The sequence below is a fragment of the Carassius gibelio genome, chromosome B1, assembly GCF_023724105.1.
Source record: "Carassius gibelio isolate Cgi1373 ecotype wild population from Czech Republic chromosome B1, carGib1.2-hapl.c, whole genome shotgun sequence".
In the NCBI taxonomy this organism is placed as follows: Eukaryota; Metazoa; Chordata; class Actinopteri; order Cypriniformes; family Cyprinidae; genus Carassius; species Carassius gibelio.
This window is the reverse complement of record NC_068396.1, coordinates 15,656,171-15,800,349: the sequence shown is the minus strand read 5'-3', so window position 1 is coordinate 15,800,349 and position 144,179 is coordinate 15,656,171. Positions and strand designations below refer to the sequence as shown.

Here is a 144,179-nt window from a genome sequence, read left to right as displayed (position 1 = left end):
TCTGTGGTCAAAAAGAGCAAAAAAAGTTCATTTGACAGCGTTTTTATTATACTTAACAGCCTAAAATAGGGTTTAGTTTAACCTTTTACTTCACCTATCCTGAACCTGAAGAGATTTAAAATAGTTTTACTTTTGAAGTTAACAAAACAAAGCAAATTAACTTAGATAAATAAATAAAATAAATAAAAAACATCAGAAAAAAATCCAAAAAGGTCCAAAATTTGACTGAGCATAAACTGCAAGTTTTTGATTTTTGGGGCTTTGCAGTTGGTAGTCATCAGTTGGTAATGTACCTGCAGATCACCATCTCCCACTGCTCTCTCTTTTGGAAAAATTTCAGTAAGTATTTGAAACTATAATTAAGATATACCTTTGAAGTCATAACTTAAAGTGATTTTTCAACAGTTTTTACTATAATCACAGGCTTTCGGAAATCGAATCTGTATTCTTGACTAGCAGTGTTGGTAGCTTAGTTGGGTGGGGGATATGAGATAGGAGACTCTGTGAAGACATCAGTTCACCAGACCACATGAGGGATATTTGTGAACAGATTCCATTGAAATTAGAGGACTTTTCTTTGGATACAATTGGCTATCACCAATATTGCTATAAAAGCTTTAATGGGAAAATAGATCGTTTACAAGTGTCAAAGGCTTCTATATCTGGTGAATCATTATCATTGAAAAGGGACTCTCTGCGCCATGCCATATCATCGTCAGTTCAATCTGAAGGAGCTCCAAGAAGGTGTTCCTTCTTGTTTCCCAATCATTGCATTTTCTTTGACAAAGCAGTTGGATGTGCATACAAACTTGGAACAGCTGACCAACTTCAAGAAGCAGCACTCACCCTCCACCCTCCAAAGAGTCAAAAGTAGCTACCACTGACACCTCTGTCGAAGCAAATAGGTGAGTTATAAGTTAATTTACTGCTTTCGAGGTCCTAGATTGTCAATGCTGAACTCTTTTTGATACAGGCATTTGATTTTGATATTTACTAAAGCAATTTTCTGTCTTTCTAGCTCACAACCATTCTTTCACACGTGTATCTTTAGAAATAAATAATGGACAAATGGAGTCTTTGAACGCCTCAAATGTAAAGTTATTCGCTGTCAAAGTGACGCCAAAAAGAATGGGAGTCAATGGGAATGCTAACGCAAGTGAAGTTCTGCTACGAGATGGCGGCTCCCGGCTGACTTCAACTTCCGGTCGACTTCCTTGCCGCCTGGGTGATATGCGAACGCTAGTTGGTGCTCCTGTATAATCGGTCCACCGAAACTCATCCAGTGAGAAACGTTCCGCGGTGCAAAAATAAGTTATTAAAAATGCGGGAAATTTTTTTCTGTAACGCGTTATTTTTTGTGTAATTAATTAATCTCAATTAACGCGTTAAAGTCCTGGCCCTAGTTAAAATATATCCTATTTCAGGCTGCTAAGTATAATAAAAACGGTGTCAAATTAACTTTTTTGCTCTTTTTGACCACAGATGGTCAATATGTTATAAAACATGACAAATAACAATTTCTGGGGTCAGAATTGTATTGAAAAATGTGTCCATTTGTCTCTGTGAGTTGTTTACATCAAAAGTTATGCCACTTTATATCATATTTAGATTTTTTAGGTTTGGTGCAAAGGGTTAAAAATAAAGCATTTTGGACATTATTTCAGCTTGGTACCCAATTTAATCTTAAATTAGACACTTGAATTATAAAGAAATAATATGTTGTGTGAAAAAAAACACCCTATGCGCTTGAGAAAACGAAAAAATAGTTGATCCTCTACAAATCTTTGGCCATTTTTTGCTATTTTTGTCAAGAAATAAGGTCAATATGTTGTCAAATGTCAAAAATAACCATTCCATTTAATTCCTGGGGTCAGAATTGTATGGGAAAATGTGTTCATTTGTCTCTGAATGTTGTTTACTTCAAATGTTATGCCACTTTCTATATCACTTTTTGATTTTTCGGGTTCCGGTCGGGTGCAGCAAAGGGTTAAAAAAAGAACCCTTTGGGACATTATTTCAGCTTGGCACCTGGCAGATTATGAAAATAGACACTTTAAGGATTTTAAAATATCAGGTGGCATAAAAATGCCGTGGGGTGTGCGTGGACCCCTATTTCCATCTAGACTAATTACTGTTATACCATGGCACAGTACATATTTTTTTAACCTTTTTCAATTTGATGGGGGCAACAGCTTCTAATGTATAAGAGAAAATAATGCCCATGTTGTCAGTCATTTCGTCTAATTCAGTCTAAGTCCAGTAGATGATTTGCTGTCCCCAGAGCTGTGGGCAATTTGGGTAATGGTATCAGACTAAAGAACTTGGAGAAGCGATCAATGACAGTGAGAATGGCTGTATTGCCTTTGGAGTTGGGTAGGTCAGTGATAAACTATATGGCAATGTGGGACCAGGGTCTCTGAGGAGCATGTACCAGTAGTCGCTGTAGCAAACTCGCAGGCATCTGCTTAGAGGATTTGGGAGTGTTGCACAATTCTTAATAATTGTAATGATGTCAGTGCGAAGGGAAGACCACAAGAATTTATTGGAGAGAAGATGGATGGCTGCAGTTACGTGAGATGGGATCAAGTGAAAGGGACTGGTATGCTGAATCAAATTGACGAGAGAGTTCATCCACTTTGGTGTTTTTGGAACCTGGATGATATGTTACTGTGAACTGAAACTGTGTGAAGAAAAGAGCCCACCTGGCCTGTCTTTGAGTCTTTCTGCACTGTGTAGATATTCTTGATTGCTGTGGTCAGTGAGAACTGAGAAGGGAAATTTGGATCCCTCAAGCCAGTGTCGCAACTCCTCAAAAGCTGCCTTCATTGCCAATAGCTCCAACATCATAGATCTGTTCTGCTTGATTTAGCTTGCATGAGAAGTAGGCACAGGAGAAAAATTTGGGTGCCCCTTCCCCGTTCTAGAGGCATCTATCTATATCACATACTCACGTTCAGGATCAGGATTATGCAATATGGTGTGACGGCTGGTGAAAGGACAGTCTGGAAGCAATAGCAAGTTTACAGTTTTAATGAGAAGATATGGCGGTGGTACATAAACAAACAATAACGATGAGACAGCGATACTCCGAGGGGATGGTGAAATGGTGAGAAGTCCAGATGATGGTGGAGAGAAGGTGAGTAATCCAGATGAAGACGGCTTGAGGCAGCAAGAGAGAGTGGCACAGGAACTGCGGGGAATAGAGCCGAAGGTAAGTGTCCGTGGCTGAGTGAACGTGCAAAGAGTGGATGAGGTTCCGGGGAAACACAGACATCCAAACGCAAAACAACACTGATAGCCAGACGAAGGGTAAACACACCAACATAGAACAACGATCTCACAAACACAAGATGTGAGACAAGCCATTATATAGTGAATGAGTAATGAATGGCAGCTGTTGCTGATACAATTAACGGAGACGCCCACAACTAATCAGTGCAGACGCGGAACACACAGAATTCACCACAAAGTGTAAACATCCCGAGATCACGGTTTACCAACCGTGACATATGGGTGCAGTGGAGAAACGTTCTTTGAAGTAGTTAAAAGCTTTGTCAGCTGCTGGTGGGCAGAATAAGTGACCTCCTCTTAATCAGTGACGTTAGAGGGGCTGCGATGGAGATGAAGTCTCTGATGAATCATCTATTAAAGTTAGCAAAGCCAAGAAATCTTTGCATCTATTTGACAGTCCAATGTCAGGGCAAGTTCAAGACAGCTTGCACTTTATGGTCATCCATCCATCCGACTCCCTCAGGACTGTCTACATATCCCAGGAACGTGGTAGAAGTATGATGAAACTCACATTTCTCTGCCTTAGCGTATAACTGACTGGAGATTAAATGTTGTAAAAAAAAGCACGGACATGGCTAATGTGTGTCTCAAGGAATCAGAGTAAACAAGAATGTCATCCATGTAAATGATGACTCATCTACTGAGTATGTCACGGAATACATAATTTATGAATTCTCTGTGTCCCACAACATTCCCATTCTACAATTGGTCATCATTTGCTCAGGATGTGATCATCCCAAATGGTCAACAAGCAACAGAACTGTTGACTTCCTTCTTCTCTATAATAATTAATCCATTTTGGGAAGTGAGCATGATCAAAAATATTATGGAGTGGATGCTGGGTCGAGGCAGACTATAATTTCTTATACTCGGTAAGAACAAACACCTCTTGAAAGCACTGCTTGAAAACTCTCAAATGAGGAAACGGCTAAACAATTGAAATTCCATACAGCTGTGGACCAGCCTAATTCTTTGCCAGTCGAGAGAGCATACAAAAATCAATGTGACTTTCTTCTGCGGGGCATAACACAGGTTGTTGCGAGACAAACAAGGAGCATTGTAGCAAAAATCCCTTACATTTAGCTGGTGTGCCGTCAAATTTCTCTGGGTAAATTAAGCAGGGACTGGCTGTGGGGTGACTTGGAGGATGTGCTTCTAATGGGGGCGAAGCAGAAAGTAGGCAATGGTCAAGTAACAACAACAGGGTTATCAGAGACGAGACAAAGGCAGAGTAACAAGACAGGCAAGAGATTGAGGCTGACATCAAGCAAAGTGAACAACAGTCCAAAAACAGGGCAAAAGAGTCAAAAGGCAGGCAGTGAAGAATAAGTCCAGGTTCAAACACGGTAATCGAATAGATCCTGATGATGACATTAAGAAGTGTCAGCTGGGGCAAAACAAGACTTTGCAAAAAGATAGTGTGAGACAGAGACTTAAGTAATTCCATAAACAAGGATCAGGTGAGCTCGTAATCAAAATCAGGTACAGGGTGATGGGAAATGGAGTTTGAGGAGAAAAGTCAATATTTGGGAGACTGCTGCTGTGTCTGAAATTGCTCACTCATTCACTCATTCACTAATCCCTATATAGTGTAAGGCAGTTGAGTTGAGTGACAGATTCGTACAGGGACGTATAGCCTACATTGTGCAAGAGACTTGGAGCTGTTGCAAAAACATTTCCATATGTACTTTTATATTACATGTACCTAATTTTAGAAAATAATACTAATAGCAATAATACTCAAAATTACTTTATATTGCAGTTATACTTACCTCCGCGACAGCTTTGTGGTTTCATCGATGGTATATTATTAATATTAATGGCATAATCATTAAATGCTATTAAAATAACGTACTGAGAACAAAAAAAATCACACATAAACACTTTCATAATTATGTATTATTTTTAGTATCTTGACACTCGCTCAAGCAGTGTTTTGAGCTCAGATAAGATGGTCGTAGAGCGTCTTCAGGCTACCGTTAATTTTACATCAGAATACACTACCTGTTATTAACAAAAAAAATGTAAATTATCCACCAAATTATCATCAATTTTGTAAGTTAACAGCAATGCCACCTTAGTAAATTAGTCAAATATTAAACTGAGTTATTGAGTACATAACATATTTTAATAAAAATAATGTAGGAAAAACGTTAAAACAGAAATAATAAAGATGTAAACTTCATCTCTCATTCAAACATGGTTGCTCCCGCTCTCGCTTCCAGCTCGACGCTACTCCGCATTGGATTGTGGGAAATAGTGCTTCAGCGAATGTACAATAGGCTTGTTTGAGATGCGCCTGGCCTCGCCTGCTGAATACTGTAAAAGGTCTGTATAAAAAAGAAAGTCATGCAAAATAAACATACACAAGCTTTATATTAACAATAAAGTAAATACAGTAAAACAGTATTTAATAAATATGATTTATAAGATGAAGACGACATAAAGACGTATTGAACTGTTTTAAAAGTCCATATGAGAAGTCGAAACTGAAGTCGACTCGCAATAAACTTGAAACGCACGTCATCTGTGTCATCAGTGAATCGCATAGACAGTAAAAGAAATGGACACAGCGACCCCATTGGAACTCAATTGAGACAAGTGAAGCCCATTTTTTGCGTTTTTTAGCACTTCCGTTTCTGACGCGCAGACTCAAACGAAGCTTGACGACGTCAGCAACCTGTTTGACAGATTTAAATCTTCTAAGTGGCTGTGCGTGCAAACTGCCATCGTTAATCTTGCAGAGACGGCGAGCTTGAGCGGGGAGTTCTTTGGTGTGAGTGAGCAGGAGTAAGTATTCTGATTAATTATTTTGTATAGTATTTTAAAATGTAACGCCAGTACGCCATATTAAGTTAATTGCCTGCGAGCTTCTCCTCCTGTCTGTACGGTAATGTGACAGAGAGACGAGTGGTTATGACGCAATCGTTAGCCTATTTTTTACAAAAACTGTTTATACGGGGCCATAATGTAACATAGAAGGTAATGGAGCCCTTTATACATTGTCGTGTTTCTTTAGAAATAAATAATGGACAAACAGAGTCATTAAACGCCTCAGATGTAAAGTTATTCGCTGTCAAAGTGACGTAAAAATGAATGGGAGTCAATGGGAATGCTAACGCAAGTGAAGTTCTGCTAAAAGATGGCAGCCCCCACCCGACTTCAACTTCCGGGTCGAGTTCCTTGCCCCCTGGTGAATCGTGGATCATTTGTGTCGTCATCAGAACCTGTGCAGCCACTCCTCAGAAGCTGCACTGGCTGAGTTCTCCGGCTACTCTCGAATCGCTCTCGCGGTACTTTGATGGCACACGTCACACGTCACAGTCACGTGGCGTCAGCGCTGTATCAAGTCGGACAAAATTTCTAACCGGCATGCATTGCTTCAAGTCAGCCGACGATCTGTTTGCGCAGAGCTGCATGAAGTCGAACAAGCCTTCGGACACATTTCTAACCGGCATGCATCTCGCGCTGATCAATGGTGATCGGTTCTGGGTAGATTTTGCTCATCTCAAACAAGCCTATTGGTTGTACACTCGAAATCAGAATGAATTGTGGGTAAAAAGTAGTGGATAAATTGAGGGAATGAAGTAGTTCACCCAGAATTTGGACAGCACTACAAAATTGCTGACACCCCATATAGTGCACTATATAGTGGATAGGGAGCAGTTTCGGACACTCTTAGTTGGGCCAGGACTGTAACTTTTGTTGTTTTTAAAGGCAAATTGCTGTCAATGTTGCATTTAATTGAACTAATTTCATAGAATCATAGAAGTTATAAGACCAATATATATCAGCCTAAATCAACAAATGCTTTGAATTACACTATAATTAGGAAGTGAATATCCTTCACCACCGTAACCACTGGTGTCTCTGGTTAAACATGAGATATAATTTGTTTTCTGTATATCTAACAAGTGATCTTTTGTTCTTTTTCGTGTATTATTTGTTTCAGAGCAAATAGTTTTGGCTGAAGGCAGTTTAATAACTTTATATTTTAATATAACTTAAAGCTTTTTAATTTTGACTGAATTGCTTAGCAGCTTTCATGATGTCTGATGTTGTTTATTAAATATTATTGTTAGATAAATAATAGTAGTATTTAATTAAAAATATTATTCAGTATTGAGAAGCAGTCTGTGTATTAATGATGGTGATTCATTTGATGATTTAAAGCAACATCACATGGTTACTGGTTCATGGGAGTGGCATTCCCTGCAAGCTCAAGCATTTTCTTTCTGATTGGCGGGATTTTCTGTATAGCATGACAGGTAATGTAATTAATTACCAGAAATTCTGCTGTTAAACAAGATTATATATATTAAAAAAAAGTTAAAATAATTAAAACTAATGGCGTAATCAAATCATAAACCATCAATTAGCAATGTCAGACCACAACCCATCTTTTGCACTTTGTTTGATAGTTTAATTGGTGGAATTTTTTTTGCAGGATCAAGGTTTTTTTGTGTGTGTTTTTTTTTTTTTTTTTTTACAAGGAATTCCACAGTTAAACACAATTATAAAAAATAAAAATAAGTTGAAATAATGTGGCTGATGAATTAAAATAGACACCATTAATTAGTCTCATAGCTCAAAGGAGGTCTGCAGTTGACGGTTTATAAGTTATTGCTAAAAATCCATTCCCAAACTCTTTCTCATTTGAATTGCTGCTTTTTTCAGCAGCGTACAGAGGGTTAAATATGTTCTGTTCCAGCCCACATTAAAATGCTGATTGGTGAACATGCTCTTATTCTGCCAAAATAGAAAATCACAGGTATTGAGCAAAACCGCAATTTAATAGTGCAAATACTGCCTTGTAACATTTGTTTCCAATGGTTTGATAAGCTGAAAAGAATGATATATAATTTATTTAAATACTTTGTGATTCTGACCTAAAAATCCTCTCCAAGTCACAGTTAGAGCAAAACCACAAGATATTTGTATTTTTTTTTCTTCAGTCTTTACAATGCCTTACATATGACAACATACAGTACAGTAATTTGTTGAAGACATGGGTCAGATAACATATTTTTCATGTGATCTTACACAGATCAGCTCATTCCAGCATGTTCAACCCATAATTCATTTTCACAGGTCACATTAGAACGTGTTCATGAAAGACAGAAAGAGGCATTTCAGTCCAGACCACAATTTATAACTCATTCAGGACTGTTTCTTGGCTATTAGGGATGGATTTATTTATTTATTTATTTATCTAGCTTGAATTGAAAGAAATCGTAAAGTTATCTAGGATGAAGAGTCTCATAATAAAATGTCTGACTCTGATCTTTGCATGGTTTCTAACCAGTGGGCTGTCATATACTGTTAAAACTGTATGTAAAATAATCATTTCTCTGTAGTTGGTAGGTGTGCAGAAAATACATTCCGGATTACATCTTCATTTCAATATAATGTAGTCATAAAAGTTTTAGAGTTTAATAAGAGTTTATTGTGTTTGCTTTAACAACTGTAAAGCATAAAACACATCTGTCTGGCAAGGAACTGCAGTTAGACAAGCCAACTTTCAATCAGACAGTGACATCATTAACCAAATACAGATCACACACACACACACACACATGTAAAAACACAAACACAGGCTCCCAGCCATGGCTACCACTGATAATGTAAATGGCATTCCAACACTTTTGCAAATTTAGTATTTATATTTTAACTATATATTCAACAATGTGTATTAAGGTTGATTCAGTTATGCTGCTAAGTAATATTTATTTAAATAAAACAGTGAAGGATTTCAGTATAGGTAGTTTTTTTGTGTGTGTGTTGAACAAGTGGCACTGCTCTAAGTACAGCAAATAATTATAGAAGGTTACAGTTCCTTAGAGATGTTTACTAAAGTGATATAATAAACTTTTTATTTTTGAAGTTTCTTCTCTAAGGTCTACTAAGACTGTTAATAGTGCTTTCTTGCACTAACATTTCCCTGACCCTACTTTTGGTACTGAGAAACATTATGGAGGTAAATCAGTAGCTGAATTCAAGAGGTTGAAAATCTGAATGTGAGATCTTTTGATATTAACATTCCTATTTGTAAGTTGAAAATTACACTTACAGCACTGATGTGAAAAGCTGAATCTTTCAATTTGCACACACAGACAATGATCAAAACCCCTGTGTTTTGAATTGAAAGTTGTAGATTAATAGTCACAAACGTGTCAAATGTTTACGACATATTTACTTTTGCATTTTACTTCAGTTTTGCTTCACAACGTCAAGTCGGCACTTGCAACCTCTCAGATCTGGCAGTGCAAGTTCAAATCCTTTTGCTACTCCTTTTGTGGTATTCCTGTTGCTAAACTCACTTGTGCACTTGTATATGCAGATGTGATAGAGTAGATTCGGGGATGGGGCTTTGGTGTGAATGAAGACATTTTATTGGTCGATGCCAGACCAATGAATAACGCCAGCCATCGCGACTTGCCAAGAAACAAAAAATGTGTTTTATTCATATGTATCAGTTATTTGTAAAACACTGCAAACTATTTCACTGAATATCCTTAGCTTTTACATGATCTTAAGACACTAGATTCATCAAGTCATTCAGGTATTATCTAGTAGACAAATAATGCAACATCTTTCACATGTATATCTCACTGCATATCGCTGTACCAGAGTTTCAACAGAACTCTGTTTTTTATTATTTTTATGTTTTGTTAAAAGTAATTTAAACTTCATGGGGTTAAATTCCTAATTTGCTTGTCAGTAATGAACCTTTTTAAATGTAATAAAAAAAGCTTAGAAAAATTGAGTGTTTGATATTGTCTAAATGTATACTAAAAAGCAAAACCTAAAAATAAGCAGTCATGAACAGCAATACTGTTTTGAGCGACTAGAGTAGAGCTAAATACATGTATTTATTAAACACCAATAAGGCCATCTAGTCAAGTCAAGTCACCTTTATTTATATAGTGTTTTTAAAAAAATACATTGCGTCAAAGCAACTGAACAATATTCATTAGGAAAACAGTGTGTCAATAATGCAAAATGACAGTTAAAGGTTGAATTCAGTGATGTCATCTCTGTTCAGTTTAAATAGTGTCTGTGCATTTATTTGCAATCAAGTCAATTATATCGCTGTAGATGAAGTGACCCCAACTAAGCAAGCCAGAGGTGACGGTGGCAAGGAACCGAAACTCCATCGGTGACAGAATGGAGAAAAAAACCTTGGGAGAAACCAGCCACAGTTGGGGGGCCAGTTCTCCTCTGACCAGACGAAACCAGCAGTTCAATTCCAGGCTGCAGCAAAGGCAGATTGTGCAGAAGAATCATCTGTTTCCTGTGGTCTTGTCCTGGTGGTCATCTGAGACAAGGTCTTTATAGGGGATCTGTATCTGGGGCTCTATTGTCCTGGTCTCCACTGTCTTTCAGGGATGTAGAGGTCCTTTCTATGTGCTGATCCACCATCTGGTCTGGATATGTACTGGATCCGGGTGACTGCAGTGACCCTCTGATCTGGAAACAGACTGGATCTGGTGGCTACAGTGACCTCGGAATAAGAGAGAAACCGACTAATATTAGCATAGATGCCATTCTTCTAATCATGTAGCAAGTAGAATGTTCTTTTTTAGGTTAAGTAGGAATAATATTATCTGTCAAGTCATATGTCATATGTAGTGGTCCTTGAAAGGTCACTAAAGTAGACATTTTTACTGCTGTGTTTTATCATTTTGGATCAGTCAGTAAATATGTAGTAAATAGTGTTGAAGTGTGTTGGAGGTTGAATTTAAAATGGTTAAATTAGTCATTTAATGTTTCATGCATGAACCCTTTATCAATGTAAAAACATTTAAGTTTTGTCATAGTGCTCATATAGTGCTTAGCTAAAAATACAGCCTTCTGGCTAAAGAAAAGCAAGAAAGAAATTACCCAGATTCCCAGAAGCCTTCATGCTGTGCATGTGCACTTCAAGCCAATGCAAAATCATTCATCATGCCTTGTCAAAATAATCAGATGGCCACTTTAGCTCAAACACTTCAACATGCAGCAGCAGCTTGATGAAAGCAAGCTTCATTATGTGCAACATTTGACTTGCACTGATACAGAAGAGGAAAAGGGTGTCCTTGTGAAAGCACTCTTGTGAAATCTATTGAAAACTCTTCTTTGTTCATGTTAGCTCAGGTCTGTTAAATAATATTAACAGATAAAGCCTAAAATGTTCTTGTTAATGTTCAAATTAACATTAACGAAGATGAATAAATGCTTTAGAAGTGTTTTTCACTGCTAGTTCATATAAAGTATACTGCTGTCATAGAATAATATAGCTTTTGTTTAAATGCATTAGTCATTGAAAAAAAAAATTCAATATGAATAAATGTAAGCTCATTTGTGAGACAGTAGGTGAAGGTTACAAAGTCTCTGTTTTGCCACATGTAACACTAGGTCGTTTGGCTGATCCCTGTAAATCCTTTTTGCCACCAGGCAGACTCATATGGATGCGAGGCTTTATTTACCCACAAAGACATTGGTTCTGCAGCTGTCCTCCGGACGCAGTTCTTTAATTGCAAGCAGGGACCTCGGCAGACCATCCGTGCCTTTGCTTTGCAACTGCGAGAACAATTGTTTCGGCTGAAGAAGAGGCAGGACCATGGGCTTGGAGAAGGGGAGGCCCTCCTAAAGGACCAGTTCATTTTGGGGTTGCGAGATGGCCCAATACGTCAGAGCCTCCGAATACAACTTCTTCGCAATCCTACTCTGACGTTTGAGGAGCTACGCCAGGAAGCTCTTTCCCTCGAACAGGATCATGCAGATACCTCAGATCCTTCCCACTGTATGGTCACCAATGCTGCAAGTAGTCCCCTGCCTCCTGCTCTGCCTGACTGGAAACAGGCCTTACGAGAAGAGTTGAGAAGAGATGTCCGTGACCAGATGACAGAGCTGTCTAAAACTTTCCTAGAAGAATTACGCAGAGAACATTACCGGCCATTGCCACCTGCACGAGAGCGAGTATACTCCGAAGGTAGTCAATTCCCAGAGCGACGTCCACCCCGGTTGTCCGGGCCCCGTTTCCAATGGGACGAACAAGGACGCGCACGCCGGGGATCGCAGGGGGGTTTTTAGAGTCTCCGGCCACTGTGGGTCAAGTGGTCGGGACCCCCCTAATCGACCCCTCACCATTGGTGGCCAGGAACTGTCTAGTCAGGCGCTGCCCCCTTGTGGTGGTTCAAGTCAATGGGACCAAAGTCCAATGTCTCCTGGATACTGGTTCCCAGGACACACTGTTCTCCGAAAGCCTTTCTCGGGAGTTATTCGGGGTCCAGGGCCATTCGGCCGCAGATGCCCCTTGGTTAACCCTGCATGGGGCAAACGGTTTGGACATTCCGTATGTGGGCTATCTGGTCACAGACCTGGAGGTTCATGGGACCCTTGTGCCTCAAAAGGGAGTTGTGATCGTACGGGATACATGTCTGGGAGCTCACCGTGCCTTACTGGGGATGAACGTCATCACGGACTGCTGGGAGGAGTTGTTTAAAGCGAGACCCACCCCTTCGGCTCGGAGGGAGGAAAAACGGGAATGGGATCAGATTGTGGGCGATTGTCGCCGGAATGGAATCGAGAGAGTGTGGGGAGAGTGATGTGTCGTTACGTACTGTCAGTCCCGGCACGGAGCGAGGCAATCATCTGGGCCCGCCTTCCTGCCCAGCTTCACGGGTCCCAGGAATGGATCCTGGTGGAGCCTCACTCAGACTGACAGGCTGTGGAAGTGGCCCGGGGATTGGCTTCTGTCCGCCGGGGTCGGGTTGCCGTAAGACTGAGGAATACGAATCCCTATGCAGTGGATCTGCATCGACACCAACGTCTGGCTCGGGTCACTATGGTAAGCCCCCAACAAGTTCACGAGGAAGGAGAGTTTCGGTTCTGCCAGGTGGGCCCAACGGTAGTGGAGGTGGCCTTGGCACAGACCGAATCCCCTGCAAGAAGAAAGGAGGAAGCGCTGCCGGCCCACCTTGCAGGAGAGTCCTTATGAGGTGACGGGTTGGAAGAAGGGTAGGCAAAGCAACTCCGGGACTTCCTGGTGAGATGGAAGCATCTCTTCTCCGCACATGAGGATTATGGGCGGACCGACATCGTAAAACACCAGATCCCTACTGGGGATGCTCCTCCGAGCCAGGAACGCTACCGTCCCATACCCCTGACTCTGTATGCTGAGGTTCGTACCCTCCTACAAGGGATGCTGGAGAAGGGTGTTATCCGAGAGAGCAGTAGCCCGTGGGCAGCACTGATCGTCCTCGTTCGGAAGAAGACCGGAGCATGGCGATTCTGCGTTGATTATCATGTTACCAAACGAGACGCTTTCCCCCTGCCGCGGGTCGAGGACTCCCTGACCAGCCTCACTCTGGCCGCCTGGTATTCTACCTTAGACTTGGCTAGCGGTTACTGGCAAGTTCAAGTGGAGGAAGGAGACCGGGAAAAGACTGCCTTCACCACCCCCTTTGGCCTCTTTGAGTAGGAGTGTATGCCGTTTGGTTTGTGTAACACTCCCGCTACCTTCCAACGGCTCATGCAGCGCTACTTGGGAGGCCAGCTTATGGACACCACGCTCGTCTACTTAGACGATGTCATTGTGTACTCTCCCGACTTTGAGTCTCACTTCCGACACCTGGAGCAAGTATTCCAGTCCTTGGAATGGTATGGGTTAAAGCTACAGCCCGAGAAGTGCCAGTTGCTCAGGAAAGAGGTAAAGTTCCTGGGCCATCGAGTCAGTGCGGCTGGGATTGCGGTGGACCCCGAAAAGGTGTCGGCCGTCCAGGAGTGGGCCGCGCCGAGGACGGTGTGTCAGGTGAGATCTTTCCTGGGATTCGTGGGATACTACCGGCGGTTCATCAAGGACTTTGCCAAGATCGCTAAACCCCTGAACCAGCTGCTTGGAGGCTCGGGGCGGACCCAGGGTCGAGGGTCCCCTACCATCCTGTGGGACCCCGCCTGTGAGTTGGCCTTTCAGAAGCTAAAACAAGAGCTGCTCCAAGCCCCGATCTTAGCCTATGCTGACTTCTCCCAGCCCTTTACGCACTACATGGACGCCATTAATCTGGGATTGGGGCTCGTACTAGCCCAGGAGCAACAGGGGGAAGAGAGGGTCATTGCCTATGCAAGCAGGAGTTTGCATCCAGCTGAGCGTAACGACGCTAACTATAGCTCCTTCAAGCTTGAGCTCCTCGCTATGAAGTGGGCCGTCAGCGAGAAGTTCAAGGATTATCTGTGGGGAGCAAAGGTAGTCGTGGTTACGGATAACAACCCGCTGGTCCATCTCCAAACTGCAAAACTGGGAGCCGTTGAGCAGCGATGGGTGGCGCAGCTGGCCAAATATGATTATCACCTTCAGTATTGGCCAGGGAAGGAGCATACCAATGCCAACGTACTGTCTCGGCTCCCTGAGGGTAAACCTTTGAGATCTACTTCGCCTCGGAATGTAGCCCTGGAGGAAGGACTTATGGTGGGGATTGTAGAGGCTCCTGGGCTCCGAAGGGAAGGAGTTCCCTTGAGTTGGGGTTTGGACCCCCTACGGTGGAAGGACCGACAGGCAGAGGACCCGGTTTTGGCCCAGATACAAGATTGGCTGCGGCAAGGGACTTGGCCAGAAGGGGGAGCACGACACGGGCAACCTCGAGGGGTGAAGCAGCTCCTGGGACAACGGGAGAGGCTATTTCTCAAGGAGGGAGTCGTCTGTCGAATGTTACAGGATCCAGCACTGGGGGAGGAGGTAAGTCAAATAGTGGTGCCTGAAGATCAAGCCCAAGCTCTGCTCCAAGCTTATCACAACCACCTGGGACATCAAGGGCAGGAGAGGACGACCTCATTGGTGCAGAGACACATTTACTGGCTGGGGATGGAGAAGGCAGTAAGGATGATACCACTCACCCCCCCCCCCCCCCCCCCATGTTGTTCCAAACCTGCAAAACCTCCGTTCATCTTCGGGACACAGTTTAAGATATTTTATATTTAGTCCGAGAGCTTTCTGTCCCTCCATTGAAAATGTATGTACGGTATACGGTCCATGTCCAGAAAGGTAATAAAAATATCATCAAAGTAGTCCATGTTACATCAGAGGGTCCGTTAGAATTTTTTGAAGCATCGAAAATACATTTTGGTGCAAAGATAACAAAAATTACGACTTTTTCAGTTCATTGTCATTGTCTTCACTTCAGGGTCAGTTGTAAGTGCGTTCACAAAACTGCAGTGACGCTGCTGACATGTTATCTTTGTTATTGGGTGCATCAGAAAACACGTCAGCAGCATCATAGTCAGCAGCATCGTGAACACACTTACAACAGTCCCGGAAGAGAAGACAATGCTGAATAAATTCATAATTTGTTTTGACATTTTTGGACCAAAATGGATTTTCGATGCTTCAACAAATTTTAACTTTAACCACTGGTAAACCGTGGCCTCGGGCTTTGCACTATGTGGGTGGAGTTTGTGTGTGCCTCGAGTCAGAACTGATTGTTTCATGTGGGCGTCTCCGTTCTTCTCGTCGTTGGATTGTCTTTGTCATTGGAACCCCATCCATTCTTCACCTTCCACGGATATCACCCATCACCTCCACGGCTCGCTCATCTCAGTTCCTGTGTCACACTCTCCTGCTGTCTCTACTCACCGCCACTTCCTGGATCACCATTGGAAATTGTCACTCCCCGGATTGCTATCAGACTTCGCCTCACCTACCTATCATCCTGTCTTCATGTTACTTGTTTGTTTGAATGTTCATTAAATTATAATTTGACTTGAACTTGCTTCCTCCCCTTCTTCCACTGTTACACGATCCAAGTCTGTTAAAAGTATGGTAGAGGTAAATTGATTATCTGGCAATATCTGTGAATTGCTTGGGTCTATTCATATGCTATTGTAAAATGACAAGATGCACATACGTCCATCTCGTGTACAGTCTTCTGCCATCTTCATCCATTAGCCACTTTTGCACTGGCCAGTGCGAGCCGAGGCTAACAGCGAGCCGGGTGGAGCTAATAGCCCCGGACCTCGAGCACAGAGGCCAAGATCATGCCGCATCATGCCAGTATCCTCGTAGCACTCCTGTAAAACCCAGCCTAAACATGCCTTGAAAAATTTAAAAAAAATGTAGTTAGTCAATCAGCTTTATAGCATTTGTTATTCTAGGGTAGTGTTCATCTTTTCATATGCTAATACATTTTTATGCTAATACATAGTATTTATATAACTGTATGGTATTTACACTTGCATACTAAAATGTCAGAATAACTTTGAAGGGAAACTAAAAGTATGAGTATGTACAGTATCTGTGGGCCAAGAACAAATACAGTAGCTAGGCCTGGTACTTCTGGAATTATGACCACCATCATTTCGTAGCAGTGAATGAAGACATATCATATCAATCACAAGTGCAGTATGGAGTACCTCAAGGCTCAATACCAGGGCCATTACTCTTTACCACTTTACATGTTACCCTTGGGAGATATCATCTGGAAACATGGTGTTAGCTTTCACTGATATGCTGATGATGCTCAGCTTTATATTTCTTCTCGGTCCGGAGAAACATACCAATTTGAAAAACTAACAGAATGCATAGTCGATATAAAAAAACTAGATTACGAGGTGTAAATTATATGACCTAAAAACTCTGCATGTAACAACCTAGAATGCTGTCTAAAACTTGATGGCTGCTCTGTCAATTCGTTTCCATCAGAGGAACCTAGGTGTGCTATTTGATAGCAATCTTTCCTTAGAAAGCCATGTCCATTATTGTTTTTGTAATTTTTACATTGATTTATACATATTATTTCTCTCTTTTGTGTATAAATATCAAAACGAATAAAAAGACAATTAAGAAAAAATAAAAATAAAAGAAAGCCACATTTCTCACATTTGTAAAACTGCATTTTCCATCCCATGTAAATCCATGCCTTCATGACCTCAAGTTTAGCTTATTGTAATGCTTTATTTTGTGGTTTTTCTGCACGCTTAATAAACAAACTCCAGCTAGTCCAAAATGCACCATCTAGAGTTCTTACTAGAAAAAGGAAGTATGACAATATTAGCCCAGTTCTGTCATAACTGCACTGGCTCCCTATCAAACATTGTATAAATTGTAAAACCTTACTTATTTACTTATAAAGCCCTGAATGGTTTAGCACCTCAGTATTTGAATGCTGTATTCTCAAAACTCTAGCAATTTGATAATAGCTAGAATGTCAAAATCAACTGCTTTTTTTGATACCTTGCTGCTGTGGCCTCTGGCTTGCTTAGTTGGGGACACTTCATTTACAGTGATATCGTTGACTTGATTGCAAATGATTGCACAGATACTATTTAAACTGAACTGAGCTGAATGATGACATCACTGAATTCAATGATGAACCTTGTTTAACTGCCATTTTGCATTATTGAGACACTGTTTTCCTAATTAATGTTGTTCGGTTGATTTGATAAAAAAAAAAAAAAAAAATTGTTTAAAGTGCTATATAAATAAAGGTGTCTTGACTTGACTTAACTGTGAAAACATGTCTATAAGTCCATGTTTGATTTAATGTTTAAGTAATTTCATACTTCCCTAACATACTTTTTTCAGTAAGGTCCAGACTTTGGCTTAATTTATGGAATAAATCACTAGAACCTGATGCACTGAAATATGCTCAAAGATTTCTGCTTTTGAATTAAAAAATAGACACATTCACTCACACATGCAGACAAAGTTTTCCCACATTAGTCATTCAGTCTATATTGCCATTGGTTACATGCTGACTCAATTACCTCCCAGTTCTCTGTATGTGTTGGTAAGGGGTATTTTTGAATTACAGCATGTAAGCACAATCTGTATGACCACATGGAACTTCAGTTACATTAATACATGTGCCGTGCGATTGAATACTTCACCTCAAGCTGTGCAGAACTGGAACTGACACTAACCAGCTCGTTAGGGCTGCAGCTTGTTTCTCTCTCTAAACTGCCCTTTTCCTTCCCAGCAGGGGAGGCACAGTCCACATGAGCATTAATGCCCTCCTGCTAATTCTTTAGAATTACCAGTTAATTCCCCACATTCCCTGAATGCGGTTCAATGACAAAGTGTTCAAGAAAATGGATTTTAAAAAGAAAATATTCTAGTTTAAAACACATACTTCATTGCTAGAAAAGCAATATTTGCATTAATGTTGGTTTCATATGGCTTTGAAAAACTTTTATACCATTAAAAATGTACTTAAGTTACTTAACATAACCTCGGTTCCCTGATATATGGGAACGAGTACTGCGTCTTGCTAGACGCTTTTGGGAAAAAGCTTTTTTTTCTCCTGAACTGAAGCCTTTTTTATTCACCCAGTGAAACTGCATGGCCAGTGGTTCGTGGAGTGTATTAAAAACAAACCAATGACTAGGCAGTAGAGCTGCAAGAGCCTATGTCAATGAAGCCTGCCAAGCCTGCCAAAGCCCGCCAAATGGGTGGGGACCTCTGGCTACATTCCAAAGTACTCCTGTCACTTTGACGCCCCCTGTCCGGGAGGTGACAGGTGTACTGATACCAAAGAGCTTGAGCATGATTTGTGATTTGTTTACACGGTGCATGTCACTTAAGTGGAAAGGACCCTGGCCCTGGCCCTGGCCGGGACTTCCAGGTTATAACACCTTGCAAATGTGGACAGCGAGGCCCAGCCGATTGCCTCACAAATATCCACACTACTGGACCATGCCCAAGACGAGGCGATGCCCCTAGTCGAGTGGGCCAGTATTCCAATGGGGCATTGAAGGCCCAAGGAGAAGTACGCTGGTGAGATTGCATCTACTATCCATCTACAGAGTCTTTGCTTTGTAAACCGGGAGCCCTTTGGACTTAGTGTTGTTAGGCCTGAATTCCAGGCAGGCTGGGCTAATAGAGAGTGCCTATTGATGCCAGTGCTAGAAGCAGGGCTTTATTCAGCGAAAGTGACCGAATGCTGGCAGACTGTAGTGTCTCGAGGGCGGGGCCCTTCAGGGCCCCCAGCACCGTGGGCAAATCCCATGAAGGGACGGTAGAGGGACGAGGCTGATTCAGCCTCCTGGCAGCCCTTAGAAAGCGGATGGCCACGCTGTGTCTACCCACAGATTGGCCCTTGATAGAGGCCATAGACTTTGAGCATAGATGGGGAGCATCCCTTATCCAGCAACTCTTGCAAAAATGACAAAACCTCTTATCAAATTGGTAGTCTTTGACATGGTTTAGACACCAAGTGGAGAAGATAGACCACTTTAAGGTATAGACGTGGCTTCATCCTCTGAAACTCACTCTGGGAGACTGGAAAGCTCCCTTCAAGCAGATGCAGGTGCAGGGACAATACGTCGGGCGGAGGGTGCAATATTGTCCTGTCCGCTTCAGAAAGGAGATTCCGTCTCAGCAGAACATGCCAAGGGTCCACTATTAACAGCTAGGTTAGCTCTGATAGCCACAGCTGGTTCATCTAAAGGGAGGCCAACAGGAGAACATTGTGTTACTATTCCGTTACCTGTCTGATTACCTGTGGGGTCAGAGCGGTCAAGGGAAAAGCATAAACAAGGAGGCTGGGCCAGCCGTGGGGCAAAATATCCTTGTTTTTTTAAGATTTAAACTGGGCAGTGAGAGTTGTCTTCTGCCTTGCCAAAGATCTCCCAGATCCTCTGAACCATGTTACACAGGCGTGACACACCCTGTTGTGCAGGCGTCCGTGATGCCATGCATGGAATGGAACTCGTGGTTTCAACCAGTGCTGGAGGGGGCAAATATGAAACAGACCCAACTGTAGCACTGGCAATGTTTCTGCCATGAGGCACAGCATCCTTTGAAACACTTTGAGAGGATGAGCGGAACCGATCTTGAAGTATGTCACCAGCTTCCGTATAGCCAGAACCTGATCTGGCATGTCAACAGCTTTCATTGAGTAGAAAATTGTTCCCAGGAATGATATTTGCTGGCTGGGGAACAAAGTGCTCTTGACAGAATTGACCCTGATTACCAGGCACTCCAGGTGGCTGAGGATGAGGGTCCTGGGTGATATAAATTCTGCCTCTGACTGGGCCAGAAGTAGCCAGTCATTGAGGTTGTTGAGAATGTGGTTTCCCATCTGTCTCTGAGGGTAGAGAGCTGCGTTCATGTACTTTGTAAAAGTGCAGGGGGCCAGAAGTATGCATCCATCTAAAAGAACCAGTCTCTTGAGCAAATTTGTTTAAGGATCGGTTTCAGCGTAGTCATCCTGAACAATCTTTTCATAAAGGCGTGACTTAGGTGTCTGAGATCAAGGATGGGCCAGAGGCCACCATCTTTTTTGGGGACGAGGGAGTTGTGGCTGTGGAAGCCTGACTTGCTCTGAGATGGGGGAACCTTTTTTTGTGGCTCATAACACCAGCAAATTCATCATCTTAATGAATCGTGAGTATTCAAACAAATTGCACTGAATAACCCAGTTTTGTCTCCGACACGAGTTTGGGGCAGGGACGTCTTTATTCAAGAAGGCAAGCCGCAAGCAAAGCAGAGCAACATGCACTTTGAGACATGCACTGAGTCAGCAGCGCAGCCTCAGTGTTGGCATGACCCAGGCAAGAAGTGTGGTCAAACACAAAGCTGTCAGCGATATACCAAAAGAGGACATAACTAGAAATCAGTGGTTAGGTTGTACTTACAATATTGTCCCTGAACAGTTCTACCCAAATATTCAGATGTGTTCAGCGCATCTTATGGAGGACTGTTTCCTGAACCTGCAGAGTAGCCTACAACGCATCTGTGTACAAAGGCTCTTTTTATAAAGTCGGGCAGCTCCAACTTTGCAAGGACAGTCTAGAGCTGCTGACTCACAGCCTGTAAGTAAGTTTTTAAAAAGAATTTGCCCTGACGATTCAAATGCAAGTTTTGAGTAGTGTAGAATGGTGCTTGTTGTTTGTTGTTTCTCGGATCACAAATATAGACATTGTTTTATGTTTACATGGCGCGATACGAAACACATTAATTTCAGTCTCTCCACACTGGATGCAACAAATGCCTCATTTGTAATGGGTTTTATTGGTTATCAGGCATGATGTCGTTGCACAGGGGGAGACGGCATCACGTTATGGTTTCCGTCACATGCTTGAAGTATTCAGAAAGGTGGGGCATAGAGGAGCAACAATAATGCACATTATGTGGAAAATAGTGTGTTTTTTAACCTTAAACAACATAAATACATTGCATTACACCAAATACACAACTTAATGTTGCGTCGAAAACGCTTTGGGGAACGCACTTAACGTGAGCGACTCTGAATATCATGTGTAATCAGTCCAATGGAAGACTGTGACATCACAAGCGGAGTGACGTAAGCAACCAGGAAGCTATAATGCTTTTAGGACCGCATTATAGCTTCGAGTACCAGCAAGCACCGGCAGGGGTGCCGGGGGTATGGCTCCAAGACACAGCGTCTCGTTCCCTCGAGGAACTAGGGTTACATACGTAACCTAGAGACGTTCCTCTTCAGGAACTTGAGCTGTGTCGAAAATGCTTTGGGGAAAGAGTACCAACTCTGCCAGACTACCAAACCCCTGCCTAGTGTGCATACGAAGAGCACAGCTTAGGACGAGAGGACAGAAGCACCTAGAGTGACTGGCATGTCTAAGCCATAGAATTTTACAAAAGTAGAAGGCCCCGCAGCATTGCAGATGTCCAGCATGGACACACCTGCTAGGAAGGCCTTGGAGGCCACCATACCCCAAGTAGAGTGAGCCTTGGCTCCCGACAGCGGGGGACAACCAGAGTACTCACGCCACGTTGATAGCCTTGACTATCGATTGACGAACGACTAATAGTTTGCTTAGAAGCAGGAAAACCCCTCTTCGGGGGAACGTAGCATACAAGCAACTGGTCTGTTTTTCTCCACAGGGCAGATCTGTGGACGTATGCATCCAGGGCTCGAACCGGACACATACAATTTAGCTTTGCTTGATCGGACTCCCAAAAGGGAGGAGGACAGAAGGCCTGCAGCACTACAGGTTGTGGTGTAACAGAGGGAGCCTAAGGAACATATCCCGCTCGAGGGTATATGAACGCTTTGGTCATGCCAGGTGCAAAATCAAGATAGGTAGGGGCCACTGAGAGGGCCTGCAAGTCTCCTACTCTCCTCAGAGAGGTAATAGCCAACAGAAAGGTGGTTTTAAGTGTCAGATGTCTGTCTGAAATATCTTGAATAGGCTCAAACGAAGGTTTGCACAATGCCTCTAACACCACAACCAAGCCCCACGGGGGAATATGGGACCGTACTGGAGGTCTCAGCCTCAGGGTACCGCGGAGGAAACATGTAACTAAGGGGTGTCTCCCAAAGACTGACTATTGAGAAGGGCATGGTAGGCCGCAATGGCCGCCACGTAGACCTCCAATGTGGAGTGGGGCAACCCTCCAGAGAGCATGGCCTGTAGGAACTCCAGAACTGTACCAACTAGGCAGTTTGCTGGGTCTAGCTGGCGGTCTCTGGACTATGAGGTGAAGAGTTTCCACCTCAGGGCGTGCAGTTTCCTCGTTGAGGGAGCTCTGGATTGGAGGAAGGTCTCAACAACCTTGGTTGAGAGACCGGATGCTAATAGTTGTGCCCCCTCAGGGGCCACACCCACAGATTCCACAACTCTGGGCGAGGGTGAATTATCATGCCCTGTGCCTGTGAGAGTAGGTCTGTCCTGATCGGTATCTCCCATGGAGAGCCCGGCCAGAACGGGGCTACTAATAACAGACGGACCCCGTCCCGGCGTACTCTCGCCGGAACTCCCAAAGGAGCAGAGCGATAGGGGGAAATGCGTACAGACGAAGCCTCGGCCAGGTCTACTTGAGCTCTGCCAAAAACTCTCCTTATCTGCTTCACCACCTCGGGGTGAAGCATCCATTCCCCGGGTCTCCGCCCCTGCCTTGACAGTATGTATGCTCCCATATTTAGTTTCCCAGGAATATATACTGCTCTTAATGAGAGGAGTTTGCTCTGGGACCACACAAGGATCTGGTGCGCCAGCTTGTACAAGGGGCGTGAACGCAGACCTCCCTGGTGGTTGATCTAAGGGACCACCGATGTGTTGTCGGTGCGCACTAACACATGATGACCCCTTAGGTCTGAGAGGAAGTGCTTCAGTGCACGATAAACTGCTAGCATTTCTAGACAGTTTATATGTCATGTCAGATGGCGACCACTCCACAGACCACAGGCAGGGTGGCCACTCATGACCGCACCCCATCTGGTGAGTATTACACGGCGACAAGGACCTCCCAGCACCAGGCCCTGATTCAAGAACCAAGGTTTCTTCCACGTGTCTAAGGCACGGAGGCAGCGCTGCGTGACCTTGATAGTTCGAAGTGGATTGCCCCTTGGGGAAAATCCCTTGGTCTTGAGCCACCACTGTAGGGGTCTCATGTACCCCACACCAAGAGGTATCACGTTGGACGCAGCAGACATCAGACCCAACAATCTCTGAAATTGTTTGACAGTGAGTGACTGGCCTTCTTTGACTCTCTCGACTGAGATGAGGACTGACTCGATACGAGCAGTGGACAATCGTGCCTGCATCGTGGTCGAATCCCATACTATGCCTAGATAGGTGGTTCTCTAAACTGGAGAAAATACACTCTTCTTGGAGTTCAGTCTCAAACCCAGCTCCCCCATATGTGCGAGAACGACATCTCGTTGCCGAGCCGCAACCTGCTCTGACTGAACTAAAATCAACCAATCATCGATTTAGTTGAAAATGCGGATGCCCTGCATGTGCAGAGGGACCAGAGCCGCATCTACACATTTTGTGAACGTGCGGGGTGAGAGTGCAAGGCCGAAGGGAAGTCCTCGATATTGGTAAGCTTCGCCCCTGAAAGCGAACCTCAGAAACTTCCTGTGTTCTGGAAGGATGGATATGTGGAAGTATGCATCTTTGAGATCTATTGTAACAAACCAGTCCTCTGACCTGATCTGAGCAACAACATGCTTGATCGTGAGCATTTTGAACTTCAATCTCATAACTGATCACTTTAAAAGAGCTGCAGAGATATGATCGGACGCAACCCCCCATCTTTCTTTGGAACTATGAAATACCGGCTGTGAAACCCGGACTCCCTGTGTTGAGGAGGGACCACCTCGATGGCCTCCTTCTGTAATAGGGTTTTCACTTCCTGTTGCATAACCAGACCCTGCTTGGGGCCGACTATCGTCGGAGGGAACTCCGTTGAACATCGGTGGTGCAGAGCCGAACTGAATATGGTAGCCTTTTTCTACTGTGTGCAGGACCCATTGAGATAAATTTGGCAGTAGTTTCCACACTGCTAAATAATCTACTAAGGGAATCAGTCTCTCGAGACTGACCTCTGGTGTTAGAGGCCCCCGCAGGGGTGGCAAGCGTCTCAGCCCCGCTATGCGCACGGGCGGAAGATACTGAGAATGATGCTCGCTGGGGACCACTGCACCCTGGAACACTGAGGGTGCTGAGGTGAAATGGGCACTGTGTACTGCGGTGTACACTGCTCTACCCCAGCAGGGGCTGCCCTCTGAAGACCTGGGCTTCTGGTGCAGGGCTTCTTGGCTGAGGAATTCCTGGCTTTGATAACTGCCCTTAAAATTTGTTTTGGCCTAAAAGACCTCGGCTGAGCAGTACAAGGAGCTATGGTGCGGCTGGGGCACCTCCCGCCCAGATGCCCTGAGAGAGCGACGAGGGAGGAACTTATGGAACGGCGCCGCTTGTTTGCGGGCCTCCCTGGCCCTGGCAGACCCTGGCCCGCTCTTTCATTTCAGACAGGGTAAGCCATAAGTGTCTCTCCGCGGCCACCATAGCTGCCATGGAGCGTCCAATCGCTCAGGCGGTCTCTTTGGTGGCGCGGAGGGAGAGATCAACGGTCCTTCTTAACTCAGATATATCGCAGGACTTTGATCTTCTCCCGGCTAGGAGATGGTTGACTGTGATTCAGTGGATTCCGGGGGGGGGGGGGGGGGCATTCGATACTTAGTTTGGCCACCACACGAGTCACCACCTCTGAGAGCTCCTCATACTGTGGTGAGTGGGGTGGCGAATCCCTACCGACAGATTCCACATCAACCTCCTCAGAGGAAGAGAGGTGGAGTGTCGATCACTCTCCCTGGGTGGAAGGAACCGCAGAGCGTGCTTCCGACTCCAGAGATTGGCTGCCGGATCTGGCAGAAGTGGAAGGAGATGTCCATCCTGTGTCCATTCCCTCCGCCAATCCACTTGCGAACCCCACGAGTGCAGCTGCCGTTCTGCCTCAGCAGAAGCGGGGCCGGCACCACGGGGAACGTTGGCAAAGGCTCCCTCCTCAAAGAGAGCCCTCCGGGAAAGAAGCAGCCGCACCGACATTCTCTCGCAGTGCGGACAGTCGGCCCCCTTGAGAGCTGACTCAGCGTGCTTCGAACCAGGGCAGACTACGCACAGGCTGTGTGTTTCTGCACTCATTATATATCGTGGGCAGGGAGGAACACACAACCTGAAAGGCGATCCGGATTCACCTTTTAAATGCTTGGTTTTGGCCTTGCTCTTAGACATGACTTGGAGCTCTACTGGACAGACAACAGTAAATAAGACTCAGAAGACAAACAAATGACATTCACACACAGAGCACTTGCTGAAGACGTGAAGCTTGGCGGGACGTGCTTTTATAGCTTTTATTTTTTTAATATATTGTACTATATTGACTGGGTTCAATAGAATTGCATTAATAGGCTTTAGTAATGTAATAATTTAGACGGGCTTTAAGATGGTTTAGATCCTACCTGTCCAGTCGTTACAACTATGTTTATTTAAATGGGGAGTCATCTGATTTATCACCAGTAAAATATGGAGTGTCACAAGGATCTTTCCTAGGTCCTCTGCTATTTTCAATATACATGTTGTCCCTTGGTAATAAAATAAAATTCAATAAAAATAAATAAATGTATGCATTTAGCAGACGCTTTTATCCAAATCAGCTTACAGTGCATTCAGGCTATCAATTTTTACATATCATGTGTTCCCGGGGAATCGAACCCCCAACCTTGCGCTTGCTTGCTTGCTAGCACTCTACCAGTTGAGCTACTGGAACACTCATTTATTATAAAAATACTTATTACTTATAAATACTTATTACTTATTATTATTCACTTATTATAGAATACTATAATATTATTATGTTACGCTGATGATACTCAACTATATATCTCAACAAGACCAGATGAAACTTTAAAATTATCTAAGCCAACAGAGTGTGTTAAAAATGTAAAAGATTGGATAACCAATAATTTTCTCCTATTAAATTTGGATAAGACGACATTACTTATTAGACCAAAAAAAAAACAGAATGTTGTAGATTACAATTTGCAACTAGACTGATGTACTGTTACTTACACTACAGTGAAAAATCTGGGTGATATATTAGACAGCAACTTGTCTTTTGAAAACCATATTTCCCATATCACAAAAACAGCATTCTTTCATCTTAGAAACATTGCCAAGCTATGAAACATGTTACCTGTTTCTGATGAAGAAAAGCTAGTTCATGGGCTTCTGGTTTTGCTATGTAGTGGAGAAACACATAGTGTAAAATTTGATTTAAAATTCACAAATTTTTGTCACAACACTTTATTGGGGGCTGGATCATTTTCTTCGCGTTACTTTTGGTCTTGGTTACTTGGAGTAAACTTGACAAACTGAGGAGAAACATGACTGGTGAACTACAATCACTGATAATGGAAACTAGTTTATCCGATCACAATGCCAGGATTACTTATCTCGAGCAGGAGGTTTCTACACTTCAGTCGAAGTTGGTGTTGACAATGGAGGAGAATGTCACTTTAAGAGCTAACATGGAAGATCTCGTCTCGTGGTCCAAATGGCAGAATATTCGGGTGGTTGGTCTTCCGGAGGATACAGAGGGAAAGGATGTCAGGCAGTTTATGATAGATTTATGATAGATATAAGATAGATTCCCTTCCCGCCCCTCCAGAGCTTGACAGAGCCCATCGGAGCCTGAGACCCAAACCCCGCCAAGGTAAAAATTCCCATACAAATTATAGAGAGATGTCACCGTTACATTGAGAAGGAGGCAGTGCTCAAATGGGCGAAATCCTCCAAAGAAATTACATTCAAGGGTCACAGGATCAAATTCTACGAGGACTTCTGTGCTTCACTGGCTAATAGGAGAGCTTCGATCAATGACGTCAAGGGCCTGTTGTATAAACACTGTGTTCATTTTGAAATGTTGTACCCAGCCAGACTTTGCGTGTCATAGGCTAGGAGTACTACTTCGACTCTCCTGATTTTGCAGAAAAATTCTACCATCAAAACTTTACTGAGTAACTTAATGGGTGGCTTATAAGATAAGGAGAGTCTCCTCTCTCCTTTTTTTTATATATACCATACAGTCTATGATATATATGTGTGTGTGTGTGTTTGCTAGAAAGTCATATAGTCTTTCAATATTCACTCAGACTAATTTATTGTTCAGTTTTTTGCTCGACTCACCTCTTTTTTGCCAGACTTATAGTTACTTGCTTCAACTTGTTTACTCGTTTTCCACATTTGCTGAACTGCATCCTGTCTATTGTTTATCAGGAGAGCTTGTCTTATTGGTGTTAAATTCTTTAAGTTGTCAGAGTCAACTCCACTACCTAATCGGTTGCGCTAAAAAAATTGTTGGCGACTCATCATGTCTAAGTGGACGATTATCAGAAGGGTCTGAAAATATTTTTTGTTCTCTGTGTTCTGGGCATGGTCTGGGGTTGTGTTTGATGGAGGATTCTTTTGTCTTATTTGGTTTATCATTTTGTTTTTTTTACACGTTAACCGGCTTTATGTTAAAATAAACATTTGTTTATTTTATTTTATATTTAGTTCATTATGTTCTCCTTTGCAGTTTTATGAATAAGCCCCCATTAACTCAAAGGGGGAAGGGGTTGGGCACAATATTAGAATCATTACATGGAATGTACGTGGGTTAGGTGGCCAAACATTGTTGCATCTAAAAACACTGTCCTCTGATATTATATTTCTCCAGGAGATGCATTTGCATACGGGTGATCACATCAGATTGCGTAAACAATGGATTGGTCAAGTGTATCACTCTAGTTTTAATAGCAAATCCAGAGGTACTGCAATTTTGATATATAAAAAAGTCATGATACTAACAAAGCAGGTAATCTCAGATCCTGAAGTACACTTTGTAATTGTCAGCGGTGTACTTTCATGGTTGGTAAACCGTGATCTCGGGGTGTTTACACTTTGTGGTTAATTCTGTGTTTTCCATGTCTGCACTGATTAGTTGTGGGTGTCTCCGTTAATTGTATCAGCAACAGCTGCCACTCATTAATCATCCACTATATAATGGCTTGTCTCACGTCTTGTGTTTGTGAGATCATTGTTTAATTTTCAATGTGGTTCCCCTGTTTGTTTGGCTCTCAGTGTTGTTTGCTTTTGGATGTCTGTGTTTCCCTAGAACCTCATCCACTCTCCGCACGTTCACTCAGCCACGGACACTTACCTTCGGCTCTATTCCCCGCAGTTCCTGTGCCACTCTCTGGATCAGCAGCAGGAGAGCATCTCGAACACCGGACGCGCTGTCCAAGCGCTGGTGGCACAGGTGTCCGAGCTCACCCGGCAGATCCATCAGCTTACGTCTCCCACTGCGCCCATCACACCACCTGCGCCGTCCGTCCCCCGGGAGATTCCCCATGACCACTTCCAGCCAGAGCCGCGACTTCCGGCACCGGAGAACTATGTGGGTGAGCCAGCGTTTTGTAGAACCTTTCTAACCAAATGTTCGATACATTTCGCCCTACAGCCCCGCGCTTTCGCTACTGAGGAGTCTAAAGTAGCATTCACGCTCGCACTTCTGTCTGGCAAGGCTGCCTTATGGGGGACGGCGGTGTGGGAGAATCAACACCCATGTTGTGTCTCGTTTCAAGCCCTATCAGAAGAGATGAAGAGAGTCTTCGACCGGGCAGCGACCGGAAGGGAGGCCGCCCATCGCCTCTCGGAACTCCAGCAAGGATCTTCTTCCATCACCGACTACTCCATCGAGTTCCGCACCCTGGCGGCCGCATGCCAGTGGAACCAGGCGGCGCAGTGGGATAGATTCCTGCATGGGTTATCCGACCGTGTTCAGCAGGAGATCTACCTCCTCGAGCTGCCCCCTACTCTCAATGGACTAATTGAACTGGCGTTACGAGTTGACCCAAAGGTATAATCGCCTGGGCCGCCAACCCAGTCGTTCTCGGTCTACCATCTCTCCTGTTAGGGGGTGTTTGAGTCGAGAGAACATGGTCAGTTCTGTCAACGATCACGAGCCCATGCAGGTGAGTAGAGCTCGGCTGTCCCGGAGGGAGAGGGAACGGCGGAGGTCCCAAGGACTGTGCTTGTACTGCGGAGGCTCTGCTCATAGCACCTACTCATGCCCGGTAAAAGAGCCAGCACGATAGTAAATTTGAGGCTGCTATCGGGTGGGATCTCCGCTGAGAAGTCCTCACCAACATCATCGACCCTCCTTCCGGTGAGACTGCGGTGGATGAATCAACACCATGATTGTCAAGCCCTTCTGGACTCCGGAGCCAAAGGTAATTTCATTGATTCCTCACTTGCACAACACCTGAACATTCCTGTCCTTCCTGTGTCTCTCCCCATCCATGTCACCGCACTCAACGGCCAGGAACTGCCTCACGACACGCACCATACAGAACCCATCACACTTATCACGTCTGGAAAACATCAAAAAAACATATCCTTTTTTCTCATGGATTCCCCTGTTGCTCCCATTGCTTTAGGTCACCCTTGGTTGTCCAAACATAATCCACGAGTGGAATGGGGTTCTAACACTGACACATTGTGGAGTGAAAATTGTCATGAGTCTTTTTTCTGGTTTCTGCTTGTCCTGTTGTTCCTGTTTCTGTCTTTCAGAAGGAGACCATGGTTTTGCCAAACCGCCCTTTGAGTCTCAGGACCTGAAGGAAGTGTTCAGTAAGTCCCGTGCTGCTTCTCTTCCTCCGCATCGTCCCTACGTCTCCACCTAAGGGCAAGTTATACTATCTTTCTATTCCTGAGAGGGAGGCCATGGAGAAATATATTTCTGATTCCTTAGCCTCTGGGTTCATCCGTCCTTCCTCTTCTCCAGCGGGGGCGGGGTTCTTTTTTGTGGGTAAGAAGGATGGTTCGCTGCGACCTTGCATTGATTACCGAGAGTTGAACAACATTACTATTAAGAATACTTATCCTTTACCACTCATGTCTTCAGCTTTGGAGAGGTTGCAGGGAGCATCTATATTCACAGAATTGGACTTACGTAATGCTTATCATTTGGTCCGCATCAGGAAGGGGGATGAATGGAAAACCGCCTTTAACACCCCTAGAGGGCACTTTGAGTACTTGGTGATGCCGTTCGGGCTCTCCAACTCGCCAGGGGTTTTCAAGCACTCGTGAATGACATGTTGAGAGATATGGTAGATCAGTTTATATATGTCCACCTGAATGACATACAGATTGTTTTTCATCTCTCCAGGGACACGTTCAACATGTCAGAGGTTACTAGAGAATGGTCTTTTTGTCAAGGCGGAGAAGTGCGTATTCCATGCACAGTCTGTTCCCTTCTTAGGGTATATCGTTTCGTCCGAGGGAATACGTATGGACCCTGACAAAGTTAAGGCTGTGATAGATTGGCCATCTCCAGACTCCCATTAGGGCCTACAGCGGTTTCTGGGATTCGCCAATTTCTATCGACGTTTCATTTGTAATTTCAGCCAACTAGCCTCACCTCTGACAGCCTTGACCTCCCCCAGTACTCCGTTCAGGTGGTCGGACGCAGCTGAGGCTGCGTTCACTAACCTCAAGAACCGCTTCGTTTCAGCTCCCATCCTTATGGCCCCTGATCCCACACGGCAGTTCGTGGTGGAGGTTGACGCGTCAGAGGTGGGGGTAGGAGCAGTGTTGTCCCAACATGCTGCTTCGGACGATAACGTACACCCTTGCGCGTTTTTTTCACATCGAATATCTCCTGCCGAACGTAATTATGACATTGGCAATAGAGAGTTGTTGGCGGTCAAATTAGCGTTAGAGGAGTGGCGCCACTGGTTGGAGGGTTCAGGGGTTCCCTTTATTGTTTGGACCGATCACAAGAATTTAGAATACATCAGAACTGACTCTATTCCAGGCAGGCTCGTTGGGCACTTTTTTCGGTCGTTTTGAATTTACCCTATCGTACCGCCCGGGTTCCAAAAACGTCAAACCCGATTCTTTGTCACGTCTTTTTGATCCCTCTGCCCGTCCCGTTACTCCCGAGTGTATTTTGCCTGAGAAATTAGTGGTCTCAGCACTCGTATGGGAGGTCAAGTCAAAGGTCAAGATGGCCTTAGAAGGGGTAACGCCTCCGTCCGGTTGCCCACAGAACCGTTTATTTGTGCCGGAGGAGTTGAGGTCCGAAGTTGTTCAGTGGGGTCATTGTTCTAACGTGGCTTGTCACCCAGGGATAAGTAGAACTAATGGGTTGGTTAGACAACGATTCTGGTGGCCACGTATGGCTCACAATGTCCGCGATTTTGTTTTGGCTTGCTCAGTTTGTGCCAGTAGTAAGTCATCTAACCGACCTCCTGATGGACTTCTTCAACCGCTGTCTGTCCCTTCGAGACCCTGGTCCCATATCGCTCTAGATTTTGTTACCGCCCTCCCGCCCTCTAATGGCATGACGGTCGTTTTGACCGTAGTGGACCGGTTCTCGAAGGCGGCACATTTCATTCCCTTGCCCAAATCAAGGAGACAGCGGTCACTGTTCTAGATCACGTCTTTCGGCTTCATGGCCTCCCGGTAGACGTGGTTTCAGACAGGGGATCTCAGTTTATATCCAAATTTTGGAAAGAGTTTTGCAAATTGTTAGGGGCGTCTGTTAGCTTGTCGTCAGGTTATCATCCCCAAAGCAACGGACAATCTGAGCAAGCCAACCAAGATTTAGAGAGGAGGTTGCGATGTTTGGTCTCCAAGAATCCTTCTTCCTGGAGTCAACAACTCTCTATGGTGGAGTACGCCCACAATTCGTTGCCAGTGTCAGATACGGGCCTCTCTCCATTTTAGTGTAGTGTAGGGTTCCAGCCACCAGCGTTTCCCAGTCTGGAATCTGAAGTCGCGGTCCCCTCTGCTCACGCGTTTGTCCAGAGGTGTCACCGCACCTGGACCAGAGACCGCAAGACTCTGCTCCAGGTGAGGGAGCGCACTAAGGCCAAGGCCAATCGCCACCGGTCAAAGCCTCCCGTCTACATCGTGGGTCAAAAAGTGTGGCTTTCTACCAGTAACATTCCTCTGCGATCCGTTTCTAATAAATTAGCTCCCAAATTTATCGGCCCGTTTACTATCACCAAAATCATTAGTCCGGTGACAGTCCGCCTCAAATTACCTCCTGCGTACAATTCGGACCTCGGACAGTCCGCCTCAAATTACCTCCTGCGTACAAGAGGATACACCCCGCCTTTCATGTGTCCAAAATTAAACCCGTGTTTTATGCACGTATTAATCCGCCTACTCCAGTTCCCCTGCCGCCGCGTCTCCTAGATGGGGAACCAACATATTCGGTTAATCGTATTCTGGACTCGAGACGGAGGGGACGAGGATTCCAGTATCAACAATTTTGACAACATTTTTGTTTGGAGTCAATATCCATCTCAAATCCTATTTGCAATAATCATTTGTTTTTGCCACCAGGTATTGATCACACCTTTAAAAGTTGGCGAGATAAGGGCATTGTTTGTTTTTCAGATCTTCTTAATGATAATTCTTTTGCTAAATTGACCATTTATTTCCAAATTTAACTTACAGGTATTTTCAACTCCGTCATTTTGCCAAAACCAAATTTCCCAGTGTCCCTCTATTACCAGGTTTAATAGAATCTCTGCTTGAGATATTATTGTCAGCTTCTACAGGTGGTCGTCGTATATCCTCTATCCATGCCATGTTACTTTCATCTAGTACATCTTCTCTTAACTGCTTGAAGATAACTTGAGAGAATGAGTTGCAAATCAAGTTATCGCAAGAGCTATGGTCTGAGGCCCTTGCTAGACTTAACTCTACCACTGTATGTACTCAGCTAACTAAGTATCATTCAGCTAAAAGTCTTGCATCGGATTCATGTGACCAAAGCTAGACTTTATAAATTGAAGCCAAAACAAACAAACACAACACTCACAGAAGACAGTGACAGAAAAACAGAAGACTGTGACAGAACCCCTCCTTTAAGGAGTGGATTCCAGACACTCCAAAGTTAGAAATCATGGAGGGAGGCGGAACGGAGGTGGATCATGGGGAGGGATGGAGGGCCAGGCCCATGCAGTGGGATGGGGCCTAGAGAAAGAGATAGAAAGGTTCACCTTAAGGGAACTGAGAGCGGATGGCGCCGCCTTGGGTGAACTGAGAGCAGACACCGCCGGCAACTTGGAGGAACTGAAAGCGGACGAGGACACTGTGACGGTCTCGGGGGAACTGTGAGCGGACACCGCCGCCTTGGGGCAATTGTGAGCGGACGCCGCTGCCGCCGCCTCGGGGCAACTGTGAGTGGATGCCGCCGCTGCCTCGTGGCAACTGTGAGTGGATGCCGCCGCCGCCTCCGGGCAACTGTGAGTGGACGCCGCCGCTGCCTTCGGGCAACTGTGAGCGGACGCCGCCGCCACCTCGGGGCAACTGTGAGCGGACGCCGCTGCCACCTCGGAGCAACTGTGAGCAGACGCCACCACCGCCTCAAGGGAACTGTGAGCGGACGCCGCCGCCGCCTCGGGGCAACTGTGAGCAGACGCTGCAATTAATACTTTATCATCCATATATACTATTTGTATAGCTGATTATATTTGTTTTTCCTTTTCATTTCTCTCTCACTTTTTTATTATATTATATAAATAGCATAACTGTGTACAAAGATTGTTGATATTTTCTAATACTCCTGGGGGGCTCTTAGGTTTGGGGTGGCTACACCTATTTATTTTTATTATTTTCCTTTTTTCTTTCCTCATTTAGTTATTTGTGGGAAAGAAATGTGTAAAAAGGAAAAAGTGCAGACAATGTTTTCTCTTTCATGTCTGAATAATAAAAAAGTTTTTGTCTGTATAGTAAAAAAAAAAACAAGAAAAGCTAGTTCATGCATTCATGACCTCTAGACTAGACTATTGTAATGCACTGCTAGGTGATTGTGTAACGACTGGGTGAAGGAGTGGCAGGAAGCAAGTTTCGAGGTTAACACAATTTTAATGAAGACAATGATACAAGACAATACTGAGACACAAATATGATGCAGGGAGGAATACACAGTCCAAGATGGTGGCGATGAGTGAAGTATCCGGAAGGCGGAGGTGAGTTGGCAGCAGGAGAGGGTGACACAGGAACTGCGAGGAAGCGAGCCAAAGGTAAGTGCTGTTGCTTGGTGCTGGGTTGCGTAGAGTGGACGGGGTTCCGGGGAGACACGGACATCCAATGCAGAAACACACAAGAAAGCAAAGCATAGGTCACAAACATGAAACAACGCTCTCACAAACAAAAGCCGCTAGACAAGCCAATATATAGGGATGAGTAATGAGTGACAGCTGTTGCTGATGACAATTAACGGAGACACCCACAAACTAATCAGTGCTGACGTGTAACACACAGACTTCACCCACAAAGTGCAAAACCCTGAGATCATGGTTTACCAACTGTGACAGATTGTTTCGCATCTCCAAATAAGCTACTGGTAGTCCAAAATGCAGTGGCTAGAGTCCATACCAGGTCAAAAAAATATGATCATATTACTCCAATTCTACAGTCTCTGCACTGGCTACCTATTAAGTTCCGTATAAGTTACAAAATATTATCACTTACCTATAAGGCCCTTAATGGTTTAACTAACACTACAAACCATCACCCTCCCTAAGGTCACAAAACACTGGACTTTTGGTAGTACCTAGGATAGCAAAGTCCACTAAAGGAGGTAAAGTTTTTTTCGCATTGGCTCCCAAAACTCTAATAATGATAATAATAATGTTTGGGGTTCAGACACACTCTCTCTTTTTAAATCTAGATTAAAAACACATCTCTTTTGCCAAACACTAAAATAATGCATCTCATAATTTTGGACTGCATTTATATCTGATCAAATGTGCATTATTATTCTTTAGCTTGGGTTAAACTAATTAATGTTGCGCTAATTATGTCTCTGTTTGTTTCTCTGTATATATGTGACATACATAAAATTGGCCGTTTTCCTATATTATATGCACATATATGCACACATATATTTACACATATATGTACCCATATATATGTGCATATACCTATATAGGTACATATATGCACATGTATATGCACCTATATGTTCACCTATAATAGTAAAATTAAAATCCATAGCTGCTAGGCAACCTACATAAAAGTCCAAAATGTAGAAATGTAAAAAATCCTAAAAATCCTTTAACGGATTTGGATATTAAAAGCATATTAGTATGTTATGTGTATGCCAGGTTGAAGAGATGGGTCTTTAATCTAGATTTAAACTGCAAGAGTGTATCTGCCTCCCGAACAATGTTAGGTAGGTTATTCCAGAGTTTAGGCGCCAAATAGGAAAAGGATCTGCCGCCCGCAGTTGATTTTGATATTCTAGGTATTATCAAATTGCCTTTTTGAGAACGTAGCGGACGTAGAGGAGTATAATGTCAGAATCAGAATCAGAATCAGAAAGAGCTTTATTGCCAAGTATGCTTACGCATACAAGGAATTTGTTTTAGTGACATAAGCTTCCAGTACACAGAGACAACAACACACAGAAAAAAAAAAAGAAAAAAAAAAGAGATTTACAAATTGACAAATAAATAAGTGTATAAACAATTGTGCTATAAATGATAATGGAATAGGATTGAGTGAGCTGCAGGAATGTTCTAGGATGGAGGGTTAACAAATAAATATAAGGATATTGCACGTTTTTAAGCATAAGTAGGGAACATTTAACTGTTCATGAGGTAAAAGGAGCTCATTCAAATACTGAGGTGCTAAACCATTCAGGGCTTTATAAGTAATAAGCAATATTTTAAAATCTATATGATGTTTGATAGGGAGCCAGTGCAGCGATGACAGGACCGGGCTAATATGGTCATACTTCCTGGTTCTGGTAAGAACTTCTGCCTACTGCATTTTGGACTAGCTGTAGTTTGTTTACTAAGCGTGCAGAACAACCACCCAATAAAGCATTACAATAGGGCTGGGACAACGCGTCGAGGTCATCGATGATGTCGACGCAAAAAATAATTTGACGCAAAATACGCGCATCAATTCGTCGACCTGTTTTCATTTCTCTAAAAAACATGTGCAAAACGTTTACCTTATGTGCGCTTAATATATGCGATGGCCAGAACAACATTCTGTCCAATGTTATATAACCAATCCAGGGGGTTTTCTGCATTGATCTTTTTTTTGCCCGCTGTCAAAGCCTTATTTGATCGGTGAGCGATGTAGAATAGAATGAATGCTAGGCCTGACAGGGCGCGTACGAGAGAGAGCCCCGGCTGCGCGCAAACTCAGTCTTTGAGCTACACGAGCGCTTCTTGCTCTCTCTCTCCCTTGTGCATATTAATCAAATTCATTAAACACAATAGAAAAAGGGCAAAACACCAAAGTTTCACGCGTGCTCGCGCACTCACAGTCTTCAAACTACGAGTGCTGTCTTGCTCTCTCTCTCTCTCTCCTTTGTGCATATTAACCAAAATCATTAGACATGATAGAAAAAGGGCGGAACGCCAAAGTTTCACGTGGAGCATTCAGAGATTTGTTTTTCTCCATGACAGGCTGCTGGCTCCCACTGTTATTTTTTTATTTTTTTGGAAAAGCACTCTCTGTATTAGCTTAAAGCCCTCACGTTTACATTGGTTACTGTATTCTTTCAATTGCTCCAAACCAGCATTTTGGGTGACCTTTTTTTATTAAATGCTACACATCAAGTTGTTGTTATTTTCATCTGAAAGAAGAACTTTTTCAGTAAGCTAGGTCCTATGTGTTCAGCAAGCTTGTTTCAGAAAGCTATGTGTTTTCAAGGCTACAAGGTTTTATTGTATGCTATCTCTATACAAGTGCAAAGTAATGCATTCTTAGTCAGTCTTTTATTTTGTAATTTTAAGAGCAATAAACATATATATTGTAATGTTAAGGAATTCATGTTTTTTCATTCAAATATGTAAATCAATATGTATAAATGTATAAATTGTTAGTAGTCAGTTAATGGGGAGATAATCTAAATCGAATCGGTCTGAAAAAATTAATCGTTAGATTAATCAATGCATCGAAAAAATAATCGCTGTTTTGTACATTTTCTGAAAATATGTCTGTCACGCTGTCTAGTCTCTGTTTCCCTGGGTGTCCACTAGTGGGCTCACTTCCCCTTAGGCACTTCACCGTAGGCAATAGAATTCCTGTAGTCTTGTCCTGTCATCACAGTAATAGCACTCCTGTTAATTGCACCATGTGGAGTCACTTTATTGTCATTAGCCTCCCTATAAATACCAGTCTTTTCCTGTTGTTTGTATGGAGACCTTACCCTTCATGTATCCAGCATTCTCGTTCCCCGAGATTTTTCCCTGTCTGCTCGTCCTCCGAGTCCTCTCGTTTCCCAAGTTCCCTTTCCTGTCCCTTTCATTTTGTTTGTTTGTTTTGGACTGTCTTTTTGGTGTTGACCTTTGCTTATTCCTGACTATGACTTGGATTACCCTATATTAAAGACATCTGCAATTGGATCTCTCGCTCTCCCTGTGTCTCTCTGGGTAGTGCTAAGTTCAGCCCAGTGCCGCTGCACAAGATGGCCGCCAGCCCAGCGCGGCTGCGCATACGCGCAGATGGCCGCTGAAACATTTTTGGATTATTTCTCCATGCTGTCAAAAATCCTAGAGGTTACCAGGAGTGTTCACATCATGTCTGCTAATCCAGAGACTATTCACGTCACGTCTGCTGAGCCAGCACCACAGTACAAGATGGCCACCAACCCAGCGCCACTGCACAAGGTGGCCACCAGCCCGGAGCCACTGCAGAGGATGGCAGCTACAGTGGGCTTTCCTGGGTTGAGTCAGGTTCCCGTTGACCCTCCAGAGTTGAGTCAGGTTCCAGTTTACTATTCAGAGTCGAGTCAGGTTCCTGTTGAGCATCCAGAGTCAGGTCACATTCCAGTTGATCCTCCAGAATCAAGTCAGATTCTGGTTGACCCTCCAAAGTCGAGTCAGGTGCTCATGGACCCTCCAGAGTTGAGTCAGGTGCTCGTGGACCTTCCAGAGTCAGGGTTAGTCACCGTTGACCTTCCAGACTCAGGGCTAGTCAACATTGACCTTCCAGAGTCGAGTCAGGTGCCCGTTGATTTTCCAGAGTTGAGTCAGGTTCCGGTTGACCCTCCAAAGTTGAGTCAGATGCTTGTGGACCCCCCAGAGTCGAGTCAGGTGCTTGTGGACCCTCCAGAGTCAGGGTTAGTCACTGTCGACCTTCCAGAGTCAGGGCTAGTCACCATCGACTTTCCAGAGTCATGGTCAGTCACTGCTGACCTTTCAGAGTTGAGTCAGGTGCTCATGGACCCTCCAGAGTCGAGTCAGGTGCTCGTGGAACCTCCAGAGTCGAGTCAGGTGCTCATGGACCCTCCAGAGTCAGGGTTATTCACCGTTGAACTTCCCGAGTCAGGGTTAGTCACCGTTGACCTTCCAGAGTTAGGGCTAGTTACCGTGGACTTTCCAGAGTCAAGTCAAGTCACCATTAACCTTCAAGAGTCAAGTCAAGTCAATGGTGATCTTCAAGGACAGAGTCAAGTCACTGGTGATCTTCAAGGACAGAGTCAAGTCACTGGTGATCTCCAAGGACAGAGTCAAATCACCGGTGATCTTCAGGGACAGAGTCAAGTCACCGGTGATCTTCAAGGACCGAGTCAAGTCATCGGGGTTCTTCATGGGAGAATTCAAGTCACCAGTGATCTTCATGAACAAAGGCAAGTCACCATTGATCTTCATGAACAAAAACAAGTCACCAATGATTTTCATGAGCAAATTCAAGTCAGCATTGATCTTCTGGAACCCAGTAGAAACACCATGGGAGTACCAGAGTCTCGTCATTTCTCTGTTGAACTATCGGAGCCTCTCCACGTCTCTGCTGAACTACCAGAGCCGTTCCACGTCTCTGCTGAACTACTAGATTCTTCCCTCGGCTTGGCTGATCTACCACAGTCTCTCCTCGCCTCTGCAGAACTTCCAGAGTCTCATCACATCTCAGTCGAACTCTATGAGCACCCGACTGATCCTGTTGTGGCCACGGAGGCTACCCGTAACTTGTTCATGTTCTTTGTTTCAGACTTGCCCAACCAGACTTGTCCTCCTTTCCATTCGACCACACAGAAGTGGTGGTCCTCTGCTGCACCCTGAGGGGCTGTCTGTTTCGGCCACACGGATGTGGTGGTCTTCTGCTCCACCCTGGGGGACGTCTGGTTCAGCCGCACAGATGTGGTGGTCTTCTGCTCCGCCCTGGGGGGCGTCTGTTTCGGCTGCACGGATTTGGTGGTCTTCTGCTCCTCCCTGGGGGATGTCTGGTTCGGCCGCACGGATGTGGTGGTCTTCTGCTCCGTCCTGGGGGGTGTCTGGTTCGGCTGCACGGATGTGGTGGTCTTCTGCTCCGCCCTGGGGGACATCTGCTTTGACCGCACGGATGTGGTGGTCTTCTGCTCCGCCCTGGGGGACGTCTGCTTTGACCGCATGGATGTGATGGTCTTCTGCTCCGCCCTGGTGGGCATCACGTTATGTCTTTCTTGGACTTGTGTGTTTGTGTTTTTTTTTCTTTTCTGTCTGTCTTCCTCCTATGGACCTGGCCCTCCGTCCCTCCCCCTGATCCTCCGCCAGTCCACCTTCCTCCTGGGTTTCTTTTCTGTGTCTTTCTTTCTGTTTCCCTCTAAGGACCTGGCCCTCCGTCCCTCCCCCTGATCCTCCGCCGGTCCACCACCCTCCTGGACTCCTTGTTTTGTGTTGCACTTCTCTTGTCTCTGTTTTCCCATTGTACCTGGTTCTCTTGTCACTGTTCCCCCATTTTACCTGGTCGTCTTGTCTCTGTTTCCCCATTCTACCTGGTCCACTTGTCTCTGTTTTCCTCATTTTACCTGGCCCTCCGTCCCTCCCCCTGGTCCTCCGCCACTCCACCTCCCTCCTGGTCTCTTTGTGTTTTTGGTTTTCCCTTGGGTTCGGGTGGAGCATCTGGCAGCTGCTCCATGGAGGAGGGGGTAATGTCCCGCTGTCTAGTCTCTGTTTCCCTGGGTGTTCACTAGTGGGCTCACTTCCCCTTAGGCACTTCACCGTAGGCACTAGAATTCCTCTAGTCTTGTCCTGTCATCACAGTACTTGCACTCCTATTAATTGCACCAGGTGCAGTCACTTTATTGTCATTAGCCTCCCTATAAATACCTGTCTTTTCCTGTTGTTTGTATGGAGTCCTTATCCTTCATGTATCCAGAATTCTCGTTCCCCGAGATTCTTCCCAGTCTGCTCGTCCTCCAAATCCTCTCGTTCCCTTTCCTTGTGTTTGTTTATTTTACTTTTTGGTGTTGACCTTAGCTTGTTCCTGACTACGATTTGGATTACCCTTTATTAAAGACATCTGCAATTGGATCTCTCGCTCTCCCTGTGTCTCTCTATCAGCCCATGTCTTCTTCTCCATTTTAAGTTTATTTCTGTGGCAGAATTACAGCGCCACATGCTGGTCTGGCATGTATACTACATCGGTTTCGTGTGGACACGGATATTTCTTGAGACGAGGGAAAAAAAGATTGGGGGTCCGTCTCCGTGTGGACGGGGCCGAAGAAGTAACGGGTACTTATGATTATGGATAGAAATGTAGCAGAGTAAAGAGTACAATATTTGCCTCTCAAATGTACCTGAGTAAAGTCATGCGCACTCCCCAATAATGATACTCGAGTAAAGTATAGATCCCTCAAATACCAATTTCACATGTTCGCACATTCATAAGTTCTTGCACAATTTTTTTCGTTAATTCTTAGTTTTTGCCTTGATAATAGAAAATATGAGCTAGGCATCACGTATGACAGTCAAAAATGGGATATGAGCTACAAAATGACCAGATCCTGGCATTAGCTATATTGGAGACATGTCTTGTATGTATAGGGCTTATATGTGGATATGAAGAAACAATTCAGGAGACCTATATTTCCTGTATATGCACAAATATGCACCTCAATTTTGCCTATATGTGGCATATATACGCATAAATGCAGCTTACTGTATATGCAGTATATATACGCATATATGCAGTATATATATGGCATATATGCAGCATATATACGCATATACAGTATGCAGCATATTTGCGCATATATGCAGCATATATTCAATTAAATTAAATTCAAGTTTATTTGTATAGCGCTTTTTACAATACAAATCATTACAAAGCAACTTTACAGAAAATTATGTTTCTACAATATTTAGTAGTAGCTAGTAGTTTGTGCACGTTTGACAGGATTTTAGAAAAAATTAAAAATAATAATGATAATACAAGACGTAGTCAGCTAGACGATGAACTATCAATATTATTAATTAATAGTTATTATATGATGCAGTCACACATGTAGCAATAATTGTTAGTTCTGTTTGTTGATTCAAGGTTAGCATCATCTGGGGTCCTCTGAGGGTCAGCATCATCTCTTCTCAGGTGTTCTGGATCCAGACTAGAGCTTGTTTAATACTAGTTACCACGGGATGTAAATCCCGTGGCAAAACATAGAAACAAAATAGAGACATCATTAGCATAGCTTCTGATCCAACAAAGTAAAATTAGTTTAACCCAAGCTAATGAATAAAAATGCACATTTGATCAGATGCAACTACACTCACAATTTAAAAGATACATTATTCGTATGCTTGGCGAAAGAGATGTGTTTTTAATCTGGATTTAAACAGAGAGAGTGTGTCTGAACCCCAAACATTATCAGGAAGGCTATTCCAGATTTTGGGAGCCAAATGTGAGAAAGCTCTACCTCCTTTAGTGGACTTTGCTATCCTAGGAACTACCAAAAGTCCAGCGTTTTGTGACCTTAGGGTGCGTGACGGGTTGTAGCATGGTAGAAGGCTAGTTGGGTACGCAGGAGCTAAACCATTTAGGGCCTTATAGGTAAGTAATGATAATTTGTAACTGATATATATTATCATATATGTGCATATATGCAGCATATATGTGCATATACACTACATATAGGTTTCATATTTGTGCATATATCCACATATAGGTTCTTTCCATGTGGGATCAAATAATTATTGCGTTAATAGTGTTCATCATCTGTTTGATTATGTCTTTAATTGATTTTTCTGTACATTTCTGCCATATGCACATAAACTGACAGTAACCACTGATAAGGTTCTACTAAATATTGTGGATAAACTAAATACTACTAAATATTAAACTACTACTACTTCTAAAATCTACTAAATACTACTAAATCTACTAAATATTGTGGATTTTCTATAAAGTTGCTTTGCAATCATTTTTTATCGTAAAAAGTGCCATACAAATAAACTTGAATTGAATTGAATTGAATTGAACTTATCATTGCTTTATGAAAATAAGTGTAGTAAATTTAATAATTTGTTCGATCTGAATGAGAGAGGAAGAGAGAGAAAGAGAGAAAGAGAGAAAGAGAGAGATGCAGAGCAGGGTGACAACAGGACTGAGAACAACTGCCTTAAGACACTGGTTTTGAAACGTGAATCCATTAGAATCGTTAGAAGACAGAATCGCAATTCATATATGTACAGATTTTTACATGCACTCGTAGTTTTCTCTTCCTCTTCTATAAAGCAGGACAACTTGGCCTCGTCCCCTTTGTTATGTGTTCCCGAGGGCAGAGTTTAAAGACCTGGGAAGAAGCTCATTGTTGTAGTTAGTAAGGTATTTGTTAAGTTTAAGTCATGGGAAGGATTAAGTAATCTAAAATATGGCCAAGCAGAATAAGGTATTAATATGTGCTTTATGAATGCTAATAAGCTGCCAAAATCCTAGTAATATGCACGCTGTAATAAGCAACAAGTTAATAGTGAGAACTGGTCCATAACCTAATAAGTGTTGCCCAAATTTCTGCAGCTTACATTTCAAACGTATCCATCATTCTCTCTGAATGTAAAGTCTAAACCTTTTGTTTACCTGCAAAGACAGCTGATAGCATACAGATTTTTTAAAGGGGGGGGGGGGGGGTGAAATGCTCGTTTTCACTCAATATCCTGTTAATCTTGAGTACCTATAGAGTAGTACTGCATCCTTCATAACTCCAAAAAGTCTTTAGTTTTATTATATTCATAAGAGAAAGATAGTCTGTACCGATTTTTCCCGGAAAAACACGACCGGCTGGAGGAATCATGAGCGCCAGTAGGCTTTTGCGTTGAGAGCGTTTGGAAGCTGTGACATTACCGTGAAGAAAAAAAACATCCAAAACAAACCATGGCTAACAGTCAGATTCAGCGTATATTTATGATCCAGAATCAGATCCAGAGGCTGAAATTTAACAAGAGCAGCATCAGCAACGACGTCTCTATGTAGTATGTACTGAAACTGTATATATTTGCTTAGCAGTTTTGGAAAATGACTATGTTCCACTTTGTCGTCTTTTATTATTATTTATTTTTTTAAGCTGTACATGTGGAAAGTGCAGTTTGATGACAACATTGCATGTTGTTTACTTGATGTGCTTATGCGTCGATAGCTAAGTTAACAACACAGAGATATTTGAAGCAGTTTTACTCACCGCCTGCGGTTCCAACACACGATCATGATCCTTTTTCGTTGAGACTGCATTATCCTTAAGAAATAAACGATGTGCAAATCCGGCGTCAAACTGGGCCTTGTTTGTAAAACCAGCATCTTCGAAATGCAGGGAACAAACACAAACACTTGCACAACTCCGTTGATGCTCTGTAAAAATAAACTCCATCCACTGGTCCCTTAATGCTGTTTTTTTTTTTTTTTGGTAATCTGTGCAGGGTTGTCTTGCCCTTGCAACCAAAAACACACTTCTTTTGTGACATTTCGCGATGCTCTCGCTCTGATCAGTGAATGTCTGTTGTGCTCTCAGTGCTCTGCTATACGGGAGCGCGCGCTCTTCCGGCAGAAGTGTCCGCTCTTCCGGCAGAAGTGCCCTTAGGAGCCATATAAGGAAATTCCGCTCCATCTAACGTCACACAGAGCCATACTCGAAAAAAACTTTCCAAAACTTGTGACAAACCGGAAAGAGTATTTTTTGAACAGAAATACTCCTTCAAACTAACAACTTAATTTTTGAAACTTTGTCCATGTTTAGCATGGGAATCCAACTCTTTAACAGTGTAAAAAAACTCAGTATGCATGAAATAGCATTTCACCCCCCCCCCCCCTTTAATCAAATAAAACTGCCAAATGAAACTGCCAAGCCATCAATAAAAATTTGTTGTGACAAATTCTGTTTTTCTACTGTGGTGGAAAAATTCATTTAACATTGCTTCTGTATACCTATATAAGCATGTGTTTTCTTTTCTTTACTGTGTGGGTTCAGAAGGGTGACACCTGGGGGGGAAAACAGATGTCTGAGAATGACCTGAGGGGGTCATTGGGCCATATAGTGGGGGGACGATGTCTGAGGATGACCTGAGGGGGTCACCTAAGTCCTAAATGTGAGAGAAACAGCCCATAGAGAGTGTTCCTTCTTTTGTGTGGAAATTTACAGCTGCTGAAACTGTGTAACCTTGGAAGAGCAGAGGTATATAAGGTGGAGGACTGCCCTCTTCCTGGGTCGGTTTCACTCTGCAGAAACTCAGTGTTGCTGTATGACTGTCTGACCTTCTTTGCAAAGAATAAAAGCTTTCTTTTTTAATTATACCTGAGAATGAGTCTGTCTCTTATGCTGATGAGAGTTGATTTAAATTTTGCCACGACACTACTTACAGATTATAATGAAAAGTTAATATTATTTATTTTAATTAATTTTTATTGTACTTACATTCAAATTACATTTCCAATTTACATTTGTTTTTTTATTAGCAGATGATCTGTCCAATTATAATGCCGAATATGCCATTTTTGTCCAACAAGATTAACATCAGTTGATTTTAACTTGAAAAATCTTTCCACAGTTAAAACAAAATATCTTCTGATGTTTATTTCATGTTAAAACCGTTAAAGTGGTAGAGTGCCATTTGAATTGAGGCTCTACAGCAATCTGTCACGACACATTAAATAGCCACAAAATTGTATTTACTGTTTGAAAAGGACAACGTTTTCAACTTTGTTTGACTTTGTTACATACTTAAAGTAACCTGCTCTGTCTTGTCTGTCAGTAAGTTGTCAGCTTCCTCTTTGCTTTAGAAAAATGTATTTTTCACTACATGAGAACATGATGTGTGGCGTAAGAGTGGCATGGCTTGTTGGACATAACAACTGTAACAAAGGAGGGCAGGTCTTTGCGTAGGGTCAATTCTACATGCTGCAAATCTGATAATCAACAATCATTATGGTTTTAAAACTAAATTCATGACATTTCTCCATGATGTAATATTGGTGATAGTAGATTTAATAAAACGAGCAATGCTGAGGTTAAGAGCTGTTTAACACAAGTTTTAGTTGAAGTAAACTGTTTAACAGTCGAATAGTTGATGTTAAATCAGTTGGTTTAGTGTTTTATTTATAATAATATATAATGTATAATGCGGTTATTTAATAAAAATAAGTCCAGTAAAAACTTTGATCAGAAGAATATTTTGGGGCATAAAATAAATATGAGCAAATTTGATTGTTGAATGTTTATGTAGTTTATCTGATATATTTTGAATTGTTATTTTCCCAAGATATTTATATGTATCTAAGTAAAAGTAAATAAACAAATCAAAATTGTCCAACATTCCTATAAAATCATGATTGATGCAAAGTTCAGAAGACACAATCTGGTCCGTAATCAGTATAATAATCCTTCCACGCTGGCTAGACTATATTGACACATACACACAACACAAACAAAACAAAGGGGCAAATGGAGGACACAGATCTCCTAGAGAGCAGAACTTGTCCTGTCGTCATAGAGACCAAGGGCTATCACTTTACAGCTAGAAACAAGACTTTAAATTAATACTTCTTCCCAGCAGGATCTTAAAGATGGGAAACCCGGGTAGCTAACCTGTATTTAATGGGGGCCTCTGAACCTCTGACGTTAAGAAGCCTTAGGGGAATTTCTCCACGAGGACATGAGGAAAAGCTGTTACCCAGTAAACCTTCTGACAAGAAAGATCCAAAGAATTCACTATATGTGCCTTAACATTGCTACATATATAAATGTGTTGCTTGGACACTTATGAATTTAGGTTCAAAATTGTCAATGTCTCACGGTAAGCTTCTCTAGGAGGATGAGGGGTCGGAGATTGTCTTGTGATGAGAAAGGGATTGTTTGTGTGTCCCATTCAGTGGCTTAAAACTAGACCCTACAGAGTGATGAATGATGTATTGTATAAACTATATTGTATTAATATTGTATAAACTTATGAACTACTTCACATATTTTGCCTTGTCGATGACAGATGACCATGCGTGTGAAAAGGGTAAATACCCCAACATCACTCACCAAAGAATTAATTATGCAGCTGCCAAATGAAGGCCTTATTACACTTCATAAATATGGAATACAGTAAGTAACATGTATATCTTCCTGTATATTCATATACAAATTCTTTTTTTTTTCTTTTTTTTAAACATATTTTTATTGAAAGACATTGGCTATAACAATAACATTTCCAAAACAAAAACATTTTATATATATTTTAACTATCTTCCCTCTCCCACCCACAACCACCCACAGCATCCAAAAAAAATTAAAATAAAAAAAAACCTGTTACACAGGAATAGTTCTTATACAAAGGCTAAGACAGACATGTCCACATATTTTCAAATAAGCACATCATATACACAAATCAATCAGTGGAGTTAGAGGTATCTGATATTGCCTGTATTGATATTTGGTTATTTTCCAGAAAATGTATAAAAAGATCCCATATTTTATGGTAATCTCTTAGTTTGCCCTTTATACTGTAGGTTATTCTTTCCAATGCAATACAATGTGACAGATCTTTTAACCAATGATCAATAGATGGACCTTCTATGTTCTTCCAGTAGAATGCTACTAAACGTCTTGCAATAATGAGACAAATGTCAATCATTTTAGTGTGATAACCTGATAGTGATAGGCTTACAGGAATTAAACCCAAAGCACAAATTTCAGGGGTCGTTGGAATTAATTTTGAAATAATTGAAGAAATTAGTGCTGTCACTTTTTGCCAGAATGTCTTGATCACCTCACATTCCCAGATACAATGGAAGAATGTTCCCTTATGTTTTTGGCATTTAAAACAGGTATCTGGGATTTCCGGATTAAACCTGTTTAACTTTAAGGGGTGACATATGTACGCATTACCCAGTTGTATTGGATCAGCCTAAATCTAGTGTTAATTGACAAATTCTGGGCTTTAGCACATATCTGGCTCCATTCTGAATCTGGAAGGTCATATTGCAAATCTATACCCAAAGCAATTCTTTTGGAATCAGATGATTCCTTAGAACTGTTTACAAATTTGCAATAAAACAGTGAGATTTGGTTTGTACCACGTTCCTCATAAAACATAGCCTTTTCTAATTCTGTTAGTAGAGGTCTAGATAGAGAATGATTTTGCTTGACATTGATATAACTGCGAATTTGCAAATATTTAAAAAAGTGTTTCATTGGGATTCCAAATTTTTCATTAAGATCTTTAAAGGACATCAATGTATCTCCCTCAAACAAATCCCCAACCTTACGAATGCCCTTTAGTGCCCATTGTTTAAAGCCAGAGTCATTTTCTCCTGGTCTGAAGTCCCTATTGCCCCAAATAGGAGAGAAGTAGGAAAGAGTTGGGACTACTCCCAATGTGTGCTGAACATCATTCGATACTATCAAAGTATTTTTAACAAAGGGATTTTTGGTAGTCTTTTTTAGATTTTTATACAAGTCAGAGTACAAAAACATATCCATCCCTACACCTTTTGCAGCTATAGATTCTATTTCTACCCAGGGTAATTTTGGCTGTAAGGAAAACCAATAAGTGGCACAAGTCAACTGGGCAGACCAGTAGTACCACTGCAAATTGGGTAAACGTAAACCTCCTCTGTCATAAGGGAGATATAACAATGTTAGGTGAAGCCTTGCACGTCTATTATTCCAGATGAATTTGGTTAATTTTTTTTTCATATTAGAGAAGAAGCCTAATGGTGGAGAAAGTGGAATAGAGCGAAATAAATATAGAAATTTGTGAAGAATATTCATTTTTATAATGTTTATACGACCAATTAATGAGATTGGTATGGGAGGACCATCTGTCTACAGTTTCACAGACTTTGGTTATAACTGGGTTGTAATTGGCAGAAACTAACTTGTCAATTGTGGGGGTAATAACTATTCCTAAATATTTGAAGCCATTAATTGCATTTATAAATGGATGTCCAACCGGTGGTTGATGTCTTTCGTGGGTATTTAAAAACAGTATTGATGATTTGGTCTTGTTAATTTTATAGCCAGAAAATGTTCCAAATCTATCAATCAGTTGGAGCAGTGCTGGAACGGATCTCTCAAGCCTTGTTAGAAAAAGAATGGGGTCATCTGCATATAGTGCAATTCGGTGATCACGATCTTTAATTTGAATGCCCTTGATGATAGAGTTACTTCTGACTGCAATTGCTAAAGGCTCCAATGCAAGAATAAAGAGCATTGGTGACAGTGGGCATCCTTGACGTGTGCCCCTATATATATCAAAAGGTCTTGATACTGTATTATTAGTCCTAACTTCTGCTAATGGTTTAAAATATAAAATATTGACCCATCATAAAAATGAATTTCCAAAACCAAAACGAGTCAATACTTCGTTCATATACAGCCACTCTACCCTGTCAAACGCTTTTTCCGTGTCAAGTGATAGGATACATGTGTCATGGGCTTCCCTTTTTTCATACAGAATGTTTAAAACGCGCCTTATATTATGAGTAGCCTGACCATTTTTTATAAATCCATTTTGGTCTAAACCTATTACAGATGGAAGACATTTTTCCAATCTTGACGCCAAGATTTTAGCAATAATCTTTATATCTGTATTAAGTAGAGAGATTGGTATGTATGACTCGCACTTGGTGGGAGACTTTTCAGGTTTCAAAAATAAAGTAATTAAGGCATTTCTCAAAGTTGGTGGCAAATAACCATTTTGAAATGATTCGGCATACATTTCCTTCAGGGGGCCAACCAATTTATTTTTAAAGAGCTTATATATGTCAATTGGCAGTCCGTCAGGGCCAGCTGATTTGCCATTCTTCAGCTTTGATATAGATTCCATGACTTCACTTTCTTCAAATGTACGGTCTAAATAATTTTTATCTTCTTCTGATATAAGTGGAAACTGGAGATCATTGAGAAACCGAGTTTGGTCTTCAGTAAAAAGTGCCGATTCAGATTTATATAAATCTTTATAAAACGAAACAAAAGCATTATTTATCTCTAAAGGATTAGATGTTATTTCTCCATTCAACATTTGAATACTATTAATGGCTTTTTCTGTGTCCAGTTTTTTTATCTGCCATGCTAATTTCCCTGCTTTTTCTCCATGTTCATAGAAAGATTGTTTCAATCTTATTAAACTGTTTTCAGCTTTTGTTATGGAGAGAGTGTTATACTGAGCCCTTAGTTTAAAAAGATCATGATGTATTGTATTTGAAGTGTCTAAATAAGCCTTTCCCTCTGCAATCTTAATTTCTTTTTCCAATAAATCTAATTCCAATTTTATTTTATTCATTTTTGAGCTTGTAAAACAAATTATCTGACCTCGGATATATGCTTTGAATGCTTCCCACCTTATAGTAGCTGACGTTTCATTTTTATTCTCTTTGAAAAAATTATCTATCTGTTCTCCAATAAATTTGATAAAATCACAATCATGTAGCCATTTTGGTTGGAGGCGCCATCTGCGAGTTTCTTTCATATCGCATATTAATTTGTAAACTAAAGACACTGGTCCATGATCCGAAATGACAATAGTATCATACTGACAAATTGCTACTCTTGGAAAAAGGTCATTAGAAATTAAAAAATAATCAATACGAGAATGTCCCTTCGTCACTGTAGAGCAGCATGAATATGTTCTTTTACTAGGATATAACCTTCTCCATGGGTCACACAGATTAAGTTCTCTTATATAGTTCCATATCTTTATTCTAGACTGTATGTGGGTTGTATCTGTTCCTGTTGTGCGGTCAAGGCTAGGAGATAATGTGCAATTAAAGTCTCCAGCAATTATCAGTTTTCCTGATAAAGAAGACAATAAAAGAAATAATTTTTCAAAAAAACTTGGACAATCTGTATTAGGGCCATACACATTTGCCAAAATAATGTTTTCATTAAGAATGGATCCTTGAATTATTATGTTACGTCCTGCTGTGTCCTGTACAACCTTGGATATTTGAAATGGAACTGACTTATGTATTAAAATCATAACCCCCCTAGAGTTAGAAGAAAATAAAGCTGAATAAACGTGGCCTTTCCATCGTCTTTGTATTGGTGTCGTGTCATTTGAAGATATATGACATTCTAGTAAAAATACAATTGAGGGATTAAGTTGTTTAATTCTGGTCATTACTTGTTTTACTTTAGATAGTTTCCCCAAACCTCTCACATTCCACGATGTTATTTTTAGTTCTGAATTGGAGCCCATGACAGTGTTAGTGCCTAAATCGAGAGCTGTTTATTATTACAAGATTGTGCCCTAGCCTATTACAGTAAAATGCAATTGCCCCTGTTACTGAAAAATTGTATAAAAATAAATAGGATGCTTCTCTTAGCGCTGGCTCCCTGAACTCGCTTATATATATTTTGTTACAAGACAGTTCCTTTCTCCTGTATTCGGTCTTCTTGGTTGAGGGATTAAGATCTTGAATCCTTTAGGTTGCGAATGAAATTTTCCACCTCAGGTGGATTCTCAAAAATGCTGTCTCGTCCTTCATGGGTGACGCGCAACTTCGCCGGAAAAATTATTCCATATCGGATGCCCATGGATTTAAGCTGTTGTTTCACCTCGTAGAATTTTCTTCTATTCAAATGCGTTTCTCTGGCGATATCCTGAAAAAACTTTACTTCGCGTTCGTCATATTTTACCTTGCCTTTGGCCCGCACGACTTGCAGCACTTTGTCTTTATCCTTAGAATTCAAGAAGCGCATAATGAGTATTCTGGGAGCGTTCCGATCTCGGCGGTCCTGTAAGCGGTGAGCTCTTTCAATGATTATCGGGTTGGCAAAATTCTCTGGTCCCAGTACCTCAGGCAGCCATCTCTCAAGGAAACCCACTGTATCTGAGCCTTCAGTGCCTTCAGGGAGGCCAACGAGACGCACATTATTACGACAACTTCGATTTTCCTGGTCTTCCAATTTAACTCCAAGAAGTTTCACCTGTTGCTGAAGAGTGTCTACGGTATTTTGCAAAACGGACACCTGGTCTTCTGTATCGCTGATACGATGTTCCGCGTTTGACAGTCTGTCCGAAAATTCCTTAACTTCTTGTTTAACCTCCTGTATGGCTGAGAGGATTCCTGTAAAATGGACTGAAAAGTCTTCTCTCATGCTTGCAATTGCACTCATAATGTTGCTCTCTTGATTTTTTTCAGTAAGCCTATTTGTGCTGACTTCTTTATCCTCAGATGCCATGTTAGCATGAGGATTTGCAGGCTCGGCATTGGATTCGTCTTGATTTCCATGTTTTTTCTTTGTTGTTCGCGTTGTCATTTTGTAGTAGATTTGTTTACAGTGACCTAACGTATATGTATTTTTCAGTTTCAGAACGATGTGAGGCTGTTTAAGAATAGAATTGCGACTTGCTGTGAGAGCTCAGATAAACGCGTGCGATCAACGTGCCGCCATGTTGACCTCCCTCCATATACAAATTCTTATAGTCAGTTGAATATGTATTAGACTTATTATCGTCAACAAGGAATTTAAATATGTCAATTCATTGCACTTGAAAGTAATCTTTAAAATAAATCAATTGTATTGTTATTTATGGTTCCATGAAGATCCTTTAACATCCATTGATTCTTTCCATTGCACAAAATTGTCACAGTGTCTGGACTGTGCTTCCCTTGGTGTCCACTAGTGGTCTCACTTCCCCATATTCACAACACCCTTAACCTGTTCATGTTCTCTATTTCAGTCTTACCTAACCAGATTTGCTCTCCTTTGCCATCGATCCCACTGTGGTGGTCTTCTGCGCCGCACTGGTGGGCTTCTGTCTCGACCGCACGGCTGTGGGGGTCTTCTGCACCGCCCTGGTGGGCTTCTGTCTCGACCGCACGGCTGTGGTTGTCCTCTGCGCTGCGCTGGTGCGCTTCGTTCTCGACCGCACAGCTGTGGTGGTCTTATGCGCCACCCTGGTGGGCTTCTGTCTCGTCTGCTCGGCTGTGGTGGTCCTCTGCACCGCCCTGGTGGGCATCTGTCTCGTCTGCTCGGCTGTGGTGGTCGTCTGCGCCGCACTGGTGGGCCTCTGTCTCGACCGCAAGGTGGTGGTGGTTCTCTGCACCGCCCTGGTGGGAGTCAGTCCTGTCTGCTCGGCTGTGGTGGGCTTCAGTTCCGTCTGCACCATCCTGGTGGGCCTCAGTTCCACCTGCTCCACCCTGGATTCCTGCCCTGTCAGCTATGCCCTGGGCTTTCCGCTTCCTCCTGGCCTCTTTGTGTTGTTGTTGTGGGGTTTTTTTTGTTTATTGTTTTTTTTTCCACTTCCGGTCTCAGTTTCCCTCTATAGACCTTGCCCTCCGTCCCTCCCCCTGGTCCTCCACCGTGCCACTACCCTCCTGGTCTCCTTGTTGTGTTGTTGTTATTTTTGTTTTTTCCACTTCCGGTCCCCGTTCCCTTCTATGGTCCTGGCCCTCCGTCCCTCCCCCTTATCCTCCACCAGTCTACCTCCCTCCTGGTTTCTTTTGTTTTTTGTTTTGTTCTTGTGTTCGGTGGAGCAGGGGCGTAGATTACGCGGGGGACGTGGGGGATGTGGGGGATGTGTGTCCCCCACTTTTAATATCACGGAAATTCGTCCCCCGCACTTTTTTGGTCAAGTGTGTTCGCATAGAGGTTTTCAAGAGCTGGTGTTAATAAATATATATTTAAACTCAAAGAGACGGGATAATCTGCACATGATCTGATATTTCATTCAGACCCAGAATACAGCGAGATGGACATCACAGAGCGCTAAACTCTCATGCAGTGTGTGATTCATTCATCCTCAAGGCCGGAGTGCGCTCTAGTGCAGAAAGTCATATCAGGAAATTCCTAATATGGGCAAAAGCATCCAGCTATCACTGTATGAAAACATTTAAAAAAAAATAAAAATAAAAAAAAGCCCAGACACCTATATATGGTTTTTCAAGTAATTTCCAGCAGGTGATAAATAAAGTATGAACAATGCAGTGCCATTTGAAAAGCATTTATTACAGAATATAAACTATTCTGCCTCATTATGTGATGAAAAAATAGTTTATAGTATATAAACAAATCATTATTATTTGTTATTGTCCAGCAGTTATAGATTCCTAAGCCAATTAAAAGCTAGACATTTGAGAAAAATTAAAGTTGCCTGTAGTATCAAACACCCGTCAACAGTTTTTGAACAGTAAACTTGTTAACAATTTTTAAAAGAAGTCTCTTCTGTTCACCAAGCCTGCATTTATTTGATCCAAAGTACAGAAAAACAGAAAAATAGTGAAATATTTACTGTTTTCTATTTGGATATATTTCAAATTGTAATTTATTGAGATTTCAAAGCTGAATTTTTTGCATAATTACTCCAGTCACACAATCCTTCAGAAATAATTAAGAAATTCTGATTTGCTGCTCAAAAAACAAACAAACAAACAAAAATAAAACATTATGATAATGTTGAAAACAGCTGAGTGGATTTTTTTTCAGGTTTCATTGATGAATAGAAAGTTCAGAAGAACAGCATTTATTTTGAATTAGAAATCTTTTGAAAATGTATGTCTTTATCATCACTTTTGATAAATTTAAAGTGAAGTGACGTGACACAGCCAAGTATGGTGAGAATTCGTGCTCTGCATTTAACCCATCCAAAGTGCGCACACACACAGCAGTGAACACACACACACACACACACACTGTGAAAACACACCCGGAGCATTGGGCAGCCATTTATGCTGTGGCGCCCGGGGGGCAGTTGGGGGTTCGGTGCCTTGCTCAAGAGCACTTAAGTCGTGGTGTTGCCGGCCTGAGACTCGAACCCACAAAAGAGTCCTTGCTAAATAGAAGTGTTCATTTTTATCATTTATTTTCCAAAAAACAAAAATTATATTGACTAAGCTTTTGAATAATAAAGTGTATAATGTTGCAAAAGCTTTTTATTTAACATAAATGCTGATCTTTGGGTCCTTATATTCATCAAAGAATACTGAAAAAAATACTCATGTTTTAAATATTGATAATCAGCAAATCAGCATATTAGAATGATTTCTGAAGGATGAGACACTGAGGACTGGAGTAATGCTGCTGAAAATACAGTTTGATCACAGGAATAAATTAAAATTTTTAAAATATATTCAAATAAGGAAAAAAAGTTATTTTAAATATAAAAATATTCCTCAATATTACTGTTTTTGCATATATATATATATATATATATATATATATATATATATATACAGTCATGCCCACAAATATTGGCACCCTTGGCAAATATTATCAAAAAAGGCTGTGAAAATGCATCTGCATTGTTGATCCTTTTGATTTTTTATTTAACAAATTCACAAGAATGTATCCTTTCATTGGATAATAAGAATTTAAAACGGAGGGGAAGAAATATCATTATGAAATTAATGTTTTTCTCAAATACTCGTTGGACACAATTATTGGCACCCTTTTATTCAATACCAATATATAGCAATATATTGTTAATATAGCAATACCCCTACCCCAAAAAATGCCCACCCAGGATATCTGCCATCCCACCCTTCTATCAAGAACAAGGGCTGACCCATATGCAGAAAACAGCAGAAACTTCAGCAGTGGATATCTAAGCGCCTTCTCTCGCTCCGCCCAGTCTTTACTATAAGAACAGGTTGGTACAGAAGAGAATTCAGTTGTCCATAACTCCGCGTCAGACGTGTGTTCTGTCTCCTCTCAACTGAAACAATGATGCTCGCGTATCTGGCGCTGCTGGTTGCGCTTTGCTTACCTGGATATCTAGATGCGCTTCATGGATTATACGCCTTCGACCAGCCAGAGAGCTTTCAGAAAAAGAGCAACTGCAAACCCATACCTGCAAACCTGCTCTTGTGCCATGACATCGAGTACACGGAGATGCGTCTGCCTAACATCCTCGGACACGAGACCATGAATGAGGTTCTGCAACAGGCTTCATCCTGGACCCCTCTGGTGCAGAAACAGTGTCATCCCGACACCAAGAAGTTTCTCTGCTCTCTTTTCGCCCCGGTGTGTCTGGCTGATCTAGACGAGCCGATTCAGCCGTGCAGGTCGCTGTGTGAGAGCGTAAAGAGCGGCTGCGCTCCAGTGATGGCCGCGTTTGGGTTCCCTTGGCCGGACATGTTGGACTGCAATCGCTTCCCTCTAGATAATGACCTGTGCGTACCTCCTGCTGTTTTAGTGCCAGTCACCAAGGAAGGTAGACATTATTATTATTATTATTATTATTATTTGTATTATTATTAACTTTTTTAAGTGCATGTACACACCCTTTACCTTTACTGCTACAGTATGTTAATCTTTTTTGCCCAAGTTCCAAGAGTGTGTGAAGCCTGCAAAGAAAAGCCTGAGGATGACAATGAAATTGTGAACAACCTGTGCAAAAATGACTTTGGTAAGGCTGTATTTTGTTTTATTTAAACATCTGAGTTAATTTAGTGGAATCTCTGCTTTACACTCTAAAAAATAAGGATCAATTATAACCAAAACGGGCTTATGCAGCCAAATGTCATATAAAAAAAACCTTTAAAGGGGTTGCCCCAAAAAATCATCCGTCATATTGTTCTGTATGAAGTTATTTTGCAGAACACAAATGAAGATATTTTTGTGAATGTTTCAACTGTTTTTGTCCATGCAGTAAAAGTGGGTGGGGTCCAGAACAGCAGTGGAACCCATCAACTTTCTTTGTCTTGGCAAAAAAGAAAAAAGAAAAAAATGAAGAAGAAGAAGAATATCATATATGAATATGAATATGCATTTAATAAATACACACCGGTTTATAACAACATGAGCATAAGTAAATGATGACATAAATTTTATTTCGATGGGAACTATGACTTTAAATTCCACAAAATACATTTATTTTCTTCTTCTTTTGAAAACTGTTTGGTGCATTAAAAACTAGTTATAATGTAACATCAAGAAATGTTTTAATATTCAAAGAATCATAAATAAATAAAAATAAAAAAAGCCTAGGCTAGGAATGTTTTGGCCAAGATGTTGTTTAGCTGATTTATCTTGTTGACTGAAAGGTACACCTCAAAAACAGAACAGACCAGCAAAGCAGCTAAGGTTGGTTTATGTTCTTAAGAAAACCTAGAAAAGTATAGAAACCCATTGAGTAAAAATGATGAAGAGGTGATGTGCATTTATTTTTAAGAGTATAGAGAAATCAAGAAGTTATTCATAAATGTGGTCTACCTTGAATTCAAGCGGTTGTTTATATCCATTGTCCTCAACGTTCAATTGTATGTCCACCCTAGCTTTAAAGATCAAAGTCAAGGAGATCTCCTACATGAATGGCGACACCAAAATCATTCCAGAAGTCAAGAGCAAGACTATCTACAAGCTGAATGATGGCGTTACTGATCGTGACTTCAGGAAGATGGTGCTTTGGCTGAAAGATGGTCTCCAGTGTGTGTGTGATGAAATTAATGACATCAATGCTTCTTATCTGGTGATGGGCCAAAAGATGGATGGAAATTTGGTCATCACGTCATTAAAACGCTGGCAGACGGGTCAGCAGGAATTTAAGAGAATTTCTCGTAGTATTCGCAAGCTTCAGTGCTAGGATTGTCCACTGATCAGAGCACTCAAATGGTCTTGAAAATGAAGATCTGTAACAGTCACACCATACCTAAATGCAAAGGTTAATTTAAATCCCTAATATTTGCTTTTCCTGGCCAGTCAGGGCTCATGATTGGTGGAGCTGTTACTTGTAACTGCCAAAAAGCACCTAACCTAGATTCAACACAGTTAAAACTTTTCAACACAGTTAAAACTTTTTCAACTTTTCATAAGTTTTATCAGTTAACTCCACCTGTCATTTGTACTCTTCACAAAACCCATTCCTCTCTTTTTAACGTTTTTGACTATAGAGCCTCAAAACTGACACAGAACAAGTTTCAGACATAAAATCTTCTAGCGTTAAATTAATGTACAGTATGTGGACAATGCTTCTAGTCACTTAACAAATTATTTCATTATTTCCAGTGAAAACAAGTTCAAAAAGGATCTCACCCAAAAATGAGAATTCTTTTGTCATTTGCTCACCCTCATGCCATTACAAATGCACAAAAATTCTTTCAAACACAAATGAAGACATTTGTTTATGAAACATGAGAAATTTCTGTCCCTCTATTGAAAGTCCATGTCACCAAAACTTTGATGCTTAAAAAAGTTCATAAAGTCATTGTAAAAGTAATTTAAATTAATTGAACAGTTCCAAAGTTTCAAGAGACCCAGTTACTTTATACGATGAATAGATTTAATTTAAGCATTTATTCACATAAACATTCATCAATCCATATGCATAGAGCACATAAGCTATGGTAAACAAAAGCTTAAATAGTCCTGCTGGATTCACAGCAACCAATAATGTGTGTCACACAAGCATGTTTGAGCTTCTGCAAGACCCAATGACATTTGTTTTTGTACATCAAGCAAGTACAATTGAGCTTCTGTGTTTACAATGTCTTATTAACATTTTGAAGCAGCAAAGATTTGTTTGATTTGACTTTAAATGGAATAGATCACTAAGGTTTCATTAAACATCTTAATTTGTGTTTTAAAGGAGAAAAGAAGTCAGATTTGGAAAGACATGAATTTAACATTTAGGCTGAACCATCCCTTTAATACTGTATTATACAATGTCATTGTAGAGTATTCTGTGCTTTGTTTCAGGAGTTTGGAAAGTGTCCTTTTCTGTTTCTGAATGACAATACCCCTGTTCACAAAGCAAAGTTCAATTGATTTACTCAGTCTAATGTGGAAAAATTTGACCGGCCTGCACAAAACCCAGACATGAACTCTACTGAATATCATTATATGACTTCTGTTGCAACAAACAAGTTAAATATCACAATTTCCTAGAATGTCATTGTATGCCAGTGCATTAATTGTCTTAATTGTCACAGAAATTACTGGAAAAGTCAGACCTATTAATAAAAAAGGGGGACCATATATTTAGGAAATATTAGCATGTGAGAAGTTGAAATGCTAGGTATGAAAATTTCAAGGAAGTAAGATGAAATGCATGCCATTTCATATACAGTTCCTCTATCAAATATGGTTAGGAAACATGTTTTCTAGCAATGCATGGTCTATGTGGATTTGAATCTGGCACAGTACATAAGTGAGAGTGCTTGTGTGAGTAGTTTTATCAGCACTATGAGATAGCTGGCTCTATTCTCAATGTTTAAAAATATTCTGTGTGACAATAGTCTCTGAAGTATGATCATGTATGTTTATGTGAATATTTTCATTTATCACCAGACAATGATGAGTAGGCCAACAAATGTGTGGTTTCTTTAGCCCAGTGTTTTTTTGTCTTCTTTCTACTTGAGCCTAAATACTGCACTGTTCCTGTATAATATTCTTTAAATTACAATCAGCAGTTTTATATAGTATTGGTTTGTTTTCTTTCTCTGTCAGTTCTATTAATAATGCTTTACTGTATGGGTTTGTGTATTGTTTTGTTTTTCTCGCAAAGTTGTTTGCTGTTTTCTTTTGTTTTGGCATATGAACATCCAGTATTGGAGTAAAGTCGCATGCTGGTAAAACCAAAGAGACATGCTTCTCTATGTGCTGCAGTTAGAGCAATGTTGACTCAGTTTTATTGTGCAGTTGGTTAGTGAAAAACATCTCATTATTAAGATAATAATCCAAACTTTTGATATACTCTGTAAATATTCCTATTTTTAAGCTTGTACAGTTTCAAAACTTGTTCCATTTCATTTGTTCATCACAGTAGCAAAATGTGTTAAATGCATTTATTAACACCCACCACCACGTAATGTAATTTGATCATTGATGATTTGTATAATTTTTCTTCAGCCCGCACACCATACATAAGTGCAAATACATTTCAAAAGAAAATCATAGGCGGTGTGTTTTACATATTTTTTAAATATCAGTTTTTAAAAAAATATGTATACAAAGATTATTTGACGTTGGATTACATTATAGTTTTCTATTGCTAATTTACAGTAAACAGACTGTCAGAAGGTTGCAGGTATTTGTATACGTTAAACGAAACAAGAAATAACAGGAAAAAAAACTGAAAATTACTTTAAAGCCTTAAATCTATAATTTGTAATATATATATATATATATATATATATATATATATATATATATATATATATATATATATATATATATATATATATATATATATATATTTATTTATTATTATTATTATTATTATTATTATTAAAAAAAGAAGAAAAAGAAAAGGTTGCAGGTATTTGTGGTATTTAGTTCCACCTAGTGGATGGCTTTGATTTCAGAAATAAAATGCATTTTATCCAACAATATTCTATTAAATTTTACATTTTAACAATGATGAAATAACAATGAAATTTAGCAGGGGTCAAAGGTCAATTCAATTTACGTCACTGGTCAGTTGGTTTGGGAAAGAACGTGTTTGGTGTTCTTTACCCACGAGAGAGTAGGCTGCTGTTAACATACTATTCCATCTAGTGGCTAGTATCAGTTTACCAAGGTGCAGCACATTTTTACAAGACATACATCACAGTGATTTTTATTCTGCGTTTTAGAAGGATCATTCAGAAAACCAAAAAGCTTCTTGCTACTACTTACTACTTTTAATGTTTTTGAAAGAAGTTTCTTCTGCTCATCAAGCCTGCATTTATTTGATCCAAAATACAGAAAAAAATGTAACATTGTAATATATTATTACAATTTAAAATAATTGTTTTTAAATTTATTATACTTTAAATGATCATTTATTTCTGTGATGCAAAGCTGAATTTTTATGCTCATTATCACATGATCCTTTAGAAATCATTCTAATATGGTGATTCATTATCAAAGTTGGAAACAATTCTGCTGCGTAATATTTTTTCAGAACATGTGATACTTTTTTAGGATACTTTGATGAATAAAAAGTAAAAAATTATGCTGAAAATTCAGCATTGCATCACAGGAATAAATACATTTTTAAAGTATATTCAAATAGAAAACTATTATTTTAAGTTGTAATAATTTCACAATATTACAGTTTTTTTCTGTATTTTTGATCAAATAAATGCAGGCTTGATGAGCAGAAGAAACTTCTTTCAAAAACATTAAAAATAGTAATGTTTCCAAACTTTTGGTCTGTACTTTATATATATATGTATATATATATATATATATATATATATATATATATATATATATATATATATATATATATATATATATATATATATATATATATATATATAAATGACAACAACATTGAAGTTATTTTGGAGTAAATTAAGATAATGTACCTATTGCCTCTTCTGAGGACAGGTTAATAAGAGTTTGTGCACTGAGGAAAACAAATATTTGTTATTATTTAAAAAAATTTCATCAATGGTTTAAAATTTTAATTTTAATTATATTTACCTTTAATTTAAATATTGAATTTAACTGGTTCTATATTGTTGGTTTTGTAGTTACTGTAGGATACAGTTTTTTGGGGCATTGTTGGTTTGACCGCTAGGAGACAGACATCCTGTGGCTCCAGTATATCTATTGACATACACGTCCTCTTCCGGGTGTGTTTGAAAAGACTTTCACTGAGCTGTGGAAGGGGTTGATCGAATGATACACACGGCAACTCAAACTCAAGCCAAGACCATTTTGATGAAAAGAGCAGTGCAACCAGAAAGGGAACAGTTGTAATCTGTGTGCAGGTGAGTGCTGCTGAACAATCAACTGTTGCTTCGGTGTTCTTGAATGTGTGTGTGATGGCAGGCATGATGGCTTCAGTATGCAGGGTTGATCATCTCTGCCTCCCCTGCCACTGGGAAAAGTGACTAAAGGAAATTCAGTCAGGCTGTCAGACAGAATAACAGACTGCCAACGTACTGTCTATTCTGTTCAGATCGTTTCACGCTTTAGATGAAGAGAATGTCACCCACTCATAATTTTGCTATCAATTGTGTTCATGCTTAATGAAGCTCGCATCATTGATATAAAATCGGTATAAAGTGTGAAATTGCAGATTTATTACGTTTTGTAACGCATAACTCGACTGAAGTGCCTCAGGCAGAGGAAGTAACTCAATCGCAACTTTGTGACGTGCGGGCGCAACAATGAGGCAACGCCGAGAGATTGAATTCCAGGAAGGAAAAAGACAATATAACTAAACAACACAACTTGTTGATAAAGCCGAGTATTTGAATATAAATTTAGTATTGCTTTGTGTTTGTACGTGTTGTTCCATCGCTTAACACTGAAAAGTAAAAAAAAAAAAAAAAACGTTTACGTGTCCATGACGCGAGTTAACGAATCCTACTATGGGAAAGGGTTAGTATATGAATATTAATTAGGTCATGTGACTGGGCGCTCCTATGAAGAGTTCGACGCGTGACCTAAGAAAAATATTCGTATGCTAAGCCTTGGTCGTAATATGTTTCATGAATTTTTTTTTTTTTTTTTGTCCATGGTTTCTTTTCTTTTTTTTTTTTTTATCCTGCGATTGTCTATGGCCTGTATTTAAAACTGAATGGGCTAAATTTTATTCCAGTTGACTGAATGACTGATACTTACGAATGAAAGTATCACAATTTACACACGTACAATTTCCTTGTAAAAGATAATTTAACAGTCTTCAAAACTAGGGCACATTTTCATTACGTGCAATACATTTACTTAATTTGACATAGTATCCTAAATGTTACTGATGAGGCAGCATAATAAAAATATGTAGTTGCTTTTGACATTGAAATTATAATTTTTGGTATTGTTATTTGCTATATATGAAAATGTGTAGAACTCAATAATTAAATGACATCTGAGTCTTGATTTGTAGAAAACATATCACCGTGTGTAACTGGAGCTTTATTATAATCGCAGTTTCTAGGTTAACTCCACTCTTACTGATACATGAGCATCATGGGAGAGTCTCTGTGTGCAAAGACATAGATTTCATTATTCATTAGCTGCATTTTAGCTCATCATAAAATAGTTTGGCTAATTCTTTTCCTGTGAGTATAGTTTGCTTTATAAGGAGCTATTTCCTTATTTAACCATAAACATTTTGAATTTGAGTAGTGTAGGTGGTGTAGAGAGTGAAGATGGTTGTACAAAGTACTGCAAATTTAGTGTCCTGAAGCATTTATTTCCTTTATAGGCCTGAATTCGAATTCCTGTGTGTAAAGGAATGCGGGATGCAGCCTAAAGTTTATATGAAGGATTCTATATGAGTTTCTTTCAAACAATATTAACTAAAAGGCAATTAAAACTAACATTCGGTCAGAAAGAATGTGCCTGTTCTGATTAACTAACCTCTTTTTTGTTTTGCAAGCTCTTTCATTGAATATTTCAAGTGTCATTGGTTCATTGGTTCCTGGGTACTGACTTGTTGTTTGTACCATCATTAGTAGATGTTTGTTTCATGATGTAGCCTACATCATAATGCCAGAATCTCATCCTGAAACTTCAGCCTCGATGAAATTGAGTAAAATGCATAAACATTTACTTGTATTCAGCACAAGAAGAAAAAACTCTTGGTCAGTTGCTCACATGTACAGTATGTTTACTTTCAGGAATGTCAGAAGCTAGTTTTGACTCGGATAATCAATCGGACCCTAATGAACAGGGCCCTCAAAATACTGCTGACACTGTGAGCCAATCAGAGGCCAGAAAAAACAGCCTGGATGAAGCACGTATGACTGAAATTGACATCAGTGAGGACAAGGATGTTGGAAACCACAATTATATTCACAGTGAGGATGATGGTGATGAAGATGGGGATTCTCAGGCCCAGAGTAAAACTAGTGGAATAATTCGGGATAATGGTGATTCTGAAACACCAAGCAGTGTGGCAACAGAAGCTGATGTGAAGGTGACCTTAATGATATAGTGAGACCTGTAGCTTGGCTTATGCTTGATCTCGCTCATACACGTTGCTGTGATTTCAGCTTTCAGATTTTTTATTTACTTAAACATAATCAGCTACGTTATCTGTGAATTTAAAAAAGCTAGACCTCTGCCTGAATGCCACAGAATTATGAGGCACATTTCTTTCATTCTATGTCTTTGTGAGGTGTCCTTTTATTTATGTTTTTTAAGGTGATGGTGCATTTCTTTAGCATATTCTGGTAAATTTAGCTTGGCTGTTGCTGTTCAAATTGCATGATTCAAATTCTGTCCTCATAAGGAAGTGTTTCCTTGATGCTTTATCTTGTTAAAAGTCTTTCCTTTTCTTCTGATAACTGAGAGGTTTGTTTAAAAAAAAAAACAAATTTATATATATATATATATATATATATATATATATATATATATATATATATATATATATATATATATATATATATATATATATATATATATATATATATATATATATATATATATATATATATATATATATATATATATATATATATAAAATATTATTATTATTTATTTATTTATTTTGAGCATTTATTAGATTTGGGATTACAGCTCTTCAGAATGTCTGATTAGATTGCAGTTTTTTCTGTTGGTCTCTTTGTTAATGTCTCTAAGCAACTGAACTCTAGGGAACTCTTCTGCAGGGCTTGACCGAGGCACTGTTCATCAATGCCGCTTTAATCATAGAATCTGGTGGTGACAGACTGTGAAGCATTTGGAAGTAAGGGCTTTTAGAGTTGTGCCAGCAAAATATAAACCTGACCATCATAGGAGGACAAACAAACTCAGAATGTGATGCCAGATCTATCCAGATTTGAATCAGTCATAAGAGTAACCAGTGAGAACCACAATTGACATTTGAATCATCAAATGAGTTTAGAGTCACTGACCTTTTGGCATGATGGCATCAGGTGGCTTTGAAAGATTCATGCACTGTTATTGGACACTGTGTGCTGTTTTCACCGGCCAGACAAACAAGTGGCCTGTCTCGAAGATTGAAATCACTGAGCCACTCAGCAGAACACAAACCTAAATAGCCTTTTTTGTAGTTACATATTAAGCCTCATGCAAGGGCACTATAAATTAAAACCACCTTGAAATAAGGAATTGTTGCTTAAATTGCAACCTGAAACCAAATAGTGACAACAAACTGCTTGTGTCTTCTTTCTCTCATTTGCATATGTAAATGAAGTAGGCACTTTTGGATTTATCGATGTTTGTAGTAGAGATGTAATAATAATTGTAAGCAATATAAAAGCAATAAAAGAAGCAATATAGAAACAATTAGCAGTCACTAAAAAATGCAATAAATAAAAAAAGAACTGTCAACTTATAGGTTACAGAAATGTGTCTCACTGGACAGGTACAATTCTCTGAATATAACCGTATTACATTTACAGTAGAAACCTACCAGACAAGTGGACTGTACCATACGTCAGTATGTAAAATATGCAAATATCACACTGTTTTGAAAGTATAACCATAAACTGAATTAGACCACCCAGGCCCATCCTTTCAACCACGTGCCATCTTTTAAAAATTGGCATAGGCCAGAAATTACTTTTTGATATTTTGACCTGCTATATGTTCACTGTTTTATTTGTTATTCAAGATCTTTCTGCTTTTCCTCAGTATAACATGATGTGGATCACTGTGTCCACTCTCACTCCCTCATCTGGCTCTGTGTTCATCATTTGTTGGCTGTTACCGCTCCTGGTTTGAGTGATCGGTTTGTTGTCTCAAATCTCGAATGTCTTTCCTTGTCTTTTTAAGAAAGATTCAGTGTTAATTAAAATCTCACTTTGGTTGTGTCACTAAAACCACCTTTGGACTTGCTGTAATGCAGTGCACATTTTATTGGAGTATTTAAAGACTCATCAGCAATCTTCTTAACCATTTGGCCCACGACCTTCTGATGCAAATTCACATATGCTTTATCTTGTTAATTACTTTTCACGTGCTATTGCTCTCACGTTCTACTTGTCATAAGGTTTAGAAGTGAGGTTTGATTTAGTTTTTTTGTATGGTTTTTTTCCTTGCAATGAGCCCAAAGCCTGTTATTTTTTATTTATTTTTTCCAGCTTGTCAGTGAAAGAGTGGTAGGAGCTGACTTGGCGAGGTTATCCTTGGATGCCTGATTAGCTTATGCTTAATTCCACCATCCGTCACATTGTGCTCTTGTCACCAGGCTGTTTTATCCCTTAAAGGATTATTGATGAACTTGTGGTCATCACTTAATTCTTTGTGATTTTATGTAGATGAACAAAGGACATATCAAACTTTTAAACAGTACTATATATGAAAATGTCTTTTTCAGTCCCTGATAAAAAATGATCACCAGATGGCAGTGTAGTTAGTCTTGGCTGTTCTCTCAGTACTTTGAGTTTTTTTTTTATTCACTAATAGTTCTATTTCCCTGTTGCTGTTAAATAATTATTCTAAAACAGCAGCAGACCTGATCCGTTTCTTTTTCTATAGATGCAGTTTCGTTGCTTGTGGTGCCGCAGTTAAAACATAACAAGTTTTAACAAGCTAAGGTTGTGCAAAGCTTTCTGGTGGTGGTTGCACTCTGCATCTGAACTCTCAGCTTGACAGCCTTAACATAGATTTTTCCTATTTCTCCTAATTAGTGATATTGTGTGTGTTTATTGAAGGTGGCTATGGCAGAGGAGGCCCACAGAAGCCAGGCCGCTCAAATCTCAGTCACCAGAAACGGAGAAGCAGACAAGAGTAATGAGGAAGTGTTTCACAGGGTAAGTCAAGTTCCTACATAGAACAAACCATCCATCATGCTCCAATTTCACTGTTTCTAAACTGTTCTTGACCTCAGTAGAAGTCAACTAACAATGGTGCCATTTGAGCACAGAATGTTTGGATATGAATGTTTCCAAAGTGTTGTGTACTGATGACACACAATGTCAATGAAATAAGTGTTGTGTCTCATGACTACAGTTATGTTCTTAATTATTTAAAATATTTGACAGATTATTTTATTTGTTACAGTCTAATAGGACTATATAGATTAGACAGACAGACAGACAGAGAGAAAGTTAAGAAAGAGTTGCTATTATGGAATATATTGTTTTATGGATTATGTTGGTTTGCCCAGCCCTACCTCCATATATCCGGGTTAGCATTTATTCTTAACTTGAGTTCTCCTTGTTTACTCACTGAAATGTGCCATCGTCACAACCAACCAATGAGCTCTTGGTTTATTATTAAATTTAAAAGGATGTCATGTCTATAGCAACCATATATATAGTGTGCATGCGAACGTTTGGGAACCCCTTGCAGAATCTGTGAAAAGTGGATAATTTTAACAGATAACAGAGTTCATACTAAATGCATGTTATTTTTTATTTAGTACTGTCCTGAGTAAGATATTTTACATAAAATATGTTTACATATAGTCCACAAGACTTGTGAATTGCTGAAATTATTAAAATAACCCCATTCAAAAGTTTGAGAACCCTTGGTTCTTGGTTCTGTGTGTGGTTACCTGGGTGATCCATGACTGTCTTTCTGTTTTGTGATGGTTATTCATGAGTCTGTTGTTTGTTCTGAACCATTCTGAACATTTAACCTGAACACTGTTCTTCAGAAAATCCTCCAGTTCCTGCAGATTCTTTCCCAGCTTCTTTTGCATATTTGAAGCCTTTCCAGCTGTGACCTGTATGGTTTTTGTAGCAAAAGCAGTAATGTTGTTAAATATTTTTACTAATTAAAATAACTGTTTTAAAATGTAATCTATTCATGTGATTTCCAAGATGAACTTTTAGCATAATTACTCCAGTCACATGATCCCTCAGAAAGCATTCAAATATTCTGATTTGCTGCGAAAAAAAACATTGATTATTATTATGTTGAAAACAGCAGAGTAGACTTTTTTTTCAGGTTTCTTTTATAAATAGAATGTTCAGAAGAACAGAATTTATCTGAAATTTAAAAAAAAAATTTACATTTATAAATGTCTTTATCATCACTTTTGATTAATTTAAAGCATCCTTGCTAAATAAAAGTATTCATTTCTATCACCCCCCCCCCCCCCCAAAAAAAAAAAAACCTCCAAGCTTTTGAATGGTATATGTATAATGATACAAAAGCTTTTAATTTCAGATAAATGCTGATCTTTGAATATTTCTGTTGGATCTTTCTTACTGTTCAGAAAATGTTGACTGGTAGTGTATGTTTCACACTCATATCACATCTTGTTTTGGATAAGAATAAAACATCAAGTCCGACAGTATTGTCATTTTTTTTTTTTTTATATATACCTAGCTGTATTCGCATTGGCCCATGGAGACCTCTATGAACACATTTGACTTGGCCAAAAAAGTATTTACGTATTCTACACTCATGGCGCGTGCACACATTAGGATAGGTTAGATGCCTGCCTCTGTTAGAGTAACTATCAAGCACTTTACCGATTCAACCAGCCTATTCTCTTCTCCTTCTGTCTGGCTCTTTATATAGGCATAGCAAAATACTTGATCGCTCCATCTATAGAAGATTGTGATTGGATGTTTACACTGTCAATAAAGGAGACAATCCAATGGGCCACTGGATGCTCGCTGTCCCTGCATGATGGTCCTCAAAAATAAAACAACAAAAAAAACTTCTATCGGCCCCTTAACTGTTTCAGCCCACCGGGAAAATACCAGATTACCAATCCAGACGTGATTGAGGGACTCAAACACAACAATTAAAAAAGGTTCAAACACCGATGCTCCAGCAGGAAACTCAATGCATTATGAGTTGGGGGTGAAAACTTTTGGAATTTGAAGGTCAAGTTAAATTGTACTTAATTTATGTTCAGAGAACTTCTGTTCTGAAGTCTGTCAACTTCTGTTGCTTCTGAAAGGCAGTACTAAATGGAAAAAAAAAGTATATTTCAACAAAATAAGAAAAATTCGGACATCTTCATTCTGTTCAAAAGTTTTCACCCCTGGCTCTTAATGCACCGTGTCAATGTTTGAACCTTTTTTAATAGTTGTGTTTGAGTCCCTCAATTGTCCTAACAAAATCATACAGTCCCTGTCGCTTCTGGCTTGCTTAGTTGGGGTCACTTCATCTACAGTGATATCATTGACTTGAAATAAATGCACAGACACTATTTAACTGAACAGAGATGACATCACTGAATTCAATGATGAACTGCCTTTAACTATCATTTTGCATTATTGACACACTGTTTTCCTAATGAATGTTGTTCAGTTGCTTTGACGCAATGTATTTTGTTAAAAGCGCTATATAAATAAAGGTGGCTTGACTTGACTACTGTAAAAGGGTTCAAATATGCAAAAGATGTTGAAAATATAAAGAATCTGTAGGAACTGGAGGATTTTTCTGAAGAACAGTGCTTAGTTTAACTGTTTAGAACAAAACAAGAGACTCATGAACAGCCATCACAAAACAGAAAGACATGGATCCCCCAGGTAACCACACACAGTATTAAGAACAAAGGGTTTCCAGTCTTTTGAATGAGGTTATTTTAATAATTTCAGCAATTGTTTTGTCTTGTGTACTATATGTAAAAAAAAAAACAAAAAAAAAAAACAATGCTTTTACAATATCTTACTAGGGACAGTACTAAATAAAAAATAAAATGCATTTTGAATGATCTCTCTTATTTTGTTACAATTATTCACATTTTCACAGATTATGCAAGGGGTTCCCAAACTTTCGCATGCAATTGTATACTGTACTTTTTCTGACTAACAACTGTCTTGCAGCATCAGCAAAACTAGCTTGATTAGCTTTCTACTACTTGTTGTAGTCTTTTTAACCTTGAGAAAATTGGGCTTTTTTTTCACATTAAACCGAAGATCTAGACAACGTGAATCCCCAGGGAATCTCTAAAATGTACCTGGCTAAAGAAATGTTTTACACAAATAATTGTAAATGATGCCTAGTACCCCTCTTAACCCTTATTTTTATACATGCATACGTTTGGTGTTGCCAAATGTAAAACAATGGCGCTGTATGATACAGCGAGTTCTTTAGCAACAGACGACCAATCATAAATTAAATAGTGCTTACTGCATTAAATATTCATGAGCTTTGTACAGTCACAGAAACTTTCACACACATGACACACATTCTATTTAGTTTCAGTGTCTGAGTGTTGTGGGGGGGGGGGGGTAGAGTTTTGAAGTGAAGAAGAGACTTAAAACAAATAGAGCAGAGTTACTTGGCCACATTTTCTTAGATAATATGCTTGGTGCGTAATATGCTTTAACCCTGCGATTAAAGGGTTTAGACCGTTTTAAAAAGTGAAAACTTGTTATCTTGCCACAGAATTTAACACAAATTATGCTGTTCGGAATGAACGATTAACAGCTAAAACTAAGAGAAAAACAGTAGAAAATATTGCATTGTTATGCAGATTGCTTCATGATATCTTTCTTGAATGCCATTCATTTTTATTCTTGCTCTCCCTGTTTTTTCTTTCAAGGATGTGCCACACAATTCCTCCTCTGGACCAATCACATCACAGTCCCACAATTCACCTGAAAACTATGCAATGAATGAGGGAGTGGTCCAAGTGGGGCCGTATACAGGTACAATACTAAGCATGCATTGAACCTGAATATAATTTGCCTTTGTCCCTTCACACAATTACATACAATGACTCGGCATGCTACAGTTAACGCACAAACGTATGTGCTTACATAAGATTATATACAGACAATGGCAAAATGTTTATCATTTAAAAACACTTTCTTTCATTGTAATAAATGAGATGAGGCTAAGGTGGGGTTTTTTCTGTCATTAGGTTAGTAGACTATAGATATGTAGTTGAATGTTTTCAAAATACTCTCACTTTCTGGTGCATCTAATGTGAACCCACATTTGTTTGTCTGCCTTTTTCTTTGAGTGTGTTGTGAAGAGAGGGAGAATTTGAATTTGAAAAGAAAGGTGTTCCTGTCTCATTATAGAGTCGTCTGTGATCTTTTTTTTTTTTTTTTTTTTTTTTTTTTTTTTTACATCTGCTTCCCTTTTTATTATTTCATCCTCGTCTACTGCGTGAATTAATTAGGATGGAAACATGGCAAACTGTCATTAGTTGGGTGTAATTGCTGACCACCCTTTTTATTATTCCTCTATATTTCCCATGTCACTTGTTAGCTTAAGTAGACTATGGAGCACATTTCATCAGTTTGCTACAGATCTATTTCACATTTCCCTTCTTATGTTGACACTGTACATTTAAGACTTGTTTATTTAAACAAGCCCTGTAATAATAGGAGCCTGCACATTTGTTTAATATTTTAAAGTTGAATCTGTTTAATTAAAAATGTAGCAGAAACTAATATCATAAAATATTAAAACCGTTTTCTGTTTTAATAGACTTCATAACCATCAGTCATAACCATCAGAATTAAAACAAAAAACTCTTGAAATATTTCAGTTATGTGTGCAATGAATCTAGAATATAAGAAAGTTAGCTTTTTTTTATTAAATTACTAAAAGTAAAGAACTTTTCCATGATATTCACATTTTTTAGATGCACTTGAATGCTTTCCATAAACAACATGGGTCAAACAATCAAAAAAATGTGTGTTAATTATTTATTTATTTTGATTGGTGGATGGACACTTCCTCTGTGGCTGTAGTTTACAAAAAAAAAAAAAAAACATACTTGGTGTAAAAATCATAAAAATTCATCACTGACCATTTTTAGGGTCGCCATTCCAGGCCACCACACCTAAAGTTGTCCCCAGTCCTGCAGCAGCCAGCCGGCTAGCTCGCAGCATCAGTGATAGTCAGGTGGAGACACATAAAGGTACCACAAACCGTAACAGAAGACGTCATGCATGGATCTGCATTCCTTCATCTCTTCCTTACTAACGCTGCACTGTCCGTTTCAGGCTGGACCATCATAAAGACATGGTTTTTCTAGCAGATTCCAGTGATGTCTGTTAAAATCTTTAACAAATATAAAAATTGACATCACTTCAACTTTTGTTTAGGTGTAGTGCATTAGATTGGTAGGTTGTAACTTTATGATGGTATTTTATTAAATTCTGCCAACTCTGTGATCTCCAAGCCTGTTTTCTTCCTCCTTGTTGCTTCCCCCTTTAATGGCTTTGGAGTTGGGGCTCATTTATTAATCTTGGCTGACCACCCTGTAACCTTATGCCTTCCTGACTGATCGAAAAATATCAAGTTAATTTAATTAATTAATAATAATAAATGTTTTTTCTCGCAGAACTTCTATAATCCAAAATAATACATTGCTTCAGTTGTTTCCCACTGTTTCTGTCGCTGAGAAAAAAAATAATTAAAAAAAGCATTTCACTTAATCTTATCTTTAGTCTAGTATAACTCCCGTCTGTGTTTCAGTGTTGTTTTAGTATTATCAATTACTTTTATATTTTCAGTTTTACATTTAATTTTAGCTTAATTAATTAAATCTTTTCCTTTTCCTTTTTTTTCATATTTCTTTTAAGTTTATTTTAGTTAGTAATTATATGCTTGGTTAATTAGACAGGGTTTAGCCTAATTTTTATAAACATGCCTTAGAAAAAAGCATTAGAGGTGTTCATCTTAAGACAAAACAAAGCCCCTGGCATGTTTTAAGATCAGTCAATGCAAGTTTATCACAGCTCAGATTTGCATTTTAGTCTAGGACTAGGCTTAAGCCTTGTCTGTGAAACCGGGGGATAGTATGTCAATTTAAAGTTAACTCAGTTAAAGTTACTCCAAGGCAACATTTGTAATTTTAATTTAGTTTAGGTTTTTCATCTTATATTTTATTTCAGTTAACAAAAATGTTTTCCGGAAGTTTTCGTTTTTTTTTTTTTTGTCCATTAACGAGAAAACAAAAAACAAAAGCAAAAGATGTGATTTGTCAAACATAATTATATTGGTTGGTAATTTTTTGAGTTCCTGTATTTTGACTGACTTGATTTAGCCAAGTATTATAATTTGATCATATCAGATGACATTTTAGTTTATGCCAGTGTGTCTCAATAAGAGTAGAGGAGTGTTGTAATATCGCAGTCATTTCTCATGTGAGTTAACTGATGTCATTCTGTCATCAAGGTGCTTCGAGAGAGCAGCAGATGGGAGGAGCAGTGGTTCTTGCTGATGACATAAAGAGTCCTGCCATAGAGAAACTGGAGCTGGTGAGGAAGTGGAGCATCAACACTTACAAAGTGAGTGATTCCTGCCAAAGTGGTTATGATGCTATCTGTGTTCAATAAAAAAGGTCTCCGGCATCTCTCATGCATCTTGCATGTCTCACAAAAGGCTTTTTGGGTTCAAGGTACTTAAACAGAACAGAGCACAAGTGCATAAGAGTCGTTGTGTACAAGTTAGCACATAAGCAAGTTTAGTCTGGTTTGAGACATTTCCCTGTGGTGATCCCTTTGAAATATTCTTCCCATATGTTGCCCATCTCAGTCTTTTGTAGACCTGTAAATATTTATTTTCCTCTTAATATTGCCCATTTTGTATCTTATACTCCTCCCCACAGTGCACTAAGCAAATACTTTCGGAGAAGTTAGGTCGTGGCTCCCGTACAGTTGATTTGGAGCTGGAGGCCCAGATCGAGATTCTTCGTGAAAACAAACGAAAGTATGAGCATGTTATCAAGCTGGCACAGACACTTTGCACTCAGCTGGCGCAGATGATGCAGACGCAGAGACAGCTGGGTGACGCGTTTGCTGACCTCAGTCTCAAGACACCCGAACTACATGTAAGTACTCTTGATTTTATACAAAATCAGAATCGGTGTTTATTTAAAATGGATATTAAGTGTCTTGTATGCATTTTTCCCCACAGTGAAAAGTTATTTTGCTCTTTATATTTGATTATAAAAGATGCACACACATTTCGATGTTTTTCACTTCATTCTTCACACTCTCAGAACCAAGCTCAGACCATCTCACAGAAATCCTACACGTTTTAAATGGCAAAACAATACTGTTTAAAAAATGACATCAGTACACACTTTCTGGTTGTCTGCTATCTGATGATACCAATGGCAATAGTTTGATTTTCTCAAGAAAAAAAAAATCCTAACCAATTCTGTATACTATGGAGCCCTTAAAGGACATTGCGGTGGAAAAAATTCAGTGTGGGAGAAAAAAAATACGTGTTTTGCGGTCCCTCGCAAAGATATTTGCATTCTCAGTGTTTTGTCTTGCTCTCTCCTTCACGAGTTAGTCACTACTCACACAAACACAAACACATCAGTTCACTTCAAAAGATCTTTATTAACCCACTGGAGCCAAATGGAGCACATTTTATGATGGATGGATGCACTTACTTTTAATCAGTAAAAAGATGCCATTAAACATTAATTAAAATATACAAAAATGTGTAGTTTCTACATTCATTTGGAGATTCAGTGTGAAATTATGACAGTATAAATATATTCATGTCCAATTATTCACCATTAATTACAGAAAAAAGTGTGATTTTATTTTTATCGATTGACAGCATTTATATGTTAGGCAGCAATTTTCTTGGATATACATAGGCTCTCAACATTAAAAAAGTCGTATAAAATAAATACAGTAATATTTACAGTAATTTATATACAGTAATATTTTACTTTAATCAAACACAAATGTTTTTGTGAAGACTGTGTGGCATACAGTATATGGATTTTCAGCTGTTTCAGTTCTGACAAAATAACTGAATGCATTCCATACAATATAATTTATTCATGGACCGTTTTGGATGCACTTTGGTATTGATGTTTCCAGAACCACCACGAATACTAATGACTGGCCTATAACCAGACAGTGAATTGGACTCTTGGGGAGTAACATTTCATTTTAATTAATTTATATGCAGAGAGGGCAAAGTCTCAATGCAGTATTTGCAGTGTTTTGTTGCCTAGCTGTTTATCTATTTCTGTGTGTTCTTTTAGTAGAAGCAAATATAGATGTAAACTCCATTTATGTGTTTTAGGAGGAATTTGGCTACAATGCTGAAACCCAAAAACTCCTGGCGAAAAATGGAGAAACTCTGTTGGGAGCTATCAACTTCTTTATCTCCAGTGTTAAAACTCTAGTGGATAAAACTATAGAGGACACCTTGATCAACATTAAGCAATATGAAGCAGCAAGGTCTGAATATAGTGTTACAAACCACTGTACACTACTTTTCTATTATATTTTTGAGCAAAACCATTCTTATTCAGCAAGGTCTGTGCTCTTTTGGTAGGATTGAGTATGACGCATATCGCACAGATTTGGAGGAGCTCAATCTGGGTCCACGGGACGCCACCACACTCCCTAAGATCGAGCTGTCTCAGCAACAGTTCCAGATCCAGCGTGAAAAATACGAAAGGATGCGCAATGACGTCTCAGTCAAACTCAAGTTTCTGGAGGAAAACAAGGTAGGTGAATGTATCTTATGAATAATAATAAATAGTATGCCTTTTATACTATGATAATTTACAAAGTAGTCAACTTGATATGTTAATACCTTTTTTGCACTACATCGACCAAATTAAATGAGCTTGCCAAACACTGCTACTGTTAACTGCAACCGGTTCTATAGGTTATTCTGTACCTATAGTGCTAATTGTAGCTTGTAAAATGTGGTGGAGATGTTTCTTTAATATTTCAAAAATATTAACTTGCTTCACCTCTGAAACAACTTAAATTTTTTGGCTGATCCTAACCAAACTCAATATCCTGCTTTCTTGGAAACATACCATTACAAAACTAAAGATGTTGAAAAGGCTCTTTCAAGTTGTCTACGATATCCGGTTGAAAAAAAAAAAGATCTTTATCTTTCAGATGATGTATAATAAACATAAAAATTGCTGGTTATCACTGCAGTTGCCTAGACATTGCCTGCAACATTTGAAAATATATTCAGCAAAAAAATATATATTTATTTGGGATCAGTAGAATTTTTTGTGTGTTTTTTGGTTTGTTTTAATCTTATTCTCATTAAAGCTTAATTTAATTAAAATACAGAAAAAAGCAAATAAGATTGCAATTGCCAATATTTGTTTACTATTTCAATATAATTAAAATATAATTGATTTTTGTGAAGCAGCACTGAATTTTCCATTAGCCATTAATCCAGTCTTCTAAATCATTCTAATATACTAATTTAGTTAAAATGCTTAATATTTTTTCCTTTGATTCTGTGATGAATAAAATGTTAAAAGGAACAGCATTTATTAAAAATATAAATATTTTCTAACAATTCAAGTCTTTGCTATCACTTTTCATCTATTTTAAAAACATCCTTGCTGAATAAAAATATTCATTTCAAAAAGTTATCATAAAAAAATTACTGCCCCTCAAACCTTTGACACAAAATATCTATTTTAAATAAAAGCTGTTCTTTTTATTTAAATATTATATAACTTTTTATTTATCAAAGAATCCTGAAAACAGTGGTTCAAAAATGTATATATGAAAAAAGATGAATATGAGACAAAACTATTATACTATTATAAACTATATATCACGTTTTATTGTTGGGTGTTTTCAAATTTTGCCAGCTAAGACGATCAACACTTTTAGAGCTGCATCTCCCTATCTGATGTGAGCATAAGTATTGAAACAGTTGCCTCACGGGTCTCTCTAAGTGATCAGCTGCATCCTGTTGCATTAATTGTTAAGATATTAAAAGCAGGAAATGTGTCGTATCCGTTATATCCATTGCTTCTGCATTCTGAGTCTTGCATTCGATGACAACACACACAAACCAGGATGAAGACCAGGGAGCTGACTTTGAGAGAAAAGCAAGCAATTTGGCTGCTGAAAAAAAATAGGAACTCAATTAGAACTAAAGGAAAAACAAAGGGCATGGAGAAATCAAGAGTTTGGAAACTACAGGTGACATCAGCAACCAACGACGGCCTGATCGACTGAGAAAACAACAGTAGTTGATGACAGACAAATCATAAAAGTTATGAAAATAAACCCTAAATACGTGTCTGGAAAATTAACAACCTGCAGAAAGCTGGGGTGGTGCTCTGACAATCTACTGTCCGCAGGAGAATTTGACACAGAACTACAAAGTCTACACAGCGAGTTGGCAAACCTCTGATCAGCAAGCTTGCAAAAAAGCTCAAATGTGAGCCATTAGACATTTGGAACATAATTTTATGGATGGATGAGAGAAAGATTAACCTTTATCTAAGTAATGGGAAAGCAAAAGGGAACTGCAAAAGATCCTAAGCATACAGCCTCATTTGTAAAGCACGGAGGAGGTGGTGTCATGGCATGGGCATGCATGGCTGTCTCTGGAACTGGCCCTCACTATTTTAATGATTACTTAATGTATCATGGCAGTAGCAGAATGATTGCAGAAGTGTATAGAAACATCGTGGCTGCCAATGTTCATGAAAATGCCACCAGATTCACTGGGAATAATAATGATTATTATTATTATTCACTCAATTTATACTTTACCAATTAATTATAACTTTTTGTCTGGATGTTTCTGTTAAATATAAAATAATGGCATGCTTGACATGCCCAGATGGATGCTCAAACAAAAAGTCTCTTTAATACTGCTGTTTTTTGTTTCTCCTTTTCGATATTGTGAGCTATGATTTATGTCTTCAGAGTGGTAATTACAGTCTTCGTTCTCTTTTCCTTAGGTGAAGGTTTTACACAACCAACTGATTCTCTTCCACAACGCCATCGCTGCATACTTCGCAGGCAACCAACAGCAGCTGGAACAGACCCTTAAACAGTTCCACATCAAACTTAAGTTACCAGGAGGAGAAACCCCCTCTTGGCTGGAGGAGCACTGATTGAATCAGATGGTATAATCCAGAGTGGAGGGCAGAGCTCAGCACTCCATAAGGAAACCAAATTCATAAAGCAAAAATTTCTCGCTATCACTCCTTTCCCTTTTTACAGCGTTCAGGACACTAAAACCTGTCAATAAATGTATGGCAGGAAACCATTTTGATAAAAGAGAAACATTTAGCTCCTCTCTTTGTCCTTGCTATGTCTGACTTTACACTTGAAGTTTAGTTTTTGAATAAATGCTTTTTCTTTTGTCTGAGAGTTTGCACTCTCTTGCGCAACAAAAACAATCTTGTTGTTTTTGAATCAAGTTACCAGCACTTTAGTGGTAGACAAAATGCAGACATCTAAACAGGAAGCAGGAAGAAATGAGGGGCCTTATGAATGTTTAAAGTACAGACTTTAAAAAAATGTTTGGACTTGATTCTACGTAATTCTAACTTTTCATCTTTTTCTAGACCTCACTGGTGTCAACCTCTCCTAATCTTTTTTTATGTAACTGCACTGTTATATTGTAATCAAATACATTGACATAAATTTCCATACTGCCGCCTTACAGGGCATATTGATCTGAAAGGTTGGCCATTTAAGTTCAAACTTGAAGTTTTGCTCTGCTGCATTTACTTTCACAAAAAGGACAGGATAATCAGAGGTTATAAATACTCAATTTCTGGCTTTTTTGCTATAAATTCTTAAAGTGAACCTTTTGTAGATCTAATTGAAAGGGGATGGGGCTTCGTTTCTGACTTGATGTGCCTTGCTCTTTGTCAATCATCAGTTTTAATCATCTTCAGTGTTGCCAGGAGTTGTGAATAACAAATACTCTCATTACCATACAGACCACAGAATGGACCAATAAACACAGCCATATTTGCAGTCCAGGATAATCACACATGCACATAGACCAGCAACCTCTATTTAACTTGAAATAACAATCTTTTTTTTTCCTTTTTATTTTATAAAGTAACTTTTCTTTGCATTCCATTTCGTTAATAACTAAGCAAGGAAACTATATTGTACAAAATGTAAACCAAATTAATTTGACGTGAAATACCATGTCAGCTGCCTCGGCTGTTTATATGCGTTTGAGTTTTGTTGTTCTTTCTCAGTTTTTTCTTTTTTTTTTTTTCTTTTTTTTTTTTTTTTTTTTTTCTTAATTCATTTTTAAATATAATGTCAGAGGAAGAGGAGCTCTTCTAAATCATTCCCTTCTTATAAGTGTCCAATGAGTTAACTCTTTACATACAGAAGTGTAACATCAAATTTGATAACCCCAGTTTCAACTCAGATGATGAAATAATCCCATACTAACCTGGAAAAGCTTTCAATTTGGGCATTTAAAAAAGCCTCTACCATGGCAATATATACAAGGGGGAAACTATGTCAAAAAAATAAAAGAATGTAGAACAAATTATAAAAATCTTGATGCCAAATGGAATGTTAAGATTTATATCTTGAATACAAAATAATGCAGTTCTTTATTCTTGGAGACTCTTAAAGCATCAGTACACCAGGTTCTCCTTGTCTTGCCTCTTTTCATTTGATGTACAATAAACTACCTTTAGATTCTGTGTGACTTCAGTTCTGTCTTAGCAGCAGACAGACACCAATGTACAGTAAATGTGAGAATTGACTGACATGCATAGTCACATCTTGAATATATATATACATTTGTTAAATCTTGTATTTCACTTTGGGTATATAATAACTTTGCTGTGTGCTGCTTTTTTGAGGATTTGTTGATAAATGATGGATCAGATGTTTAAGAGCAGAAAATATCTGAATGTTGAATCATGGGAGAAAATAAAACTTTTCATTCTTAAATCTTGTGTATAACTCTCTTTTTATTAAATCCTTTCAGTATTTTATTAAATCCATTTCATCTGACACCCTTTCTGGTTTCTGGAGTAATTAAAACAGTCTTTGCCTTGTAACATTGTTTCTGTTGACAGGATCTATTACCTCATACGCTTCTTATAAAGTCAAGACCGAATTCTGCCTACAGAGGGCACTGTTGCCTTTATACTAGTTAACGCATTTTCACAGACTTTATGCTAGGATTGCCTAATTACTGAATGCTTCTAAACTTTTTGGAATCCAAAGCCACAATGTGTCTAAGAAAATATTTAAAGACCTTCCTATTTGAACTTATATGTACCTGTAGTACTTCTTTTGTAATACAAATGAACTCAAAAATATAATGCCATATAGTGTTCTACATCTTTATCTTCAGTCAGTTTTTATGTTAATATAACTAGATTTAAATAGTTAATTTTAAGACTTATCTGGGCTCTACTAGAAGTATGTCGAGGTCTTTTAGTGTTCCTATGCTTTTATAAGATCATTTAGTCATCATTTAATGATGACGTTGTGAATGTGTAGATGGATTTTAAGTTATGGAAATAGTGCCTCTGTCCTTTTTCTGCAAGGCCTCATATAGCCTGTCAGAATTTATGTAACTGGTCTGAGTACAGTGTGTCCAATAGTAGCCTACAAATGAGAGTGAATTAATCCTCCTAGGTCTGCCTATCTCTGAATTACACATCATTTTACATATTAAATTATATAAAATATTTAATAAACTTGTTGTTTAGCTATACAACATTTGACAGGCTATGTCTATGCAGGCTATATAAAGATGTATTCCCACAGTCGCCTCAGGGACATTAAGGGATTATTTGAAAAGAGTTATGCAAATACATATTTGTATCTAAATAATAAATAAATAAATGAACGAATTCTTCACATGAATCGAAGACCCAAATACAGGAATAGGTAAAAAAAAAAACAAAGAAAAAAAAGTCTCTTAGAGCCTAAACGTGCTCCCTTTCATTTTGTTTCCCTGAAAAGCAAAATGCATGCAAATTACTACAGCCCAGCCACTGGATTTGGAAAAAAAGGTTAATGAGATGCGTTCTCAATACAGTAGGCTATTTGAGAATTATTTGAGACCCTAACATTACTATTTGTATCTGGACAATGCTCCATCATCTCCATGGTTGCCAAATATACCTGCTTATGTTTAATAAACAGCCAGCGACGCCGTATGAAAATATTAATATTTGTGCCTGAGTAGTGTCATGTTACAGTCGTCACCAGCTGGTGACACAGCCTCACACTCTCCAGCGGTCCCAAATATTCACCTGAGCGAGTCACAGTGCGCACTGCGCATGCGCTGTAGCTCTGCACACCACACAAGCGCATGCGTAGTGTGTCCTCTGGCTGTAATGCACTGCATCTTTGAGCGTCGCTGCAGCGCTGGACGCGCAGAATGTCGGTTGTGCCGACACACACCTACCCTCGGATACACGCACCTGCCGCAACAGGGAAAAAAACTACTACATCTTTCCCTTAGATTCTACACGGTATGTTCTTTAAACCCAGTTTAAATGACACGTTTAGTTCTCTAAAATACGTTTATGTTTTTATAATTATTTCTGCTGCTGAATGATTTTGTTTCTTCTAGCAGTGTCCTGTACTAGATCATGCATTCATTGACTGAATAAAATAATAATTAAATTCTCCCTCTCGCATGGTCGCTCGTGATAATAATATTCCCGCTTATATATATATATATATATATATATATGTGTGTGTGTGTGTGTGTGTGTGTGTGTGTGTGTGTGTGTGTGTGTGTGTGTGTGTGTGTGTGGATTGACAGTTGTAGTTATAGATTTTATAATTTCGCCCGTCTTTCTCTCTTGTCTTACATTTGGATATACTAATCGATCCATTATGCGTTTCCGTTTTATTAACCCTCAAGTTTTATTTCTGTAGTCTTTAGTGTGTTCTCTGTCACGCCATAGGACGCATCCCTAAAGATTAGGTTCTTACTCGTGTAACATCACGGGTCCCATGAGTCAGCTCCTATATAATCTGAACATGTTGTTTAGACTTTAATTAGAAAACTATAGCACGGTTCCTGCTCAAAAGCCTCCTGCTCAAAAGCCTTCCGTGCCTCCTTTATTTAACTTTATTGTGTTGGACCATGGTCTGTAAACATTACATCATGTGAAATCTGTCATAGTCACAGTAGGCTATCCTATAAATATGAATTCACAGGACAACTGTAAAGTATTAATGTATGCATTCGACGGTTTCTGCTGCTGCTCTTTCTAATGCCCAGTAGAGACCCTTAGGGCTGTTAGTAGTGCTTTTTGTGCTGCTTTGTCACAGACTGTGGTGTGCTTTATTGTAATCCTCTGAAGCAGGCTTCTTTAGTAGCCCATCCCATTTCTCATGGTGAGATGAATTGGTGACAATCCATTCAGGAGTTCTGGAACAAAGCTTAGGGAAAAGTTTTCCCTCAGGGTGGGTCAACGGGGGAGGGTGGTTGTCCGTTGTCACATTGCCACGGTAACACACCCTAAAGTGAGGGAACTCAATTGGTGCAAGCGCCCCCAAAGTACTGACCAGATAGATTACCGTGGTAACACTATCTGAGAATGATTGTGCTTTTGTGGAATGTTTTTTTTTTTTTTTTTTTGTGTTGTTTATTGTTTATTCCTAAATGTGCAAAGAATGTTGCAGTGTACATTTGTAATCAATCACAAAAACATACACATTTAAGCTCCCATTTCTATTCACAAAAAATAACAGAAATACGTGTTATTTATATATAGAATGTTCAATATTTAAAACAAAAACAATTTGTTTATATATATATATATATATATATATATATATATATATATATATATATATATATATGTATGTATGTATGTATGTATATATATATATATATATATATATATATATATATATATATATATATATATATACATACATACATACATACATACATACATACATATATATATATATATATATATATATATATATATATATATATATATATATATTCAGTTTTAATTTAAGTTTTAGTTTGTTGTTAGTTTCTTAAAATACTTTTTTGTTTGTTTTTTTGTTTCAACTTATTTTATTTCTGTTAGATCCCAGTGCAACATTTCTAGTTTTCCCATTTGTTAAGTCAAACCTTTTATATTTCATCAGTATTTCAATCGCTTATTTAATTTTGTCTTTATTTCAGTTACCAAAAAATATTTTTTATAGTTTAAGCTTTAGTTAAAAACAACAACATTGTCATCATCATAGTTCCAGTTGTTGTTGTACTTAATCTGTCACAATGCTTCTAATGGGCTCTAAAGGGACTAAATTCAGCAGTAAGCGTCTAGCTCTCTCATTTGCACACACGTAAACATCAGGTGTTTGGACTTCAGCATCCCCTCACACCTGCTGTCATCATGACAACCAAAGTGCGTCCTTCCGTATGTGCCACTGGATGATTCACTTCCCTATAGAAAACTGCTCGAAGAACATCAAAAATCTTGTTTTTCCTATTTTGTTCTATCAAGATGTATTAGGATGGTTTTGGTATTCTGAGAGGTTTGATTTATACCAGTGTGCTCTCTTTGTTTGCACATGAGGCCATTTATATTTTATTGCGGTCATTTCACTGTCTACAATTACTAGTTGTTCCTATGGGGACTGAACCACTTAGTGGAATTTGTGACTGTGGGAAACAGAAAATCTTGTTCGTGGTGGAGAACAAGTAGATGTATTAGCTGTTAGCAGTGACTGTAATATGAGCATGTGTGTGTGTGTGTTTGTGTAATTTGCTAGTCCTCTATGGTTATCACATTGGGACCATTTTAGCAAGTGTATGTGACTTAACACTCATTTAGTTCACATTAAAGTGAAGCATGTGTATAGAATAAATGCCCACAAGCCAATATGCATCTTCAGTGATTGACAGCAAAGACCATTTACATTAGTACTGTATCCCAGTCAGTGCACTTTTCAAGCTACATTGAGTCCTGGTCCCATGTGGACAGGATAATCTTCATGGCTCAAAAATCTTTAAAAATTAACCTTTATGTCTTTCCCAGAAACATAAAGGACACATTCAGTTTTTTTTCTTCTTCTCATATAGCACTTGTTCTGCTTTAGATCATGCTTCTGTGTGTGATGTACAGAAATTGTTGTACTTTGTGAATTATATCATCCAGCTGGAACTTTCTTTTTTTTTTAGGTTTAGAACTAGTTTGTCTTCTAAAGAATTCTTGAAGATTTCTCTGAGGTCTGTTTGATTACTGTATAGTTGTGTTGGGCGGTCTTTGTTGCTGCTTTATTTACCTTCTCTAATGGCCTTTCGAGATCAATAGAGCTCACTAGGCTTCGAGAAGCAAGCTTTCTCATGCTGGCCACTCACCACCTCCCAGCAACACAGATTCAGTTAAAACATCTGTCTTTACAAGTATATATTTATACATACCTTTATAAAGTGTTACATTATTACACAGACAACTGGATTCCCTGTTTTAGTGATTTAGCTAAATTTATATTCTCATTAAGTTCTCTCAAATCGTGTCCAGATGTGTTTTATATCTGATATCTTTATATCATTGTATCTTATCTCTTCACTATAATAGCATCCTCACACTATGTATTTGGGTCAAGCCTCACCCTGCCCCCAGCTACGGTTACATTTGATAAGCAGAAGATTCATTACAGTCGTCAGTGGAGAAATCATTGTCCTATAAAAAAAATAAAATAATAAAAAAAATCTTTAACTTGTTACATTAAACATTATTATTTTAAAGATCTTTTCCACATTGTGAATGAAAGCAGGAGGATGAGTAAATATCTCCATAGGTTTTGTTCATACAGAACACTTTGATGCAGTAAACCAACACGTTTATGAACAGATCAACACCTCGCATATGAAATAAGAAGTTCTGCAGTGTCCTTAAAAGAGTCATATCAGGGCACCAAAAATATATATATTTTTTGGACTAACTGTTTTTATTTGCCAGAAATACAGATAAAAATATACAATATAAATATATAATGCAAATATAAATTATTTATATTTTTCATTAAACGTTAAAGAAATAGTTAACTCAAGCAAGAAAATTTCTTTGTGGCTGCCAGGTTTCAGCTATAGAAGCACACAACGTCTGGTAGGTGACACTTGCTCGATCTCATTGGCTGTATTGGCTATATTGGGTATCACGTCAAAAGCAGCCTGATCAAGAGTTTTGAGTTTGTTTTGAGTTCGATTTGAGTTCGGCGATGCTCCGTCTCGATCGGGAGCAGTAACATAACCGTAATGACCCCACACAATAGAGGGGTCGCCTGCGACAAGCCTTACTGATGCTTCTAAAATGTATTCTTATTTCATCAAAACCTCGACTATGTCTGTTGGTTTTACACCATCACATATAAAACGTATTTTTATCAGCAGAATTTACACCAATATTCCATTTGAAATCATTTCAGTTTTTAAAGTGAAAGTGACGTGACATTCAGCCAAGTATGGTGACCCATACTCAGAATTTGTGCTCTGCATTTAACCCATCCGAAGTCCACACACACACACACTGTGAACACACACCCGGAGCAGTGGGCAGCCATTATGCGCCCGGGGAGCAGTTGGGGGTTCGATGCCTTGCTCAAGGGCACCTAAGTCGTGGTATTGAAAGTGGAGAGAGAACTGTACATGCACTCCCCCCACCCACAATTCCTGCCAGCCCAGGACTCAAACTCACAATCTTTCAATTGGGAGTCCGACTCTCTAACCATTAGGCCCAGACTTCCCCAGTAGTAGATAAATGTGGCCTCAGTTACTGACTGGTATGGTGCGTTCAAGTCCTCCTGGGAAGTTTGTACGCACAAGGTGGGAAGTCGTGCTTAAGACGGCATGTGCGTTTAAGTCACTTTCATCGGAGCAAGATGGCGGAGTACTTTCTCTTAATTTATAACACAAAAATACAGCAATGTTCTTAAACTCTTGTTCTAGAAAATGAAGAACAAAGAAATGTGCATTAGGTACACTTCGTTTTTTAATGTTTTAAATTAATTTATGAAGCCACTGCCAACTTTATTGTTAAAAGTTGCATTGTTATACTAAAATGCCATCATATGATGCATCGTTGATTAACTTACTGCGCTGTAAATAGAAAAGCCTGACAATATCACAGCTAAATACCTTTAAGAATTGTATATTCCGCCATGTTAATCACTGACACGCCCCCAACTCGTACAGATCGGGGCATAAAGAAAATCCTGAGCTCCCCACTGGTATTTACAATATTGTTGTAGCGTTCATGTGCATTCAACTCATAAATACGATCTATACGAGATGACTTGAACGCACCAGTAGAGTACTTTGATGGCATCAGTAGCCTCACCAATGTTTTACACTTTGTTTTACACACAATATATAGACTACAGTGCAATTATAATGACTCAAAATATGAGAAGTTAGGAAATTAAAGTTAACTGTTACAACTAGTGGTCAAATATCAGCCTGGGTGATATATCAGCTGATATTTGGCATTTTTCAAATATCGGCATTGGCCGATAAGTTTTTCTATTTCTTTTATTTTGATGACGCTGAGAAAGGCAGCACCTGAGCACACAGTGCTCACACTCTCTCTGTTCTTTACTGTCATTGTTAACAGTTCTGTCTAATACAAATAGAAGTCTGTCTAATAATCAGAACGGTTAAACAAAGGAATTAATGTATACAAGGAGTATTATAATGATTGCTTTTATATTATTAGTAATAGAAAGGCAAACATTATAATAGTTTCTCATTTGCCATCAGCTTTAAGCAAATACACGTTTGTTTCATTTAAACAAATCTTTGAATAACTAATGAATGTATAATTTCACAAACCTTGCAAACTTGTTCCAATTCAGCTGTGAGATCTTGTGAAGTGTGTATTTTTATCCAGCATGATCGCGTGTTCTCTGTGTGATGTCAGTCCATGTAAATTGAATGCTTTAAACTTTAAACTTGTGATTTCAAATTATGCTGCGCTTTATGCATTTGCCCACTGTCATATTCATGTCATTTTCTCTGTGTGCTGTATGTAAAATGAGTGTTACCATGGCTTTATTTGAAAAATATGATTCCCAATGCACACAAACTTCCCAGAATACTTAGTGCCCTGATGGTCAAAATGTTTACTTCCTTTTTATAATTTTTTTATTAAATATTTATTTATTTGTGAAACATACATTTATTAGTTACCATTTCAACATTATCCGGAAAAAAATGTGCGCCAAAATAAAAAAATCTATTGCTGAACATTTATTTTACCATCGTAAAATTTTAATTCTGGCTTAAGTAAATTTTTCATCTCAATTTTTATTATTCATTTAATGATAAAATTAGACAAATCTACTATTATTTTAATCTTCAATCTGTTATTTAGCAGTTTTAAATTCCACTTGCGCAGATGAGATACCGTTGAAACACTGTGTTACAATATGCTATTCTGTGACATTAGCGATGTAATTTACACTATTTACTTTAATGAATTTTAATGAGAAACAACAAGAAACAGGTGAATAAAGACTGACAGTCAATGTTTAATGTTTAGAAATTATTATTTCAAGATATGTAAAGCATTTTTACTTGTTTATGTGGGCTGTCCCAAGCATGGCTGCAATGTTTTCATTGTCAAACTCTAAAATCAGATAATTTTTAATTCTTAAAAAACGCCATTATTTTATTTGAAATATATATATTATAATATTAACAAATATTTTAGTTTGTCTTGTATATTATTTATTAATTCGATCAGATAACATTTTAAGCTGTTATATGGTCATGTTACAACGTGCCCCTGAGATGTTACAATGAACCCCACCTATGAGGCATGTTGTTACATTTCACTTCCATTTTTTGAAGGTAAATAAAGAAAAAATATACACTGTAATGATGAAACAAAGTGACATATTTGTACTAGACAAGTGTAAAATTACTGCGGATACAAACTGAGAAAGTCAAATCGGCCCCCTGCTTTCCAAGATTTTGGCTGTCAAAAAAACAATATCGGTTGACCACTAGTTACAGGACAAGACTCTCACACTTCCATTAGCCTTTTAAAATCATTAACAGCATTTAAACCATCATCATCAACCAACATCACACTTGGCAATAAATTAATGCTGGAGACAGAAATGGCCACATGATTTGCATATAGCAGGTGACCGCGGGCAATGTATAAGTCAGTATGTCTGGGTCTTAAACAAAACTAGTGGCTTCTATCACTGTTCTTTTAGAACATTTAGCTTCCCAGTCTTTCTTTTGATTATGAAAGCAGCTTAATCTTCTAAAGACCCTGTTGGTGTATGAACTTTGGTAAATGGCTTAGAGACACTTGCACCAATTGCTGAATCCTTAGCACAAGCACCATTAAGACATTAATGCTTGAATCTGATTAAGTATTTCTCAATTTCTATGTGTTTCCTCAAAGGTTCTTTGTCTTGGTGCTGTTCATTCCACCCAAATATTCCACTGAAGGTATTAGATATCCAGTGTGTGGGTTATTGCCTCAGGCCTCATTTACCAGACATACTGGAAATCAATCTATGAGCAGAGTGTTTCAAAGTGCAATATAAATTGATTCAGTTAACAGGGCAAGACTTTGTCTGAAGAGTTGTAGTAGGGAAGATGATGTACGATTGTCTGGGTTTGTAGGGAAAAAGTTTATTTGTAAGTTATGTGTGTGCTTGTACGTAGACAGACCCAAGGGCAAGCAAGTCTACTGTTGTGTTAGTTGAAATGAATACACTTTTGTACCTTCTGCTGCCTCTTGAGGGTCTTCTGAAGAATCACTGCCAGATCATCTTTCAGTTTTACACTGTTGTTTACTTCACTGAAACAAAATATGTAATTTAAAAATGTTGCATGTAGTAACATCTAAATTCACGTTATTTAAGTCAGCAAATTCTAAATGTAAGGGCTTATTGAAGTTATTACAGTGCAGAACAGAGCCTTTGAAATAGATCAAATGAGTATTCTTCTGGGGAAATTTGTTTTTTAAGACCAAGTTCAAGTATTTGACATACACACCATCTACTTTATTAGATGATTTTGTTCTGACATCTTTTCTAAACAAAAGGACTAATCACTAACAAACAAACAATGAGACATTTTAGGCGATTTTCTCCTAAGGAGGATTAATTTTCCAGGCACCCAAACATATGAACAGATGTCTAATGGTCTGGGAACAGCCTATGTGTTTATAAGTACAGGACTGCCCCATTATTTCCAAATATGCTAAAAAGTACTTTAGCTATACTTAAAAATGTCTGTAGCAATCAGATTTTTGACGAGGTAGATTTGAGTCCAGCTCTCAGTTCTGAGTTAGAAAGAGGCTTAGATGCCTCTTTTTTTAATAAATTGTTTTATAGTAAACACAAGTATTCTACTATCTAAATCATGTAATGCAACATAGACATCCGCATTATTTATGTATTTAAAAATAATTCTACATGGAAACATGGACATGCTTCATTGTTTTAACTATCTAAAAAAAAGTATTTTCGTACCACTCTACAATCCATAGTCACACATCCAATCATCATATTTGATGAGCTATAAGTATGTACGATGATAAATGTGTATATATTAATAAAAGCCTAAATCAAATATGTATGTATAATGCGATCATCTCTTCAGAAGACCATTTAATCTTTTCAATCGTTTTTAATTGATGGACAAAAATGATGAGAGAATATAAAAAATATCTATTTCTGTTCACGAGTTTGGAATGATGTGAGGATGCATGAATGATGACAGAATTTTTATTCTTGGATGAACTATCCCGTTTTTTATTAATTTCATGAACAATATTGTTTCCTTCATCCACATTTGTCTTTTTCACAAATGGCCAGTTGGATGTCCAGTGCTCTTTAGATTTACTGGACTTGACGTGTTTGTGTTTAATCACATGATCAAAGTGTGTGATTTACCCTAAAATCACGTTGCTTTAAAATGGGTTTCCAGCATTCTGTAACGTTTGTAAATGTGATGTCGGTTATAATCATGAACAGATTTGGTGCTGTGTATCTGAGTGTGTTGCTGTACACTGTCGCTGACATTGCAGCAAAGACACCACTGAGGTGAGATAGAATGTGTGACAGAGTGTTAACCCTTTACTCTCTTTTCTAGCCAACACAGTGCATGTACATTTTGGATCTGAACACTCACGCATATACTATATACTTACATTATTATTCTTAAAAAAAAATTTAAACCATCATACAGCATAACCCTTCTGAAGAAGAAGACTTTAGAAGGAAAAATACACCTACTTTTACATATGAATAAATTATACATAGTAGCTTGCGCCTAACTCAGCTGAACCAGCACGGAAACAGAGTCTTCCTGTGACGTCATTTGTCTTTTAATAAGTAAAAACCTTGAGGATCGAATGAGACATGAGAGTATGATGAGCTCTGGTTTACAGCACTTGGTGTCTTGTATTCTGTGTTTCCAGAACATCCTTTCACCCCAATCAGCTTTGTCAGTAAAAACTAACATGTTGTTATAACAACTTTTTAACTTTTGTCTACACTGAACAATCCCTGCATTAAAGATACCTCACAAGTAGCAATGGCACCACGTTTTTGCTTTTTCCCTGAAATGAGACTTTTATGACCCTCAGCCTCTCTGTGAAATACATGTTACATAACCAAATCTTTTAAGTCGGATCCAAACGTGCTGTGGCATTTTGCTCTGGCCTCTCCCAGCAGAGTGCAGTATGTCATTCCTGACAGTAGTACATAAGATATAAATCCAGTGCCATTACCCGCAGTCTCTGCTCTCTCGGTGTCTGAGATACAGACACCTGCATGACAAGCCCTGAGCCACACTGATAAAGTGCTGACCAATGCAAGCTTCTCACAAGGCTCTTGTACATTATATATATCAAAATAGTAGAAATTAAGCAATTCCTTTTTTTACAACTTTGGTTGTATATCTATGCCAACGTTTATGTCAAATAGCTGCTTTTTTGCGGATTGGTTGTTGGCTGGTCTCCTTGACAACCTCACTGTACTTTGAAGGCTGTTTGATGTCGGCTGTTTTGTATATTCAAATAACAGATGTGGCATGAGTGAATCACCAGTATGAAAACTATTCTAATTATGTAATTCTGGATTCAGTTGCTATTTCAGTTGCTAAACATTTACCAAAATGTATATGATTAAATATTATATAAATTTATAGTAATGTACAATGAGTTACAAGAACTGAATCCGCAGAAAAACAAAAACAGTGTTAAAATCATTTACACCTTGAGCAACATTCTTGTTCAGTGTTCATTACGACACATTCTACCTTAAATATTCAAAGGTGCATGAAAGTTGTGTTTTAGCTACTATTTGCAAATCTGTTCTTCACAGAAATGCAGTACCATAATGGTGTTGGCTGCACTGCCATCTATTGATGTGGATCAACATGATCATCTCCCTGGTTCATTTTAGTAAGTTACACTGATAGTGAGTTTTAGGTCTACACGATAATTAATTCACTTAATTTTCTTTAAAGGTGAGATATTTCATTAAAATCACAATTTTATGTCTTTAAGTGCTATAATCAGGGTCCCCAGAGCATGACCAACACAGAAAACGTGGAAAGGAACAAGGTAACACTTTAGAATAGGTAACACCTATAATTTGCTTATTAGCATGCATATTACTAGAATATTAGCCATGTATTAGTGTTAATTAAGAACATATTAATTAAATGCTTTATTCTACTTGACCTTATTCTACATCCCTAATCTTACCCAATACCTAAACCTATAACTAGCTTACTAACTATTAATAAGCAGCAAATTAAAAATTTATTGAGAGAAATGTCGTAGTTAATAGTTAACAAGTGTTACCTACTGTATTCTAAAGTGTTACCAAGAACAAACCAATAAAAGGCTTTTGGTAAGCATTTCTCTGCAAGCTTGTGACAAAACGACCCACTCAGATTTTGCGCCCTCTGTGATGTAGAAAGTCGATCTTAAAGTGGAGCAGTAGATTTATTGTTTTATTTACTGTATATAATGCTGCTGCTACACAGATCTAATATAAACATGCAATTTCTTTCCCAGCTGTTGACCTTCACAGACATAACTGTTTTTGTAACTCATGAGAGTTTTTAACATGAACTTGCAACTAAAACGTACCTGTGGAAACCTTTTCTCAAGACGAGAAATACGTACCGCCAGTTAACGCCGGCTGTGCCAAGTGTGTGACCGCACAGAGCCTCGCTCCTCTACAGAGCCTTGCTCCTGGCCTGCATTTTTTGTCATTTATGTCTAATTTGTATTATTTTTTCCACACATTTTGTCCTTTAAAAGACATAACTGATAGAAAGTAAGACTCTGTGTATAAGTATGAGTAAAGTGTTTGTTGTTGGGATGAAATAAAGTTTTCAAGTTCTGCCTCCTGGTCCAACAGCACTTGTCAAAGTCAAAATGATAGAGATGGCCAATCAAATGAAAGAAGGCAGGTCTTAAGGCTGATTTATACTTCTGTGTCGAAACTACACTGTAGACATGCACCTCTCCAAAAATGTCACAGCACGTCAAATCTACACAGACCGCAAGGGCTGTGATTAGTCTGCTAGTACCCCTCCCACCATATGTATTAGAGTTTTGTGTGTGTTTATGCACTTTAATATATTTTAATGTACTTTTTAATACACCTTTTAAAAAAAAACAAAGCAAAGAACAAATGTCTTATCATTTATTATAAAAACGTATCATTACATCACTTTGTTGTCCATTACAAAGAGTTCTGCCATGGTACAAGCCCTTGTGGAGATTGAAAGAATCCCATTTTCTCCTGTTCTGTTGTCATCTCTTTTTTTTTTTTTTTTTTTTTAGTTTGAAATAAATTAATATACATAATATATGTTTGTGAATATTTTGAATAACACAGGAAATACAAAATAAAAGCGATCCATGTGTCATACAGATCTATTGTGGCTGCGTTGTGTTAAACTCACGTGCGAAAGGGTTAATATAAAATAACTGAATATAAACATAGAAGCCTGCAAAAATAACCATTTTAGAAGAAAATTTTAGATGGCACTCATATATAACTACAAACCTAGAATTTATTTTAGCATTCTAATTTACTTATTCAATTGCTTTGTTATTATTATTTTTATGCAGTAGTTCATACAGTTCTTTTGAGCATGTGCATGACAGTGATTTGTGCACAAGCATTCGTTACTGTAGCGATCACCCCCCCCCCACCCCACCCCCACACACACACACAATTGCAGAGGGACTATAACTCTAATGCTCTGTGATGTAAAATAATGTATCCTTTGAGCTACACCTAAACCTACCGGATAGCATGAACAAAAGGGAATGTAATGTAAAAACACAAATGCAAGTATGCTGTTTTAGATTGTTTTACAATCTCTTATCTTTCATAGATGATTGAGATTGAGAATTGTATTGAGACTGATATCCTATAAAAAACATGACTCTTTTATCATGTTTTTGATAGGATTCATACCCATGGATTCCACATCCTCAGTCCAATTCCATGCCAGCTGAGCTACATGTAAGCTTGTTACATCCATAAAGCAAAACATTTGGAGCGTGCACATTGTTTTAATGCCTCTAGTGTTCATTTCTGTTGTAAACTGCAGTGATATGGACTTATTGGAATGTATTTCGCATCTTGCAAAAAAGTTCCCACAGGTATATTTTCTTTATGAGATCATGTGGTAAACTTATGTGCATATGTCAGATTAAGACATAAAAAAGAGCTTCAGTATTCACATGCCATGTGACAGCCGCTTTCTGTGTGCATGCTTCCCGATGTGCGCGCTCAAAAAAAAAAAAAAAGTATATTAGAAGTTTAAACTAATATGGTTACAAAATTTCAGCACAGCAGCTTATTTGCATTTGAAGAGCATACAAGAAAAAGCGTTTCTGCTTACACTCAAAATAGATGTTTTTAAAATGATATAATAAATGATCTGTGGAGTATTTTGAGCTGAAACTTCACAGACACACTCTGGGGACACCTGGGACTTATATAACATATTGTAAAAAAGGGCATAATAGGTATTCTTCAACTAATCATATCAATGGATCATAATAAAAACACTTTTTATAATAAACTAGTATTATAGTATACACTATGTGTTTACACCATTTAGACTCTTCACAAAAAAATGCAATTTCTTAATAATAATACTTCATTAAATTATCACCAAACTGAATGAATAACTATATGTTATGTAACTACAGTATGTTATGTAAAGGTAATTGGTGGTAAGTTGGCACTTTTTTTTTGCCATGACCCTGTGTAAGTTTTCATTAGTGAAGATTTGATTCAACTGTCAAGACCATTTTTACAATAGAAGGCTGGCCCCATTGAACAATAGCATTTGGCGTTTTCCTACTGAGGCCTTTCTCTTTTGATGTCTGTTACTTTCTCATTTTCTCTGTTTTAGGTTCCAAGTTCCTTCGCCTGACTGAACCTCAGTAATTTTGATTTTGTATGTGTGTGTGTCTTTTGTCTTTCTTGCAGTTCCAAGGGTTTGACCTCTGACCACACCACGGTGGGCAAAATCTTGAAAACAACAACTCTGCATTATGAGACTAGGTAGAAGAAGTGAAGACAAAATATGTGAGACTGGCCTAAAGGGATTGCGAAACACCTGTGTCCATCATTTGTCATTATTGCTAGATCAATGAGACAGTTGACAATTTGGTGAAAACATTCATTTCTTAATTATTTGCACTAAATTCTGACTTAGAATCATCTCCGCACATATTCTGCTAGAGGAAAGACTCATTAATTACCCGGCTGTCAGTTGTATAAGTGACTATGCGTAAGAAAGACCTTGGGACTGTCCCAGTTTGTTAGGTGTTGTGGGAAACAGGGCAAGATTTCCCCTCACAGCCTGGCCCTCCAGGACTGCTGTCATTGCTAATGTAATGTTTGTCATGGCAAGTGTGACTGCTGCGGAGGAGTCGGCAAGCGACTGTACCACACCAGTAGTAAATCCACTGCCATTTGAACCCTCTAAAACCTCCTCAATTGACCCTAGTCATGGACATGATAGCACTTCCTGCCCTCCAGCAGTACCTCCACCACCTCCTCTACCTCCTCCACCACCACCTCCAGGCCATCCTCATGCTTCACGCAAGAAACGACGAGTACGGAGCTTCTTCTGGAAAACCATTCCTGAAGAGAAGGTTCGGGGGAAACCGAATATTTGGACTCTAGCAGTAAGACAGCAGCAGTATCAAATTGATGTGAGGACAGTGGAGGAGCTCTTCGGCCAGCAAGAGGAGGTTCGGACCCAGACAAGCAGTGGACATCCTCGTGCTGGAAGATCCAGAGGTTCATTTAAAGAGAGCAAGGATGAGGTAAGTCAAACTGAGTAGAACTAAATCATTGCTTGGGATGTCTGCAGTCAATGCTGGCAAGACAGTGTAACAGTGTAATTATGTTGTCTCTACATCATAGGTGAATGTTTTGCACTCCTAACAGGCTTGAGACTGCCTATTTCAGTTCACATTTATTTTTAAAAATGACTAAAAAGCGCAACTTGTGTTAGGATTGGCCATGAGTGGAATTTAGCCAATACTGTTAGATATTAGGGATGCACCAATGTGAAAAGATAAGTCAGTACAGATAACCAATAATTAATTAACATCATTTAAATCAATAAAATAATCAATTATTGTTATATTTCTATATTGGCCAATATAAGGCATAAATATAAATTTAGGCAATCAAATAACAGATCATATACAGTCAAGTACAATGGCAGAAAAAATTAAATAAAAAAATTGCTTTCCATTCTGATATCTATCTAGCCTACAAGTCACTTTACCAGATACTGTGGAACATCTTTAAATTCAACATGATTTTATTAGTTATTGTTAGTGTTTGGACTAAAAGCGTGGTTTTAAAAAACATACATTTATTTTTAATATATTTAGAACATATTTAACAACATATAAAGAGTACGTGTTTTCTTTACAATATGGGAATCAACTGAAATCAAAATAATCTTTTTAAGTTCATACAGTAATTCATGGAATGTATAGGATGATTTTATTGTGTTTAATCTATAATTAAATGTGTTCAATTGCATAAAATTCCATTGCATTTACCTGATTTTGTATTATAACCATTTAGAATATTACAATAATACAATATTATACTTTTGAAAAAAAACCTTTAGGGTCAACATAGGTGTGAGATATATATATATATATATATTTTTTACATTTAAAAGCTGTGCATACATACTGTAAAAGCTTTTATATTTTAGTTGCTGTAAATATGTCCAAATTGTCCATTTCAGTTTATATCCCGAGTGAACATTATGCATAAATCACTAACAAAGAGAGAGGGTAATTTGATAAAACTTTTATTTGCTTGCTGCATGTTAACATGTTTGCCAACAATTGCCTATAATGTACAGTGCCTCTACCTATCATGTATGCAGCATTTTCTATCATGTACGAAGCATTTTTTTTCACTAGGTTATAAAAAGGATTATTAGGTGTGTGCAATTTGGGTTTTCCACCTTTACATAAAGCATATACCGGTATGTCCCTATTATCCAAAACATATGCTCCCGTGAGCTCGTCATTTTGTGTCTAAGCGACCAGCTGTGTTTTTGTGTTGTTTTGTGTGGTTGCTCCTGGCCTGGGTAGCTTTGTAATTATCCACAAAGGCACCAAGTGTACCTGTGCAGATCTAATGAAGCTGTGTATTGTTTGTCCGAGGTGGCATGGACCATGCATGTGGTCTCGGTTGTAATTTCAGACACAGCATTGCCACTCCTTTGAGTTTGTGAAGCGTCACAAATTACACGTATCACAAACATGGGTCATGTAAATGTGTATGCTAGAGAGAGAGTGACAGATTGTTTCACTAAAATTGCTATGTCAAGTTCGTTAGTTAATCTCATGGGCCCGAAGTCACTACCGAGAGTTTCCTGGTGCTGATGTTAATGAGAAAATCAAGTATAGCATTGTGTTCTTTAAATGGATAGTTCACCCAAAAATTACAATTCTGTCATCAAATACTCACCTTCATGTTGTTTCAAATCCATCAAATTTATTAATCCATAAGTAATCCATATAAATGTAGAAGTTTAATCCAAGTCTTCTGAAGAAAAGTCTTCTGTTGTTTTATATTATGAACCAAAATAATCTAGGCTTTAATTAATTTAATAACTAAAACATAACATTTCACAAGATCAGTTTTTGAAGGGAACAAAGAATGTCTCTTTGTTAGATACTGAACTGCAGAAAGCCCACAAATTTTCCATTTAACATCAAATTAAGCACAACACAACACATCGGACAACACATTGTATTGTTTAACTACTTAAACAATTATTTTATGTATATATTGTTATATTACTTACAATACACAGCATGACACACACACACACACGCACAATTTCCAGTTATACAAAAACACAATCTGTCATTTGAAGTGTGAACTTTTCATAGTGAAAAAATTATCAGGATTTATTACAAATATCTTTGTGTTTTGAATGTAGATGAAAGTTTTATGGATTTGGAACAATATGAGGGTGAGCAGACAATGACAAAATTTTCACTTTTGGGTGAGCTATCCCTTTAAGGTTAATTTTAAATAAAAATTCCAAACATTTTTTGGAACTAAAAATATATGCATTCCTATTTAATTTAGTTGGATTGATGTGCACCAAATTTTTAAAGCACTTTATATTAATCTAAGAAACTCTGCATGTCTTTCTTATACTATCATAAAAACCTATTTGATTAGTGGGAAACAGTGGCAGTCCTGGTATAACACACTTAAAAATACAACTTTGTTCTGTTATTAAATGCATGGCTTAAAAGTCTAGTGATACAGTTTTCATTTAATGTGCCCTTAAAGGATTAGATTACCCAAAAATGAAAATCATCCTGTGTTATACTCACCCTCGAGCCATCCTAGGTGTATATGACTTCTTTCAGACGAATCCAGTCGAAATTATATTAAAGGGGTCATATGACGTTGCTAAAAAAGAACATTATTTCTTGAATTTGGTGTAATTAATTGTTAATGTGTAACAGCTTATTTTCCACATATTGTACATTATTGTTTCTCCTCTATGCCCCGCCTTTCTGAAACGCATAGATTTTTACAAAGCTCATCACTATCCAGTGCATTGTGATTGGCTGTATGCCTCAAGCATGTAACGGAAATGTTACGCCCCTTACTATTTTGTGATATCGTGTCCCGCCGTGACGTGACAAACTAATAAAACCCATTACAAACGAAGCATTTGTTGCATCCAGTGAGGACATAATTATGGATTATAATGACTTATACAGTCTTTTTACATGTTGCATTACATCGCACCACGTAAACATAAAACCATGTCTGCATTTGTGACTGGAGAAAGGACAAACGACAAGAGCTACTCTACACTGCTCAAAACTCACATTTTAATCGTCAGTGGCAAATTCTTTAAATATGAAAACATACTTACAGACTCAGAACATTGCAGGCTATTCTCCGAGGTTCAGGAAACAGTCCTCCATAAAATGCACAACAAATCCACACACAAATATTTGGTTTAAACTTTTCTGGAACAGTGTTTCAAATACAACTTAACCACTGATTTCTAGTCGTGTCCTCTTTTGGAAAGTCAAACAAAGTCTTTGTGACATAGCAGCGGCAGCAGCAACAATACTAAAGCAAGAAAGCTTTGTGTTAACATTTGGGTGGTGTTATGCAAGTTGCACAGTGTAATGCACACAGTGATGTAGACATTTGGGGCGTGTTTAAAATATGTATTTTAAGAGGGCGTGGAGAGACTTTATTCACCCCCCGGAGCTGTGTGAGGCACTTTTGTATTACGGATGCACACACTTTATTTAATGTGTTTCAGAAACACCCACCCACTGCAATGTTAGAGCTTAGAAGTGCCAGGACAATTTTTAATATAACTCTGATTGGATTCGTCTGAAAGAAGAAAGTAATATACACATAGGATGGCTAAAACATGGAGTAAAACATGGGCTAATTGTCCGTTTTGGGTGAACTAACCTTTTATATATTAGAACTAATATATTTAGGTTTAGAATTATTTTACTATATATAATAATCATAAAAGGTTACATTTTATTATGATATAATTTTCTTTTTTTAAGTTCACTCTCATGTTGCATTCCAGTCTGGTCCAGTTACTATCAAGGCTATTATATTTGCAATAATAGTTTAGATTTAAATGTTCCTTCTCATCTAAATCTGATGAAACGTTGTCATCCTCTTTTCATTTTTGGTTCCACAGTGCCACTCTGCTCAATTTGGATGGTAACTTGCAGAAGCCGAAACATTTTTGGAAAAGCAAATGTGACAACAAAGTGAACCATGGAGCACTTTGTGTTCATAATGCCGCCACAAACTGAAATTATAGACACTGAAAACACTATATTTTGGAGAGTAACTGTTCTAAAAATCTGACCTTTTTGGTTACTCTTCTTTAGGCGTCACCTTTATTTTGCCTTAGTAATATTGCGACATCAGAGATACAGTTTTATTTATTTAGAAACTGCATTCAAATCAACACACAACAAAAACCTGAAGGCCAAAAATTTGAATGGAATTACATCTCTGGCAGAACACACACAGTCTGTCCTTTGTGTATCTTTCCATCCATTTTAATAACCATCTTTATTCCTCTGTTTTCCCAGATCAGCATCTTAGACTCCAAGAGAGGAATGAACATTGGAATTTTCCTCAAACAGTTCAAGAAGTAAGTTTCTCTGTGATTTGTAAAAACTATGGATGGAACGGTTCGTGGAAGAAAATCGAAATGTATGGTTCTCCACACACGGTTCGGCATGCGATGGGACCACAGTTCAACTTTATTCTGACAACATCAGTAATATGGTTTGCTATAAATAACAAGGAAAAAAACAGGGCTCGGCTAATGTATGTTTCTGTTGATGGATGTGCATTCTGGCTTCCCAATACATTAAAATAACAGAGATAAGAAAAAAAAAAAAAATGTGGACAAACCATTCCCTCTTGTTCAATGTGAATGCCGTATGCTGGAATATGAGGATTTATTCTGGCACAGGTGAGACCTGAACAGCACGTTGATATCTGTGTTTAAGCTAAACTCATTTAAGCTTTGCCAGTTTAAACATTTAAGATCCAGTTTATGCAAGCTTGCGCGCAAAGTGAGAAGATTTGTGCATGAGCTCATCTGAAGCGCACAAACGCGCGCCTCAGAAGGTGCATAAATATTAAGCTTTCTATGAATCATTGTTTAAATGGACGAATTCACACACAAACTATCTCAAAATGACAATTTTGGTAAGTATCCTATAGCACAGTGGTTTTCAAACTGGGGTAGATGATGGATGGGGTACACAAACATAATTATGAGTTTTGGCAATAATTTAATTCTACCCCAACTTAAAGTAACATTAAAACCGAACATGTACTGTAGCTACAGTATTTCTGACAAGTAAATGCCCTTCTAATGTAAAAACAGGAAAATATGCTACTCAATTAGCTTACTTAATCTTTTGCAGTCAAAACTGACGGCATCCACACAAGCAGTCTCCATGTGATAGGATGGCAGCTGAATATGCTGCTTTAGCAAATCGCTCTGATGTTCGATTTATGATTAATGCCTGGTTCAAACTACATGATTTTAGCCTGATTTTGCCACAATTTTCTTGAGGTAGGGTGCCGTGGGGATTCGTAAACGACAATGGGCGTCGGGATGCAAGATTCCATCGTTTCAACTCGTGTAGTGTGTCATAGTGGACGATAACCGATTCCGCATCTGTGATGCTGTACAACATCATGACAGGAAGACTAGCATCATGTTTAATTTTTTTCTGTCCTCCACGAGTTCCGTCATATTGGTGACACTAACCAATAGCAGCACAGAAGCTCTTTCATACACAGTTTTCAGACAAAGTGAAACGAAAGAGAGATTGCTGGTAATCAAACAGTTGTTCATTGCCATTGACTTCCATAGTAGGAAAAAAAAAATACTAAGAGTCAATGGCAACCACCAACAGTTTGATTACCAGCAATCTTCAAAATATCTTCCTAAGAATATAAGAAAGCAACTCATACAGGTTTGAAACGACATGAGGGTGAATAAATGATGACAGAATTTAAATTTTTGGGTGAACTATCCCTTTAAGGAAGCAAATATCGTCCTTTAATAGAAAAGTTCATGTTAAACGCCCAAGGGGCTATAAAAACTTTGAGAACCACTGCTATAGCAGACATAGCTAACTGAAGGTACTGTTTCAGTGACAACACTTTCTTAATATTAATCGAACAGCAACAACAAAGAAATCACTCACTGCTCTTAAATGAATAGCTTTTGTAACTTTAATAAAGATCTTTACACAGTCAATATGCAATGCTGTTTTAAATTTCATCATAACTTTATTAAATGTCTGTACCTAAAGTCTAATGTTAAAAAAACTGAAAATCACTGTTTATTTTATTCATCTTTACTCTATTGTATTGTTTATTTGTGCTGTCGCTCGTAGTTAGATAGATTATTCTTATTTTCTTTATTTTTATTTGACAGTATAGTTTTAGCCTAAACATCATGAAACCGTGACTCTAAAACCGTAAGTTGAACTGTTCCACCCTTAAAAAACCCATGTGTGCGTGTGCTCCAGCACAGAAATAGGATCTGGTGGTCAAGGGAAATCTGATGCTCTTGTGTAAAGATCAATAGCTTTCAGGTTCTGATTGATACTTGGAAGTTCACATGAGGATGGCGTATACATTCACTGTGACAAGTACTAGGTACAGATAAATAAAGACACAAGGTATTTTGTCAGTGCTCAGTAGACAATTTGAGCTGAAAAAAAGCAGAAAACAATAAAAGTTTAGTTTATGTCAGACCTGTTGCAATGTAAAATGGGCAAGTGAAGGTGGAAGTGACCGGTGTAAACAGGATTTTTGTTTGTTGATTTCAACATCCACCAAGGCAGCATGGGTATAAATGATACTTCTTTATACTTCTGTTTTTCTCTCTCAGGTCCAATCATGCAATAGTAGAAGACATTCGTCTGGGCAACAGTAAGCAATATGGAGCTGAAACGCTGAAAGAACTTCTCAAACTTCTGCCTGAAGCAGAGGAGGTGAAAATTCTGAACCTACTTCATATTTGTGTATAGTCCTATTTTTATTGTGTATTGCACCTGCTATTAACATCTGCCTCATCACAAATGGACATCAGTATATACGGGAGTACTGTAAATAAAATACAGTGTTGTGTATTATGAACAAAACAATTAAATCCCTCAAACCACATTAGCTGGCAGTCAGAGATGCATATAACCACATTGCATTTGTTGTGTATTTGTGTCTCAGAAAACATCAAAAGAGACTCATGTTACAAATGATCACTACATTAAAATAATGTTTCGATATGCAGTGGCATACTGATGTGCTAAGTTATGTGGAGATAAAACCAGACCCTATCCTCAATGAAATGCAATCGGCTTTACTTATCAGTGTTATTTTAGTATTATTTATATAATATTTTAATATTTATTAACATTTTGAATTAGCTTTCCGTTTTCATTTTAAATGTATTTTAAGGAATTTTGTTAAGTCACTTTTATGAGTTTTTTTTGTTGTTGTTGTTGTTGTTGCTAATATAACTTTTTAGCTTAAATTATTATTGTTGTATTGTTGTAGTTTTAATATTTATTTTATTAGTAACTCATTCTATTTCAAAAATTTTTTTACTGAAGTATAAGTTTGTAATGTTATATTTAAAATATATTTCAGCATTTTCAATTAACTTATTTATTTATTTATTTATTTATTTTTACTTTTAGTTAACATTAACAACACTGCCTAGACATAATTTATAAGGAATGTTGAACATTTTATTAATACTTTTTATTTAGGGAATTAGGGAGGCACCAACTTTAAAAATCTGGTTGTTACACTTTATTTTAAGGTGTCCTTGTTACAGTGTAACTATACATACAAGTAATTAATAATATTAATTAACTACATGTGCTTACTATAGGGTTAGGGTTAGGGTTATGAAAAGTGTTTTGGTTTAGGGTTAGTTGCATGTAATTATGCATAATTTGTTGTTATTATAGTAGTAAGTATAGTAGTAAGTACAAATATTGTGTAACAAGGACACTGTAAAATAAAATGTTACCAATATGGCCAATACCAATGCTAATAATTATGTGTGTTATATGCAGTAATTGATAAATTTCAGAAATTAAAATGTGTACCATGTATACTAGTTTCATCATAACATAATTTGTAGTATGAATAATGGACATTAAGTTTGATGCTTGCTGAGAATAATTTTACCAATGCTTTTACATTATTAGTGCTTTAATATTTAACATTAAGTGTTAGATGACAGTATATATATATATATATATATATATATATATATATATATATATATATATATATATATATATATAATGCATTCAATTGATAAATTAAAAATGGTACAAATCAATTGGGCATCCTTAGTACATTGTTTACTCTCTGGATTTAAATCACATATATTCACTAGGTGAAGAGACTGAAGGAATTCAAAGGAGACCCAAATAAGCTGACGCTGGTTGATTCCTTCATGTTCCTGCTGATTCAAGTGCCACGGTAAGAGGCACACCAGATCTCTCTTACCAGTGAAATACAAATCTAAGATACAATACCTAACATCATATAGAAAAAGGCAGGTCAATTATTGTTTGTTCAATTTTAAAGCTTTGATGTGCGTATTGAGGCCATGGTACTTCAGGAAGAGTTCCTTCCATCCTGTGCAGTCATGAGTCGTGAGATTAACATTGTGCGTCAGGCTACTGAAGGTAAGAACATACTCATAAAAAGTTCTGATATTTATATCATATTTTTGAGGATTTTTTTTCTTTAAGAGTAATTTTTGTTAAGCAGACAATACATTTTGTCATTCATGTGGGGGGAGAAAATCTCATTCTTGCTCTCTCCTACACCTACTCATCATCCCCTCTAATTTGATACTCTATTCCACTACTTTTAAAAGATCTCCTGTCAAGTATGGTCCAATAAACAGTAAAGTAAACTTTTAGCCAGATTCAATTCTTGTTAAGTGCATTTTGCTGAGTCATTTTCTGTCACTCAGCTGTTCCTGTATTAGCCTCAGAAACCAATGGCTCATGACCTTTTAATGCCTCAACACTACTGAAACGTAAAGATTTGGCACTCCATTAATCATTACATTGATGCCTTTAGCAAAACTCCAATTGAGTTTTATTAATCTTGCATCAACTAATCCTAGCAGTCTATTTTGAACTACACGTTAGATCATGCTGTCAGCACTTTTTTACCTAATTTAAATGTGGTATCAAGTGTTCAGATTTCTTTTAAATGTCTTAGTCTGTAGACTGTAGGAAGGATAGAAATAGCATTTAGAGTGTTGTGTAATTTAACAAATTGCCTGTGGTTATTCAGTTACTATTGATTATTCCACAGAACTAATGACTTGTGAAGAGCTCCATGCCATTCTACATTTGGTTCTCCAAGCAGGAAATATCATGAATGCAGTAAGTATTTTTTTTTCTATTTGTCTTTCCAGTGTTCCTTAGCCTTTACCCCTCATCTTACCCCTTTTTATGGACATTTCCCTCTTTTCACTTTTGTTCTTTCCTTTCAACTCCTCCTCCAAAACATTCCCTGATTTATTTTAATCGGGAAGGGTTGATGGCTTTTACAGCATTAACCAGACACTGACTGATGTTCTCTGTGTGTTCATAGGGTGGCTATGCAGGCAATGCTGTGGGCTTCAAACTGTCTTCACTTCTCTCTCTGGCTGACACAAAGGCAAACAAGCCTGGCATGAACCTGCTCCATTTTGTTGCCCTAGTAAGTGCACTGTAGTTTTTTCCAGATGTAATGATACAGTTTTGTAAAAAAAAAAAATATGAAAACAAGCCATTGTAATAACACCAACATTTTGTTTTAACTGGTTTGACTTGGATTTTTCTTTAACTTTTATCACAAAGGAAGCACAGAAAAAGGACGAGGCCCTCTTGAAGTTCCCAGAGAAGCTAACGCATGTTCAGAGTGCAGTCAGGTAACAACAGTATTAGTTTCTGATGCATATTGCAAACATAAGTGGAAGTTAACTTCTATCAATAATAATCATTCCATTATTTTTATTCAACTTTAGAACACCTTAGGGTTAGTTCACCCAAAAATGAAAACTCTGTCATTAATTACTCACCCTCATGTCGTTCCAAACCTGTAAGACCTTTGTTCATCTTCAGAACTCAAATTAAGATATTTTTGATGTATTCCGAGAGCTTTCTGACTCTCCCATAAGACAGCAAGGATCCTTACATGATAAAGTCTCAGAAACATAGCAAGGAGATCAGTAAAATAATCCATGTGACATCAGTGGATTAACCGTAATTTTACAAAAGCTATAAGAATACTTTTTGTGTGCAAAGAAAACTAAAATAATGAATTTATTCAACAATTTGTTTCCTCAGTGTCGCCCTATAGTGGCATTTTATAGAGTATCAAAAACATAAACAACATTTGTACGCAGATATGTTGTTTCAGAGTGCATCAAAAATATCTTAATTAGTGTTCTGAAGATGAACGAGGGTCTTACAGGTTTGGATTAATGACAAAATTCTAATTTTTGGGTGAACTATCCCTTTTAATGGAGTTTTATTAATACTGACTGCATTAACTGTTATTATGACTACAGCAGTGTCAAACCAAACTACCAAACAACTATTTTGATTGAAGATTTGACTTTTTCTTAAAAATGTATTCATTATGCACTGAAACTTTCTATTAAACTTGTTCCTTCCTCTGTCTTTCTCTGACTTACATTTTTATTGTTTAAGAATTTCAGTAGAAAATATAGAAGGAGAGTTTTCCTCCCTGTATGTCAAAACGCGTTCCTTGGAACAAAAAATTCAGGATGACGTTGAGCTGCAAAAGCAGCTAGATCCATTTTTGCAGGTAAATGAATCATTCCCAGAATTATAATTATGTAGTACATTTTGGTTTTGTCTCTTTTTGTATTTATACTGTCTTTATATTTTCGTTTTATTAGCTATAATGGATTAACTAACTTTTTATGTCAATATGAATAACCTGCTTTCTTCTTATTTGTTAGAGCTCTATACAAGCCTTGCAGGACCTTAAACATCGCAGGCTGGACTTGCGGAAAGAGGGTAATGCCCTCATTGACTTCTTCTGTGAAGACAAAGACACCTTCAAACTGGATGAGTGCTTTAGAATTTTCCAAGATTTCTGCCTAAAGTTCAAAAAAGCTGTAAAGGTAAATTTCATATGACTGACATGCAAAAATTACATTTAACATAATTTAAAATAAAATAATGAATAGCTTATTTGTCACGACATAAAGATTGAGATTTACTATCAGCTTCCACCAGTCCAAACCCTAAAAAAGGATTTACTAAAGACACACGGTGTGAAATTAGAACTTAAAAGGTGTGGATTTTAGTGTGGATTTTAGTGAATATACACTTGTAGATCTTTCCCTTTCAATCTGTAAATTTATGGGAGGAGAGTATTTAAATGAATCACGCAACACAATTTATGAAGATTTGTGCTCATCAATTCACTGGTATTTGCAGCATTATTTAACTACAAAAAAATGTCTTAAAGCAGGCAGTAATTTACACTGCTTCTGGTAGATTGTCATTATGGAAATGAGATGTTGTGTCTGTGTAATGTGCACCTTCTCAGTAAATCGCAGAATTTTCCCCTCCCATCTGCATTTTTCTAAAACTAATTTGCCCTGTTTAGTAAATCTGGCCCTAAGACATTTATGAATCATGCTACAGATCATATATCTGTAGACACAAACTCCTATAGTAATCTCTTATCCACTCTTCTGCAGGACAACCGGGACAGGGAACTGAAGGAGGAAGCTAGACAGCGTCGCTTACGGGAACTGGAGGAGAGACGGTGTGCCTGGGGTGCAGCCAATAATGAGGCAGGTGGTTTTGGTCGCAGCAGCAGCGAAAATGATGTTGACATCCTAACCAAAGAAGGCCTCCTGGACTTCCTGCTTCAATCGAGACCTCAAAGCCCCCACAGTCCTTTGGGGCGCTCAGCTAGTGCCCGACGTTACCATCACACAGAGCTGATATCTGGGTCTTCAGCAAGTGACTATACAAAATTCAGCAGCCTGCCACGTCCAAGCAGGAACCACCAGCGAAAAACATTGCCATGGCTTGTCTTACAGGATGATAATAGAGAGTTGGGTCCACAGAGTCAGGTTTACCAAGAGAAGCTGGCAACTTCACCAAGGGCTGAGACTGAACCCATCAGTCCTTTAGCTAGATACTCAAGTTTTGGCTACAACATGAACAATGATCCCTACAATAATAATAATTACACTTCTCTATCTGAAGGTGGACTTACACCTCAATTAAGTAATGCAAAGCATGTCTTTCAGGGCACATCTGGTCAAAGTGTTGGACACATGAGTGTTTCTGTGGAGAAACACAAACTAGTTACTGGTCTTCAGCCCTTTGAGATAACCAGCCAGATCAAAAATAACAGTCATGCTTTTGTGCACAACCAGCATGAAGTGTTTGTAACAGATCTGGAAAGGGAAGAAAACTCTCCTCAAGCATTTGTCCTTGATACACCCCCAACTAGCAGGAGTTCAGAGGAACCAGAAAAAATATCACATAGGGAGGAAGCAGACACAAGTACCTTTTCCTCAACAACTTGTGACACCCCGTTGCCCCTGGATCCCTCTGTGTCCAGTAAGAAACCTGTGTTGTATGTCATGGACTGCACTGAAACCGATTGTTCCATTGTGCTGGACTGTTCTGAGATAGAGAGTTCTCCTATCATACAAGAAAGATCTGAACTTGACCCAAAGTCACAGGATGCCAACTTTCCAAGAGTTATTCAGGACACCAATTCCCTTTCCTCCAATTTTGAGTCCACCGATTGTCACATTGTGTCCACGTCAAGTGATGAACCACTTTCCGGAAGGATCACTCAAGCTAGTCCAGAATCAGTCAGTCCATCTGTTACTACTGAAGAAGCAGAGACAGGTAGCTGTGACACAGCTGAAGGGCGAAGAGTTGGCAAGAAAGCAGTCAAGACCGGTAGCACCAAAACAAAACTTGTCAAAACCAAGACAACATCCAAAGTAATTGCTCATGCCAGTCATCCGACAAGAACCCTCACAGCAACTGAGACTCAGAACATGCGCAAGGTGGTGCCCATTACAAGGCAGAATCGCTCTAGTAGCAGCATGAAGAAAGTCGAAAAACCTTCTGGACATGAGAACATTGAACCCAGACGTCCACATCGTGACCAAAGCATGCCAGTCAGGAGAGGCGAGAGGCAAGGTAGACAAGCGCGACATTCAAGCCTCCCTCCAGAGGATCCCAGGGCACAACGAGGAGCGACACCAAGCAGCTCTCGGTGGGCAAGGGATTCGACTCAACACAGACCCTCCATCAAGAAAACAAATCCTAAACCTGTTCGCAACATTTCAAAACCAGCACCAGAAGAAAAGATGTGTCGTTCTACAATGCGTGCCTTGGCCAAAGCTCAGGCCCAAGGAACTTCAGAAGTTGGAACACCTGACAGTCCCAACAACACCCTGAAAAGTTCTTCGCCTTTGCCTAGCTTTGCTCGCAACACTGTGGCATCTTCTTCCAGATCTAAAAAAGACATGCCTTCACCAGCTGTAACAGGAACACCATCAAAGAGCTTAGCCAGAGCTAGCTCTCAGAAATTGCCTGGTGGTAGAACGGACTCTGTCAGTAGCGGACCTTTGCCAAGAAGCGAGGATAAACTAGGGGGGTCTATTAGGAGGGTTCAGAGTGTAAGGGCTTCTAGTCGAAGCAGTGACACACCTCTCCCGCAGTCTGGACGAGAGCACTCCCTTAAAAGTAGCAGTTTCTCAGAGAGATCCACACAGATTAGAGACTCCATCTCGAGCAGGACCAACAAACCCACATGGAAGTAGAGTAACACTGTGGCTCTAAAAGCAACGTTAAACATGGATGGTCAAATTTTTTTGCATATATTGGAATTACTAGAGACACAAAAGCCTCTTAAATTGTTCTGAATGTATCTACAGCCTTTAAAATGTAGCTGAAGTTGTGTCGCTGGATGCTCAGTAACAGCTTCAAGAATAATATGAGCTACTTTTGACAGCACATTTAGTAGCACTTCCACATCCACACAAGGATGGTTTTGATGGCCTTTTTTCCATATAGCTGACACATTATCAACTGTCACAGAAAACACATCAATCACAAATTGTAATAGTGTTAGATTAACCCTATATTTTATTATCTATGTATTATGTCTACAAAGATCTTGTGAGCTGTTCTTACAAATTGTGAGAACAAATAAAATAGAAGACAATTTGTCATATATACATATGCTTGCTTTGTTATTTTATATAATGTGTACTAAATGTAAATGTAGTACTGTTTACTAGGGTAATATTTCCATTAAAACAGCTTCATGAACACTCAAAGATTCATCCACATTTCCCATGTGCATGATGACAAATCAAGCTGAAGACTGTTTGATGAATGTCTAATAATGTTATCCAAATACATCTTAGTGTAGCTGATGCAATGAGTACTACAGCTAGTAGTTTCGAAGATGCCTCTCCAGTGATGTTTTTGGATACGTTCAAAATCTTTGCTGCCGAGTTGCTTGTTTTCAATTTGCCTTTTATGCAGGGTACATGCTGCTGTACACTGTCTTGCTGCTGATGACACTGTATTTGTGACTTTTCTGTGAATAAACTGCTAGTTCTTTCTTTTTAAAGCCATACTGTTAACCAGGAGTGGCAAAACCTGGTGCTAGAGGAAAGACTCAGACTTTTGGGAAAGCAAATACACTGTATGCATCCAATATTCTCACAGTATCTGCTTGAAATAAAGTTGACAGGACCCACTTTATATTAAGTGGCCTTAACTACTATGTACTTACATTTTAATTAATATTTTAGTAAAATGTACTTATTGTGTACATACATGTTTTTACATTGTACTTATATTTTAAAAAAACAGTCATGTAATTACATATGTATTAAATTTCTGTAATTACATTTATAATTACACTGTTGACCCATACTTTACACCTTAACCCACCCTTAAACTTACCCATACCTCCAACCCTCTCCCTAACCTTACCCCAATATAGCAGCAAAAGTGTTTTACAATTCAATATGAACACAATAAGTACATTGTACTTATTTTTATGTAAGTACATAGTAGTTAAGGCCACCTAATATAAAGTGGGACCAGTTGACAGATTGCTCAAAACCAACAAATCAGTGTTAGAATAAGTGGCAACACTTTACAATAAGGTTCTTTAACAATATTTTACCTAATTAACATTCATTAATGTATTATAAATAAACATGAATGAACGATGAACAATATTAATCAATTAATATGAACCTACTGTAGATTAATAAATGCAAAGCTATAAAAATTGTTGTTCATTGTTAGTTTTAGATACCTAATGCATTAATTAGAATGAAGAGAACTAGATGCATTAACAAACCAAACTACATTGTAAAGTGTTACCGGTTAAGCATAATTTAGTGGTGATTAATACAGTGGTAAAAGATGTGCAAATATGAAGTATTTGGTGCACAGGAAGGCTTTTTACATGCTTTTACCCTTATATATGTGTGTCTACTCCTTCTCAAGCACCCACCATGTTGGTGAGGAAGTGTATAAATGATATACTCAAAATAGAATGGATAAGTTTGAAAAAATAAATATATTTAATATAAATATAAATACAAAAAAAAGTGTGAATAGGTAAACAATAATAGACTTTTGTCAGCTGATGAAATCAATACTTATGTCAGACTATGACAACATCCTTATTTCTACCTCTAGAATCATATTTGCCACCTCTGGTTCTTACATTCTGATGGCTCACTCGTCAAGTGAATCATTGGCTTTTCACAAAGTTCTGCAGGTGTACCTCAGTTACAATGTACAATGCTTTTTTTTTTTCTTAGAAGGGTATATGTATTGGCATACTGTATCTGTATATTTAGCGCTGATTGGTTAACATGCTTTAGAATGCATCCATGGCAACATGATCTAGTCTGACACAATGGAATCCTTGTTCCAGCTGTAGATAGGGGTTTACCAAAAAAAAAAAAAAAAAAAGCTAGCAAAATTTGGAGCAAAATCATTTTAAGCTATAGCTTGAAATTAAACCTTATGTGCATTTGTCCAGTCAGACAGTTGGGCATATATGCCAATGTGTTGTACCTTTTATTGATATTGCTTGAATTTTCTATTTTGAATGTTATTTCTGAGCCCTGTTCTCTGTGGTTGTAGAATTACAATCAATATAAGCTAATCAATAAAATATATGTGAAAATATATTAAGAATATTTAAATTTGCTGATAGTGAATTTACAGTGATGTGTTTATTTTGTGAAAAGAAAAAACTGATTATTATTTAGCTATGGAGTGCATAGATATTTAGTCATCCATGGTTTGTTTTTAACAATGGTCACTTTTTTCTTTTTTCTTTTGTTTATAATTTTTTTTTTTGTTGAACCACACCCAGTGTTTAGTTGTGTGGGTGTGTGAGAAAGAGGAAGAGATGCAAATGAAGCATACTAGGCCTATACAAATATATATATATATATATATATATATATATATATATATATATATATATATATATATATATATATATATATATATATATATATATATATATATATATATTTTTTTTTTTATCACTTTTTTCATATGCCCTCTTCTTCACACTTTACCAGCTCTAAAGCTCAACACCTTACTGTGGCAGGGAAAAACTCTTTTGTCCTCTACTAGAATGACATCTGCTGGTCATCCTTTGAAGAAGCATACATAGTTCTGGTTAATGCCAGTTTTTCCCAGCGCCTGACTTTTATGGTGGTCTCTCTTGGCTCTTAAGTTGCCATGGTAAAGGTGTTCCTGTAGAGAACTATTTACCCTTAAAGGCACTTTCATTTGTATCTCTCTACATATCAAAGTACAGCTTAACTAAGCGAAAACACCTCTTTCCATTGCACTTAAAGGGATGGTTCAAAAAGCATTGAAGAAATATTTTTTTATGTGAACTATTCCTTTAATGTTTTTTATTTACATGTAATATTGGTTTAAACTATTTAGCATTGAACACATTATACAGATTTTCCTGTAGCCTACTGAAGGGTTTTAAAGTGGAATTACACTTTTCTTTTGCAGATATTATCAAATAAATAAATAAATAAATAATTACAGGAATAATATCTAGATTAATCTGTGTGAATAATCATATGTTGAATACCATGTTTAAAACACCATATATATCAGTACTGATGGAATCCCACCTCGTGGACCTTTCCAGATCCAAACAACCCACTCACCCCCCTCTTTCTCTCCCACTTGCTTCCTGTCAGATCTTCACTTTCCCACTTTCCTGATAAATACAGCATAGACTGGATTCTATGCTGGTATATTGCTGGTCCAGGCTGGATTATGCTGGTATAGTGCTGGTGTGTGTATATATATATATATATATATATATATATATATATATATACATATAGCTGGTTCACTGGAATGGGCTTTGAAGGGTTGAGTGTCAATAGGCCAGCTGCATGTATGCAAGCAGTGTTCTGGGGACAAACATAGTTTTGCTTGCATATTTCTCTATTTAACACATTAAAGACGTGCAATAAGGGTAAAACATATGATTTATTGAATTTGTAATTACTTATTTATTTATTTATTTATTTATTGCGCTCCCTCTGCTGAAAGTAGAACTGAAAAATCGAATATCTTAAATTATGATTATCAAAACTGATAGTTGGTTTTTTAAAGACTTTCATACTTATCTGGGAAATCACATAGGTCCAGATCCATCACTGATTTCAAAGTGTGCACATAGTAAAAGGTATGTCAGTGCAGTCAGAACTATAATATTATAGAAAATGATAGCATAAACTTTTAACAATTGCTGAAAAATTGCTGTTAATTCAAACAAAATCAGTGGCTAAGTGCCCAACTAAAGGTAACACTAATCACCATAATGGTAACAGGCTTTAGCAGCCTTTGTGCATGTGCCATGAAAGAAATAAAGCCAAACTGATTTGCAATAAGTGAATATGGTAAGTCTGTTTTTACAGTTGTTTAATAACTGATATGGTGAGATATTGATTTTATCTAAGGCTTTGTGGCTGTAAGTTGTAGTTTCTGCTCACCTCTTCTCTTTTTTCTGTTCCTGCTGTTCCTCTTATCCTCAGTGATTCTGCTTATTAACTGCAGATGTTGTCACTTAATGCTCAGTCATCACTTGTAGAGTGAATCTTCTTTATTTCACTAACTTCAACACTGCTTCATTGTTACTTTTACTCTCTGTAAATTAGGATCATATGAAAACTGAATGGTGTTTGTTTAACAAAAGCCATTTTACAATCTAAAAGTAACCAGCAACATGTTTTTTTTATACTTTATTAAAAATTATTTGGAAAATTGTCATGGTCTTTCATTTCTTTTAAAAGAAATGATATGTAACACATACACAAGTTTTGTGTTTGGTCCTGCTGTGATCATACCAGAACCCAAAAGACAACAAATGCTGGTCCACCAGCACACCAGCATCCCAAGCTGGTCCCAGAATGTGAAACATACCTTATGCTGTGGTTTTCAACAGGGGTCCTATCAAGAAATATGCAAAAATGCCAAAACCACCACTATATTATCAACGTAATCAGTTTGTGCATGACCCAGAACAAACTAAGGTTAATGTTAGATTTTCTACATTGAACTTGAGTGTAAATACAGCAATATTCCTTGTGCTTGTAGAACAGCAACTAACTTGTTGGACAGTTAGTGCAGTTAGCTAACAATCCTGATTAATGGTTTTCAGATATCACTATTAGTCGTTTTTTTTTTAAGGGAATCCGTGAGCATGTTCCTACCAATGCCAAGATCGTGAAAAAGTCCTCAAGAGTCCTTCAGTAGTGATCTAAAGAGAACTGTGTAAAGTCGGTTGACAGAAATGCCAATATTATTATTTAGGTATTATTTAGAAGTCATTAGGTTTGCTGTTGCCAAAACCAAGACAATAAACCTCAAGGCAACTACTAATGCAGTACAATCCAGCAGGAGGCGCCACTGCATAAGATAAAAGCACAAATCTGAAGGGAAAAAAAACGATTCCCAGTCTACAAATAGCAGTAGAAATTTTGGAAACACTCAGAGTAAAGGCAGAGAAGTATCCAGCCTAAAGCATAAAGCACATAAAATTGTTATTAGAGTTAAATACAAGAGTTACACAACTAAATCGAGTTTGAACATTGACTTGAAGTGTGCCAGCCTTCCAGAAGCATCAAGAACTGTTATATTTATAATGTGGAAAGGTGTGTAGACGCTGTCCTATCCTGGCTTAACAAAAAAGACGGATGTGTCATGCTGCACAACAAAACTCCAACTGTGGTGAAAGTTTACACTGGAGCAAAATGTAATGTAAAATGAGACGTTCAAACAAGTTTCTTATACCAAACAACCAAGCAAGAGAGGAATATTATCTTTGTTGCTTATGGTCAAGGCAGAATTCAAATGAACTGCATCATTATTGAAAGCAGTGGAGCTTCAGAACATGATGATTTGAAAAATAGTTCTCAGCTCAGTGTTATTAGCCATAGGTCACATCTTTATAAGTGAAGGCCTAAAAGCTGATCCCTCCAAGAGTAAAGCTATGACAGTGTGTATCAATGACAAATAAGACTTTGATAAGAGAATCATATTTAAAAATTAAAAGTAAAAAAAAATAATGTGCCAAGTTCTTAGACACAAATTTACTGTTTTACTGTATTTATTTGGTTTAATATGGTTTTGAAAACAAATTTTAAATGTTGGTGACATGTTCCAAAATGACATGTTGGAACATCTGGATGAATATGAAAGAAGCAAACCATGGACAGATCACAGAAGAGACAATTTAAAGTGAATTTTGGTTTCATGAAATAAGTCAGTAACAGAGAATATCCTGGCAGCACTGATTTTCTTCTTTCAAAACATTCTGCTAGCATGAAAGGCCTCATATATGATTTATTAATATTTTCCTCCCAGCTCACAAAGAACTGAATAATTCATGTAAAAAGTGTCTTACATGAAGCATTTTAGTTGGAATACTCTGCAAGATGACACATTCACTTTGAGTGCTGTGTGCAGTGTGAATAGTTCTCTCTTACGAGACCATTATAATTAAATGCAAAAAGGACTCTGGATATCTACGTAGTAAAAGTAAGTTTTACAAATTTCTAATGCATGCCATGCTCACGTAATCATTTTTAAAACAGGTAAAATGTTGCTGTCACAGATGTCATCCATCACATCATTACACTGCAGCTTTAACTATGATTTGTGTTGTTGTATTTGACATAATGTATTTAGTTTTATATTGAGTCAAAACTTTATTTTTTAAGTTATTTTTCTGCATGCAGAACTACACAAATAATTTTGTACTATACAAAGCCGAGTATAAGAGTAAATGTATGGCTTTAAGTTCTTGGGATATGATGTGCTTCTGTGATATGATATAATTTGTGTTATTATTTTGTTAAATGAAAGAAGAACACTGTGAGCACTCCATCTGGTTTTAAATGGTTTATTTACTCTTGACTTGAGTTTCAGGTTTATGTTCTGTAAGTGATGAATATCAATGTCATTGTGCCAGTAGATTAAATGACTGACCTTTATTCTCATTAGAACAACAAGATGATTTTGTTTCGGCCTTGCATGGGGTGACAAAATGCCCCATGAAACTAGTTAGACATTTTCTTTATAAATAGGGTATTCAGGTATGTATGTACAAACCCGATTCCAAATAAGTTGGGACACTGTACAAATTGTGAATAAAAACAGAATACAATGATGTGGAAATTTCAAATTTCAATATTTTATTCACAATACAACATAGATGACACATCTCAAAAAAGTTTGGACAAGTCCATGTTTACCACTGTGTGGCATCCCCTCTTCTTTTTATAACAGTCTGCAAACGTCTGGGGACTGAGGAGACAAGTTGCTCAAATTTAGGAATAGGAATGTTGTCCCATTCTTGTCTAATACAGGCTTTTAGTTGCTCAACTGTCTTAGGTCTTCTTTGTAGCATCTTCTTATTTATGATGTGCCAAATGTTTTCTATGGGTGAAACATCTGGACTGCAGGCTGGCCATTTCAGTACTCGGATCCTTCTTCTAAGCAGGCATGATGTTGTAATAGATGCAGTATGTGGTCTGGCGTTGTCATGTTGGAAAAAAATTGACATCTGGATGGGAGCATATGTTGTTTTTAGGACTTGGATATACCTTTCAGCATTAAAAGTGCCTTTCCAGATGTGTTAGCTGCCCATGCCACACGCACTCATGCAACCCCATACCATCAGAGAAGCAGGTTTCTGAACTGAGTGCTGATAACAGCTTGGATGTCCTTGTCCTCTTTAGTCCTGATGACATGCCATCCCAGTTTTCCAAAAAGAACTTCACATTTTCTGACCACAAAACAGTTTCCCACTTTGCCACAGTTTATTTTAAATGAGCCTTGGCCCAGAGAAAACGCCTGTGCTTCTGGATCATGTTTAGATATGGCTTCTTTTTTGACCTATAAAGTTTTATCCGGCGACGGCGAATGGCACGGTGGATTGTGTTCACAGACAATGGTTTTCTGGAATTATTACTGAGCCCATGTTGTGATATCCATTACAGTAGCATTCCTGTATGTGATGCAGTGCCATCTAAGAGCCTGAAGATGACAAGCATTCAGTATGGTTTTCCGGCCTTGACCCTTACGCACAGAGATTGTTCCAGATTCTTTGAATCTTTGGATGATATTATGCACTGTAGATGATAATAATTTCAAACTCTTTGCAATTTTTCTCTGAGAAACACCTTTCTGATAATGCTCCACAATTTTTAACGCAGCATTGGGGGAATTGGTGATCCTCTACCCATCTTGACCAGTTGACCTAATAAGTTGCAAATTGGTCCTCCAGCTGTTCCTTATATGTACATTTAACTTTTCCGGCCTCTTATTGCTACCTCTCCCAACCTTTTTGGAATGTGTAGCTCTCATGAAATCCAAAATGAGCCAATATTTGGTATGACATTTCAAAATGTCTCACTTTCAACATTTGATATGTTATCTATATTCTATTGTGAATAAAATATAAGTTTATTAGATTTTTTAATTATTCCATTCCTTTTTTACTCAAAATTTGTACAGTGTCCCAAATTTTTTGGAATCGGGTTTGCAGGCTATGTATTTACTTTAAAGTTACGTATATAAACCCATACACATGGGCCGATTATTGTCTTGAATGCTTGGCTTTAGTGTATATGTCTTAAATGGTTTCCATGGGAAGGAAGGCCAGTAACAGATATTTTTGATTCATTGTTGTTAACGATTAACATTCTTTATAAAACTAACACAGATAAATTATAAATCACATCCACCTTGGTTTAAATATTGGCTGATAACTGAGAAACTAAAATAGCTTGTAAAGTAAAGGACACATCACGTTCGAGTTTAATATTGAATGAACAGAAAGAGATTTTCCAGTTGCACATTAGACCTCTGTCAAACTAGGACTACTGCTTCTGTACAGCTACATTCTCAAAATACTGGATAAAGTTCTAAAATGAACACAAAATGGTAATATTTTTCTTTACTAACAGAATTAGCCACTGGTGGGTACTGAAACTATTACATCTATTACCAATAGTGTAACTCTAAGTTCAGAATTTTTGCTATATTTTTTTAAGAAACATGCATAATGGTACTGTATATGAGTAACAAACCCTGTTATGTTCAGTTTTTTATATCTTTAAGGCTTTTGGAAGAAAAGTCCCAGTGTGGTACAGTACAAAGCTCTCCTGTTTTCTCTCAGTCTGCCATGCCAGGGCAGATTTCCTCTAACTGTCCTTATATCTCACACACTGATTTATCTTGATGTATCAATACATGTTTTTATTGCCCCCGGTTCTCAAAGTGAAAAATATATCCACTAGACAAAGAAATCATATTTAACAGAGGCACAAGCGGCAGTATTGTATAAGGTAAAACAAATGACTGTTATTAAAAGAGAAGTAAAAAAAAAAATCGCCCTTTATGCCCTTTTTGTTTTTAGTTATTTCTTGTAAAGATATGTTTATCACAGTTCTGCTGTGTCTGTGTCTTGTGACCTAGATTTCTCTAGTGTCTTAATTGGATTTGCTTCACCTGACCTTAATCAATTATGTCGTTACCTTTTGTGTTCTTAGGCTACATCCACACGAAGCCAGAGCTTTCCCTATCCAATCTTCTTTTTCCCTGTCTCAAAAAATATCTGCATTCACACGAAACCACGAAACAAAACTATGTATTATTGCCATATCAGTATGTAGCACTATAATTTCGCCACAGAGGTACACTATAAAAATGGAGAAGAAGACTCGCCGCTTTTGGGTGTTGGTAAATAATAAATCACCACTCACCATTTTTTAACACAAAAAAAGAACTCACCAGCCCTCTTCCTGTCTAGAGCCCAGCCAGCCTTCACCCTGTGAAACAGAGCTAAAGCCTGAGCTCACCGCAGATATGGAGACAGAACCCACTGTAAACAAAATGCTTCAGATTATCAACCTGGAGCTTGAGCCCAATATAGAGTCTGACCAGGTGTGTGAGTCAGCAACAGCGCCTCTCCAGGTGGGGACTCTTGTGGAGTACGAGGGCATGGAGGAATGCCCTACCCACATATCTGCCACTGAGGGTGAGCGGCAGCTGGCCTCTTTAGATTTACTTTCTCTTTTCGATCCATTGGTTTCTTCATCTTCATCTAGCTCTATCAGTCTTTTTTTCTCTGTGTCTTTCCGACCATGAATCCTCTGTGTTTTTGCTGGTCTTGTCCAGCCCTGATCCTCCTGAATCTCTCGGACTCCAACTCACCCTACGACCCTCAGAATCCACCTTGGGTCCTAGTTCCCTCATCTCCATCGTGGCCCATCATCCCTCTGGATCCACTGGGCTCCCTCTTCCCATTGGTTCCACTTTGGTCACTTGTCGACCATCCGCCGCCTCGGGACTCTCCTCCAAGGGATTCACAAGAGATATATGCAGGGAAATCGTTAGGCTGACAGAGAAGGTTTCAGAACACGCATCCAAATTTTGATTGAAGACAGTAAGATAGAATATGAGAGCTTGTTGAAAAGAGATGGAACTATAAAATACAAAAAAAGTCCAAACCAATTTAAGAGTAACAATTTAATTGATGTTCAACAAATAAAAAAAAAACTGATGTAATATGGTTAAACAAATGATAACGCTTTGCTTATTGAATACCAGGTCACTTTCTACAAAAGTTTTTGTAAATTATATGATTACTGAACATAACCTAGATGTGCTGTGTTTGACAGAAACCTGACTCAACAAGATGATCACATTATTTTAAATGAGTCTACCCCCCAAGATTACTTTTAAAATTTTAGCCACATCCAAAAGGTAAAGGGGGAGGTTTATTAAAGAATTTGATGATTTTATATCCGAGTTGGTGCTGGCTGCAGATAAAGGTTAATTGTGATTTTAATATCCATGTTGATTTTGAAAAGGATGCATTGGGATCAGCATTCATAGATATTTTGAACTCTATTGTACCAATTAGACAGACAGAGGGATAGAGCTGGGAATGATTTGCTACATGTTAGGGTAATAAAGAATGCAATTGGATAAGACTGTTGAGAAAGTGGATGGAGTATTTTGAGGAGCTGATGAATGTAGAAAATGAAAGTTAGAGAAGGTTGAATGATGTGGATATAGAATCAGCAAGTACAGGGTATTAGTGAGGATAAGGAGGGCAGCCATTAAAAAGATGAAGATGACCAGCAGAGGTATGGAGATGCTTAGAAGAGATGGCAGTGAAGTTATTAACCATGTTGTTTAATATTATCTTGGAAAGTAAGAGCATGCCTGAAGAGTGGAGAAGAAGTATTCTGGTACCGATATGTGCCTGTTTACACCTGGTAACTTTTGATTCTATCACACATGGCTTAAGAGTTTTTAGTACAACATTAATATTATGCATACTCATTTTAACACAATGTACAAGTATATCCATTTCTGTCATGATAGGCCATTCAGATTTGATTTATAGCCTGCTGGAATTTGATTGATTGAGGGCAGCCATTTTTCATTCATACAATTGATTCTTCAGGATTGTTTAGCACTTTCAATTTCCCCGATCAAACTCTCAGAGTTATGACAGGTTTCTAGTTGTAATGCCCCACATGCACTCATTTTGACACAACTTCTTGTGCAGACATAATATAATTTTGTCAAAGTGTATCAAGTTTCATTAAGGTTGGACATTGCATTGATCCGATTAGTCAAAATTGCCAACTCTAGACAATTTAATTGGCTTAAATCTTTCTTCATAAGGCTCTTGGGATCTTTTGGGTAGAAAAAAGAAAAATTGGCAAAAGTGTACAAATAAAATAGTATTCCATCACCTTATGTAAACTCAATTTATTTATACAAATTTATTTATACAAAGTTCTTTTAATTATGGATTCCTGAAAGTAAAATTCTTGATGAAAAGGAGTGTCTTCAGCTGTTTCTTGAATGAAGAGATGTAACAAAGTAGCAATCTCAGCAGATTGGATGGATGGAAGTAAATTAAGTTTGTGGAAGGTTTTATTTCTACCTTCTCAATGAAGTTGTCCTGTTGGCTTAGAGAACAAGTTAATTTTAGGATCTATGATGAAAGAGAAGTGAATTTCCAGGTTTTGGAAATAAACAAACCTATCTGTGTGAATAGTACAGCTGCAAGTCCATTCTCCTATTATTTAACAGCAGATAGTCCATTCTACACCATTGTACCACTAGATGGCACAATATTTACTGGGTTTGGACAAGACTCTGGTCATTATCAAGTAGTGAATATGATTAATATTTTGGAATAAAAAATTGGGTTATCTATTATTTTAATGTTGTCACATGACCCTTCTTGTCATATTTTACATTGTGTGCTCAAACTGTGGCATAAAGATGAAGAGAGTCAAGCAGAGAAAAACACAGAAGAACAGTATCAGATATACTTTATGGTGTAATCAATTGAAATACTTTTTTTTTTTTTAAGAAACATTTGGGTTATCTTCCTCACCTTGTTAATTTAATGATGTCACATGACCCACATTTACAGTAGTGGGGACTCAAACAGTGATATGTAGGCTAGATGAAGAGAGTCAAGCATAGAAAGGAACCGAATTCCACAATCAGAAATACACTATAAGAAACATTATGGTTATGAAACTTACCCTGTTAATTTAATGTTCTCACATGGTCCATATTTACCAGTAGAGACTCAGACAGTGGCATGTAGATGAAGAGAGTCAAGCTCAGAAAAAACATAGATGACCAGTATCAGAAATACAGTGATTTTATGGTGTCTTTGAATGAACCATCAGATTCTTATATTAAAATAAACTTTTTGATCATTGAAATTACCTTTTTATTGTTGACAAATTACCCACATTTACTGTAGCAGGGGCTCAAACATTGACATGTAGATGAAGAGAAATACACAGTATTAGATATACACTGATTTTATGGCGTAATCAAATGAAAAACTTTATGATTTTCGACTGCAAGAAACATTTGGGTTATTAAACTTACCTTGTTAATTTACTGTTGTCACATTGCCCATATTTAGCATCGTATAGGCTCAAATAGTCACGTGTCGAAGAAGGAAATCAAGCATAGAAAGAAACAGAGAAGACCAGTGTCAGAACTAAAGTGATTTTGTGGTGTATTCAAAGAAAAGGCATTCTGATTTAATATCGTATGAAAAAATTGGTTTACTGAAATTACCTTGTTAATGATGTCACCGGACCCACATTCCCATAGTAGAAGCTCAAACAGTGATAAATTAAAGAAAGTCAAGCATTGAAAGAACATAGAAGGCCAGTATCAGAAATAATGGTACAGTGTTTTATGGTGAATTCAAATGAAGCATCTGATTCTAAATAAAAAGAAACTTTGTGATTATTTAAATAAAACATTTTATAATGTCACATAACCCACATTTACCATAGCAGGGGCTCAAACAGTGACATGTAGAATAGGAGAGCCAAGCATTGAAAAAAAACAAAAAAAAAACAAAGACCAATATCAGATATACAATGATGTTTGATGTATTCAAATGAAACGGTTTATTTTATTTTGCAAGAAACATTTAGGTTATTGAACTTACCTTGTTAATTTAATGTTGTCACATGCATATCTATAATAGTAGAGGCTGCGACAGTGACATGCAGATGAAGAGAGTCAAGCACAGAAAAAAAAAAAAAAAAACAGAGAAGGCCAGCATCAGAAATACAGGGATTTTATGGTGTATTCTTTTGCATGAAACATTTAGGTTATTGAACTTGCCTTGTTAATTTAATGTTTTCACATGCAAATTTACCATAGTAGGGGCTCAAACAGTGACATTCAGATGAAGAGAGTCAAGCATAGAAAAAAAAAAAAAAACAGAGGAGGCCAGCATCAGAAATACAGTGATTTTATGGTGTATTCTTTTGCAAGAAACATTTAGGTTATTGAACTTACCTTGTTAATTTAATGTTGTCACATGCATATTTACCATAGTTGGGGCTCAAACAGTGACATTCAGATGAAGAGAGTCAAGCATAGAAAAAATATGGAAGACCAGCATCAGAAATGATGTTATACTGTATTCATACGAAACTTTCTGATTTTATATTATCAGAAACATTTGGGTTATTAAACATATTTTTTTCATTTACTGTTGTTACATGACCCACATTAACCATAGTAAGGGCTTAAACAGTGGCATAGAAGAGAGTCATGCGTAGAAAAATAAAAAATAAAAAAAATAAAAACACCCGGAAGACCAGTAAAAGAAATACAGTGATTTTTTTCTTTTCAAATAAAACTTTCAGATTTTATATTGTAAGAAACATTTGGGTTATTAAACTTTATTATTAAAATTATTCATTTAATGTTTTCACATGACCCCCATTTACCATAATAGGGGCTCAAACAGTACATTACATGAAAAAGGTCAAGAATACACAGAAGACCAGACAAAAAATACAATGATTTTATGTTGTTATCAAATTAAACATCTGATTTGATAATGATAGAATATTTATTTTAGATTGTAAGAAACATTTGGGTTATTATCGAACTCACCTTGTTAATTTAAAGTTGTCACCTAACCCAGACAGTGATTATGTAGATAAAAAGTCAAGCATAGAAAAACAACAACAAAAAAGCATAGAAGAACAGTATAAAAAATACAATGATTTTATGTTGTATTCAAATGAAACATCTGCTTTTATATTGAAATAAACATGTTTTCATGTAATGTAGGCTAATATTTTCACATGACCCACATATATCAGCTCAAACAGTGTAAGAGTCATGCACAGAAATACAAAATCCAGTATAATCAGAATTTAAGTTAATGATCTTTGTTTTTTGTTTTATCTCTTAAAATTACCTTCATAGGAAGTATTCGCTTGTCCTAGTCACACGCAAGAACTAAAGACTGCACTCCAATGCATGACGTTATAACAGTAATAGAATGTTTAGATGTATGGCTGCAGCTCATTCGATTGCGCTTGTTTATTTTTGAATGTTACACACGGTCTACTGTTAAAAAGAGCTAACTATGAAATAATTTTTTTTATAAAAAATAAAAATAATAATAACCGTAAGCTAGTCAAGAGCACGCGACACTGATTAAATGGTCAACACAGTATGAATTAACACAAATAGAAACCTTAGACAAATAGCTATTGTTAAAAACGTATAAAAATACAAATATCTAATAATATTAATTACCTGTTTAAATATAAACGTACAGCATGTTAACGTTATTTCAATTATGTTACGTGTTATATAGTAGCCTACATGTGGAGCTATTGTGAAGCTGTGGTTCCCTCTGGTGGACAGCATCAATACTAGCTACAGACTTTCTTCTTTCAGTCACATTAAAGTAAATGGTTTGTCGTCATTTAAATGCTGTAACTCTTTAGCATCAGAAATTCATGAAACTGTTTCTTCACAATGTCCTTTTTTTTCATACATAAATGATTGCATACCAAATTTTGTGCACATCAGACAAATGGCCTAAAGCTATACAAGATGCTTCAGGCCACCTTAATTCATAGCATACCATTCACTTGTAGCATAGCATTTTCAGAAGTCACAATTTCCATTTATCACTATTTACTATAGTAAATGTATTCTGAAAATGTTACATCATAGTAGCCTTTTTATATTAGGAATTATATGAGCTACCGTGTTACCTATCAGAATGTAACATGATCAGCCACTCCTCTCACTCATTAAAAAAAAAAAAAAACTATGAACATGGAATTTAAGGGTATTATTCAATAATTTTGCATTGATAAAACAACGTTTTTGATAAATCTTTGATGATTTATTCCAACAGTTTGTACCCTCATGAGTCATGACCAATGCGTGTGTTGTGCATGTTTTGGTGTGTGTGTGTGGGTGTGTGTGTTCTCCCACAATGCCCCAGTCTGACCCATCCAATCTCAGTGGTGCTAATTCAGCTTATTTTGGCATGATAGTCCTCTGGGACTTTGAAAACAAGCCAACTAAGCATGTCTGCAGTTAAAAAGTCTTATCTTAGACTTGACACCATCAGCCTGTAGGTAAAAGTAGCAACTGATGCTGATGTAAAGATAAATATTTAGCTCAAAGCATATTAATCTGGTTTCTCACTAGTTGCTTCTTAGAGTTCTGTGATCATAAACTATCTTCTTGCATTATTGCACTCTAAAAATTAATTCAGAGATGAAGCCATTATTTTCAGAGACACTTAAACAAATGGGAAACTCATCACACATTCTACAGATTGTCCTGTTTCTATAGCTTATATATACCTGCATTTGGGATATTCACAATTTTCCACCAGCTTTAAATGATATTCATTTTATGTAGTGGGTAAACAGGAGTCTTAGTACAGTCAATGATTTATGTGCAGGTTTTCAAAATCGCCAAGTTTAATCACTGAACTGATTCAGCCAAGTGACTGCCTCAAATATAGGCACATTTTTGTCCAGGCTTCCTGTATTGACATTGGTTTTTAAAACCACCTCTGGACTTATACTGAAAATAATTGTCATGAGTTCTGTTAATGCCACACATTGATATGGTCTTGAAGCATTGATATGGACTTACTGTAATGCATTTCTCTGGTATTGCTTAAATAATTTATGCTTTTATTTTGCCTTTTTTTATCTTTGACCACTTGTCTTTGTTAAACAAGAAGGTTTATACCTGCACTGATATTTTATTGTAATGTATAAACCGTAATCTTTGGTTATGTTACTCTGTAAAATAATATAGTCCTACTGTGTATATATATATATATATATATATATATATATATATATATATATATATATATATATATATATATATATATATATATATATATATATATATATATATATATATATATAATAATAAAAACTTCTTGTTGACAGTTTATGTGGGAGAAAACAGGGATATGGTAATCCGTTGTGTCAGACACTGGTTATTTTAGAAATATACATTATAAATATGATTAAGTAGGAATACACGTGAATACACATACTGTACTCAACCTGAACTACAGTAACTCTCAAATCCTCTCATCCCTGCTGCGTGGACAGTGAGTTTTTACCCTACACCTCACAAACCAGTTCACACTTCCCCCGCCCTCATTTAAAATACACCCTTGCGATTGGCCACAAACCGCTGCTAGTCAAGGTAACCCCGCCCTTACAGTCCTTTAAGTGTTCCGATTGGTCACTTTCAACGGCTCCTCCCTTTGGCTTTTGACAGCAGCTGACGCCACACTACACATTGAGTTTTGTTATCCGTGACTCGCGTTTCATAAAGAGAAAAATGAGTGGACAGATAGAGACAGTCTGACGGTGTTATTTGGTGGAATTAATCGGCTTGAGCAGGAGTGCAGACATGGAGATCGTGTAAGTATTTTCAGCAATAGAGAGAAAACAGAAGATGCAAAAAAAGAAGATTTTTCCTAACGTTTTGTTTCTGTAATCAGCTCTCTGCGATGACAGAAACATGTGCACTTATACTCACTGTGGCTGTGAGTTTTTTTTATATATATATATTTTCATAAATTATTATGCATGCAACAGGCTTCTTTAACTTTGTATGGCAGAGAATATTTACCTATCATGAAAATATAAATACATAGTCTACATATATTAGTTGATGGTACTTTTAGTGTACAACTACAGTTTTAATTTTTTAAATAATTTTCAGGGACTTTATGATTACAATATGTTGTTATAATTAAAACCATATATTTTACTGAAGCTCAGCTAGTGTCTTCAGATGCTTCATGTCACATGAATTCACCTGTAGCCTACCAATTTCTTCAGAAATCACAATTTACATGTATCTCTGTTTAGTATAGTAGTGAATGCATTCTGAAAATGTTAGACCATATAATTCCCAGTAAATAGTATTTACATTGGGAATTATATGATCTGCCATTTTCAGAACACTTCAACAACATTGCTTTACACGAGCCATTGTCTTTTGTGATAATTCATTGTAACATGACAGTTCTGCTCCCTTCCTGCATGTCTGGAAAGAGTTTATCAACAGTTGCAGACTGTGCACTGACGCCTATTCAAGGAAAATATGCCACTCTGATATAAGACGATGTGTGTGTATCTGTGAGTTGTTCGCTACTATTTGACAGTTAGACAAGACCTTGGTGGTTATCCTTGCTCGCCTATTGTAATTCACTCCGTGGTTGCAACTTTAATGATTACTGTAATGTAGGCTATATAGTCAGTAGAAGATGTTGCCACAAACACACACACACACAAACACAGTTGTAATAACAGCTTTATTTAACGTTGCGATACTTTCAAACCAGCAGTTTGTGAATTAACACATAATTTAGACAAGCATTGTGTAGTACTGCTTGTCTTAAGCAAAAGGACTCTGTGAAAGGAAATGCAGATTGTAAACAAGATCAGTTTAACTTGGTGGGCTGTAGAGCACACACATTCAAGCTGATAGGCCTTCTCAGGAAGCTGATTGGCCCAGTGTCCTGGTTTGCATACAGGAAGGCAGTGGCTTATGATATTTTTAGTGGCACTAAAGACAGAATTTTTTTATATATATTTTTTTAACACTGAAAGGAATTATTAACCCAACATTTTTAAATCATAATTTATGCTCCCTCTATGCTATGCACAAATTTGGTAAATATGGTAAAATATCCTCTCTGTTCTTTTCCAATCCACTAAAGTGGTCAATGAGTTAAAATATTAGGTCCAAAAAGGACCATAAAAGTAGATGTAATGTTTTGTTTGGGAAAATAATGATATATACGTTTTTTTATATATATAAATCTGCTACGAACTGTCACATATGCGAAAACGAATGATGTTCCTGCTTAGTTTAATCTCTTCCTCATTTGTCGTGGTTTCTAGTGTGCTGCCCTTCTGGCTGTATGCAAATAAAGTTATTTTCTCCCAAGTATCATGATTTTAATTGAAACTCGAGCGATAACCATGATTCATGATTTTTACTATAGTTATTTTTAATGTAGAGTTTTACAATTTGGTAATTTTGAACAAAATGACTTACCAGTCTGTTTTTATGAAATCTGAGGCATGCAGGTTGTTGCTGAGGTTGTGGCTGTACACAAATATTGATTTTGTTTGGTTACTGATGATAAATTGGAGGAACTGAACTACTTACATTTGATCACATAGGCTCTTTGATTGGCTGTACCTAAACAAGGTTTTATTCTCCATACACCATTACAGTTGTTGTCCATTCCTGTCTTTCAGTTTTATATTGGTAACAAACCTTGTACAGTTATTATACTTAATGGCTGAGAACGGCATACATCAATACTGAATTGGCGTATTGTGAAATTGACAGATATGCAGTGCATCTGTGTCCACCCTCTGTCCTCATGCTGAAATCATGATAAAATCTATGGATAAAAGGATTTGATTTGCATTATTATTCTGTTGTGAACCTGATGCTTCTCTGTTATAAAGTCACAGTGTTCCCGAATTGAATAAGCAAAGTTGCCATTCCTCTTGTAAAGTAATGGAAAGATGAATGAGCACAATTTATGTTTTACTATTGCTTAGTGGTTTCTCTCTGTGTCTAGTGTTGGATGTCATACGTGCCCTGGCAGTGGTGTGTGTGTGTGTAAGTCTAGGTTAAAGCCCTGATGAGATGATTAGTGCTGATGAAAGTGGTGGAGGAGGGGCAGTGTAAAGAGTCAACCCTGTGTGACATGGATTGTGATGGGCTGTGAATGTATGGCAAAGGTCACATGTCTATGTGCTATCTATGCATATTTCCTTTAACCTTTTCTGTTAACTGTACTTGTACTTGTTTGTGTGTGCGTGTATTTATTTTTTATTAATATTTTTTTATATAAAAAATTTCATTGCATTAATCTGCAGTTGCAAATACTCCTGCTGTGCGACAGATATTACATAGCTGTTAAATTATTTAAGAGCTCTTAAAAGCTTCAGACTTATTAATTATAGTTAATAGGGATTCACAGAAATAATTTTGGTAACACTTTAGAATAATGGTCCATTAGGTAATGTTAGTTAATTCATTAATGAACAAACAATGAACAATACATTTAATACTGTATTTATTCATCTTTTGTCAATGTAAGTTAATGAAAATGCAGTTATTCATTGTTAGTTCATGCTAATTCACAGTGCAGTAACTAATGTTAACAAGCACAACTTTTGATTTGAAAATGTTGAAATTAACATCAACTAAGATTAATAAATGCTGTAGAAGGATTGTTCTTGCTTAGATCATGTTAACTAATGCAGTTAACTAACATTAACTAAGGGGCCATTATTCTAAAGTGTTACCATATTTTTTTACCGAAGCACAGAAACCAAAGTTAAAGTTTTTCTTTGTTTAAAAAGATATTGCTTATTATTAGTTTATAAGGTAGTAGTTACATTTAGGGTATTGGTTAGGATTTTGGTTGTCAATGATATGGATGTTAATAGATTTATGTTACTACTCCAATTTGTTGTTATACAGTATAAATATGTAACATGTAAATTGTTTTCATGACAGATTTATCAAAACATACATTAAATAGTAGGTTAAGTAAAAATATAAGGAATATGTTCATATATTTAGCTAAATGCTCTTCTCTAGAGTTTCGGCTCCCACAAACTATTTTGGCCTAAACCAGAAATTGCTGTTTTAGCTAATTTTAGTTTGGTGCATTGTCTAGAATCTACTTACAATGTTTTTGGGAAACGAAGCCCTGTTCAGTTCAGTGATTTGTTTGTGAACAGGTACGTTTAAAATGTTTGGTACATACACACACATTTCTTAATAGTAGGCTTAAAGCAGTTGGAGTTTTATAATGAAGGTGCATTATAGTGAAACAGTCAATAAATGAAGTAAGAAACTAAAAGCAGTCGAGTATTCTCTAGCACTTGAAAAGTGAGTTGGTTTGAACTTCTTTTTTTTTCAGGATCTGAAACACAAAGGCACAACATCAGTCACTTGTAAATTATATTTTATACTAATTATGGTGATTTTGCTGTGCGGGAAATGCTGTTGTTGCCTGGTTACAGAAAGCTCGAATTAAACTCCCTCCCCCTCTGATGTGATACTTTATTTTCTAGAGGAATGGTGTAGCAGAGTGTCAGATCTTAAATTTAATATACATTTAACGTCCCGTTTAATGTAGGATGTGTTCAATGTCTCACTGTTTTCAATTTTAAATAAGATGTACTTTACACAAACTCAAAAATTTTATATTGTTCATTCTTACTATCTAAAACTGTATTGGTTAGACTGCTAAATGAATTCATTGGATGAACATGTAGTTTAGATGTTAAAAGTATTATTATGTAGTCTTGTGTAGCCTGACCTTCAGGTTGATGGAAAAAGGTCTGGGAACCTTGGTCGCTTTGAATGGTCCCAACAACAACAGCCAATGGTCTGTGGGCAAGACGTCTGAGGCTGAAACTAGTATTTATGTATTTCCAACTGAACACAGAGAACACAATACCTGGCACATGGTACACAAAGACGGTAACAATCAGTGAATGGTTTTTCAGTGTGAATGGGTCATTTTGAGTAGAAAATGAACTCTAGATGTCACAAAAAAATGAAATTGATCTGATACATGGGATCGGTATCTGCTCCTATACTGGCATTTTCTGCAGATCGGGTATCGATCAGACGAGACCGATCCAAATCCAATACTGTGCGTATACTATTCTGTGTTATTGTTGAGCCCCACGGAAGGCACAAAAACATTATAAAGCACCAAAATTTTTTCGTGGACATATTTCAGGTGTTCTGAAGCTGTTCCATAGTTTAATGTGAGGTACAGATTAATAAAGAAGTCATTAAATTCAAGTGCACATTAAAGCTGCGGTAGGTAACTTTTGACGCTCTAGCGGTTAATAAACAGAACTGCTTGCGTCTTGCGGAAGAACATCGTAGCCGGAACTACTTCTCTCTGTTTATGTCTATGAAGAATCACAAAGGTATTGGGTTACTCCGCTGCGGTACCCCCGAAGCAATCTAAAATAGTCCGAATATAAACACTTATTATAGGTGCACCCTAGTGATTCAGGACAAGCAAAAAACACGGTTTGGAAAATGGATTCATGGTGTACTCGCTTATTATATACATTTTTCTACATTTTGAACACAAACAAAGTTACGGACCGCAGCTCTGATTGGTTGATTTCTTACCGGGAGCGGATGACTTTCTGCAAATGGCAATAGGACCACTGGGAGGAGCCAGAGGAGCTTGATTTTTTCACAGATTATCTGTCTCATATTCTACTGTCAGGACATAATGACAGGTTTAACAAATATGTAAAAAATATATTTTTACAAAAGTTAGCTACTGCAGCTTTAACTTTTCTCTCCTGCGGCTGTTTGTCATCCTCCATTCAGCAATCAAACTGCGTGTCACATTCTGTTACTACAGTCAAAACAATGAAACTCTCTTCGAGTGCACATTAACTGAGGTTTAAAACTATTCAAAGAAAACGCTCAGTAAACTAACGCACAGATTTAATACACTATGTATCATTATTTCTTCCCTTTGTATTAGCACTCTGTGCCACTTTGTATTGGTGCCTTTAGTATTATAATACTTTTCTGCGCAGTCAAAGATTATTAATAGACTTTCTTGTTCTGTCTTGTTCTGTCATTATGAGGATAATTCCTACTAATTTTGCCAGCATGGGTCACATATGTTTAAAACAAACATACATTTATCCTAAATACTTCCAGTAAAGCATCCTTTACAATGGAACAGCTGATTTGATACATGTACCAGTATGAGTTTTACTCAAAACTCTACATTAAGCTAAAAGAAGTAAAGCTTTGTTTTTGTTGTTTGGGCTGATGTGGTTGGGGACTTGGTCATCACCATGGTCACTGGTCAGTATGACTCTATGAAGCTAATGTGGTCAATTGCCAAGGCAGGTCATAAACAAAACAGCTGAGCTCGGTGTCTAGAAAGCCCTGTGATGGGCTGGACTTGTTGAGAACAACATCATAGTAGAACTTAACTGGATGTATGGCAGTAGTGCTTTACTAGCTGAAGGCTGAAGAAAACTATAGGATTCCTCTGTAGAAATGAGAGTGAGTAAACCCAACCATGAAAGTTCTGTTAAGAGCAATACACACTATTAATGTGTAATATAGTGCTGTCTTATATTTATGTGTTGATTGCTTTTGCTTCGACTATGAAGGCTAATGTTTTTTTTTTTTTTTTTTTTTATGTGTCTATGTGTATTTTTTATGTGTCTATGTGTATTTTGACTTAGAATAGTATGTTTTGTGTATGTCCAACTGAATAATTAAGCTACCTTATTGGTTTTTTATAGTACCAGTTTTGAGGGACAATAATAGTGTGAAATTTAATACCGTTTTTTGTGATTTTGCTGCTCGTCATCATGCCTCCCATAAAGGTACTTTACACGAATAGTGTCTTCAATCCCAGACACACAGGTGGTTACCATAATAGTGAACAACAATCACTTGACATCTATGTTAAATAATGTTTATTTAGGAATTAATAAAGCTGATTATCTTTGCTTGAAACTTTGATAAAAAAAATTTATTGTGTGTGTGTGTGTGTGTGTGTGTGTGTGTACGTGTGACAAATCAATGAAAATAAATTGTGACCACTGATCTGATACTGGTCCCCATCTGTATCGTCACTCTATGAAAAGAACAGCTTGGACATTCTGCTAAATATATATTTTTGTCTTCCACTCAAGAAGATGATGTATATAGGTTTGGAATTACAAATTTATTTTAATTTTTTTCATCACTTCAATCAAGACTTTATCACATTTCTCAATTATTAACCAAATTCATATTTCTAAGGCTTATATGTTTTAAAGTGTGTGTGTGTGTGTGTGTGTGTGTGTGTGTGTTTTGTAGTTTGTACATGTGTGTGTTCAGTCTCTCAGCATCGCTCTCTCAATTCTGACTACCTTACAGTGAGTCAGCACTAATAACGCATGCTGACAAAAGCAGCTGTATTTCATTGGCTTGCGCTTTCTCATGTTCCCTCTCTCTCTCAGACATCATTGTTCAGTTTAATCTCCTAATGCCCTATTGGCTGAAAATTGGTCCCGGCATCTGCGCCATCATCTCTTCTAAGACTCAGAATTACATCACAATCCCACAATGCTTTGCAAAATGTACTGCAGTGAGTTAGCATTTAGAGAGCTAGAGCTGATGAGAGGAAAAGTGTGGGGAGGGGGGTGAATGTTTACATGGTGAATTTATGAATGACGTCGAGAGTGAACGAAAGAAAGGTGTGGCCTGATTAAAGATCCAGAGAGTGCGAGAGACCAGTAATCCTCTTCCTCGTGTGCTAGTTTGAAGTGAGCTGTCATCTTTTTTTGCTGGCTTAGTGGTGCTCAGATATCTTTCCTGCTCAGTGCAGACAGAAATGCATCATTGCCGGGTATCAACATGTGGGATGGTGCCTTGAGAACAGCTGCTTGATGGTAGGTTTCAGTGGAACTCTTTCTGATATAAACTGTGGATGCTCCATTGATTCTTTCACAATGCTGCTGGTAACATTTTTCCATTGTGGATAATACTTAATGATTTGACACAATGTCAATGGATGATATGTATAGTTCTTAATACAACTTTGTGGTTTAGGAGTCATATGATGTTGCTAAAATATATATATTGTGTGTATTTGATGTAATGCAATGTGTTTATGTGATTATGTTAATCCTCAAAAAACACATTATTTTTCACATAGTGAACATTATTGTTTCTCCTTTATGCCTGTGTCGATCTTTACAAAGCTCATTTTACTGAAAAGCAAGGTGTTTGCTGATTGGCCAGGAATCTAGTGTGTTGTGATTGGCTGAATACCTCAAGTGTGTGACGAAATGTTACGCCCCTTACCATAATGTGATGGCATGTGTCCCAGCTTGACAAGACAAAACCAATAAAACCCATTACAAATAAGACATTTGTTGCATCCAGTGGGGACATAATTACTGATTATTATAACTTATACTGTTTTTTTATGACATTGCGTTGTGTATCGTGTCACGTAAACATAAAACCATGTCTGCATTTGTGACTGGAGAAACAATAGTAAGAAAACATACAGGCTGTGAGTCAGAAGCGGCAAACTGTCCTTGCAAAATTGGAACTGCCCCACTTTATAAAAACAGACAACGACATTGTAGGCTACTCTCACAGGAAACAGTCCTTGTCCTCCGCAAAATGCGCTGCACACATCTGAATATTTAGGTTGAACTGTTTTGGAACAGTGTTGTAAATACAATTTAACCACTGATTTCTAGTTGTGTCCTCTTTTGAAAGGCTAAACAAAGTAGCTTCGCTTTCACAATGAAAGACTTACTGCATTATATTGTGAATTCTGGTGCTGTTGGTGTGGAATGTTAGTCTTTTAGGGGTAAAATACTGTTGTTAACCAGTTTAAATGTAAAATCAGATGTCTTCATCATGTGACAGAGAAACTGTGCTCTAGGCTTGCTTATATAAATATTACGTAACAGGACCAGGCCGGGATGGCATGCGGAAAATGACAGAGGCTTTTAGGAGTCTAGGAAATTTGTTTGTTTTAGAGTCTGTCTATTTGGAATATGTCTTGAATAGCACCGGTTTATTTGTAGTAATGATAAATGAATGGCAAACACAATACTGGCAATAACAGAAATCATTTGTGGTGGGAGTTAGGGGTGGTGGGATACATAGTTAAAAGTCCACAACATCATTGCCTTGAAAGGGAACTCTTCATGTCAATTTAGTATGAAATAATTATATACTGTATGTGTGCAATTTATTTACTTATTTATATTTATTTACATATAAAAAATATAATTCAGCTGCTGTCAATCCATGAACCTATCCCTTTACAATTGCTAAAAATGTAAAGTAGTTAAGTTACATATTTAAAAATGATGTAACAATAGACATTTGTGTAAATGTCTCAATATTTTTTGATTTCAACAATCAGGAAATTGTACACCCATTAATTAATTAGCTATTGTTTTGTGCTTAGCATAGGGACAGATGTAGTGTATCTAGTAAAATTTTTTTTTTTTGTAGAACACTTTTTTTCTTAAAAATAATTTAGCAACACAAGCAATACAAGTTCAAAATGTATTTATTTTTACATCACATCTCTTCAAAATTTCACATGCGTTACCTGTCGAACTCACAGCCTTTTTATCTCAGTTCTTAGTTGTTTTATTTTAGATTTTTTCTTTCTGTGCTATTTTTTAATTGTTGGTATATGAATGCAAAACATAGAAACCTTTGCCAAATGACCCATGTCTCATTGTTTTTTTCAGCATCTTCCACCATGAGCTCTGCCTTTTGACACCAAATTAAGAAATAATTGAAAAATCAAATCAGTGTCAATTTTAAAACAATAGACAAATCAAATCAATATGGGAGCATGGTAAGCATATACTGTATACATACAGTGTACAAGCATATCAGAATATGTTATCATTGTCATATTAGCAGCAGTGCATGGGAGTTCATTCACTTCTGTTGCATTCCGTCTAGCAGCTGATATTAATTTAAGAACTTGTCCTGTGTGAACACCCCCTTATGCTCTGGTTCAGATGTTCCCGGCCTCCTTCCGTCTCTTAGTGTTGCTATGGTGATATGGTCTCAGTGAAGCTCTTTTCCTGCAGAGCGAGGGGGTGGATGATGCCCTTGAGGGATCCACTTCAGCACAGTGGATGTGTCCTGCTTCTTTCCATCTTACTGATGTACAGTATTCGTGACATGCCCTACATTGCAAGCTAATCTGCTCTTCCTTTGAATCAAATCTCAGATGACAGTTTTTAAATGTTTTCTCATAAATTGCATGTTTAATCTCTAAAGCAGGGGCCTCCCTAGCCATTTTTTCCCAGATTATTTTTAGGTGCAATATATACAGTTGTATGATATGTGAATAGCACAGTCAGGAACATCACAATGTTTGACAGATGCTCGCACAACTTACTCTCATCATTAGTTCTTCTGATGTTATCAATGATATACTACTTCCTCTACTTTTCCTTATTGAAACTGGGCTTGTCAGGTTTATAAATAATTAATAGGCGTTGTTAATGTGTAAATGTGCGTTCATGCGTTAAAGTGCATTCATCTGTCTCATGTCAGAATTTTACAGAAGTACAGAACAAGCTATTTGCCGTTTAGTTTTTGCTGAGGAGAATGTTTTCTTTTAATGTCACAGTATATTTACATAGTACAGAACTATTTTGGTATTATTGTTATATAATTAATTATAATTGTATCAGATTAGATTTTATATTTTACATTTTTTTATGTAATTTTTGTTTAAGTTTTAGTATTTTTTTACTTATGCACTTTTATTTTCTTTATTAAATATTTCTATAACATATTAATGTTTATTACCTTTGTATCTTTAATGCAGTTTTAATGTTTTCATCTAATATATTGTCTTTCAGCTTTATTTCTATTACTGAAACAATTTTAATTGCAATGCTTTTTAGGTTTATTCAAATAGTACCTAACTGGTACAGAGCAGTGCCCTTCAGTACCAATGACTTAGCACAACTTTGACATTAAGTATTGGAATTAGGACATTAGTAGAAATGGTTTACGAGGACAAGACACTCACACCGTAGTTAATGTTGCGTTTCTACCGAAATTACCGGGAACATTTGTACCAGGAACTTTTTTCCCCCCAGACCTGTTGCTTTCTGCGTTTCCACCGCATTGTAAAGTACCGGGAAGATTAGGCAAATAGACTGGTGACGTAGGTCTGCGCGCGTTTCTCAATACAAAGTACGCTGATTTTGGACGTGCATCCTTGGTTGTTCAGACTTTATGCATTCGCCTCGGGAGTGTGATGTCCGCAACGTTGTGAATCCAGTAAATCTGCAAACAGCAGCGTACTTGATAACATCAGTCAGCTCGGCTACTGCAATTTTTCTCACTGTATATTTACAATAAAATGAAATATGATATCAAATACCACTGCTTCCTTTCGTTTTCATTTAAACATAATAACAGCTGCAGAAATGTTCTTAGTTCAGGGATATGTGTAACGTTATACACAGCCATTACAATGAAACGAAATATAATATAAATGTGACTTTTTTATTTTCATTTTAACATATAGATAAATTGAATACAGACCAAAGATTACCTGTTAGATTTACCCAAAGTGAATTATATTTTATGTTTAACCACTAAAGACACATCAGAGCCAGCAGCACATATCAGAAGGACTACCCGAGGTGAGGCTGCTCTCGGCGGATACATGAGCACTGAGCTCTCGCTGATCGCGTGGAGCTGACAGTCTCCAAATCGGCGAAGCACATTTTTAAATAGGCGCTGTCTTTATAAATAAACCACAGATTTGAGTTTTAAACAACTACATTCTTGCCTGAAATACTTTTAAAATTACATTTCATAACACAATAACAGTAATGTTTTGAAAATGATCCGAATAAATGGTGGTTGAACTCAACCAATGCTGTATGAGCTCAACCAGTCAGGATGTTTAGTGCCCAAGTCCCGCCCCCGAAAGTTCCTGAACTTTGAAAAAGTACTACCTCGCCAGCAGGGACTTTTTTTTACCCAAAACTTTATTTAGTTTCTGGTTCCTGCGGTGGAAACACACCGAGTACGAGCCCAAAGTCCCTAGTTCCTGGGTAAAGTTCCTGCGGTGGAAACGCGACAAATGCTTAAAAAACAGTTTTACTGATAAGAAGAAGAGCTTATGATTAAGATCATCAAGCTCAAAGAACGGTGCTAGAAGCAGAGCAACATAAAAAGAAAAAAACACAAAGAAAAGAAACAGGCCTGATCTACTCCCCACAGGAAATGATAGCAATTACAGAACAAATGGGTTTGAGTGGAACCATGCTGGTATTGTGGTAACCTGAAGCATTTTAATCTTATAGCAAGAAATCTCAATTTTCCTCACCACTGAGAATAGACTGAATGAGACAAGTTGTGTCATTACAGACACAATTTTAGAACTTGATTTAATTACTGTATTTGTGTTCATGACAAGGTAAAATAGTTTTTTTCTGTTGAACATAAAAGATATTTTGAAGAATGTTGGTTACATTGTTTTGGTTTATTCTGAACATTTATTTGCCGCACATTCTTCTGAATTTTTGAATAATGTTGGTGAGCAAACAATTGCTAGTAGCCACTGACTTCCATTGTATTTTTGCCCCAAAGATCCTTTGTGTTCAACAGAAGAAAGAAACTAGGTTTTGGTCAACTTGAGGGTGAATAACTGATGACAAGAGTTTTCATTTTTGGGCGAACTATCCCTATAATTTGACAGGATTTTTATGGGAATTTTTTTTTTTTTCAGTTTACGATCTATCCACAATAATAGTATGTTGCTTTTTAGACTTGAATATGTTTACCAGTATGTAAGAGATTTACTGAATGCTTCACTCCAAAATGATTACCTTATACAGCATCCGAAGCAGACAAGCCCGTATATTTTCCCTTTATGAGCTTTCACACCAGACTTTCTTTTCCAGTCTGTTACATAGATATTGTCCAGAAGCCTGTATTTAGGGTTCGACTTTCACTGAGCACTTTGTGGTCAGTGGATCGACTCACAGATGCAAGATTCTGCTTTGCTCAGCACTGAGGACATCTGGACTGTTCTTCTGCTCGGTTTTGTGCACTGTGTGCATTAAAACAGACAGCTTTTAAAGCTTTTAAAACTCTTGTCAAATTTACTTAGACAAACATATAGCCTATATTAAATAAGAGTTTTAATTGGCTTTTGGTTTTTTGCAGACAATAAGCGCTGTGACCAATAAAACTGACTTTTACGCATTTTTCTTATCTCTTAAATAATCTTTACAAAAGAAAACTTGTTTGAATTTTGAAACCAAAATACAAGCTAAATGTAGGTAAAAACAGGATATTAACAAACTATGGTTCATAACTTCAAAATCACCACCATTAGGCTTCTGACAACATTTTTATATAAAATTCCCTAAAAGATGGAGTTACATTAGTTTGCAAGAACATGATTCTAAACACAATGAGGCTGTAAAAGCAGACTAGTGTGACGATATTTAATGTCCCTAACAACCCCTATAGTCCCATTTAAGTACTTGTTAGAAAGCTTTTTCAAGAAAAGTTAAATCTTAAAGTAAAAAATTATTAGAGTATTACTGAAATGTTGTACAATAAACTGTGAAAATATCTTGTGTTTGCCTGTGTTAACCACAGATTGTATTTCAGGCATTTAACCAAAGACTAATATAAAGACCCACTGATTTCAAGGCGATGGAACTAGAAGTGCTGAAACCAATCATACTGTTCATCTGAGTCATGGCTGATGTTTTACCATTCAGATTATTCATTAACACAGACATGATTCAATACAGCATGCTTTAATTATTAATCTGCCTTGTAATGGTTAAAAACTTTTTTGTGATATCTGGGATTCCAGTGTTGTTGTGTGATATTTACTGCTGCCTCTAGCACCTTGTTTGTATGAATTAATGCAGCATATTGTCACACAAAAGAAACAGCTACACCTTGTGGTCCTTTTCAGGAACAACATCTCATCTAGTTGTTTCTTCTACATCCAGGGTCTGGGCTGAAGGAGTGTGGGAGGTCTTTGACAGAGTTTTAGGATGGCAACTGAAGCTTCTACCCTCCCAAGTCCTGTCGTGCGTCAGATCGACAAACAGTTCCTGATTTGTAGCATCTGTCTGGATCGCTACAACAATCCCAAGGTCCTTCCCTGCCTTCACACCTTCTGTGAAAAGTATGTCATTTTTGGTACTACATTATATTGCTCAATTAATTTTACATGTTTTATTTTATTGCTTAAATTACTTACTCTTATTAAATAGTTTTGTTAGCTGAGTGTAAATGACATTAATACATTAACCTTTACATTATTCCATGTACTCATGGAAATGACTAAAGTCAAACCTGTTCATTAGAAAGGGTGTCCCAATACTTTTGGAAATATAGTGTAAATATGCACATTCAGAGGATCACAAAAGATGTCCATACAAAGAATTTCAATGGAATCTAGTATTGTTGTGGACTTTCAATGTATAGACAAAACTGCTGAAACATTCTTCAGAATCATTATTTTTTGGGTGAGATATGAGATATGCAAAGAAGTGCATTGTAAATGTCTACTACAGAGTTTTTGTTTTTGCCACAACACAGCTATGAATTTTACATTATTTCTCTAAACAACTTTTACATTTTAAGCTAGCTTGTGATGTTTCTGATCTCTGGTGAGCTATTTAAATCTTATTTTTATTTCTAACTTTCAAATATTTGTTTATGCTGTTGCAGCTAAACTGCAGACTAATTTTACCTTTATAAAGTAACCCATTCAAAGTCTTTTATTACAGTAGAGCTTTAAGTTGAGTGGTTTGTGTCTATATCCTGGAAGAGCCAACAATATGCAAAATTAGCATGACATAAGCTCAAAACCGACAAATTTGTTAATGCAAAATGCAGGGGAAACACTACAGTGTAATACTTCAAAGCTGCATCTCACCTTATCACGCAGCATTTATCCCATTACACTTCCTCTCATTGGCCAGTAATGACAGGGGAGTGATTAGTAATCATTATTGCTGACACTTGATGGCAATCAGACTTAAAAGAAAAACAAACCAGACACCAAAACTGGAAATGATGTTCAAATTTGTTCTAGGGCATCCTGAAATAAATACATGGACAATAAAGAAAGATACTGTAAGTGTTTTCCATTTTAAAAGCTGATGAAACTGTTTATGCTGTGTAAGGTACAGGTATGTATAATTGTAAGATAGTTTTAATTAGTTTTCTGACAGTATAAGTGTAATATACATAACCTTACTTTGGTATGACAATAATACTTTAAATTATAAAGTATTTCCAAAAGTATTTTATATTTGTTTAGATTATTTACTCACTCAGGCTGTTTTGTTTTAATAGCCCTAGCATATTTATTTTGCCCCATGTTACAGTCATCCATTTAGTTTGCAGTGTCACCAAACTATGATCCAGTTGATTCCCGATGGACAAGATCAATTCCTGCCCTGCATTTTTATTTATTTTTTTCTGCTTGATAAATCATTTAGCTCAGATATATGTCACAATAGAGAAGAAAAGTTGGTCACAATGTAAATGTTTGATTTATCACAGAAACACTTAGAACACACATTAATGTGATAGCCGGGCACTGACACCGAAGTTGTTTTTTCAGTAACTTGTTCCTGTTTCTCCAGGTGTCTGCAGAACTACATTCCCGCCCACAGTCTGACTCTGTCTTGCCCCGTGTGCCGTCAGACCTCCATCCTGCCAGAGGAGGGTGTGGCGGCACTTCAGAGTAATTTCTTCATCACCAACCTGATGGAAGTGCTAAAGAGGAGCCCAGACACTAACCTCAGTGAGGACTGCTCCGACGCTATCAACGGAGTGGCCACTGGACAGCCACTCTCCTGTCCCAATCATGGAGGAAATGTAAGAATTACACAGCAGCACAGCATAAAAAACTTTCAAAAATCTCTAGTGTACAGATGCCTCACTGTATGTTAGAAGTATTTTCCTCCAGGCATACTCAAGTTGCATTCCGTCCAGTTTTTGCAAAGGGAGAAGATATATATATATTTACAAGGGCATCCGACTTAAGTATGATATTCAGTTCTTCCTTTTTATCATCAGGTAATGGAGTTCTACTGTCCACCATGTGAGACAGCCATGTGTGAGGAGTGTACTTGCGGCGAACATGCAGAACACGCCACCGTCCCGCTCAAGGATGTTCTAGAACAGCACAAAGCCTCGCTACAGGAGCAGCTGGACGCTGTCAAAAACAGGCATGTAACATATGCCCATGTACACTTTAGTGCAGAATTTACATTTATGTTGTTTTATGTTTAAGCAGCAACATTTCTCATTAAAAAACAGGGTTGATTATGTAGAATGAGTCCGATGTGAAAAAAAAAAAAAAAAACAGTACTAAATGGAGTCTTCGATCAGTGAGGATGATTTTGTTCTTCATGAATCTTAAGGGGGAAGTCGTGGCCTAGTGCTTAGAGAGTTTGACTCCTAACACTAGGGTTGTGGGTTTGAGTCTTGGGCCGGCAATAACACGACTGAGGTGTCCTTGAGCAAGGCACCAAACCCCCAACTACTCCCTTGGCCCCACAGCATAAATGGCTGCCCACTGCTCCGGGTGAGGTATTGATATGATATTGATGAGATATTGAGAGGAAAGAAAGTTCCATCTCCTTATTAAGCAGCAGGATTATCACAGGGGATTCAAAGTTTGATGCTTTGCTAGCAATATTACAGCTACATATTAAAAAGATCCCCAATTTCTGTGAACTGTGTGCAAGGATCTTTACAGTGCTTTGTGCTGCGAGATGAAGTGGATGAACTTGACAATCTGCATTCTAGATTTTGGTTTTCGCTTGTACGGTGGTTCTGAATTGTCAAAACCCCTCAAAATGCTTGCTATGGATGCGAAAAAAGTTTAAAATCGAACCGGACCAGAATATATATATTTTTATATGATGGACAAAACTTTTGGAGGCAGTGTGTAAACGTGATTGACACAAGGTCGTATTTATTTTTCAATGTGGAAAATTTTGGGTGAAAAATTCTGACTCCGTATGCAGTGGTCTTTTTTTTTTCAGTTGATTTTTTTTATCACCCATTAAACACCCAAACACATGATTAAGAAACCTATTTTGCATAAGAAACATTTTTGCTGATTTTTGCAAACTGATATTTCCTCATTAAAGAGAAAACAGATGCATCCTACACAGAAGTCTTGTTTGCTGAATCACCGTGACATATTCACCTGACAACGTCATACTTCTCTAGTACAATTTGAAAATGTTGCATCCACTTTATTATTTCTCAATTCCTTTGTTTTAGAGGCTTGTTTTTCTGTTGAAGTCTCATTCATTTCAATAATTGCAGGTGTAGAAGTGATATTAAACCAACACCACTTTGTAAAATTAATTCAATGCAGTTAGCATTGATGCATCAACATTGACTTTCATTGTTTTAAATGTCGGCTATCTTGGCTATGATTATATTATTATTAAAGGCAGGGCCTAGATCTAGGGACCAATAAAAGTTTCTGATTCAAAGACCTTAGACATCTTGATGGACTGTGTAAAATCAAAAGATCAGACAGGTATGAGTGTGCCAATCCATTTAAAACCTTAAAAACAAACAAAAATTTTAAACTCTGTTTTAAAATGGACTGGCAGCCAGTGCAAAGCAAGTAGGAGTGCTAGTCAAAATTCTAACAGCTGCATTTTGTACTGTTTGTAGGTGATTCATACATGATTGGTTAATACCGATTTATGTTGAATTTCAGTAGTCTAATCGAGAAGTGATAAAAGCATGTATAACTCTCTCGAACTCAGCACAGGTTAAAGAGCCACACAGATGGGAAATCAAAAATGACCTGTATTACAGTGTATGATGTAGCTGTCCATCAGTGTAAACAATGTGCAAAGTAATTAAACCAAAAAGTACACGATTTATAAAGTTATTGGCTTCTAAAGTAAGGAGTCGACTCTGAATCGCTGAAACGAGTCGTTATAGATTTCAAATCTTTTGCCCATCTCTATGTACGTCACTAGGAACACTTTGCATAATAATCTCCGCCTACCGTCTTGGGAGAAACAAAACTCTGACCTGCCCCACCCCCCCACAAAGACGCTCTGGTTGGTGTGATAGCATCATGTCGAGGAGACAGTGTGTTTTTAATTGTAAAGGCAAGTTTGTTTTATTTTCACTGCCAAAGAATGAAGATCAGAAAAACCAATTGCTATAATTCATTTTTACCACAATAACAGAGCAGTACAACAAATCCCTTTTGTTGTGTTCACAACATTTCACTGATGACTGCTTTTCTAATCTTGGTGAGTACAGCGGGATTTTCAAAGCGTTTGGCCATAAAAGAGGGTTCATTACCAACTTTATTTAGACCAACAAGCATCTCCGAATCACAACGCGAAGTATGATTATGAAGTTATGTGTTTGTTTTCTCCCGAGCGTCTTATCAGTATGTGTGCTGTCTGCAGCCTTTGTCTGCACTGATCTTCATTTACACACATGTCATTAAAATGAAGTGTAACAAGTGCTGCTAACATATATTCTGTGATAAAGTAATCCATATGAAAACAACGCGATGTCCGTTTTTCACGTCTCCCTTCATTATATCTAATGTAAACCATGCCCCCGCGCTGAACGCGCTATTCAGATTCAAACTGAAGCGCGCGGCTTGAATACTCCCACACAGAAGAAAAAGCAGCGAGACTGTTCAAGTTTTTTATTTTACTGTTTGCTTCGCGATGAGAGGAATAAGACATAATTCACCCCAATCCAAACTGCTTATGTTAGTTGACCAATCAGAACACAGTATGCTACCGAAAGGTGGGGTTTAAGGAAACTGAATCTTTTGAACAGCTTCGCACGAACCGTTTGGGGATCTCTGAGAATTGAGGTCATTTTAAAATGATATTTTGACAAAATGACAATGTTTTTTAACCTTGGATGGATTTAAACCTATTGTACAGGACTTATAAACAGTGATAGGAAGCTTAGAATTTTCATCTTACTGGCTCTTTAAAAAAAAACTCACCTTAGCAAGGAGTCTGAGCTGAAAAAAAAAAACAGAGGGCTTGACATATGCAGCCAGAAGACCCAGTACTTACTGTATTTTGCCAGATACAATTAAATAACTGAACACAATTGCCTCTGTCTTAGTCTCATTGAGACTAATCAATTGATTAAAAACAACTTTCTTCAACCTGACAGGTTATGTTCTGGGTTAGAGATCTCAAACTGAAGTTGAACCAATCAGATGTGAGAAAAGTGACACAAAGACACAAAGTCACTCCCCCAGTTTATCTTTATCCAAATTAAAGGTCACTAATGCTTAAAAAAAAAGAAGTCTGGCTTTAATGATAAATACTGAGTCATTTTATGATTTATGTAATTATTATCATTCATATTATTTTTATTTATCTATTGCACACAAGCAACTTTTGTTTAACAGTTATTATAAATTGTTTATTTTGAATAAATATTAATGTATACAGATCATGTAATATAAATAAGCTGTAGTATCAATAGATTGCACTATTTAAAAAATAAAAAATCTGACCTTACATGTTCGAGCCTCTATCGATATATATTTTCAAATGTATAAACTAACTTAACAAGTTCTCTGAATTTGTTCAGCTACCATCATGGTACAGGCCCCTGGACAGCCCTGTTTTATAGTTTTGATGTGTTAACTATGATTCTACCATGGGCGTAGGTTTGGTCTCA

The 144,179-nt window shown here is 37.8% G+C and overlaps 4 protein-coding genes across 10 annotated transcripts in view; all 4 read left to right on the top strand.

Moving 5' to 3' along the window:
• Nucleotides 1-55,425: 55,425 nt before the first annotated feature.
• LOC127948312 (secreted frizzled-related protein 2-like) lies at nucleotides 55,426-57,314 on the top strand. Its single transcript, XM_052544731.1, has 3 exons — nucleotides 55,426-55,943; nucleotides 56,058-56,138; nucleotides 57,007-57,314. The coding sequence occupies exons 1-3, from the start codon at nucleotides 55,454-55,456 to the stop codon at nucleotides 57,312-57,314; spliced, it is 879 nt and encodes a 292-aa protein (XP_052400691.1). The 5' UTR covers nucleotides 55,426-55,453.
• A 3,948-nt stretch (nucleotides 57,315-61,262) lies between these two features.
• On the top strand, nucleotides 61,263-79,206 carry LOC127949123 (arfaptin-1). Of its 3 annotated transcripts, XM_052546065.1 has the most exons (10): nucleotides 61,268-61,431; nucleotides 63,289-63,587; nucleotides 66,295-66,393; nucleotides 70,095-70,200; nucleotides 71,325-71,426; nucleotides 72,689-72,801; nucleotides 73,122-73,343; nucleotides 74,567-74,724; nucleotides 74,822-74,996; nucleotides 77,229-79,206. In XM_052546065.1, the coding sequence occupies exons 2-10, from the start codon at nucleotides 63,291-63,293 to the stop codon at nucleotides 77,382-77,384; spliced, it is 1,428 nt and encodes a 475-aa protein (XP_052402025.1). In that variant the 5' UTR covers nucleotides 61,268-61,431; nucleotides 63,289-63,290; the 3' UTR covers nucleotides 77,385-79,206. The 3 variants fall into 3 exon arrangements, with proteins under 3 accessions (XP_052402027.1, XP_052402025.1, XP_052402026.1); XM_052546067.1 differs by lacking the exon at nucleotides 63,289-63,587 and having other exon boundaries at nucleotides 61,263-61,431; XM_052546066.1 differs by lacking the exon at nucleotides 71,325-71,426 and having other exon boundaries at nucleotides 61,269-61,431.
• A 1,410-nt stretch (nucleotides 79,207-80,616) lies between these two features.
• fhdc1 (FH2 domain containing 1) lies at nucleotides 80,617-110,633 on the top strand. Its single transcript, XM_052544928.1, has 12 exons — nucleotides 80,617-80,747; nucleotides 93,757-94,601; nucleotides 98,928-98,989; nucleotides 101,261-101,363; nucleotides 102,782-102,867; nucleotides 102,976-103,076; nucleotides 103,720-103,790; nucleotides 104,002-104,109; nucleotides 104,250-104,320; nucleotides 105,105-105,222; nucleotides 105,380-105,544; nucleotides 106,130-110,633. The coding sequence occupies exons 2-12, from the start codon at nucleotides 94,167-94,169 to the stop codon at nucleotides 108,227-108,229; spliced, it is 3,420 nt and encodes a 1,139-aa protein (XP_052400888.1). The 5' UTR covers nucleotides 80,617-80,747; nucleotides 93,757-94,166; the 3' UTR covers nucleotides 108,230-110,633.
• Nucleotides 110,634-125,146: 14,513 nt separating this feature from the next.
• Nucleotides 125,147-144,179, top strand: part of trim2a (tripartite motif containing 2a) — a 38,314-nt gene continuing 19,281 nt past the window's right edge. Inside the window, exons 1-4 of one of the 5 annotated variants that reach the window (XM_052545876.1) lie at nucleotides 125,147-125,290; nucleotides 138,461-138,639; nucleotides 140,111-140,345; nucleotides 140,547-140,698. In XM_052545876.1, the coding sequence (XP_052401836.1) occupies nucleotides 138,506-138,639; nucleotides 140,111-140,345; nucleotides 140,547-140,698 (521 nt within the window). In that variant the 5' untranslated portion in view covers nucleotides 125,147-125,290; nucleotides 138,461-138,505. Of the gene's footprint in view, nucleotides 125,291-132,104; nucleotides 132,356-138,460; nucleotides 138,640-139,484; nucleotides 139,596-140,110; nucleotides 140,346-140,546; nucleotides 140,699-144,179 lie in introns of those variants that run through there. The other 4 variants (XM_052545879.1, XM_052545877.1, XM_052545875.1 and 1 more) reach the window with 4 other exon arrangements.

Excerpts from the sequence above, each read along its gene's own strand:
- fhdc1 (XM_052544928.1), top strand. The coding sequence starts at position 94,167 with ATGTTTGTCATGGCAAGTGTGACTGCTGCGGAGGAGTCGGCAAGCGAC. Across the intron at positions 98,990-101,260 it reads TTCCTCAAACAGTTCAAGAA|GTCCAATCATGCAATAGTAG; the intron begins GTAAGTTTCTCT and ends TTTCTCTCTCAG. Across the intron at positions 104,321-105,104 it reads CATGTTCAGAGTGCAGTCAG|AATTTCAGTAGAAAATATAG; the intron begins GTAACAACAGTA and ends TTATTGTTTAAG.
- LOC127948312 (XM_052544731.1), top strand. The coding sequence starts at position 55,454 with ATGATGCTCGCGTATCTGGCGCTGCTGGTTGCGCTTTGCTTACCTGGA. Across the intron at positions 55,944-56,057 it reads AGTGCCAGTCACCAAGGAAG|TTCCAAGAGTGTGTGAAGCC; the intron begins GTAGACATTATT and ends TTTTTGCCCAAG. Across the intron at positions 56,139-57,006 it reads CCTGTGCAAAAATGACTTTG|CTTTAAAGATCAAAGTCAAG; the intron begins GTAAGGCTGTAT and ends TGTCCACCCTAG.
- LOC127949123 (XM_052546065.1), top strand. The coding sequence starts at position 63,291 with ATGTCAGAAGCTAGTTTTGACTCGGATAATCAATCGGACCCTAATGAA. Across the intron at positions 74,725-74,821 it reads AAGCAATATGAAGCAGCAAG|GATTGAGTATGACGCATATC; the intron begins GTCTGAATATAG and ends CTCTTTTGGTAG. Across the intron at positions 74,997-77,228 it reads AGTTTCTGGAGGAAAACAAG|GTGAAGGTTTTACACAACCA; the intron begins GTAGGTGAATGT and ends TCTTTTCCTTAG.